We start from the raw sequence: 144,179 nt of genomic DNA, 5'->3' as shown, positions 1-144,179 counted from the left end.
TCTATTCGCAAAGTCATTTGGTGTTAATTTTTGATGGATTTGAATATGATAAGGATAGTATTTATGGCGCCGAAGAATCCTATGTACCGTGGTTGTCGAAATATCGTGGGATTTGCATATTGCTCTTACGCTTATATTAGGATTTTCTTCTATAGAGCCTAATACCAGAAATTCATTTGCCTCTGTTATGACGGTCGTTGTTCGGACACTTGGTTGGCGAAGAACACTTCCGGTCGCTCGAAATCTCACCAAAAGCTTTTCGAACGTAAGTCGACGGGGGTGCGTTCTGTTGGGAAAACGTTCGGCCTATACCCTTGCAGCTAATAATGAATTCTCAAGGCACTCGCCAAGAATAAACATCATATCTACTAATTCTTCTTGTGATAGAGACATTTTTCGAAATCAACAACTTATAATGATAATTAAACAACTTAAATAATTTGGTGCAAACAAAAGAACGGCATAGCTAGAGTTGACTGACTTCAGCTGTACATTTATTCACAAATGTATAGCTATATTATGTCAAGCCTATTATGCAAATTACGACAGTAGTATGTTGGAAATGAGGAAAATATTTTTGTTGCGAAGTAATTTAAGAATACTTACTGATAATAGTATATCAAATGAAAGATTTTTTTTCTGCGTCGGATAGATAAAAAATAATTATATCATTCCATTTGAAAAACTGAAGTTGTTGGTGGTTGAATATTTCCATTTGACAAGTATTAGAAAATTGATATTTTAGACAATAAATAAAAAAATCGTAGCTGCTGTAGTAGTCTATTTTCTGCTCTTTGAAATGAAAGAAACCCCAAAATTTTATCTCTTTTACTTTCCTTGATTTTGGACTTTTTCTTCAGTTATGCATACGTCAATTTTTTTATAAATTGTCTAATAACTTGTGAATGGTACGAATTAATGCTTCCATATGCCTAATAAACTGATATTTATTTTGAATAAGGAATCCAAAAATGTAATAATATACAGGGTGTTCCATTTAAAATAAGTAAGTTAGTGTCAATTTCCGGTATAAACGGAAGTCCGCCATATTTGAAAATAATTTTTGAATGTGCAGCAATTAAATTGAAACACATTTTATGAAATAATTTTTTTGTATCTCCATTGGTTTGGGAGCTATCGAACGTTCTAGCTGGGTTGGAACACCCTGTATAAACACACAGGTTCGGGGAGTGTGTCTGGAACTGTTCAGGACTGATTTAAGGTTGTACATAGTGATTAGATAAGCACTTTAGCATAAGTCGAATTAGTACTGCTGGTTGCATCGCAACCTAGTAGCTTTAATTTAGTGTATCATATTTTATCGCGCGCCCAGAGGCGACGCCTATGAACGTTAAGAAATTGGCACCATTTCAGAAGGCCCAGAGGTGGGGAATCCTTTGTCCTAATAATGATGGTTCCTCGAACGGGACAACCTTCTCTCAAGTAGCTTTGTTTTGCCATAGTACCCCGTTTCTAGCGGCGGCAATTAAGAGAACCCTCTTTGTCTACAAGGGTTCTCCTGGAGTACGCCTATGGGTGCCGATCCCTGAAGGTAGTATTTAAGGTTCCAAAGGGAGTTTTTTGGTCTCTCTCTCTACGATTTGACCACACGGCAACTATCCCTTAATCACCAATACTTATTGTTTAAAAGTGTACCCAATTATATCATCCTGAAGTGCAAGGAGAAACGTTTTTTTTCTACAGTCCTTCGATCCTACAGGCAAGGTTTCTCTAAAGCTAAACAGGAATGATGCTTAAGAAATTTATTCCTTTCTTACGTCTTGATATAATAAGACACTCTTTTAAATCTATCGAACCGCATAGTGAAAAATAGAAAATCATTAGTAATTAGTGTGTTTTCTTTTCACCCTCATAACCCAATAGTTAGTTTTTAAAGTAAGTGCTCAAAATGATGGCCTTCAACTTCAATGCACTTATTAATCCGCATTTCGAACAACCGAACACAACTAAGAACTGCATCTGCTGGAATTTCGATACGAGCATTTCTAATACTCACAAGTTCTTGTAATGAATTGTTTCTTTTTTTATACGTTTAAACCAAAAAAAAAAAGGTTATTTTTATTTATCCCCAACAACGCGTGTTGGAATGTGTAGGACCTATTGGTCGCGTTAAACTTTTTTCGGGGTGATCGTACTGGGTAATTAAAATAACTTGCTGGGAAACAAAAAGGAATATATGTATATTGATGACTAAATTTAAACGACTATGTTGTCGCTATGAAAGGTAAAGATGTATTTAACAAAGACGATTAGTATATATGTATGTGAGCATTCCTCGCTTATGTTAAGACTATCAAGTAATACCATGTGAGAATGACATGGGTGTTAGCCGTAAATTACTTCTAATATAAGCGTGAGAAAACGATAGAGGGTTGTTTATGAATTCCTTAACATAGGTGAGAGAAAAATTGATGATTGGTCAGGAAATCGTGGAAAAAGGCCTGGAATGTGGCTTATGAATGCTCTTAAAAAGGGAGGGATGCGCTCGGGGAAGGATAAGACATGTGTATCGGGGGGCATTCTGGCCTTGGTTCTTGACAAGTAAAGGAGTACCTCAAAACTTGCTTTGTTTTATTTTTTTCATAACCAAAATCTTACATGTATAACTAGCCGCGTTGTCGAATTAGATCCAAATGTAGAAGAAGGGCTAAAATTCAAGAGGGGAATGGATAACTTGTTGGAATCTTACAAATAAATTAAGAAAGAACTTGAACTGAAAAGAAAACAAACTTGCATAATTCAGTTTTTTCTCCATAACAATAATTATATTTTTTGTACGTATACTTATATATAATATTATGTACATATACGAATGTATGCTGTGTATGGTATATCTATGTCATTCTGTGGAAAAAATTTTATATTTGCATCAATATTTATGTGGGATTTACTAATCAGATAGCTTTAACCCTTTTGTATATATGCAAAAACTTCTTTAGTTTTACAAAAAAATCGAGGCACGACCAAGAAATCGCTAAGTTGTGCATAGTGATAGCGTTAATATTGTTAGTTAACTCTGTTAGATTTAAGGTGAAAAGAGCTGTGAGGGGGTTGCTGTACTCCTATGGGACGCCCATGTATGTCGCAACCTGGTTAGAAGTATTATCGTCAATTAAGAGGGTTTTGCAATCGTTATCTTCATGTGATATTGATACTTGGTGATTGATGTCTAACCACCTTTTGTCGGTATTCATGGAAAAGCACCGACCAAGTGTTATCAGTACCACCGTAATGTCGCAGGTGGTGTCATAAATCAATAATTGCTCTCTAGTCAGGGTACGACACTGTTTTATTACCCTTAGATTTAGTATTTAAAAGCACCCCGAATCTAAAAGGCCCTTTTTTCTTTCGAGTGGCTTATCTATACCTCTTATCTGTGGAGCAGAAATCAAAATAATGCATCCATCATTATATCAAACCCTAGACAACGATAGAAAAACCTATATTTATGTTTTTACTAATAAAATAATACATATGTATGTTTACAGAGTGTTCCGGAATGATGGTCAAATCTTTTAACATGGTATTCTACCAGCCATTTTAGGGGGGGATTTTCGTATGAAATTTTTCAATTTTGGTCCTTCCTGTCTAAATATTCGAGTTTAAAAATGGCGAAAATTAATCGTAAAAAAAACAAGAAAAATAAGAGGGGCGCAATTTGAACGATTTTATTGACAACATCAACACTCTCTACATAACAAGTACGTAACCCCCGCGGATAAAGAGGGACTATTGTATTGTATTTGGAACAATTGATTACTGATAAAGGAGTTCAACCCGATGGAAATAAAGTAAAGCCAATAAAAGAATTTCTGGTTCTTAAAATTCCATAGAAAATCAAATCATTCCTGGGATTAGCAGCATGCTATCGAAGGTTCATAAAATTTTTTAGCAATATCACAAAATCGCTGACTAGACTACTTAAGAAGGACATCAACTCAAATGTACCAGCATTTAGCAAGACACTTTCGAGAAATTAAAGAATGCCCTTTGTTCTGAACCCGTTCTACAACATTCAGACGTCGGGAAAAGATTCTATTTAACAACGAATGCAAGTCAATATGCAATAGGCTCAGTCCTGTTACAAGGACTTACCAAACAATTTCCTGACCTTATTCGCAAGTCGCACGCTTAATCTCTCAGAATCCAACTATTCCACGACTAAGAGGGAATTTCTAGCTATTGTATAGAGTGTTAAACACTTCCGTCCGTATTTGTATGATAAAAATATGATAAAGGTCATTATCTTCACTGATAACGAACCTCTTACTTGCCTATTCAACGTAAAGGATCCTAGTTCAAAACCAATGCGTTGGAAGTTACTCTTAGAAGAGTATGACTATGTATTTCCGGGATTATAGTGAAATTCATTATAAATCCGAAAAATCAAATTATGTAGCAGATGCACTTTGCGGAAACCCGTGGAAACCAAAGCTAAAAACGGAAACATTCACCATATAACTACTAATCCTACCCATTGCAATGTAACTTATTAAAATTTCCTAAAACAACTCAATACATCCTTAGTAATTTATAGCAATTTAAATGAAACAGAAAGACATTCTTGCCACCCCTAATGTCGTACCCTATAATCCCTATAATCTCCTATAATTATATTTTCATCGGCAGGTCTAGAACATGGTGATAATCCATTTTTCCAAGCTATCAGAAAATCATATGATCTTTTTCATTTACTAAAACCTTAAAAACCGACACTAGGTGAAATGAGATTTTTTACGGTCAATATCAAGCAAATCATATGTGTGTTTTATAAAGTAAATTATTGGAACAATTACAGCTATAAATCCATATATAAACCTGAACTAATCTTTTTTTTTATATAGAGGTTCAGGGGAATCTGCCAGCAGACATTGGGGGTTTGATACTCGGCGATCTTATTTGCCTCCTCCGTCGGGTTGGCGTCCCAATCCAGGGAACGCCGTCCGCCTAAATCCCCTTTCCTCTCTTCACCAGGAATCCCACCCGGGACCACCGTGAGGCATTGCTTCAGAGGGGTGGTGGTGAGTTTTGTCATTATTTGTTGTATCACTCTGGTTTCTATTCGAAATTTCCTTCGGCGATTATTTCCGTTCTGTTTCTGCGCAACTCCTCCTGCGTCTTCGACTTAATTATGATATCTAGCATTTCTGTGATTACATTCTAGCTGTTTTCGTTGTTCTGTAGTATTTCGAAGACATTATCAATTCCGATTCTCTGGTTGCATTTGGATTCGACTAATTTTCTAGCATCTTCGGAGTTCAGACAGATAAACATCGTGTGCTCCGGGGTGTCGACACTGCCACAGAACCAGCACTCGTCGTTTTCGGATTTTTTTTATTTTACACATGTATGTCGAGAAAACTCCGTGTCCGCATAACGCTTGCGTAGTGTGATAGTTTACCACACCGAATTTTCTCGTGGAACACCTTTATGAAATGTCTCGCGAAACCTTGATATCTCGTTCATCTTTCTTGCCATTTTTCGTACAGCACTTCTCTGGCTTCTGCCCTCGCGGATGGTCCTTTCCCGTAGATCTCCATTCTCTTCTCCATGACGAGATTGATGGGTGGTGTTCTCGCTATGCCTTGTGCAGCTTCCAGCGAGATGGTTCTGTAGGCTGAGATGATGCCTATGGCGAACCTCCTGTTTATTCGTTCGAGCTTCCTGATATGGAACTTTTCGTTTCTAGTTTCTTCTCAAACGGGTACCGCGTACATCGTGACCGATATTACTGCACTTATGAGTAATTTTCTCTTGCTTCACGAGTATCCTCCGATGTTTGGCATCAGTCTCAGTAGCAGGTTTATCATCGAATTTGCCCTCTCGGACAAATTCTTGACGTGCGCTCTGATTCCCATGTTTCTACTTAGGGTTACTCCTATGTACTTTGCATGTTCCTGACTCTCGACTTTGTCGGTGCCCAATTTGAAGCTTATATTCCTGATCTTCGTCCTGCCCATTAGCAGCACCAATTCCGTCTTTTGTCTCGCCACCTTTAGCCCCATTTCCTCTAGTTTCCTTACTATTTTGTTGACGGAATGTTCTGTCTTCTTTTTTATGTTTTTCCTATCCTTCGCCCTCGCTATGACAGTTAGATCGTCCGCGTGGGCGACGAAATCTATTCCAGATTTAGTCTTTATTTCCAAGATTTCATCGTAGAAAACGTTCCACAAAGTAGGATCGAGAACCGATCCCTGCGAAACGCCGCACGACATCTGAGGGGACTCTCCATTGTCAAACACGATAACTCTCTCTTCCAGATAGGACTTCACCATTTCCACGAGGTAAGTACTAATGTTTTTCCTTTCCAAAGCTTTCACTATGCCATCTCAGGGAGCGCTGTTGAAGGCATTCTCGATGTCCAGGAGGACCAAAGCGCAGTGATCCTTGTTCTTGAAAGTTTTCCTTCTTATTTCCTCAGTTATGCTTTTGACTTTGTTCAGGTCTCCTACTGTTGATTTCCCCTTTCTAAATCTGTACTGGAAGTCGGATATGTGATCCCCTTTCTCCAGTTCGGATTGTAGCCTCTCTAGAATTAATTTCTCCAGGAGTTTGCCTACAGTGTCAATTAGGCAAATTGACCTGTAGGAAGTTTCGTTAGAGGACGGTTTCTTCGGTTTTTCGATTAGTATTACCCTCGCTTTTATCCAGATTTTCGTAAAATAGGAAGTTTTCAAATATCCGTTGTAGGTCTCCAGAAATACGCCACCGTATTTTGCCGCACATTTGTTCAGAATGTCTGTAGTTATCCCGTCCGGATCCGAGGCTTTCTTGGATTTCATTCCGGCCAGCGCCGTGCTCAACTCCTCTCGGTCGAACATCCTGACTCCTGCTACCTCTGTCCTTCTTCTCGTCCATACAATCTCCGGTTTGACGGGGAAAAACTTTCCGATCTACGATTTTATCGCGTCGTTGCTGGGCTTTTCCTGTCCTCATAGCTTCATCCTTTTGATAAGTATTTGGTAGGCCTTACCCCAAACATTTTTCTCCAGTTCTTCCCGTAATTGAGACCACTTTGCTTGTTTGCTGTTGCTTATTTTAATTTTCAATTCCTTTTTCCACCTTTTGTGTTCCTCTCCTACGGCGCCCAGTACCATTTGCCCCGCGTTTTTAACCCTTAGCCGTGTTAGCTTTCTTCTTTGTGCGTTGTATGCCTTCCTGGCTCCTGCAATTTCCTTGTTCCACCAATAGACCGCTCTGCTTCCTTGCTTGCCGCATTTTAGATGTTTATTGTACAGCTCTTGTTGACCATTTTTTCGGCCGAACCTCCGCACCCGCTCCGGAAAAATCGAAAAAATCCCCTTCAAAAGTTGTCACGCTTCCAAATTCTGCCCGTTCGATGCTGCCATATCTTTTGCTCGCAAACTTGTTGTTTTAGGACGTATTTAATCGTTCTGTGGTCACTCATGTTTTTTGGTTTTCTTCGACCCTCCAGGATTCTAACGCTTTCACCATTCCGCAGTTGACCAACGTGACATCGATTATCGACGATCCGTTTACACTGCAAAATGTGGGAACGTTACCTTCGTTCATGACAACAATTCCCGTGTGAGAAATCCAGTCCTCCAAAACTAGCCTTCTCCTGTTGGCCACTGCTGAACCCAGTACCGGTGTTTTCGCGTTTAGGTCCCCTCCGATTAGGATTTTCTTAGTCGAAGTCCATCTGTTTATTTGAACGGACAGATTTTCCAGAAGTTCCTCGAAGTCGTCCTCGGCGCCATTTGGAGAAAAGTGACAAGATACTATTACCGTGGCTTTGAAGATATGTCCTATGTAGTCCTTACCCTTAAACTTAGTTTCTACTTCCAAATCTATGTACATTTTTACGAAATAGTCCTTATTTACATCACTTATTCCTATATTTACAGTGTTATTAGTGAGTTCGGATCCGATCATAATGTCTATGCACTCGTCTTTACAGTTTTTCAGCATCAGATCGTGTACGGCACGACTTCTGTTGCAATTTAGCTGCGCAAACTTTAACCTTGAGATCGTTGTATTATGTTGCTTTCCGTCCTTTCCCATTTTAGTGCATGTTCCTTTTGGTCTCATTTTCTTGTTCCTTCCTCCAATTTTGCACCGTCTGTCTATAGATGGGGCAGTTCATGTTCTATGCCGTGTGCTTCCTTTCCTTTTGGCAGACGTAGCAAACGGGATTGTTTGTACACTCTCTCGCCAAATGTCCTGGTTCGCAACAGTTTAAGTACTTTCCCGCCATAGTTGCTTGGTTTGCACATTTGTTAACTGAATGTCCGAATCTGCTGCACTTGAAGCAGCGGACGGGAGCGTCCGCTTCTTCTACTCTGCACTTTGTTCAGCCTATCTTGACATTGCCGCGGTTGAGAATTGTATTTGCTATTTCCATGGTGATCCGTACGAAAGTGTGTTTCAAGTCGACTCTATTTGTTTTTAGGCCCAGCCTTTCGTGTCAGAAGTCGACTTCTGTGTCAGAAGAACCGCTTATTTCTTTGAAGGCATTTTCGATGTCTTCTACCTTCATGCTTTCGTTCAAATCTTTGACGAACACCGTTTTGGTGTGCTTTACAAATTCGCTACTTGCTTTGTCCCCAAAATTTGCTTTTATTGCCTCCAGGAATCTGACTTGCTGTTCCTCCTGTCTACCCACGAAGTCGACTAGTACTTGTCCTTCCCTGGTTTTTCTTAATCCCTTTACTTGTATTCCTAGTTTTTCAGTGTTGATATTTTCTTTCAGGGACTTGACCATTTCCGCTTATCCTATCCTTGCTCCTTGTAAATTAATTTTAATTTTCTCTGTTTTATTTCTATTTACAGATGTTCATTTTCGATTTCCATTTAGTTCAGTGTCCGGCTGCTGTTCTGCATATTGCTCCTTTTCTTCTGAATTAGGTGGTTTTTGTTGTTGTTGCTGCTGCTTTCTTGTTGGAGTTCCGTACATTTTCAGAACGACTTCTTCGTTTGCATTATTATAGATGATCTCTAGAATTCTTCTAGGACTAATGTGTTCGGGGACGTTGAGGAGAATGCCAGAGAAGTCCGATTGTGAGTCGCAGACATCTCCTTGATTTTCTTCAAGTTTTCGAGGATAGCTTTTACTTTGTTCTTTCCCTCCGTGTTTGATTCCAATTTAACAAGGATAGTGTATTTACATAGGTTCCTCCTGCTGGTCCCCCCCCTCTTCCTCGTCGTCCGCCATACTGAGAACGTTGTTTTACACCGACGTGTAGATTTTATTAGTGACTAATTTGTCATCTTTCAGTATATTCCCTAGTTGAATGTTGCTTTCCCCTATGTCCTGCAGCAATTTTCTTTTTTGGTAAGTGGTGTCTACTATCACTATCACTGCGCCTTGTGGCGCATCCTCCTATTCTAGGATGATGCCTTTTTCTGTGCCTATCCTTTTGTAGTTTCGACTGGGTCATCTCTGATTAACGATTTCGAAGATGTCGTCTATAGAGAAATTTTGTTTCATGTCAATTTTCTCTCTGAATTCCTTATTCTTTTGGATATCTTCGTCGTTTTCCATTTGCGTGCCTGCATCCACCATTCGTTGCATGCTTATGCTACTCGTGGTTGTTTGAATCTCTTTGTCCTTTTCCTCTTTTCCTCGGTCATCTTTCCGCATTTTCCCATTTTCCTTTTTCAACCGAAGGAGCGTCTCCGACATTTTTTCGATGTTTAAGAGGCTGGACATCGCCTTAAGGTCGCCACTCCCTCCTTGAATTATTTTTTTGAATTCATATTCTTCTTTCTCCTCAGAAGATGGTGGTATTCTATGGTGTCTCCGCTGCTTTCTCTTTTTAATGGTTGTCTTCAATTCATCGTCGCAGCATAGACCAAAGTATGCACACTTACGGGAGAGAGGAAGGTCCGGAGCGTTTTTCTCCCTCTTTTCAACGTTGGACCATTGAGGTGAGACGTTTATTCCTAGTCTCCCTCGTACGGGTCTAGATGGGGTTTCTTCTTCTCTTTCTGCCATTTCATTAATAACCTGAACTAAACTTTTTTTTGGTTTTAGAGGAAAAAAACCTTCCACAGGTACCCGGCCTGGTGGTCTGGCGACCGGATTATGTGGGATTCGCCCCCCTGAAGGGAGGGCGCCTACCCACTAAAAAACTCCCCTCTCTCCTCGTCCTAGATCCCATCCGGTATCAGACATTCCTTCGGGTGGAGGACGAGTAGAAATATCCTCCGTTTGGTCCTCTTCCGTGGCTTGTTACGGGTCGTTGTCAGGGGGGAATTCCTGCATCCTTCTTTCATGGAGACATTTCTCCATCATGATGGAATCCATCACATCGATTAGGGAGCTCCAACTGTCCTCACTCTCCATCAGCAATCGAGTTACATTTTCCTCGCTGATAAACGTCCCGCGCGTGCTCTATACGTATCGAATTTCGCGCACTTAAAGATTGTGTGTACCGGTATGTCGATCTCACTATAAAACCAACACTCATCCGTAGCAGCTTTACCAATCTTCTTTAAGTACGTGCCAAAAGTACCATGTCCGTTCAGTGCTTGCGTACTGTAATAACTAAAATTTCCATGGCTTCTGTTAATCCACAATTCCACATTTTTTATGATAATCTTAGTATGTTCCCAGTAATTGTCCTATCAATTTTGCCATTTCCGCATTAACACTTTCCTAGCAAGAGATTTTCCCTCCCTATCACTTTTATTAAATGTCGCAGATTTTTTCTCGATTAGGAGGTCAATCGACGGCATACCAGCAAGCGCCTGCGCTGCCATTAACGATATCATTCTGTAGCCCTGTACTATACAAATTGATAGTCTCCTGTTTAACCTGTCCAAGTTGCATATATTGGCTTTTTTGTTCGTGTCGTAACCCCACACTGGAGAAGCATATAGAATAATCGAAATCTCTGCGGAGACAAGAATTTTCCTTCTGCCTATGGAATATCCGCCAATTCTTTGCATTAACCACTCAGCATATTAATCATCTGGTTCGTCTTTTCAGCGATTTTATGGACGTGAGTTCCGAAATTTAAGTCCCTAGCAAAGTAAACTCCCAAAAGTTTCACATACTCTTGGCTATGGACGAGCTGATCCCCTATTTTAAAACTGAACTCCCTTATCTTCCTTCTGCCAGCCAGCATTACTATTTCGGTTTTCCGCTTGGCGACAGAGAGGCTCATTTCTTCCAGTTTCCCAATCACATTGTTCACCACCCTTGTTGTTTTTTCCTCTAGAATTTTTCTATTCTTCCCCCTCACAGTGACCGAGAGATCGTTCGCATAGGCGATCAACTTGACAATCGGTGGCGTATCCAATTCAAGTACTTGATCATAGTAGATGTTCCACAGGGTCGGATCGAGCACGAATTCCTGCAAAACATCACAGCTTATTTGAAGCGTGGGAACGTCCGCATCCTCGACTACAATTCTCCTATCCTGTAAGTAGGACTAGATCGGATTGACCAGGTAAGTACTAACTTGTTTCTTTTTCAGAGCATGGACTATACCATCCCATGGAGCGCTATTGAGGGCGTTCGCCACATCTAGACAAACCATGGCGCAGAAGCCTTGGTTTTTGACGCTCTTTATTTTAATGTCCTCAGTAATTTCCCGGATTTTCATCATAGCGTCGATCATGGACCTCCCCCTGCAGAATCCGTATTGTGAGTCCGACGAGGTAAGTCTTCCTCTGATTTCAGCATTCAATCTATCGCAAATTATTTTTTCATAAGTTTTACCTGTCGTCTTTATAAGGCAAATAGGTCGAAATTTAACCGTTCTTCGTTCTTCTCTTTCTTTGATTTCTCAATCAGCACTAATTTCGCTTTTTTCCATATTTTAAGGAAAATTCCCCTTGTGAAATGCCAGTTTTACATATCTAAGATGCATCGTTTGTGTTGTGTTGCGATCTTAACGAAAATTTCCCTTGTTAAATTGTCGGGTCCAGGCGCTTTTTTAGGTTTCATATTCTTTAAAGTATTTTCGAGCTGACTTTCACCGATTTCAGCAAAACTACCAGTGGTTAAGTATTCCATGTCCCATATAATGCAGGATTTAACAGGAAAGAGGGCCGTAATCTTCTCCTTCACCGTCTCCATTAATTGCGTTCTATATGCACCCATTTTCAATCTTTTGGCAACTATTTTGTATGTTCCTCCCTACACGTTCTCCTCTAATTCTTCACAAAGTTCCTTCCACTTATTGTTTTTACTCTTTTTGATTTCCAACTTGAGTTCTTTTTTTCTACTTTTGTATGCATCTCTCAGCGCATCTATTGCCATATTATTATCGGGGAACTTCATCCTAGCTCTGGTCATTTCCCTCCTCTCAGTAATACACGCTTCTCTTTTGTTTTTAACTTCTTCGTTCTACCAATAGACGGCTGGTCTATTGAATTTTCCACATTTTAAATGTTGACTACAGAATCTACACATCTTGTCTATCACTTCCTTTTCCATTGGATTAGCGTGTTCATCGAACAACTTCGGTAAATATTTTTGAAAGTTCGCAACGTTGCTCGGCGTGATTTTCCAATGTCTTCCGTGTCCCATTTGCCTCTTAACACCAGTAACGATATCTATATTTCCACTACGTATGCAAAATCGGACGGTCCTATGATCGCTCATATTGTTGTCCGATTTCTCTACTTTCCAATTAATGATTTCATTCCGGAGTTTCTCATTACCAAACGTAACGTCGATTATGGATGTCCCAGTTTTCCTAACGAATATAGGTTCGTTACCGGTATTAAATGCTGTTAAGTTATTCGCAGCCAACCAATTTTCCATTATTACTCTACTACTGTTCATTAAGGCAGAACCGAAAACGGGAGTCTTCGCGTTCAGATCCCCCCCGATAACTATCCTCTTTCCTCTATGTTTTTCAAGGTGAACTGTTAACTCATCTAACAAGCTTACAAACTTAATATCCGATTCATTCGGCGAAAAATAACAAGAAAAGATTATAACGTTTGTTAATTCGTCATAAACGAAACCACCGCCAAAAAACTTACTAACTACGACCTTAAAATTAACTAACCTAATAAAGCAGTGAAAATTTTTATCCATTAAGTCTAAATTGTTCATATTACGAATGGGTTCACTGCCAATTACCACGACTATTACTTCTTCCACGGTCACTTTATCAACCAGATCATATACAAACTTGCTTCTGTTGAAATTTAACTACAATGTGGTAACTGTAACTGGAATAAATTCGGTATCTACATGGCATTTGATTTTTAACAAAATCTCTTAAATACGTCAATTTTTATTTCACCCGATACTCTTTTTGATAGTATTCTGATGCTGCAAATGTCAAACCTTTAGCTAGGGTGACAGTTACCCTTAAAAGTTTAAATGAAAATGGAGTTTAAGTGATACATAATTTTAAAAATCTTTTTGACCTGGCATTATCTAACATATTTCTTTTCATCATAGAGCAAAATACAGTAGACACTCGATACCGTGAACAAAATAAAACAACGCACGTTCACGTTAGCGATTTATTTATGTAATCGGGGGTTAATCTAAATAGAGTGGAAAACAGATTATTGGGTGACAAAAAAGTCTGAAATTTTAGTTTGCTTCTTAGGATTTGTAATTTTTTGCACAAGGGCTGTTTCTCTTAGTCTTTTTAAAGCTATGAGGTCTGTGAAGTCCACACCACTATATTCTGCCCACTGGATTGCAGTATTTAATGCAGTTATAGCGCTGTCCAGTGACACTTTACTTGACATTTCTTGAAAATTCTCGACTACATGAACTTCACATTCTTCGTCAGCATCATTCCATTCCAATACATCAGTTTCCTTGAATGTGGCCTACAAATATACCTAAATTACATATGTAATAACAGATTTAAATTGTAAAGATAAATCCCTTACTTGTGGTGCTAGTGTATTGAGAAGATCACAGGATTTGGAGATTAAGCCTGCCTTATCATCGTCCCATCGACGTTTTAAAACAGAAAGAGGTAATTCATCATCGTCATCCTCGGACATTTCAGTGTTCTCTAAAATATTTCTCCAACATTTTGCAATAATTTGTGAATCGAGTCGATTCCATGCAGCCGTTAAGTTGACAACAGCTTCCTTAACAGTCAAGTTTTTCAATGTATCAGTTATGTTTGAATTACTTGCTATAACATCGGCAAGAAGGCTATTCCTGTAATAACATTTTGATCCATAGGTTGGATAAGCGGCGTAATGTGAGGTGGAAGAAACATTGTTACTGTTTGTCCATCTTCGCTCTTTAATTCTTCTTCGTTTGAATGAGATGGCGCGTTATCTAGCAGAAGTAAGACTTTTATCGGGAGCTCTTTATTTGACAAAAAACGTGTAACCCGTAAAGGAATACGTAAATTTATGCTACGATTTCAAGAAAAATACACAACAAAATTTACCTGAGGTACAAAGGAATGATGGAACCATTTTTTAAAAATCCACACACAGCAGTCATCCACGCTGTCTTGGAATGTTCATAATCAAGAGGGCAAGTAAAGTTTTTAAATAACCTTGGATTGGCAGCCTTACCGATAATTAATGGTTTTACTTTATGTCTTCCAGTAGCATTTGTGCAATCTGTTGTTATTCGTTGTTTTTCAGTCTTTCGTCCAGGCGCATTTTGTCCGGTAGAAGTTTCCAGTATAAGCCCGTTTCGTCAGCATTATAAAGTTGATCTAATGTAATTCCAAGTTTCTGCATTTTATTTTTTAACTGCGTTTTGAAAGGGTCAATAAGTTCCGGTTGGGAAGAAAGTTTTTCCCCGGAAATTTTTAAAAACCGAATTCAAAATCTTTTTTTAAACCTCTGTAGCCATCCCTCACTAGCCGTAAATTCCTTATCAGGAATTACATCCTTTATTTCAGAATGTATGGATTTGGCTTTTTGCTTTATCATTTCTCCGCTTACGACAACATTTTTACCACATTTCGTTGATTTAGAAACCATTTGTATAGCTGTTTTTCCATTTGTGGTAATCCAGACCCAGTGACAAAGTGTTTTTCTTTTACTTGATCCAACATATGTATCTGTTATTACTCTTAAAATGGTTCCTTTTCTTTGCTTTACTTTGCAAATCGTAAATTTAGCTATATTGTATTTTCTGGATAAATTTGCACTTGCACACTTGCACCTTTACTTAGCTCCTGAATTACAAGAGATTTTTTATGGAGAGTTAAACACTTTGGTTTTTTCAGCGACATTACATATAACAACACGTATTCACTAATCCTTTCGACAACCGTTCAAAAGCAACAGGCAAATGTTGCAATGCAAAAAATTAAACAATAGGGGAAAGTAAAACTGGGGAAATACCGGGCACGACCCGGGGTCGGGCAACCCCGTATTGAGCACGACTGCCAGGGAATCCCCAGAAGTAGTTCCCCCGGTAACGGAAATCATTTGTTCACGTTATACGGTGGTTAATGTGACAGAAAGATGATTCACGTTATCCGGAGGTTTACGTTATTCGATGTTCACAGTATCAAGTGTTTACTGTAATACTAAAAATAAATTGTTTTCATACTTAAATGTTGTTTATTTACTTGTGATTTTTTGACGAAATATTTCTGAAATACCACAATAATCTGAGTATTCCTTCAATACAAATTAACTTAATTCATTTCGTGTAATACAGAGAAGATGTACTCCACGGAATTAATAAAATTGAGAATAATGCCTTACTTAACTGAATTTCATAAAATCGAAATTTTAATAATGATTGGATACGGAGACAGAATCCGAACACAAAATGAGGTCATTCAATTATTTCGAAAAAAGTATCCTGATTTACCACTCATTAATCAAGGAACCATAAGTAAAATAGGAAAAAAAATTAGAGATCATGGTCATGTGAGAAATACCTCAAGGAACAGACCGCAAAAGATTGATGACAATACAAAAAATAACGTACTTTTGGCATTAGAAGAAAACCCGATTACCCCAACCCAGCAGATAGCTCGTGAAAATTTAATCAGTAATATATTCGTTTTGAAAATATTAAAAAATGAAAATATTCGGTCTTATAAAATGCAAATACATCAAGAATTGCTTGAGGATGATAGAGATCAACGAACTGAATTTTGCGAAAGGATTATGAATGTTGTTCGGCAATTAGAAATATCTATGGAATGGATTTTGTTTACTGATGAGGCAACTTTTACGTTAAATGACCATGTCAGTAAACAAAATTGTCGATATTGGTCTGCTGTGAATCCTCATTGAATGAGAGAAGGTCTCACGCAATACCCTGCAAAAACAAATGTTTGGGCGGGTATCATAGGGAACCAAATATTAGGACCAATATTTTTCGATGAAAATTTAAATGGCCAACGTATATTTAGAATTTCTTGAAGACGAATTAGTTCCTACATTATCTGATTTCTTTCCTAGTGAAGTAAATCCGGATATGTCGGACGAACGGATTTGATTACAACAAAATGGAGCACCACCACATTTTGCTCGGAATGTTCGCTTATACCTAGATGAAACTTTTCCAAATCGATGGATAGGAAGAAGAGGCTCAATAGAATGGTCGCCGAGATCTCCTGATCTCATTCCTCTCGATTTCTTTTTATGAGGATACCTGAAATCGAAGATTTATAATTCGAAACCACGTGATATCGACAAGCTCAAATAACGTATAAGACAAGAAATTAAGCAAATCACTCCAAATACTTTAGAAAATGTGAGAAATGAGTTTTATCATCGTTTAGAGCTGTGTCAAGAAATCAACGGTGAACATTTCGAACAGTTGCTAAATTAAAGGAAATAATAATTTGATTGTTTAAAATTTTGTTTATTTTTAGTATTATTTTGCTCTATGATGAAAAGTAATATGTTGGATAAAGCCAGGTTGAAAAGATCTTTAAAATGATGTATTACTTGAACCCCCTTTTCATTTAAACTTTTAAGCGTAACTGTCACCCTAGCTAAAGGTTTGACATTTGCAGCATCAGAATACTATCAAAAAGAGTATCGGGTGAAATAAAAATTGACGTGTTTAAGCGATTTTGCTAAAAATCAAATGCCATGTAGATACTGAATTTATTCCAGTTAAAGTTACACACACACACACACACAGTTAAACACTGTATAACACGAATATAGTGCGGCTGCCGAAGGTCTGGAACTCGATGCTTCTGTTGTGTTGGGACATATTTATTTCCTAGACGCCTTCTTGTCTGTCCTCCTTCATTCCATTACGGTTACATTATAGGCAGGACAATCTATATTCTGTACACGATGTTCTCTCTTTTCCCGGCACGCGTAGCATTTGGCAGGATTCTTGCATTCGCGTATCAAGTGTCTTTCCTCACAACAATTAAAACATTCGTCTTCCATATTGTCACTTATTTGGCACGTGGATGCATTAAGCCCGTACCTGCTACATTTGTAGCATCTAATCGGGGCGTCTGCCAACTATACCCTACACTTGGTCCATCCTATTCTAACGTGTTCCTGTGTAATTAATTTATTCGCCGATTCTTGGAGCATCCTCACGAACGCGTGCTTCAGGCCCGCTCTATTAGCTTTTCTTGAAAGTCCTATTTTCAGATCCGTTATTGGGCCATATAATTCTTCAATGGCTAGAGCGATTTCTGCCTCTTCACCGTTTCGTCTAAATCTTCCACAAATACATATAGTATTGGCAGGCATTATAAGCTCCCCCTTCCTCACGTCTTTAATATTCTCCCTGATCTTCTCTAGACATTTGGACTTGTCTTCTAACCTGAACTAATCTGAACTAACCAATACTAAACAACACAATACTAACGTTTTGTGAGCAGTTCCTGAGTATGTTTGTGTTGAGTTGCATCAAACACTAGCACTAAACCTTAATTTAGGTTGACCTAAAACGGGGTAACTGGACGCACAAATCACATTGCAACAAACAAAGATAAAGCTATAGTTGTTGGCTGGCAACAATTTATTCTTATTTGTAACGTCAGTTTGCTTATATAATAAATGGACTTTATGTGATCCAATAAATTTAATCCTTTTATAAACGATAACCATAAATGCAATGTCAATATCCGCCAGTAACAAAATCATCTCCACCAAATTATCCAGAATTCATAATTTTAATTACATCTATCCCTCAATTTACACGATATTTATTTTATACGATTTCGCTTTTACATGGTTTATAAATTAACGAATTTCAGAAAACCAGTAAAAATGTATATTTGGCTGCATATACGCATATACACTCACTTTCACATGAAATGCACCACCCACTAATAATAATAATTAAGTCTTGTAATTTTGGCAAAATAATGCTTCATAATAGAGTATCAAATGAGTAAAAAAAAGTAATCAGTAAAAAAAAATCAGTAAAAAAGAAAGAATGCTAGTGGTTTTTTTGTCATCGACCTATTAGATTTTTTATTCAATTGTAAATAAATAAAATAATATTTACATGGAAATATCAGTTTATTTTGTTGTTGAACTGTGAACAAAACATCTCAAAATGCCCCCAGTGAGACAACGTCGAAATTTTTCCCACGTTTCGAATTTTTATAGAGGGCGAATTATCAGCATGAAGGAGGGTGGACTTTCTTTTCGTGAGATTGCCCGAAGAACGAATCGGAACCACACCACGATTGCGAGAATATGGTCTTCGTGGTCTGAAAAGAGGGTTCAGCGACATCGTTCAGCTGGACGTCCTCCCCGTAGCAGCAACGCACGTGAAGATCGACTTCTTAGACGGATGGCCATTGGTGATCGATTTCAAACAACAATGTCTGTTGCAGTAGATTGGATGGGAGCTCTAAGTCGTCAGGTGTCGATGGCAACAGTTTACAGAAGAATTTCGTCTTTTGACCTGCATTCATACCGCCCAAATCTATGACTGCCACTAATCGCCCAACACCAAGCTTCCAGATTGGCCTGGTATCAAGAACGAATTGATTGGAATCATGAGTGGAACAATATCGTCTTCAGTGACGAGTCGCGATTTTGTTTATGGATCAATGATGGTCGTAGAAGAGTCAGAGGATACCGAGGTGAAAGAAGAAATGTATGTAATAGTGTTATGGTCTGGGGTGCGATATGTGTTGGCCGAAGATCTTCTCTTGTGTTCGTTCCAGGCACCCTAAACGCACGTCGCTACATTGACAATGTTCTGAGGCCAGTATTAGTACCTTTCATGCAAACTTTACCAAATGGCATTTTCCAACAGGATAATGCAAGACCACATAGTGCGAACATTACTCGACGATACCTGGAAGAAGCACAATTGGAAATACTGCCTTGGCCTGCACGGTCACCGGACCTATCGCCCATCGAGCATCTTTGGGATATGATGGGTCGCCGTCTTCGAAATTTACCGAGGCCTCCAAACAATGTGGATGACCTACGACATCATCTTGAGGTAGCATGGAATGAAATACCCCAGGAAGATATTGATCATTTGTTGCAAAGCATACCGCGAAGAATACGTGCTTGCATTGCCGTACGAGGCGATGTCACTCATTATTAATTTTTTCATTATCAAATGTTGTATCTTTTAACTGAAAGTCTGATCATTTGATACTCTATTATGAAGCATTATTTTGCCAAAATTACAAGACTTAATTATTATTATTACTGGGTGATGCATTTCATGTGAAAGTGAGTGTATATAGTATAAACATACTTTTATTTCTCGATGGGCTTCTTGAGAGCTTTCTTTCCATTTATTATTAGATTGGGAAATATTGGGTATTCGATTATGAACGAGTTTTTTTATGCTTTCTACTTCCACAAATATTCTACCAATCAACTGGGATGGCGCCATAATTTTTGTTTCTCTCTTTGGGGTTTTTTGGCATTGGCATCTTCGATTAACCTAATATGCATTTAAAATTACCCGTTTTCCTCAATTGCCTTTTAATAGGTGCGAAAGTTTGATGGTTTGGAATTCTGCGATTTGGATATTTGTTACGATAGACTCTGACACTCATACGTCCATTTCCCTCATAGAATCCGTATAATACAATAGAAGCATGTCAATCTTTTAAGCGATAAAATAATGTTCCATTCTAAAAGGCCAAAAATTATTCAATTTACAATAAACTCAGTTCCGATCAACAACAATCATAGTAAACACTATCGGTATGCCAGATATACGGCACATTTATTTTATTGTTCCGTCAGAAACGCAAAATGCAATTTTTAAAATATTGTTTTACAACAATGGTTAATTGCAACGTATTGTAAATAATTTTTTTGTACATAAACTCTATGTTTGGCGAAAATTTTACAAGAGACAAAAAAGCTTCAAAATAAAATCCACTAATAGCAGATAGTTAAGGACTTTAGATTATGGTTTTTGATATAGTTTGCTTAGCTAATTTATTTTGTACTTTCATCCCTTAAGTTAGGCCCTTGTATATCGATAGTTATTTAGAGCATTTCATCTAGGTGCCAGACAACCGTACCCATCAGGTCATATCGAAGGGCTCTCTATGGCTGGGAAATAAGCTACTCATCAAAGGAAGCTTTCTAAATTGGATCATTGTCGCGATCTGCAAGTCGGCGGATCTGCAATACTTCAATAAAAGGGACTTGTATAGGTTTTCACTTGATGGCGGCGATTTATGACATCAGGGGCGACCATAACTCGTAACGGCTCCTGGTAGCGGTGCGCCCCTGGTTGGAGCTCCTCAGGATTAGTACTTAAGCGATGAGCGCAGTAATTTTGTTCTCTTTGACCAGTGCTCGTTCTTGATGCGATTGTAAACATAGTTCGCAAGCTTCCCAACTAGGAAAACTCCCACTTAATACTTAGACCAATATTTTATCATTACTTAAATAAGTGAAAATTAATACAGTCCACATTCGTAAACCAAATTGTGGTTTTCGTGGTTTCGTTTATCGAAGGAACCTTATCATTTTGGTTTTTCTAGCCAGATATTCAGGTTCGTGAAAAAATCATTCGTTGTTTATGTTGTGGTAGAAGTCGCTCATGTGCAAAACCATGAGGTTGTTCTGTAGGCATTGGTAGAAATCTCTCCACGTGTCAGAACAAGAAAATCATTCGTTGTCGTGGCATAAGTAAGAAGAAAAAGCTTGGTGTGTCTGGATCATCGTGGAAGCTAGGGAGCTTTGTTTGGGAAGAGGGTAAGTCCTTTTGTCTTTATTTCTTTTGACCCTTATTGTTTCGTTTGTGCTACTTGTAAGTGATCAAATAGTATCTTGCGTATCACAAGGTTTGGCATTATCGTAGCTGCATATTTTATAAAGTCTTGGATCGGCCACAAATTGCAAGCCGTAGTTATTAACCTTTTGTATTAGCGCTCATAGTGATTTATAGTCGAATATATTTTAATTTGTTGAGATCATGGCATCTGCTGAGGAACTTAAAAAATTAAACGTGGCTAGGAGGACACGCAAGGCCCAACTCACTTTGTTTGGGAAATTTATCGAAAACTTGGATTTGAATAATGGATTAAGCAGTACTGAAATCAATCAATTAGTAGAAATATTTAATAAATTAGACACTATTTTCGATAAGTTTGAGGCCGCCCAAAGTGAGTTGGACCTACACGCTACTGATCTTAATGTGGAGGTAAATGAGCGAGCTGAATTTGAAGGCCGATTCTATAGGCTAAAGGCTGAAGGCAAAGATTTATTAGATAAATTTAGTAAGGCCGATATATCGGCAGAAGACAATAATACAAATGAACCGGTGCCTCCCAGCCCCTTAGCCGGCGTCAAATTGCCAGTTATCTCGTTGTCCACCTTTTCTGGTGATTATAAGGAGTGATTAGGTTTTCGGAATACCTATATAAGCTTGATATACAATAACGGCACGCTGAATCGAATTCAAAAATTCCGTTACTTGCGGGCATCGTTGCTAGGCGTGGCGTCTCAGGTTCTGGGAACTCTGGAATTTACGGCTGATAATTATGATGTCGCATGGACAACCTTGAGCAAGCGATACGATAATACGGGGGTACTTATACATATTCACTTGAAGGCGTTATTCGAAATAGAATCGGTAAATAAGGAATCTGCTCATAAATTGAGGGACTTAATTAATAACGTAGGGAAAAATCTAAGGACGTTACCGGCTTTAGGTCAAAATACCGAACACTGGGGTGTTTTGATAGCCTATCTCGTAGGCACCAAACTAGATTGAGTAACGGAAAGTCAATGGGAAGAGGCGAAGGGCAATAAGAAAGAGGATCCCTCATGGGAATCCTTGAAAGAGTTTCTAGAAACTAGGGCAGACATGCTAGCAGCAATCGAGCGTCAGAAGAGCAACGCCAAGCCAGAAAGAAATACGGAGTTCAAACACAATAGGGCAAGTGCTAAAACTTTCGTGGGAAGCGATTTGAAGTTTGTAGTATGTAAGGGAAATCGCCTATTAGTTAATTGCCAAAATTTTCTAGCTATGTCTCCCAACGAAAGATTTAACAAAGCCAGCAACTCAAATTATGTTTGAATTGTTTAAAGTTAGGGAATTAAGTGAGGGTTAAATGAGAATCGCTTTTAAAAAACTTTATTTTTCGGATTTAAGAGAATAATATTATAAAATAGGGTTTATGACTTAAACTGGAGCGAACAATTAAGACGAACAGCAATTAGCTTTGACACGAACTTAATGTTACTGTTATGATGCTGCAAGTAGTTTTATAGAGCACAAATGCATAGTCGACATCTTATGGCCAGCGGTTCCTAGGATTAAGGGATATTTCTCCTCCACCCTCAGTGTTTTCAACGTCGTCGTGGACAATTCGCTGGAGAGTTCTTAAGGGGATGGATTTTAAGGCTTTATGTTCCTTTCATTGATATAATACTATAGCTAGTACACTTATCATAATAATGCCAGCAATGGATACAATATAAAACGTGTTGTCAGAAGGGACTAGTTCCTCAAAATCAATGGGTTCCATAAGATCCCCTGGAAATCTGGATTTTCCAAGTGTTTTATTTGGAAATTTAGTGAAAAATTTGTTAAGTGAGGATTTGTCACTTCGGAAAACTTGATGGTCATGTTATTAATTGTTAATGCATATTTGTGATTTTTAATAATTACGTCACACTGACTCTGAATAAGTGAACATCCTTTAACCTGTACACCCTTGAACTTAAAGCAATCTTCGTATACTATTTCCGACGTTTTCGTACAAACTAATAAGGCATTACTATATGTTAACGTATGCACCTGATAATTATTTGGTACAGTGGCGTATTGACAATCATTTATAGTACAACTAGTAATACGAGGGTTGAAACATAACCATTTAGCATTAACTTCGTTACATTCTTTATACCATAGCTCGTTACAGTAATATTTGCTAGGACTAATTATAATTTGGGACTTATTATTAGGAATAGGATATATGAATTGCAGATTACAGGTATCCAATTCAAATATGGGTATTTTAACCGCTAAGAGAACCATTTCATCGAGTATCAACATTCCTGTTTTGCAAATGAAGGTCAACTCGAAGAGATGTTTCAGGGGCCATAGCGTATTCTTAGGATAGTGTAACCGGAGATATTGCCATATATCTTTTATTTCTGAGGGAGATAATAATTCAAGATCTAAAGTTTCGACACGTGTAAAAGCAAATAATCGATCCAATTTTTCAAGCATCTGATTTAGTTGATTAAGTTGAAAATATTGATCTTGAAGTCTTAAGCTTAAAGCCATGCTATTTTGTATTTTAGAAAATTCTTTGGAGATGAGTTTTGAATTTTCATTAATTTTATCGACAGTGTCCTTGAACTTGAGCATAATATATCCCGCTAGTGAGCTTAAGTCATTGATTTTTCTCATAGAATTTAATTGATTATGCCTTATTACTTCCAGATTTTGAGTAATTATTTCGAGGTCCTGATTATCAAGATTTCCAGTGATAAACTTAATTCCACTTCCAAGGAAGTTTAATAAGCCGCGTTTCTTTCGTTCTTTTCCGTAATGTATTTTAAGTTTATCATAGGTACCATAGGTATCATAGGAGTCGAAAAGTATGAAAATACAAAGGTCGCAACATGGTATTTTCCTGTTCGTCTATAGTGGGCTTTTGAACGATAAGGTTAGTTAAAATACAGGATAAGGTAAACTTAATATTAGTAAAATTATAAGGAATATAAGTAGTGTGGTAGCGATTAATAATTAATGAGGAGGCTATGTCCTCGGAATAATATCCAGTGCTAGGGAGTTGATGCACTTGAAGGGCCTGCGTCCGGAGGATCGGGATCAGGAGGCTGCGGAAACGGAAAAGTTTTTCTGAGTCTTTTTATTTTTCTAATGTGGGTATTCAAGGGTTTGTTTTTTCTTGACGTACTTATTACTTTGTTCTTAATGACATTCGTAACCTTAGCGGGTATATACCGGGGTAGTATTTTATTGCGACGAGTGGTTTTTTGATAGACAGTGTCTCCGGCTTGAACCTAAGGGGGCTGTTCTGGGTTTTTATTTTGTTTTTGTGTCCTCTGGGATTGTCTTTGTTGAGATGTGTAGAGGACCTATTGGTCGCGTTAACCTTTTGGGATGGTCGCACTGGATAATTAAACTCACTTGGTTGGAAAACAGAAAATAATATGTATTAAATTCCAAAGACTATGTTGTAACTGGAGGGTAAAAAAAGGGTATATCTAAATGACTAAGTATATGTAAAGAGGTATCAATGCGAATAGTCTCTCGCTCTCCTTTTGAGGAACGCCGCGTATAAAATTGAGTGTCAACAGTTTTGAGTTCTCGCGTACGAGGACGCTTCGAAAACTACACTGTCTTTGATGGGTCGTTTTGTAAATATTTTCGTAAAAGGGCAAGAGTTCTTTCTTTCTTTGTTCATTATACTGTTCGTAAATTGTGAGGTCAGTATTAATGCGAGGTTCATGAAAATAAGGACCATAAAATATAGAAAAAGGGGAGTGTCCAGTTGTCGAGTGTATGCTTTGATTATAGATTAAAATTGCTGATATCATGAGGTTTTGGGGTGTTTCTTCTGGATTCTTTGTTTTGAACACTCGTAGTTTCTCGAGAAGAGTGGAATGGAGCCTTTCGATAGGGCTATTAGACGAGGAGTTTCCTGCGGTTGTATAGTGTAATTCGATATTGAACAGATGACAAAATTCCTTTAAAATGTTATTTTGGAACTCATTGCCTTGATCTGAAACTATCTTTTGTGGGGTGTTGTGATGAGCACAGTAGTGCCTTAGTTTATTTAAGACGGTTATGGCATTTTTGTCTTGTAGGTAGTAGGTTTGGGCGTATTTCGAAGAGGAATCTACGATCGTCAGAAATTGGCAATTTGCAAAATAAAAGATATCTATGTGAATGGTTTTAAAAGGTTTGTTGGCTAATAACGGTCCTTCGTAGGCGATTCGATAGGGATGTCTCTCGTATTTGTTTTGGAGACATATTTCACAAGTATTGATATAGTTGGTAATGGATCTCTTAGTCTTGGCCAGTAATACTTTTGTTTAAGATTATTATATGTTTCAGTGATACCGTTGTGATTGTTTTGATGGTAATTAGAAATGATTTCCTGTTGGCTTTCGGTGTCAGGGACGTCGGTCAGGCACGTATTGGAAAATGCAAGCTTGTCGGATTCATTCAGATTGGCCGTTATCACTCTTTGAAACTCGAACCTTAATTCGTCGTCAGGAATGTATATGGTGAACATAACATCTGGTCGTATTACATCTTTAAGGATCTTAAGTATGTGTTCTTGTCGATTTTCCCGATTGATTCGTACTACATGATGATTTTTTTTGAATGGTTTGGTAAAAGTATGTTTGTATGTTTCGCCATAGTCGATTACTAATCGGTTGTTAGCATAATTCAATGGTAGTTCGGATATTGGAAGTCTTTTACCTTCAGGGTCATTGTTTGAATGCACTGTAACACTTGATACACTATCATTTTGATTCTCTTGAGCATCGTTTTCCGCTACAGATGGATCATTGTGTTGTAAATATCTTTCATTTAGCACGTAATCTGCAAGGTCAAAGTCGTTAAGATTTGCTACCGTGTCGTCAACGTTGGGGACCTTGGATTGCGCGTCATGTTGTGTATCATCGGTCGTTTCGTGGGCGTTAATTTCTATACGCGATAGGGCGTCGGCGACCACATTTTCCTTACCTTTTTTATATTTGATTTCAAAATTAAATTCCTCTAACTTTAATTTCCAACGAATTAGTCTTGAATTGGGTTCTTTTAATTTCGAAAGCCAAACAAGGGGGTTATGATCAGTTTCGATCAAGAATCTGACGCCGTACAAGTAGCATTGAAAATGTTTTGTAGAATCTACTATAGCTAGAAGCTCCTTTTTTATTGTAGAATAGTTTTTCTCAGCAGAGTTAAGGGTTCGAGAATAGAAAGCTATAGGATGATCGTTTTGGGAAAGGACGCTACCAATAGCAATGTTGGAGGCATCCGTTGTTAGTTTAAATGGTTTAGTAAAGTCTGGGTATTGCAAAATAGGGGGATTACTAATTAATTCCTTACATTTTTGAAACTCTTCTTTAAAGTCCTGATTGCCGATAAGGGTTTCACTTCCCTTTTTAAGACATTTTGTCATTGGAAAAGTGGTTTTCGAAAATTTTTTTATAAATCGGCGATAATACCCTATCAGTCCTAGAAATGCTTTGATTTCTTTTTGTGTTCTAGGCATGGGATATCGTTGAATACTTTCGATTTTTGTGGGATTTGGCTTAATCCCTTCGAGAGTTATTATGTGTCCGAGGAAGGCTATCTCTTTGCATAGGAATTCAGACTTGTCGAGTTGCACCTTAAGATTTACGTCTTTTAATCTTTTGAATATTACTCGTATGTGATCAAGGTGTTCCGGTAAAGATTTAGAAAATATGACTACGTCGTCCATATATACAAAACAGAATTTATATAGAAATTTTCGAAGAGTTTCGTCCATCATTCGTTGAAAGGTGGCTGGCGCGTTTTTCAGTCCAAAAGGCATGCGAAGATACTCGTAGTGACCGTTTTCGACAGAAAAAGCTGTTTTTTCGATAGAATCGGGGTTCATCTCTATCTGATGAAAGCCTTGAGCTAAGTCGAGCATCGTAAAATATGTACATTTCCCTAGGTTATCGAGGATCTCTTCTATTCGTGGTAAGGGGTATTTTTCCTCTACGGTGACGTCATTTAATTTACGGTAGTCTACGACCATTCGGAACTTTTGTTTTAACGATGCGTCAGATTTTTGGGGACTATCCAGACGGGGGCAGAATATGGCGATATAGAGGGTCGAATAATTTTATCGTTCAAAAGTTTCTGAATTTGATTTTGAATTTCCTGATTCATGACAGGGGGGGGGTGCCTAAAAGATTTTACATAAATAGGTCTGTCGTTAGTCGTTCAAATAGAATGTTTTCTTTGGCTGGTAAAAGTTAAGTTGGAATTTTCATGGTACATTATATCCTCGAATTCATGACAAAGGGGTATTAATTTCGATTTCTCCAGAGGGGTCAGGTGATCTAATCGCAATTGAGACTCTAAATTAAAGTATGACGGCGGGACTGAAGGCGGGTCAATCAAATTGAATTGGTCTTCGGGTATGACTTTTAGTCTCTGATGGAAATTAACCTGAATTTTTGGCATTGGATTAGGAATTTTACACAAACCATCATTAACCTTAACTAAAGAGTCAGGAATAACTTGGTTATCTATATTAAATGCAGGCAACATAGCAATGCCTTTCTCGTAATTTACAGGTATTACAAGGAAGTTTGTGTTTAGATTTTCCACGGGTTGATTTAACGGTTTGTTGTAAGCGAGCGAAAAGGGAATGTCTATATTGTTTAACGTTAGGATTTTGGTTTTGTAGTTTAAAAGAGCTTTTAGTTTTTTCAAATCTCGAGAACCTATTAGGGCGTCGAAATCGCTGTGCCAGTTTAAAACACGTAATTTAAATGAGCGGTCGATACCTAATTCTTCCAGTAATGGTAGTTCTAAATTTTCATTTTCTTGATATGTTTGTTTGCATGCTGTTACTTCGAACGGTTCAATAAATATTCTTTCTGGGCATAATTCTGCAATTTTCGGATTGATAATGGAGTCAGAGGCTCCTGAATCGATGAGGACGGTAATTTGTTTTTGGGGAAGATAAAAATACGGTAATTCTATTGTCTGAGCAACGTTGTTTAGGTCAAGTCTGGGCTGGAGGCAGGGTGTGAAAAATTTTCGTCATTCTCTCCGGTAACGCCGGAACTGGTTTCGTCACTTTGGAGGTTCGTGTTTTCTAAAAAATCTCTATTCCGAAGGTGTGAATTCTTCATTCAGGTCGAATTCATTACTATCGTATGTCAGTGGGGATTGTGTTTCTATGTTGGTTAGCTCTTGAGATGAGAAATTACGGGGTCCTGGTGGTCGAAAGGTGGGGTATCTCACGGAGGGTTGTCTCTGTTGGTACAAGGCGGAAGGTCCTGCGGTAGAAATGGACATAGGTGTTGGGGCGTCCTTTTGTGGTATCGGTTTTGATTTTCCGAATCCTTGGTTGGGAAGTAAGTTGCCTGGCACATACCTGGGACGTACTTGAGAGGGTTGATAGGTCTGGACAGGTCTCAAGTTTTGAGGGGGACGTTGGTAATTATTGGTTGTGTTTCGAAATGGATTAGGTGGGTTTTTGTTTTGGATTTTATTCGGTCCTTCTGAAAGGTTATGCGGGGTGAAATGGTTGTTGGTGAAGGCGCGTGGGGTAAAATGTTGATGAGTAAAGTTAACTTGGGACTCTACCATGTCGTAGTTAACCACATGCTGAAGGGCGGCATCTAAAGTGTGAGGTCTTTGTATCATTAACATAGTTTTGAGTGTTTGAGGAGAGTTAGTCGTCAAAATTAAGACGGATGTATTTTCTACTTGAGAAATTAGAGTAGTTCGAGAGGTTTGTTCAGCGACTTCGCATTGGATTTTCGCGAGAATTCTTTGCATGAACGTTTTTAGTCTGTCTACAAATTGTAATATAGATTCACTCTTATTGATTTTCAGATATTGCATCTGTTGCATTAACACTAAGTAGGTTATGGGGTCACCAAACTTTTGCCGTAAAGCATTTCTAAGAGATCCCCAATCATTTAAATCAGGCCTAGAAAGATAAAAGTTTCTGGCATCATCAATTAACTTAGACTTAATGGCGGCTGTCACTAACCGTCTCTGTTCATCTGACGTATGATAGTACGCCTGATGAAACTCATCAATTGATAGTATAAAGCTCTCTAAATGATCCTGGTTGCCTGAAAAAGTGGACAGCAAGGAAGTATGGAATCTAATGCTTTTCATTTTATTTTCTTGTAAGGATTCGATGCTTAAATTATCGAATAGTAATGAAAGTTCTCCTGAGTCAGGAGTTATGTTTCTTGAATTTATTTCTTCACTCTCAGAGTTTTCTGACTCACTGTCAGTATTTTCAATATTTCTGTTTATCACTAAACCTAACTTGGCCCTATTTTTAATCAGTATTCGTTTTAACCTTTTTGATGCGTAAGACATGAAATGGTCATTTAGTAGTTACCTACAATATCGTCAAGGGGAGGTCCATAAAGCTCGGTATTGAAGTAGTACACGATCAAAGAAGTCCTTCTAGAGGTCTGGTTGAAGTTCCGTCGCTCGAAGAGGGTTTGCCAATAATGTAGTCGAGTTGATCTCCAACTGGGATGTTTGTCGGGGACACCAAGGCGTCGAATACTGCTTTCTCTGGTCCGTAAGAGGGGTGATTCTCGAAGTCCGCTCGGAGGGTTGGTTCGGCTAGTACGCTGGGATTTGACAATCGCTTTCACACAACGGAGACCGATAAAGGGTGAAATCGCACTAATTCGACCCGGCTGCGCCAATTAAGTGAGGGTTAAATGAGAATCACTTTTAAAAAACTTTATTTTTCGGATTTAAGAGAATAATATTATAAAATAGGGTTTATGACTTAAAGTAGAGCGAACAATTAAGACGAACAGCAATTAGCTTTGACACGAATTTAATGTTACTGTTATAATGCTGCAAGTAGTTTTATAGAGCACAAATGCATAGTCGACATCTTATGGTCAGCGGTTCCTAGGATTAAGGGATATTTCTAGGGCATTTCGGAAAGGATTGTCGTGCAATGCATTGTACCAAGTGTACGACTAAACGCCACACATTGTTGCACTTTAGTAGATATACAAAGAGAGTTCTGGCTCAATAACCTTAGCGTTAGCGGATAAGTGATGTATGTTAACGTTATTTTGTGCAATGCTAGAACTTTTTGTGCGCTTTGGTATAATTGGAAAAAAGAGTGTCGATGGCGCATCGGAACCCGGTGCCGTTTTTGAGGTTACGATCGCATTAGGACTGTCAAGGGGTGACCCTGGGGGAGGGGGGTAATAATCAGCTATTTTATGTAAAAAAATGTATTATTCATTTGTTGGCTCACTTGGTATAGGTAATTGTTTTACTAACCAATCGTGTATAACATGACAATTTGATATGGTACAAGCGAAATGTTTCTCGCTAATGTGCTCTGTACACATTGGATCTTGCGTGAATGCCGGCGGTGGAGACCATTTACAATGGCATTCATCTACGTCTATCAGTTGTGGTTGACTTTGTACAACGAAAGAACTTTTGCAAAATGTTCTTCACGAAGTTCCTCCAGTACTTGTCCCTCATGTACACATAATCACATCCACAAAGCTTATTGAAGATAATTTCTTCCAATTTATTGCAGGGAATTATACCAGCGTTGTAAGGGAGTCCATGTATGTAGTGTACTGCGTGGTTCATCAATCGTTTGTTTTGCTGCGAAAGAGAATGGAACAGCGCAGGTGGCTTGAATAAATAGTGACCTATTTTCACCCCATCTTTAATGGCCACTTCTTTCGCGTGAAATACTTGGCTGAAGTCTAAATGTAAATAAAAGCCTTGTATATCAATGACAAGAACTTTCATTTTTGTTGGTAATATTTTGATGCGAGTGGTTAGGAATCAAAAGAGAGATGATTAACGTACGATTGGAAAAATGAGCTTTATTTAAATTACTGTATGAGGTGCGGTTAACCAGTGATAGTACTAATTTAGTTTTTTATGAAATAAACTTCAGATATATACTCACTTTCACATGAAATGCACCACCCAGTAATAATTATAATTAAGTCTTGTAATTTTGGCAAAATAATGCTTCATAATAGAGTATCAAATGATCAAACTTTCAGTTAAAAGATACAACATTTCATAATGAAAAAATTAATAATAAGTGACATCGCCTCGTACGGCAATGCAAGCACGTACTCTTCGCGGTATGCTTTGCAACAAATGATCAATATCTTCCTGGGGTATTTCATTCCATGCTACCTCAAGATGATGTCGTAGGTCATCCACATTGTTTGGAGGCCTCGGTAAATTTCGAAGACGGCGACTCATCATATCCCAAAGATGTTCGATGGGCGATAGGTCCGGTGACCGTGCAGGCCAAGGCAGTATTTCCAATTGTGCTTCTTCCAGGTATCTTCGAGTAATGTTCGCACTATGTGGTCTTGCATTACCCTGTTGGAAAATGCCATTTGGCAAAGTTTGCATGAAAGGTACTAATACTGGCCTCAGAACATTGTCAATGTAGCGACGTGCGTTTAGGGTGCCTGGAACGAACACAAGAGAAGATCTTCGGCCAACACATATCGCACCCCAGACCATAACACTAGGTGTTAAAGCTGTGTGGCACCTTTCAGAAAATTGCAAATTTCTTCTTTCACCTCGGTATCGTCTTTCTCTTCTACGACCATTATTGATCCATAAACAAAATCGCGACTCGTCACTGAAGACGATATTGTTCCACTCATGATTTTAATCAATTCGTTCTTGACACCAAGCCAATATGGAAGCTTGGTGTTGAGCGGTTAGTGGCAGTAGTAGATTTGGGCGGTATGAATGCAGGCCAAAAAACGAAATTCTTCTGTAAACCGTTGCCATCGACACCCGATGATTTAGAGCTCCCATCCAATCTACTGCAACAGACATTGTTGTTTGAAATCGATCACCAATGGCCATCCGTCTAAGAAGTCGATCTTCACGTGCGTTGCTGCTACGGGGAGGACGTCCAGCTGGACGATGTCGCTGAATCCTTTCTTCAGACCACGAAGACCATATTCTCGCAATCGTGGTGTGGTTCCGATTCATTCTTCGGGCAATCTCACAAAAAGAAAGTCCACCCTCCTTCATGCCGATAATTCGCCTTCTCAAAATCCGAAACGTGGGAAAAATTTCGACGCTGTCTCACTGGGGGCATTTTGAGATGTCTTGTTCACAGTTCAACAACAAAATAAACTGATATTTCCATGTAAATATTATTTTATTTATTTACAATTGAATAAAAAATCTAATAGGTCGATGACAAAAAAACCACTAGCATTCTTTCTTTTTACTGAAAGTCTGATCATTTGATACTCTATTATGAAGCATTATTTTGCCAAAATTACAAGACTTAATTATTATTATTACTGGGTGGTGCATTTCATGTGAAAGTGAGTGTATATCATATTTTCTGCCGATTACAACCCTTATTTTTACGAGTAGACGTACAGTGACGCCTTCAATAAAATATTTTATGGAAATAAGAGATTTACTAATTAATATACAAAAAGGAAATATCAGACCATATTTTATTAAACTGTTAAAAACTGATTTAAAAGTTCCGGAAGACTCGCTCTTAGAATTGCGTGATCCTTGTTAGGGACACTGGGTGGATACAAGTGGAGACCAAGATGTTATCGACGAACCAGAAAAATCTCATAAAATATTTTGTGACACTTGTATAAAACCACTAATTATGAATAAATCAATTGTGTAATTTATTTTTTATTTTACTCATATATACAATTCTACTAGTTAAACTAATTTTCTTTTCGTACAATTTCACTAAGAGGTAAATGTTCGAAAATGCAATCATGAATAATTATACAATAGGCTTTTGTATTAGAGAGAATACTCTTTCTTGATTCAATTTCGATTTTCATGTCAACTGTAGACGACTTTAAACTTTCATCGCATCTTGAATAGTCTACAACAAATAGAGCATGTTTTTTGAAAAATTCGTAATCAAGTAAGGGACGTTTTCTCTCAGTCGAATTAGAACAGCTTGGAGAGAATTCTGAGTAATTGTAATGTGCATAAGCATAATCTTTAGTAGCAAAATTTAGGTTTAATCTTTTGCATGGATAATATTCACCATTTAAAAATAATCTAATATCTGATATATCTAAATAGTTAAATTTGGTAACTTCGACAGAAACTTTATTCTTTGCATCTGTTTGCAATGCAATAACGACATAGCGAGGACAGTTCACATTAGTAGTAGTTTTCACACTCCATATTTCCTTTGTAGATCCCTCATTAAGGGTGGGCAATTCATTAATTTCCCACTTTCTAAATGGCATTAAAATGGGTTTATCATTCTTCATTTGTTTTAATAATTCAATTTTGATGATGTCGTTAGGTACTATGTGTTTTACTTCTAATTCGATACTATTTATAGAGATTTTAAATTTCCGAAGAGGATGCTACTTTAAATAAACTCTTTAAACCAATTACGACACTGCTTAACTTGATTGTTGGTAAAAAAAAAACAACAACTGTATAAACGAAAGAAAATTAAAGCAGAACAAAAAAGTTTCGAGAAAGATAAACAAGAAAAGTCAGGAACAGCCTTACAGAGTTTACAATTTTTACCACTGAGGCAAATAGCAGTAACCTCAGAAGACCCCAATGATGATTCATTACACGAAGAATATGATTTCAATGATGCTATGTCTGATAATAACAATATGTATAGAGAAATCCTTGACCAATATCTCGAACAGTATCCAGAAATAGCAAAAAAATATATTTATCAATATTTGGAATCTTCACCTGATTTAGATGTGACGTATGGTCCAAGATATAATAAAGATGTATCTAAATGGGTTTAGGAAATTCTGATCTCAATTTTTATAAGGCTACTGGAGATATAATATTAGATAATGAACAATTTCCAGCTTCAGAGGGGTTGTATAAGCTAATTTTTTACAAAGAACCTGACAATGTCTCAAAAAATGATGAATTGCATTACAAAAACATTTTAGAAAAAAGTAATGTTCATCGAATAAGATGGAGATTTGATGAAAGAGTGAAAGAAAATGCAGGATATAAATATATGCATATAACCCGCAGATTATTAAAAAATTTAGACACCCATCGAAAGTCGCAAGTTGAAAGAAGGGGTGGCAATTTAGATCTTAGATATAATACTAACCCAGTAGAATATGTTTATTGGGATAATGTAAATGAATCAATAAACAGATTACGATTATTATTTACTTCAAAAGAGGCGGGAAATACATCTCATGGTAATGAAATTATTTCTATTATTGAAGAACTTAAAGAAGCAAATGTTATATATTAATCACTATTAAAATGAGTTTAGACAAGTTCGGTCGAAATAATCTTAAAGAAAGATATTCTCATCTCATATTAAAGCGGAAACCATCATCAGTCTATACGTCTAATGGTGATGTAGATATAGAAAATAAAAGAATTTGTAACTTAAAAGTACCTCAAGATAATAACGACGCTGTAAATAAAACATATATTGATGCTCAAATGAATTTTCTACAGGAAGTAATGAACAACCAAAAAGATGATATTACAAAAAAGTTGACTGAGATACAAAATAGAGTGAACACGCAAGAAAATGAGTTAATTCAACTTCGGGGCTTAATATCAAGTTTACAGAGAACAGTCTAAAAGTTATCGATATGGCAAAAGAAAAATCTCAACTTATTAATGAGTTTCATAAACCTACTAGAAAATATTTCCAAGATGACGTACTATTATTAAGGAAATAGATGATTTGTGGCAGGCTGATCTTGCGCAAATAGATATGCATGTAAAATACAACAAAAAGTTTAAATATATTTTTATTATTGTTGACTATTTTTCGAAATATATTTGGGCTGAACCACTCAAATCAAAAACTAATGATGAAGTTGCCCAAGCTTTTTCTAAAATTCTGAAACACTCACATAGGTCACCAAAAAACCTTCATACAGACTAAGGAAAAGAATTTTATGGGAACCATTTTCAAATTCTGATAAAAAAATATGACATCAATCATTGTTAAGAACTTTAGGTTATTGCTTCTTGGCGTAGTTTGCTTAGTTAATTTGTTTTGTATTTTTATCCCTTAAGTTACGCCCATGGGCATCGATACGTATTTGAAGGATTCCATCTGGGCGCCAGACCATCGTACCCATCAGGCCATATGGAAGGGCTCTTTATGGCTGGGAAATACGTTACTGGTCAAAGGAAGCTTTCTAAATTGGACCTTTGCCGCGATCCGCAATTCGGCGGATCGCAATACTTCAATGAAAGCGACTTGTATAGGTATTTGCCAGATGGCGGCGATTTTATGACCTTAGGCGCGACCATTGCCCGCAATGGCGTCTGGTATTGGTGCGCCCCTGGGTGGAGTTCCTCAGGCTTAGTACTTAAGGGATGATCGCAGTAATTTTGCTCTCTTTGACCAGTGCTCGCTCTAGACATGTGATCGTAAACGTAACTCGTAATCTTCCCAACTAAGCAAACTCCCACTTCATACTTAGACCAATACTTTACCATTATTTATATAAGTGAAATTTAATACAGTCCACTTTCGTAAACCAAATTGTTGTTTTCGTGGTTTTCGTTTATCGAAGGAACCTCAACAATCATTATAGCAATTTCAGTCATACGAAAGCTGCCATTGCCGAACAATGTATTCGTAGAATAAAAGAAAAACTTTACAAATATTTTAGCCTAAGTGGTAGTTACAAATGGATTGATGTATTATCACAAATAATGAAAAATTATAATGAGAAAAAAAATTCAACCACAAAAATGCGACCTATTGATATCAATAAAAGTAACAAAAACAAAATATTATTCTCATCAAATAACCACATTAAACTTGATATTAACCCCAAGAAATATAATATTGGGGATGTGGTTCGCATAAGCAAAATAAAACATGTTTTTGACAAAGGTTATTTACCAAATTGGACTACAGAATTATTTAAAATTATTAAGGTACAATTGACCAATCCTCCAACATATTTTCTCGAAGATCAGGATGGCAGACCCATTAAAGGAGCATTTTATGAATATGAAGTTCAGAAAACCAAACATCCAAATGTTTATCTAGTATAAAAAGTATTACGTAAAAAAGGAAGACGCGTATATGTAAAATGGCTCGGATTTGATAAAAGTCATAACAGTTGGATTGACATTAATAATAAATTATGATTATTCCAGAATATTCTTTCCCCCCGCCATCTAAATTTTATTTCCAATATATAAAGTTGTTTTATGTGGTTGCTAGTACTATTTTTAAATTCATTAGAGTAATATGTGTAGTACAGTGGAAGGAAAGTGTGTGGTTTCGACGAATGAAGTACTTACAATGTACGAAAAAGGGGTGCCGAAAGACAATGTCACGCTCCAGGTACCCAAGAAGAAAGAAAAAGACTATTCCATATTTAATTCAATATTCACTTCTCCAACTACTGGAATTGATGTCCACGTCAGCCTAAATATGTCAAAAGAATTTCAACCTATCATACGGATTCCTGCAAATGGGAAGATGTTATGCTTTGATGAAAGTGAATGGATAAATCTTATTCCAAATTTCTTCTGACTATTAAATGTCTATTTCGGTGTTAACATGAAAGTTTTTTATTCACAACTTATGTTAGACAATTACGTAGTAAGTAGCTGTCTAGGACAAGATAATATGAAATTAATTTCCGTCTCTAAACAGGAAACTGTTTAGTATTTGTCGGAGAATAACGTGCATGATCTATGTGTGATCAACGATCATTTTATTGTACATAAGTTACATGTATTACATAATGTAAATTTTAATTTTTTTATCAAGAAGTTTTGAAAAATCATCGTGAATTGTTAAAAGAGAATCTTCCTTATGTAGTCTTCCTTATGTAGAAGCTCAGTTAATAGCATTTTATAATAATGTAATAAGCATACTAGGTTATGCCTTAAAAGAATGTTTAAATTATAATAAAAATAAAGTGTTAAAAGATTTACGCAATTAAATAAAAAGTAATATTTGACGATGCTTATAACCTTTTATTTTTAAAAAAATCCTCAATTTTGTAATCTTTCAAGGAATATAACTAATTTTTTACTACTCTTTACTATTAGTTAACTGCTGACAGCGCCATGTGCAGGTATTCAGCATTTACGTTTTTGTTACTATGGCTTATCAGCTACACTAAATCAGAAGTAAATGTTGCAAATTATTTAACAAAATATGGTTACCTCAAAAATATATCGATGGAAGAAAATTCATTTACCGATATACAGTAGTGGTCAAAATTATAGCAACTTTTTAGAATTTCAAATAATTTAGACTTAACAGCCTAAATTCAAAATAGGTTTTGAAAATATGATTCTACAATGACTGTTGGTGATAGAAGTATATAACAATAAAACAATAATAATTTGTATACAAAAATAAAAAAATATATTCATTGCGACCTGGACAAAAATATAGCAACTTTTCCAAAATAATTATAAAGAGTAATAAAACTTCAACACATTACAAAAGAATTGTTCAATAATTAATATTTTGTATAATACCCTCGCTGCTGAATAACTTCTGCACATCTTCGTGGCATTGAATTTATTACATTGTTGATGTAATTGTTATCAATACTCTTCCAGGCTTCTTGAAGTGCCTGAAATAAATCCTGTAAATTGGAATATGTATTATTCCGAATTTTATTATCCACATATTCCCACAAATTTTCTATGGGATTGAGATCGGGAGATTGCGATGGCCAAGCAAGAACTTCTATCCTTTCCTCTTTAAACTATTCTGAAACAAGTTTCGATTTATGTTTGGGGTCATTACCTTGTTGGAAAATGCTTCTTAGTGGCATGGTTTCTTCAAGATATGGTTGTAAATGATTCCTGAGGATATCTCGGTACATGAACCGATCCATGCGACCTTCTATTTTGTGAAGCGGACCCATACCAAAACCAGAGAAACAACCCCAAACCATAATCGAACCTCCGCCATGTTTTCCGGTTGGTAAAACAAACTTTTTTTGCAACCTTGCGCCTTTGGGTCGTCTAACGTATGATGGGCCATCACTTTTAAATAAGTTAAATTTGGACTCATCGCTGAAAACTACCAATTTCCACTGTTCAGATGTCCAGGGTTGGTAATTCTGCGCAAACTGAAGTCGGGCTTTCGCGTTCTTCTTAGATAGCAATGGTTTTTTCGCTGGTCGCCTACCAAATAATCCATTTTCCACTAATCTTCTTCTTATGGTCTTGGAACTGATATGAGCTAGGCCCGTTTCCTCTAAATGTGATTTTATATGAGTGGATGATAGAAATGGATTTTTTTGACACATTCAAATTATCCATTGATCAGTTTTTTTGTAGTTTTCCTTGTGCGTCCTGAATTTTTTACAGCTGCTTCACTTCCTGTTTGCCCGAATTTGTAAATAATTCGAGATACAATTGACTTATGCACACCCAAACTCTTTACAATTTCGCTTTGCCATTCGCCACTTTTATACCGCTCAATGATAATTTTCCTGATCTCTAATGAGATTGTTTTACCTCGACCCATAATGAAAATCGTCGATTTAATTTAGAATATAAAACGTCTTTAAGCACACAAGTCTGTAATTGAAGTGAAATTTTCAAATTCCAAAAGTTGCTATATTTTTGTCCGGTATTGAAAAAATATGTTTTGATAGTTTCTTATAGGAATTGTTGATATTTTATTTGGATGCATTTTAAACATCAACGGTTGTGGAAGACAAATAATATAAAAACGTATATTGGGTTTAGCCGAATAGATACATTTTATTTAAAATTTTTAAAAGTTGCTATAATTATGACCACTACTGTATCTGAGTCAGATGCTATAGCAACATCTCAAGATTATTATCACTTAAATGTTTGATAGAGAATTTAATAAAGAAACTATGGAAATTATGGAGCAATTACGTTGTGGTATATCTGATTTAGAAAAACCCTTAGACTTTTCCATTGGTCAAAATAAATGGTATAAGAAAAAAATAACTTGGCATGTTGCACATCATAGTTACTCATCAATCACCGTAAAAGATATTATTGAGAAGGCTTTCGACATTTGGACTCAAGTTACCGATTTGGGGTTTGAAAACAACATAAAACATCCTGGCATATTTATATCATTTTACTCCTACAACCACTCTATGAATTATAGAAGTATAAAAGGACATTGTAAATCTATATTTGATGGATTTGAAGGAGCATTAGCATATGCATTCCCTCCTACAAAAGATAATGCTTGCACTGAGATTCACATAGATAAACCGAAGAAATTTTACTTTAGATTGGATAATAATGTACCTCAGGATCAAATGAGCTTATTGTGGATTTTGGTTCACGAAATAGATCACATATAAATAAAATATATATAAATATTATTTACATATATTAGGTGTACAACTTTGCTTCCGCCGTTTTTTTTCCGAATTTCGCGATTTTATTGTAAAAAACTAATTATACCTTTAGGATCCAAAGTATTGTCCATCGCTGGCCACTACTTTCTCCCATCTTTCGGGCAGCATACGAATCCCGTGTTGAAAAAATTGGACATCTTTTGAAGCGATCCACGATTCTATCCAATTTCTTACTTCTTCATAAGACCGGAAGTGTTGGTCAGCTAGCCCATGTGCCATGGATCGAAACAAGTGATAATCAGACGGAGCTAGGTCAGGAGAATATGGCGGGTGGGGTAGGACTTCCCATTTCAATGTTTCCAAGTATTTCTTGACCACTTGCGCAACATGGGGTCGAGCATTATCGTGCTGCAAAATCACTTTATCATGTCTCTCGTTGTATTGCAGCCGTTTCTTTTTCAATGCTCGGCTCAAACGCATTAATTGGGTTCGATAAAGAGCACCTGTGATTGTTTCAGTTGGTTGTAACAGCTCATAATATATTACGCCGAGTTGATCCCACCAAATACAGAGCATGATTTTGGAACCATGAATAGACGGTTTGGCCGTCGACGTGGAAGCATGGCCGGGATATCCCCAAGTCTTTTTGCGTTTGGGATTATCGTAATGAACCCATTTCTCGTCCCCAGTCACAATACGATGCAGAAATCCCTTCCGTCTTTGCCTTGCAAGCAACTGTTCACAAGCGAACAGACGCCTGTCAATATCTCTTGGTTTCAACTCGTACGGCACCCAATATCCTTGCTTCTGAATCATTCCCATGTCTTTGAGGCGTTTTGAGATTGTTTGTTGAGTCACTCCCAATGATTGTGCCAATTCTTGTTGACTTTGACACGAGTCTTCGTCAAGTAATGCTTCCAAGTTCGCATCTTGGAAAACCTTCTTTCTTCCACCGCTATGTTGGTCTTCGACGTGAAAATCACCGTTCTTGAAGCGCTGAAACCACTCACGACATGTCCTTTCACTAATAGTGGCTTCCCCATAAGTATCTGAGAGCATTCGATGAGCCTCAGCAGCAGATTTCTTCATATTGAAGCAGAAAAGTAAAACCTCCCGCAAATGACGAGAATTTGGCTCGTACACTGACATTTTCAATTGCGAATAACTTTATGATGAAGACACAAATAGACTAATATTTTTATGAGGTTATGTTAACAGGTGCCCAAGGCTCCTGCATGCCCACATGGGGTTATTTATTTCGATCATTACTTACCGCTACATACATCTATTCAAAAACGGCGGAAGCAAAGTTGTACACCTAATATAAATATGTCACATCATACAGGGTGTCCCGGTTTGTTTCGGACAAATTGATATGGAAGATAAATGTCATTATTTTAAATGAAAAAGATCATATAAACATGGGTCCAATCTAGACCGGTAGTGGAGTTCAGGGAGTTAAAATTTAAGAAAAAAATAGGTTTTTATTTTATTGTGCTGAACCTATCATAGATAGACCCTTCAAATTTTATATAAATACATATTAGGTAATAGGTGCTGCTTCAAACGAGAGTAAATTTCCTCCAATTACTATACAGGGTATTGTATTTTGCAAAGCCTTGGTACATAAAATCCTTTAAAAAAATTTGCTCGTACGCCACTGATGAATTTTTATATATTTTTTAACTTCTCCCATCTATTACATAAATTTTGACTCTCTTCTCTTCTGTTCCATTTCCTCATAAAATAATTAATTTATAAATTCAGTCAAATCTACAGACGTCAAGAAACTCATACTATTTTGACATTTCATATTAGTTTAACTATCAAAATAATGTTTCTTCACCACAAATGTTTAAATATAATATTTAAAATAATTGAATACAAATTTATTATTTTTTCTATGTAGATTTGACTGAATTTATAAATTAATTATTTTATGAAAAAATGGAACAGAATTTGACCAAAAACTAAGAGAGTCAAAATTTAGGTAATAGATGGGAGAAGTTAAAAAATATATAAAAATTCATCAGTGGCGTACAAGCAAATTTTTTTAAAGGATTTTATGCACCAAAACCTCGGAAAATACAATACCCTGTATAGTAATTGGAGGAAATTTACTCTTGTTTGAAGTAGCACCTATTATCTAATATGCATATAAAATTTAAAGGGTCTATCTATGATAGGTCCAGCACAATAAAATAAAAACCTATTTTTTTCTTTAATTTTAACACCTTGTAACTTCGCTACCGATCGAGATTGAACCCATGTTCATATGAACTTTTTTGCTTAAAATAATAATTTCTCTCTCTCATATCAATTTGTCCGAATCAAACCGGGACACCCTGTATAAAGGCAAGATGAAATTAGATGCAGATGACATTACTGCAGTTCAATATATGTATGGACAAAAAAAGAACATTTATAGAACTACAACCACAACTTTAAGACCTCCAACTAAACCTGAGGCGAATTGGACAAAGTCTTATGTAAAAAATTTTAAAAAAATCACTCGATATACAGGGTGGTCACTTTTACGACGCATTCTATGGGGATTTTCGAAACGATTAAAAATACAAGGTTGGTTAAATGGAGAAAAGTTTCGTATTTTTATGTTCTGCAAAAAGCTGAAAGCAAAATTGGAATATCTTATGTAATTACTAAGATATCAACGAAATACCAAAAATGTCGATTTTCTTTTTTTGTCTATAACTTATTTATTTTTCATACAATCATTTTGAAACTTGAGTGTTCTATTTTTTCCGACAGTGTCTTCAATATGGAAAGGTCAAAAATATCCTAGACCTACTAGTTTACGTGAAAATAATACTAACTTTCGATTTTCTTATGGACGCCGTATTGGATTTTCGCATTTTTGAAAAACACGAAAGATTTCTGTTTCGGCGAGGTGCAACACAAGGGTCTTCTGAACTATTTTACAATAAAAATTAAAATATTTAAATATTTGATGAAAAAATCAAGTAGCACTGGATTTGTCAAGGTCATAATTGGTTACCAAGTTACTGACTGTCTTTGACACATAAGTCAAGTAGCCAATATTATTGGTTGCTATGTCAACATAATTTTATTTAAAAAGGAATTTAGTAAAAAAGTGAGTTTTGTTCTTCTGTGAATTAAGTAAATTTTAATTTTCATGAAAATGGGAAGATATTTCTCCAAAGATGAGAAAATAAACATGTATAATGTGTACATAAGACATTCAAAAAACACCGTTGCTGCATTAAGGGATTATAATATTCTTTATCCCAAAAAAAGGCAGCCCAATGCTTCAACATTTGGACGTATATAGGCGCGAATACGGCAAAATGGTAATTTTGAAAATCGAAGACATAAGATCAATCAACAGCGAGAAAACATAAATGAAATAAACGTACTAGCTCAAATTAACATAAATCCAGAAATGTCTCAGCGACAATTTGCCAGGGAGTGTAACATCAGCAAGTCTACTGTTCAAAAGATCTTGAAGAAACATAAGATCCATGATTATAAGTTCCTCTTAGTGCAAACGCTCCACATAGAAGATGAACAACGTCGCTTGAAGTTTTGTAGGTGGTTTCGGGATCAACTCGCGACAGATCCTGAGTTTTGTAGAAAAGTGTTGTGGTGCTTATTTACCAATAGTAGACTATTTAATCGGAAAAATAAACATTATTATTCTGTAAATAATCCTCACCTTGTACGCCCAGATAGACCACAAATTCGCTACTCTATAAACATTTGATGTGGTCTCTTAGACTTTTTTTATGGAAGGCAATTTAAATGGACAAAGTTATCTTAACTTTTTGACAAACGGATTAGAAGAATTAATTGATAACTTACTTATTAATACAATAAAGAAACTAAAATACTTTCAACAAGACAGTGCAAGTCCACATAATGCCAGAGTGGTGAGGGACTACTTGGATAACCGCTTTCCAAATTCGTGGATTGGAAATAACGGTCCCGTATGATGGCCACCACGATCTCCCTGTATGAATCCACTGGATTATTTCTTATGGGGTTTTGCCAAAAATAACATTTACAATACACCTATTCTCAGTAAAGATGATCTTAGAAATCGAATTACAAATTTCTTTCGGACCATTGACCCAGTTGTTATCAGAAGAGTTACTTCAAATATGTATGAGCGAACGGCATTATGTATTACTCATAGTGGCTGTCATTTTGAACATTTTATGTAATTTTCTCTCCTCGTATTAATTTCTTTGTTAATTAATGTTAGTTAATGTTAAAGTTTGTGTTATTAATTTTCAAAAATACATTTGATAATTTTTTTTATTACTTATGTAAAAGTTGTTTTATTGGCTTATGTGTCAAAGACAGTCAGTAACTTGGTAACCAATTATGACCTTGACAAATCCAGTGCTACTTGATTTTTTCATTAAATATTTAAATATTTTAATTTTTATTGTAAAATAGTTCAGAAGACCCTTGTGTTGCACCTCGCCGAAACGGAAATCTTTCGTGTTTTTCAAAAATGCGAAAATCCAATAAGTCCATAAGAAAATCGAAAGTTAGTATTATTTTCACGTAAACTAGTAGGTCTAGGATATTTTTGACCTTTCCATATTGAAGACACTGACGGAAAATATAGAACACCCAAGTTTCAAAATGATTGTATGAAAAATAAATAAGTTATAGACAAAAAAAAATCGACATTTTTGGTATTTCGTTGATATCTTAGTAATTACATCAGATATTTCAATTTTGCTTTCAGCTTTTTGCAGAGCATAAAAATACGAAACTTTTTCTCCATTTAACCAACCTTGTATCTTTAACCGTTTCGAAAATCCCCATAGAATGCGTCGTAAAAGTGACCACCCTGTATGTGATGCAAAACCCTGCGGAATTACTGTTTTTAGTAATACATAACATCCTATATATTATCCATTTCAATAATATATGGATAATGAATTTAGAAACGAAAAAATGGTTGCCAATAGTATATCAATTTATTCTGTATTTTCATTTTTACCTACATTTCAACGAATCACAGCTACATATCAACGACCCACTGAAGAACTTGTGCTAATTATTAATGACACTATGTATGTTATTAATGACAAAAATTATCAACTGTTGAAGAAAGTCAATATTTCCAAAATTGCATTATCCTTTACTGGGAAGAAAATATTAGGAGCTGTTAATACTTACACTGGGAAAACCATTTATTTTTTTGAAGAAAATTATTGCATAATTAATGAATGCAATTTTAATGTTGAGCGCTATGATTATACATCTAAAGACTTCAATGGTATTCCTTCGCTAATAGATAGTGTGTTTCGTTATGCTAACGGTTTAATATATTTTTTCCAAAAAAATAGTTATTTTCAATATAATGAGTTGTCAAATACTTTAGTCAACTTTCGAAAACGAAATTTGAATATATTTGGAATAAGCTGTCCAAATCTCACGTTGTATGAACAATTGAAATTAATACTTGCTCAATTAACAAACGCAGCTAAAAATAGTTTTTTAAGAAAATATTGATGATGGTGCTACAATATTTGTTACTATAATAATAAAGTTTTTATTCATATGCTGTATATTTTTTATACACATTACATATAGAACTATTAATGTATTCCCGTTTCATATAAATAACATTGTTACAATACCCACAGAAGTAAATCTCATTTAAATCTTTGTAACAAATCAATGATTTAAAAAATTTGTTTCCTTTCACTCGTTGCTGCGGTTGCCGTTCTTGTCGTCGTTGATCTTTACTCCAATCACATTTTTTATTAATTGCTGGAATTGTTCTATTGTCGCTATTTCTTGTTGAGTGAGATTTGGTTCTCTTCGTTAATTTGTCGATTTTACTAATTCTTCATATATTGGAAACCACCTTCCACTCATCGTCATCATCTTCACACTTTTGTAAGCAATCCTCAAATGGTAGCGGAGGCAGCGTCCACAATAATTCTGGAATGCCATCATCCAGAGTACACATTGTTTAAGGTCTTTCTTATAGAATAAAATAAATTTATGCCAAATACAGTGACCGCAATATAAAGCACCTCGAGCAGCAATTCGCACTAACTCTGGCTCTGATAGCATTTTTTAAAAATTTTTACAATTGTCACGAGGAAAAAGTATTACACACTATTTTTCTTCTTCAAGTTTTAATATCAATAGGTAACACATTTTGATTGTGGTGACACCTATTGTAGTTGATAAGGTGACCGTACACCGTGAACATGTAATCAGTTTAACATTTGCTCACGAAAAAAATAAGTTATAAAACGTAATTGTAATTTTTCATCCTAACCAGTTCGTTTTAGTGTCTCATACTGTGCTGTGTAATCCATCAAAAATTTGTCAAAGTATGTAAGTTTCTATTATTATATTATAATAAATAGTTTCATCCTTTTTTATTTTTAGATGAATCTTGACTACATGACTACATGAATTAATAACAGAAAAAAAGTATATAATTAACAGGCTGTATATTACAAACACTAAATTTGAAGATGTAGTGAAAGCAGAACTTGAAGAGAGTATAGTACTCCTACTACGACGGATGACTGATCTGCTTAAAGGAGACATTAAAAACTTTGAATCTAATCAATATGTGCTGATTTTCAAGAAAATGCAGTCTATTGGCTCTTTAAATCCAACGACAATTTTTGACATTGAACATATACAGTGTTGCTCATTAATGCGTCAAAGTGCGATATCTCAGTAAATATAAGTTTTGGAAGGAAATTTGTCTTAGTAAAGTTTTTGGTGAATAAAAGGCACGTATTTTAAAATTATTTTCAAATATACAGGGTCTGTCATAAAAGTGTGGTAGTACCAAATTATGTTTTTTTAAATGGAACCCCACAATTTTTTTGCCATTTTCGGATTTATCATCAAATTTTAAGGCTAGTTTATGAAATAGGTCTTATATAAAAATTGGATCAACTTGGATATCACGGAAACCACTTAGAGCGTTACTTTTTTTTTCCCGTAATCTACTCGCTTAGTAGTTCACCAATATGTTTTTTTTTTGTGCGGAAATGCTTTGTTCAAAAATTTGCTTTTCCACATTTATTTCAATACTTGACTCTCTTACGGGACCGTGGAGCGAACAGGGGTGCTGGGTGGGATAAATAAAAATAAATTGAGGTAAGTTGAGGTAAGCTGAAGTAAGTTGAGGTAAGTTTAGGTAAATTTAGGTAAGTATATAGCAAAATAAATGGTAACAGAAGCTTTCTCCAAAATGCAGGAACAAATGCCTAAAACTGGAGGTCAAGGTGTTGTAGTTCAAGTTAGTTCGGGTTAGTTCCAGAATCTCTTTATGATTCAATTTTACATAAATACATTGGTGAATAAATAGTATTACATTTTAGATTGATGAGTCTATGTTTGGTCATAGAAAATATAACAGGGGAAGGATTCTTAATGGGCATTGGGTTTTAGGCATAATAGCGGAAGAATCGGAGGATTTGCGTTGTGTACTATGTTCTGACAACAAGCGTAGTGCGGAGGTTCTGCTGCCCATCATTCAGAAACATGTAGTTGAAGGATCCGATGTGTGGACTGATTGTTGGAAGGCGTATGATGGCCTTAAGAATTTGGGCTACAGTCATCATACGGTAAATCACAGCAAAGAGTTTGTTGCTGAGGATGGGACACATACACAAAGGATAGAATCTCAGTGGAACGTATTGAAGCGAAAATTGAAAGGACGATCTATACCGGAAAGTCAATTCGCTGATGTTCTGTGTGAAGAACTCTGGGGTCGCTATTGTCGGAAAATCAATATCGACCCAATGGAAGCTTTATTAAATATAATTCGTTTGTAATATGGTGATTTCCGTTAATAAATAGATGAATCCAAAAAAACTAAGTTTATTTTGCTATATACTTACCTAAATTTACCTAAACTTACCTCAACTTACCTCAATTTATTTTTATTTATCCCACCCAGCAGTCCTGTTCGCTCCACGGTCCCGTAAGAGAGTCAAGTATTGAAATAAATGTGGAAAAGCAAACTTTTGAACAAAGCATTTCCGCACCAAAAAAAACATATTGGTGAACTACTAAGCGAGTAGATTACGGGAAAAAAAAGTAATGCTCTAAGTGGTTTCCGTGACATCCAAGTTTTACCAAAAAATTTACCATTTTCGAGTTATTTGTGAAAATTCGAAAATTTTGATAGCTACAAGGTCTCACGAAAATCAATGCTGTTCCCTAACCGTTGCGAATTTTGGAATCGATCTTATGAGTTTCCAAGGCGACATAATAAGCTACGTTTTGACCTGCTTTAGTTTAAAAAAAGTTTTCCATAATCCTCGAAATAGGCCTCCGAAATTGCATGACTTCAATCCTTAATAACTTGCTTATTTCAAATGGAATGCCCTACTTTTCTCGACGGCATCGTGTTCAGAATCCAAAAACCTACAACTTTTGTTAACATTACCCTATCCCTAAACCCAACCGTTCCTGAGCTGCCGAAAATTGCCCCTTTTTTACATCTAAATTTGTATTTGAAAAGTCGCATCGGTTACGTCACCATACGCAAATTTTACGCTATGTCCGGTGACGTCTACTGTCATTTTTTAAATTTTGATCAAGTTAACCAGCTACATGTTGTCATGGAAACAAAAACAAATGCTTTGTTTATTTCTATTGATGTCTGTGTTTTCTTTCTAAAATATCATAAAAGTCGTAGATATTTGTAAGTTACATTAGTTTTACATTGTACATTCGTTATTTGTTTCGTTTTTTTAATCCACATATTTTTTAAATTTGTTTTACACAATTTTTTAAGTTGTTTATTTTTATCCACTTGGTGAGTAGTTACGCAAATGTTTTGCACATTTCCTTCTTATTCTTATATTAAGGTTTGTAGTTCACTAAATACGTATAAATTTCGAATTGACGGAACTGGTTGACATGATCTTTGTTATGGGATCTACTGATCAAAATTGTTTGCTAACTCAGAGGATGTATGTTCAAAAATATCCTGATAGAAGGCAATCCTCGGTTAGAAGTTTAGAAAAACTGAAGGAAAGATTTATTAGAACAGGCAATGTGACTTATGAAAAATGTGAAAGGACTAAGAGGACAAGCGATGAAGATTAGTTGAATGTTTTGCTATCTGTAATTTCGGAGCCTTCTACCATTTCAACAACAATTTCCAAGGAAACGAATGTTCCTCGATCTACCGTTAGTAAAATTTTAAAGAGAAACAAGTTTCATGACTACAGTATATCCGTTCATCAAGAATTATTGGGGCCTGATTTGGAGATTAGAAGAACATTTTGTCAGTGGGGGTTAGAAATGGAAAGGACAACACCTAACTTTTTCCTAAAAGTATTATTCTCCGACGAATCAACATTCACTCAGAATGGTAGTCCAACCCGTCATAATCTCCATTATGATTCAATGGAAAATCTAAGAATAGTAAGATCAGTGAATACGCAGCGGCAGTGGACTGTAAATGTTTAGGGTGGTATTATAAGCGATTTTATAATTGGGCCACATTTTTTTAACGGACATTTAAACGGTGTTAAATATTTGCGTTTTTTGCAAAATGATTTGCCCCAACTTTTGCAAAATTCTAGTTTTGACGGAAAATATGTGGCTACAACATGACGGTGCTCCAGCGCACTTTGCGGCAGTTGTCAGAGTACCTAAATCAAGAATTTGAAGGTAGATGGATAGGCCACAGCGGACCCGTTTTTTGGCCACCAAGATCGCCAGACTTAACAAAAATAGATTTTTTCCTATGGGAACACATAAAAAATGTTGTGTACCAAACTGCTCCGACTACTGCAGAAGATATGAAACAACGCATAATTCATGCGTTTAGAAATACCGTAAGCATTGAGATGTTACGAGAAGTAAATAGGTCTTTTCTGGCAAGACTTCAACTGGTTTCTGATCGAAATGGAGGACAATTTGAGAATTTATTATAGATACAAATAATGTTGTGAAAATAAATAATAATAATTTGTTATAAATAATATAAAAATAATAATACAGTCATCGAAACTCATGGAAAACGTCAAAATGACACTGGACGTCACCGGACATCGCGTAAAATTTGCGTATGGTGACGTAACTGATGCGACTTTTCAAATACAAATTTAGATGTAAAAAAGGGGCAATTTTCAGCAGCTCAGAAACGGTTGGGTTTAGGGATAGGGTAATGTTAACAAAAGTTGTAGGTTTTTGGATTCTGAACACGATGCCGTCGAGAAAAGTAGGGCATTCCATTTGAAATAAGCAAGTTATTGAGGATTGAAGTCATGCAACTTCGGAGGCCTATTTCGAGGGTTATGGAAAACTTTTTTTAAACTAAAAGAGGTCAAAACGTAGCTTATTATGTCGCCTTGGAAACTCATAAGATCGATTCCAAAATTCGCAACGGTTAGGGAACAGCATTGATTTCCGTGAGACCTTGCAGCTATCAAAATTTTCGAATTTTCACAAATAACTCGAAAATGGTAAATTTTTTATATAAGACCTATTTCATAAACTAGCCTTAAAATTTGACGATAAATCCGAAAATGGCAAAAAAATTGTGGGATTCCATTTAAAAAAACATAATTTGGTACTACTACACTTTTATGACAGACCCTGTACATTTGAAAATATTTTTAAAATACGTACCTTTCATTCCCCAAAAACTTTACTAAGACAAATTTCCTTCCAAAACTTATATTTACTGAGATATCGCACTTTGACGTACTAATGAGCAACCCTGTATAATATATGTATATGTAGGTATGTTAATTATTTTGATGTGGAAACAGCTTTTTCATTTAGTTATTATAATTCTTCATAATGAGTGAGGCTGATATTATAGCAACATCATCATCGGACATATCTATGAATAATGACGACACTCTTTGGTTAATCCAGAAAAAATATTCTATTTTAAAGAAAAATGCGAGCGAACTGGAAAAACTCAGATGGCTTCAAAAACTTAACAAATCAATCCGCTTATAAATCAAAGTTCTGAAAGGAGAATCCAACGTGGGAACTTTAAAAAAGATGTATACAAAAAAAAAGGTAATTTAAAACGTATTTAGGTATTAGTCATTAAGCAATTATCGAATCCGATTCATACAGGTGGTGGTGATAGTAGTAAGTGCTTACAACATAAGCGTAGTAATAGTCAAATGGGAGAATGTTAAATTATCTTTTAAAGGCAGAATTAGCACAGGTATAATTATTAATTTAGTACATAAAGATGTAAACAATTTTTTTATGGATGCAGCTCATATATTTAAATCTCGAATTTCTAATATTTTGAAAAAACATCACTTATTAAAAGTGAGTACTTGTTTTTGTGGAGAGTTCATAATAAGAAAAAATGAAGAGGAACAAACTGAATATAAATATTTTAATACGAAAAATTTTATGATCGACTTCACTACAGATCTATTGCAGTGGTTTCAGGATAATGTAGTTGCTAAAATGTTAACAAAAATTGAGGATTTTCAAGAAAAAGATAGTGGGTAGACTCTCTACCAAATAATTAACTTAGAAGTTAACATTAATAAGTATGAAGTAGGCATAGTGGTTCATCATTTACAGCTCTTTCGGAAAAAATTGCTCAAAAACATGCATGTGTCAATATACGAAATAACGATAAAGCATGTTTCTTTTGGAGTATTACATCGGCTCTGTTTCCAGTCTCAAAAAATGCAAGTAGAGTTTCTTCCTATCCTCATTATAAGTCAATACTCAATGTAGAAGGATTTAATCTTCCTATGGCATTTAATCAAGTTCCTAAATTTGAAAGACTTAATAGTATATCTGTAAATATTTATATGTTCGAATTTGGTGAGACTGGATTAGTAGCAGTTCATGCAAAATTGACAAATAAAAAACTAAATAGACATGTTAATTTATTATTGATTCAAAATTTTTACTGGCCAACAATTCACGAATATGAATCGATTCCTGAAGATGATGATGATGATTATGATAATATAGAACCCAAATATCACTTTTGTTGGATAAAAAATCTTTTGCATCTCATATCTACCCAAATAAGTAAATATAATGGTAAAATTTATGTATGTGACATGTGTTTAAATTATTTTTTAAATTAACAACGCCTAAATCAACATTTTAGTTCATGTGAAACGAAAAATAAGTGTCAAATTTCATTTCCTACTAAATATCAGTATCTTAAATTTCAAAATTATGTCTTCAAATAAACAGCCCATTTTATAGTTTATGCAGATTTTAAGTCAATTTTAGAAAAAAATCCTCCTGTGGAAAATGATAAAACTAAAGTATATCAACAACATAGAGCATTCAATGTAGGTCTTTATCTTAAATGTTCATATGATGACTCCCTATCATACTATCGTAGTTATCGAGGAATGAATTGCTTAGATTAGTTTTCAGAACAATTACAAAATCTTGAAGAATTAGTTTATTTGCAAATGAAAAATATTAAACCTATATCTGAAACAATTGATCGTAGTACTGCTAGGATATGTTACATTTGTGAAACATTTTTTCAACCTGATGACATTATCGTAATTGATCATGATCATTTGACCGGCAGAATAAGAGGCTTTAGTCATCGCGGATGTTGTGCAAGCATGAGCATAAAAGACTAATGCACGCCGGTCCTCAACTATTGCTCTCGTCCATAAAGGAAAAATTTGGGATTGTCGCTTCTCGTAATTTGATCAGAACTACCGTTAGAAATTGCATTACTTGTTCGCGATTCAATCTTCAATGTTTAGCACCTATTATGGGTGATCTTCCACAAGATTGCTTAATTGGTGGAAGCGTATTTTCTGTGGTAGGAGTCGATTACATGGGTCCTCTCAATATCAGGGACAAAAGGGGTCGCGGCTCAAGGTTGTCCAAGTGTTACGTGAGCGTCTTTATATGCTTCGCAACGAAAGCTTTGCACTTATAATTGATGTCCGATCTCAGTAGTGAGTCGTTTCTGCTCGCTTTTCGTCGGTTTGTGACTCGGCGTGGACGACCTAGTCACATTCATTCAGATAATGACACAAATTTCGTGGGCGCCAATCGAGAACTGTCAGAACTCGGCAATTTCTTGATTAAAAAATCTTGCAATTTGGTCGATTCATGTGTTCGAAAAGGTATGCAATGGCATTTCATATCTGCCCAATTATCTCATTTCGGAGGTCTTTGGGAGGCTGATGTCAAGTCGATAAAACACCATCTAAAGAGAGTAGCGGGCAATGCCAAATTAACATTTGAATAATTGATCACCTTGTTAGCACAAATCAAAGCAATTCTCAATTCCCGTTCTCTTTCTCCCATGTCTCAAGATCCCAATGACCTAACTCCCTTATCACCCGCTCACTTCCTGATTGGAAAAACATCACGGAGCTACCCGACCCAGATCTGAACCATGTTCCTGCAAATCGGCTGTCTGTGTTCCAAAGAATCCAGTTAATCAAGCAGCACTTTTGGAAACGATGGAGCAAGGAATACATCAGCGAACTTCAGCAGAGGGTTAAATGGAAAATGCAGCAGCAAGACGTCCAGGAAGGAGTGCTTTTACTCATCAAGGAAGACAACCTTCCTCCTTCTAAATGGCGCATGGGACGAATAGTGACAGTGCATCCTGGCCGAGATGGAGTGAACCGTGTGGATACCATAAAAACTTCAAGTGGTTTGGTGAAGCAATCGTTTAGTAAGATATGTCCCTTGCCGGTAAAGACTGTCGTTGAAGACACTGCAAGCGCTTCAAGGCGGGGGGCATATTAAAGACTTTAAGTTAATGTTTTTGGTGTATTTTGTTTAGTTAATTTATTTTGTACTTTCATACCTTAAATTATGCCCATGTATATCGATACTTATGTTGAGGAGTCCAGCTGGGCGCCAAGCAACCGTACCTATCAGGCCATATCGAAGGGCTCTTTATAGCTGAGAAATAGGCTACTCGTCATAGGAAGTTTTTTAAATTGAACCATTGCCACGATCTACAATTCGGCGGATCTGCAATACTTCAATGAAAGCGACTTGTATAGGTATTTACTCGATTGCGGTGATTTATGACATCAGGGGCGACCATAGCCCGTAACGGCTCCTGGTAGCGGTGCGCCCCTGGTTGGAACTGTTGAATAAAACAACTCTAATGACAATTAGATTTAAGGTATTATACTTAAAATAAGTTTTTTGATTAAGTGTTAAAACAACTCAGTTCGGTTATTTATTTCGGCATATCTAAAGCGGTTGTTGTTTGATTATTTTTCGGTGAGATGATTATTAAGCAAAACGACATCATAAGCCAATCCGGCTCCAGCAATCATCCGAATAAGCACAATAAAACGGGATCAATCTTTCTGTAATAGTAGTACGTTTGTCAATAAAATAATTATCACTATGTTCATCATTATCCTTTTTTGTCAACAGGAACTCCTCAGATTTAGTACTTAAAGGATGAGAGCAGTAATTTTGTTCTCTTTGACCTGTGCTCGCTCTAGACATGTGATTGTAAACATAATTCGTAATCTTCCCAACTAAGCAAACTCCTACTTCATACTTAGACCAATACTTTGTCATTATTTAAATAAGTGAAAATTAATACAGTCCACTTTCGTAAACCAAATTGTTGTTTTCGTGGTTTCGTTTATCGAAGGAACCTCAACACAGATAAAAAATTAAAGTAATTTGTAGAGGAGATAATAAAAATACAAATGTTTATTTACGAACCAGGCGCCATTTTCAATATTTCTACACATCAAAAAAGAATCCCGCTCCCGTCAAAACACACCAATTTATATAGTAACCTTCAGTTCCATAATTACTAGAAATCGATTAAAGCGTTTAGCAATCATTTCGAAAAAACGATATTAATTTGAGAATATTGGCGCCGTATAGTGATAAAACGAAGCAACAATGGATATAGGTAAATATGCCTAGGCCGTCTTATTTTTGGTTTAGCAATTTTTAGTCAAGCGTTGTACGATCATTTTAGAGCCACCTTGTAGGACACACACGAGTCCATTGGACCGATAAGTAGCACATCATAATTTTAGAAAATTTTTAGAAAAATGACAAAGGTGGGAAGGTATCAATTTTTTGCCACCTTTCAAATTTTGAACCGCAATAAATGGGACCGACGTGGGGCAATTGCCTTATAAAATAGTTTAAATTAATCTTCTCGGCGAGCTCTATTAAACGCTCCAAACCACTTCCAATATCTTTTAAAATATCTAAAATACAGCATCATTTTAGTCCTCAATTTTTTCAATTTTTAGTTCCGAAATTGACACTTAAATAGGAGTGTCTTACTAAAGCTCCACGACCTGAAGTAAAGTATTCATTATTAATATAGAGCCCATATGAGTCCATTGGACTTACAAACAGCACATGGAAAATTTTTAATATTCTTCGAAAAACGTCAAAGTGGCAGAGGGACCCACTGTTTGCTAGTTTGATCCGTAATAGCTCAGGCAGACGTAGGGCAATTGTCTTAAAAATAGCTGAAATTCTAGTCATTTTAGTCAAATATTACTAGTCTACAAGCTCTTTTGAACGCTGCAAACTGTTTATTAATATATCTTTTAACGTTTTCATGATACCGCATCATTTTAGTTCCTAGTTTTTGCGATTTTGTAGTACCGAAAATGATTCCAACAAGCAAGCTATGTAGCTAAGTATAAGTTATCGAGCCGGGAAGATGCATAAAGAGACGTTTCCTTATGGTGAAAAAAATTTCTTCGAAAAGTTATTTCTTTAATAATATAAAGCACAAACCGAAAAGGTGAACGAGGCTCAGAAACCGCCAAACCGGATATTTCTTCATCTTGTCAAGGACTACCCAACTTCTTATCAATTATTTTCAAAAATCAAATAAGTCACAACACCACCCTGTACATGATAACTGAAGTCGTATTAAAGCATTCAATAATCACTTCACATATACAGAGTGTAATGCATATACAGGATGCGCCAACTAAAACGAAACAGAGCTGTTTTCTCGGTTGATAAAGAAATTATGCAAAAACTCTGGGATACGTCAACTTTAATATAAAAGAGAAAAGTTTTTTTTTCAGAAATTGACGATGCTTTCTTTCACACCCTAGGCAAGGGAAAAACCACCTCCAAAATTTTAAATGACAAGGGATATCGAAAGATACATAAAATTAAAGATTTTTTTGAATAGCTTTATGGTGATGCCAAAATTTCTTAGTTTCAAAAAACCGTTGACGAGTAAATCGTTTATTTCTGTACAAACACTACTATGATACATAAAATGTAAAAACATGTAAATTAACTATTCAAAATGCTATCAGTTTACTTTCTGGCAGAGAAATATGTTTGCTTGGAAACAGTGTCGCATTTTCTGGAGTCTTTCGAGGTTTATTCAGGACATTCATTGACAACGCGTACTCGCAATGCTTTCAAGATACCTGAAAGAGTGGCGCATAAACTTTTGAATTAACACAACAGTTTAATATTTGTTTGCTATAATACTGGTATTAAATCACTATCGCCACACTTTTACGTCTAAGTATTTTAAAGAGAAATTTTATTTATTAGTTTGGAGTGCCAATTTATCATTAAAAATGGTTTATTCGATTACAGAGAGGATTGAGATGGTTGAATTGTTTTTCGAAAATGGAAAACGTGGAAACCAATTTAATGTCTTCAATCAACGTTATGGAGACAAGCATGTGAGCCAAAAGTATGTTGTATGTGTTGGAATTAGTAGCGAACTTTAGAGGAGCTGGTTCGTTTGTTAATAAAAAAAAAACATGTATGTCTGGTTAGAAATGAAGCAATGAAGATGGGGATTTTGAAGCAAATGGTGTTAGAACCATCAACTAGTACCAGAAAATGATCGATTTCCACTGGATTAAGTGCTATCAGTGTTCGGAAAATCTTAAAAGCACATAAATTTCAATCCTACAAAATTAAACTTATACAAAAATTAAACGAGAACAATTTTGATTGCTGTTTACAGTTTTGAGAACTCATGAGCCTAAGAGCAACTAAAAATGAAAATTTCATTTTCAATATCTGTTTTTCGGATAAAGCAAATTTTGCTTTAAATGATATTGTTAATTGCTACAACTGCAGATATTCAAATATCAAAAAGTAAGTGTTTGGGTCGGTATTTTTAGGGACCTCATTATCGAACCATATTTTATTCCCGGAAATCTGACTGGTGAAACGTACTTACAGTTGCTGGAAAACTTCGCCTATCCTCAGTAGATTTTGTGAAAAATAATCCGAATTATTCAGACAATTTTTTAACATTCCAACAAGATGGTGCGCCACTGTACTAGTCATTAGTGGTTCGGCAATTTTGAATGAAAACTTCCCTTGTCATTGGATCGATAGAAAGAGTGCAACTGAATGGTCTGCAAAGTCCACAGATTTGAACCTATTAAATTTCTTTTTGTAGGGTCATCTCAAGTGCAAAGTTCATGCCACTTCTCCAATTACTTTAAAAGTATTGCGAGAATGCATTGTTAATGAATGCAGTCAAAATACTCCAGAAGATGCGGCAGTGTTTGGAAACAAACTTGTTTCACTGCCAGAAAATTAACGGACAGCATTTTGAACATTTAATTTAAATATTTTTACTCTTTTTGTATCATAGTAGTGTTTATACAGAAGTAAACAATCTATTCATCAACGGTTATTTCAAAGTAAGAAATTTTGATATCACTATAAAGCCCTTCAAAAAAACACTTTTAATTTGATATATCGTTCGATACTCCTTGCCATTTAAAATTTTGGAAGTGGTTCTTCCCTGCCTAGGGGGTGAAGGAAATCACCATTAATTTCTAATAAAAAACCTTACCCCTCCATATTAAAGTTAACGTGTCCGAGGATTTTTGCATAATATCTTTATCAACAGAGAATAGAGCTCTGTTTTGTTTTAGTTGGCTCATCCTGTATAATCATGGAGTTATTTCACTGCGCGATAGTACTCTCGAAAATAATTTAAAAAATGTTAAAAGACCATAATCCAAAAGGCACGATTTTCGATATAGAAGGTGGAACATTTTTTACCATTTTTTTTCATATGTTTTCTCATATTTTGTGTTTTTCTCAAATATACCTTGCATAAAATGTTTGAAATTTCGTAGATCTATTTTCTTTAAGACCATCTAGAATAAAATTAAATGCTTTGTAGCTTTTTTTAAAACACCCTCTATGAATTTTGATACCAAATTTAAATTCCCTTTTTAATTCTTTAGCTTTATGGTCTCTTAAAATATATTTGTATCTTTCACTCTTTTCCTAGAAATTCCAAAAATATCTATGGATGCAAATTAAGAATATAAAAGAAGTAAGGAAAAAAATAATCATCCAGCGCAGTTATGATCTATCTGACACAATTTGTAACATTTAATCAAATAAAAATACATCTAAACGAAAGCAAAAGTATAAAAACTGTTGAAAATGTCTTCTAATATGGACAGATATATAAGTGAAATTTTCTCACCCTGTATATCAAAAATAGTGCGTTTTTGATCATGGGTTTATTAGCATTTTTTAAAGTATTTTGTAAAGTACTATCGCCCCCTGAAATATCTTCTTAAAGATATGTTACACTCTACATATACATATCTTTCTAAGCAATACTCAAAAAAAATTGTGTAGAAGATAAGATCTAGAGCTTAGGAGAATAAAGATTTAATTAACTTATAAAACTACTGACAATGGTATTATAAAAATAGATAATTTAACACAAATTAGTAAAGTATCTCATGTTTGTATCGTTTGTTTGGCCGAGCAGTTTATATACATTTCTGGTTCTCGAATTAAATTTAGTTCTGGTGCAAACACAAAACTACTTGATATTATAAAGACTTTATTTACTTGTTACCATATGCCTGTTTAAAAGAACACTCTTCATACAATAATAATTCTATTTTATAATAAAATACATACAAGTCTATGGCTATCATGATCTACGCGCTATCGTTGCGATATATTTGTACAAACTAAATTGATCGTATACGTTATAAAGAGCACATTCACGTTAAACGAATGTATACTTTTTCATATCTCTAACCAATATGGTAGGTATAAATAAATACGTATACAACAGTGTTATAGAGTAAATCTACTTTGAAATCCTCGAAACGAATGCACAGTAAGTCTTTTAGTAAAAGTATTTATTAGGGCATTGAAGTTTTAAAACATCAAGTTGCGAAATTTATATTTTGTGTAAAATACACTAATTAATATTTATAAATGGGTCATAGCAGATAGAAGTAGATGAATAACAAATGCTGCTCAGTATGGCCCAACTAACTTACTACACAGACTTCAATGAAACTTGGAGTTATTATTATTATATTTTTTATACATTTAAGAACAAGACATTCTATTCAGTTTTATTGACAATCACCATTTAAATATTTACACGTATATACACACCATTTATAAGCTATAAATAATATTTATATTAGATGTTGATTAATAACAAGAAATTAACCTTTCGTGATTTTTTTTGATTAAGTTTGAAAATGGCATAGGAAATAGTTGGCAAAAAAATACGTTCCCGAAATTGTAGAATCAATGCAGCAAACTAAGAATTAGATTAAGTTACCAGATTTTCCTACTCATAATTTTTTATCATATTTATTTTCTTAATAAAATATTTAGCTGCTTTTAAAATAGCCGGAACAGTCACATCCGTTAAACCTATTTAAAGAAAAAAAGTAATTTTGCATCCAGAAGTTTCTTGATTTGTGCTTTCATAGCTTAGTTTGTAGAGCGGCAGCACAGAAAATGGTCGTTTTAAACCCAACCCAAGGCAGTGAACTTTTTCTACAACTTCAATCATTGTCCGTGATAATGTTAAGTCGTTCAAATGTTTTGATAACTTTGCCATTGTATGATTCTTTAAAATTCAATCTAGATTGGATACCAGAAATAAGGGTATCGATTTACAATGCCTGATGAAATCATTATACAGGATGTTTCTGAATAAATGGTAAAAATTTTAATGCGTGAATTCTGAGCCAAATTTAAGACAAAAAGTTCATATAAAGATATATCCAAAAATGCAACGTCTTTGATATACAGGGTGTTAAAAACACGTTTGTTTTTTTTTAATTACATATTTATTTTTTATCAAAATTTGCTAAAAATTTGTACATATCATACGCTGAATGTTTCCTATAAACAGAAATTTTCGGACTTTGATTTCATATATGGAGTGATGCGGATTGATGGGTCTTAAACTCTCATTTATCACATATTTTTTTCTGTTAACATTTTGATTCTTTTAAACAAATTTCTGAAATGCGCATTGAGTTTTCTCCCTTTTCAATCTCTTGCAAAATTTCGCTTAAATCGATGGTTTAGGTAATATTCACAATAATAAGCAAATGCTTCCTGCAAATGCAACTATTAACATCTATGTTAATCAAACAAGCTTAAAGGAGAACCCTATTATATTTAATATAATAGGGTTTTAATTTTATAGCAGCTGCTAAAAATAACCCCCAGTTACTAATGTAAAATATATATATATACACATATGTGATCAATGAGAGCTCAAGATCCATCAATTCGCATCACCCCGTATATGAAATCAAAGTCCGAAAATTTCCGTTTGTAGGAAACACTTGGCATATAATATGTATAAATTTCCAGCACCTTTCGATAAAAAATAGACAAGTAATTAAAAAAAAAAGAAAAAAAGTATTTTTTAACACCCTAAAGATTGAAGACGAAGCATTTTTGGACATCTCTTTATATAAACTTTTCGTTTTAAATTTGGCTCAGAATTCGCCCATTAAAATTTTTATCGCCTATTTACAAAACACCCTGTCTGTATATGACTGACGGTCCTAAAATGTTAGTGGAAATGAGATCCAACAATCTTCGATCCTATACGATCTCTGTACCTCTTAACAGCTCGCCACGTCCACTAACACTTTTTAAAAAAATTATAAAAGGAGAGAACTCAGATGAAGGTAGTGGGCTTTTTCTGTCTTATAACTTTAATTTTATTTTGGGGAATAACTTCAATATGAATTCTAATTTCCGTTAGAAAATAAAGTTGGCTTGTGTAAATAACGGTAGAAATTCGATTTTTATGTTGCTCATGTTAAGAACGCCTCCAGGTTTTCTGTTAATCGGTTTAACAGATACTTGACCGTTTCAGTTTTTTTGACAGAGCCTGTATATCCAGAATCGATGAATTTTCTCCGAGTCTATATCACTTTTCATTTTACACATAACAGTACTTTCTTTAATTGGCTTATGTGGATTTAAATTCATAATTAATTACGTTCATATATAAATATTTTTAAGTCCATGTGATGAATTTTTGGATCATTTCACCAACTCTGTTCAACGTTTAAAGTCCACATTTTTCCAGTTCGACATTCATACAGTAAACAAAAATTGTTTCAAAGTATTTTTGACCAGAAATATTTTGATACACCTGTTATTTATCTACAGAGTGGTCCACGTAACATGATTCACTACCTTATCTTAAAAATCGTAAGGTTTAGAAAAAAAATTAATATAAAAGTTATTCAGTTTTTCATGATTTTTTATTTTTTTCACACCCTATATAAAATTTCTTAAAAATTAAAAACCTACTTTACTAGAATCACCCTTTATTTTTTAACTAGATAAGTTTTCAAATAATTCAATTAATACTTTGTGAGTTTATTGAGAATTTTGAGAAACTTATTTTTTCCTCGATCTTTACATTAAATTGAATTAACTCCAAAACTGCTAAATATTTTTCATATTTTGTAGTAACAAAAAATACTTATAATTACAAGTAGAATTATTATCTGTAACAAAATATAGAATATTTCATTTAAAAAAATGTATATTTGTCACGCCACGGTTTTCTGGTCTATTTTGTTACTTCTAAAATATAAAAAAATAAAAATTGATGAAGAACTGAATAATTTTATGTTAACGTTGCGATTTTTGACATATTGTAGTAGATCATCTTAAGTGGACCACCCTGTGCAGTAAATCGTGCACGAGTCTGTATTGAGGATTGAACTTAACTTGAGGTAGATCGCTTGTAAGGTTGGATCCTCCAGTGCCACGTGTATAAAAATAAGCGGATAGAGATATATTTAGTTTTAGTGTAGTCTTTTTAGTTCCTTTGAAATACCTAAAATAAATAAGGAATAAAGGAATAGCGACAGTACTGACTATCTCCCACTTTTCAATTAATTATATTTCCTTAAATATAGGGAAATAAAAATAAATTTACAAAATTAAGATATTTTTAAATTTAAGTTTTGTGGAATGTTACACTGCAGTATCATTGGGTGTAGATTAAACACTTTTTACAGCTCGTGCGTAAAACCTTTCTATATTTCATCTCACTTACCACCATCAGATTCATCAAAACAATAAAGTGGATATTTTTTGTTTTGTGTCGAGAAAATATTTATTGTTGAATTATCCATTCTTATATTGCAGCAATCGCCAACAAATGAGGAATCGTTCTGCTGGCAAACTCAATGATAGTTGCAGCAGTATGCTCAGAAATCTATCATCTAAGCATAACCGCAGACCCCAATGAACTATGGGCGTCACCTACAAGTCAAAGCAGACTTTTTTTCACTCCCTGTATAAAATTACTTCAAAATTAAAAATATACTCTAGTACAACCTTTGTTTTTAACTGGACAAGGTGTCAAACAATTCAATTAATACTATGTGAATTTATTGAGAATTTTAAAAAGCTTATTTTTGCTTTGATTTTTACTTTAATTTGAACTCATTCAAAAACTGCCAAAAATGCTTCATATTTTGTAACAAAAAAAATTTATAATTACTAGCAGAATTAGTATCTTTAACAATGTATAGGATATTCCATTTTAAAAAATGAATTTTTGTCATATAACGGTTTTTCAGACCATCCTGGAACTTCGAAAATATAAAAAAGTAAAAAATAATGAAAAACTGAATGCCTTTCATATTTTACTTTTTTCTACACTTTACGGTTTTTAAGATAAGGTAGTGAACCATTTTACATGGACCACTCTGTACGTGTTTCGTTGAGAACATGGATTCGCCATAGAAAACTAGGTATATACAGGGTATAACTTAAATAATGTCATTAATTTTAAGGGCTAATTCCTTATCATATTTTATGAAAAAATATTCATATAAACATGTGTCCTAACTTGCATCATTTTCGAGATACAGGGTGTCAAAGTTTTATTAAAAAATCGATTTTTTATTAATTATTCAAAAAACTTTGCGCCGATTTTGATGAAATTTGACATGTTTGTTAGCATTAATAACGGATTACGTTTGATGTTATTACATTTTAAATAATAATTCCAATGACATCGCAATTGGTTACCTGATTGATATTTATGGTGTGATTATTGTATGCCACCGTTTTTTCTGAATTTGATATTTCTATCAGATTAAACAATTAAAAATACAACTTTCTGGTTCTTTGACTTTTTTTGTGACTCGCTTAATTTTTAGGAAAAAAATAAAAACTTACTTGAGTTTGAAATATCATCAAAATTTAATTAAAGCAAATGCTCAAAATGAGAGCTGCGACTGTCAATACAAGCATCCCATCTTCTTCTCATCGCTTATCGCACACATTCGAAAAAATTAAGGGAGTCACAAAAAAAGTCAAACGATAGATAAGTTGCATTTTTAATTGTTTAATCTGATACAATCAATATCAAATTTAGAAAAAACGGTGGCGTACAATAATCACACCATAAATATCAATCAGGTAACTATTTGCGACGTCACTGGAATTATTATTTAAAATATAATAACATCAAATATACCCTCTAATTAATCCTAACAAATATGCCAAGTTTCATCAAAATCAGCGCAAAGTTTTTTGAATAATTAATAAAAAATCGATTTTTTAATAAAACTTTGACACCCTGTATCTCGAAAATGATGTAAGTTAGGACACATGTTTATATGAACATTTTTCCATAAAATATGACAAGGAATTACCCTTTGAAATTAATGACACCACTTTAGTTACACCCTGTATATTTCCAGAATTCAGAAAAATTTCACCGCAAGAAGTATATCAGGTCTCCCTGAGAAATGGTTCAAGTTAGTTCAGGTTAGTTAAAAATTCCTTAAAATATCTATTTATGTAAACAATAATGAGCTACATTATTTTTTGTAATGAATGAGGTACCAGGAAAAGCGAATCGAGGTCTCGACATATGCGACCAGATACATCCAATTGCATTTCCCCAAGAAGTTTAATTTTACTATACAATGAGCAGGGCAGAAGAAAAAAGCAGAACTTATTATTTATTTAATTCGTGCCCCGTATCACTCCAGTACCAACTATCGTTACTGTTTGTCGTACTGTTAACTTATCATACGCAATTTGCTATAAATATATTTTTTAGTTTATAGTTACTGAGATCCCTTTTCACCAATTTCCCATGTCGAGCTAAATTTAAAAAAAAAGTTAATTTTATCGTCATTTGGTGGCCGAGTGTTCTGACTTTGTGGCAAATGGCGACTGAAATGTGTAGCGCCACCCCCTCATAAGCAGTAACATTAAAGGTGGCATTGATTAAATTCACTAGAACCGAGTAAGTGGAACTTACTGATATCGACCGTATTTAGTCTACGATTGCCGCTGTGATGTTTAGATGGCGACACACATTTTCCCTCTTTTACTTTTAAACATGAATTAGCGGATAAAGTTGACCACATCCTAATTATTTGAAAAGTTATAAGGCTGCTAAAAAGGTGCCTAAAGAGGCACTCAGTAATATGCAGTGTTGATTTTTTTCATTCTGATTGATTTTCAAAAAGCAAATTGGAAAATACCGATTTTTTTGGACCACTTTATATTTTTTTGGATGTATTTTATGAAGTTATTAAAAAATTTTGACACTATCATAATTTCCCCTATCGTCCTTTACGATATAGTGCTAACAGATTTAAAACCGAAGTCTAGTTATTCTGTAATCACCATCGACTTATTTTTAAAACACACTTTTCCTGAAGTTAGAACAAGAAAAATCTGCTCTAATCAATAAAACTCCACTCATTTTTGGCAGGTTCGCGAATTTTAAAGAACAAATTGCCTTCGTATGTCTCTTATGTTCCATAGAGTACTATTTTGCCTTACAATACAAAAAAATACTAGAAAAAGAAAATACAAATACCCTAGAAAAATTGAGAGTACAAAATAATCATAATATGACATTTTAAATTGCAGAGAGTTTGATTATTTGCAGTCAAGAAACGTTTGAAATATTGACAATAAAATGAAGTTAATTTTGCTTTACTATGTCTAACGTTTCGGATTCTACCCATACAAGTTCATTGAAAAAATACTATTTTAACATTTTTCCCCAAAGCGTGTTCAGTGGGTGGTTATTGAAATATTGAGGTATGCCTGTATTGTATGTGTAAGTAGTAGTACCTATTTTTAATTTACATTAATATGTAGGTAGCTTGTGTGAAGTACGACCTGCTCAAGTTTGAAAACAGTTGTGGTAAGAAGCAAATTTTATTGTCAACAATTTGTTTATCCCTCGTGCTAAGCTAAGCTTCAATCTATAACAATATAAAAACTAATTGGTACTAAAAAACTGGCATAGATACTGTCGATTGCTGCATTGATTCTTAGGTTCCTTACACTGAAACTAATTACTGACGAACGCGCTTTTCACATATGACACCTACAATATTCACAACATACCATGGTTATCTTCGAAACAATATACAAACATTAACAACAAATAGAAAACTACGTCACAAATTACTTCTCACATAATATCTTGTCTTGCTAGACAAGAGCGACGGTACCTCCTAAAGCTCAACGCCAGTAGAACCTGATGCAGGAGTTTCAAGCTTGAATATCCTGTACTTCCGTATTATTAGATATTATCAGTTTTCCATTAAAAAAATCCTCTAGTTCTAAAATTTAATAAACGGATGCATTATTGTGTGTGTCATAGTTGATTTGTAGGTAAGAAGGGATAGTGGCATTAAGTTCCGAAGCTCGACGTCGAAGCGCAGCGATGCTGTGGCCACGCCATACATCCTCATCTTGCTCCCCTCCGCTGGGGGAGGTGCCTGATGACACCGGTGGAGTGACGGCGTTCGAACACGGCGGCATCTGCGGGGGTGGAGAACCGCCGCCCCCTCCTCCGCCTCCTGCAGTTCCCCCGCTGCTGCCGCCTCCGTTATTACAGTACGTCATCATGCTATCACCTGCAATGCATAAATCAATTCTGTAAACAAAATTTTCGATGTTCTTTCGGTAAAAATAAGTAGATGAGTACGAACACTGCTGGATGTAGGTGCAGTGCGTTTTTCAACACAGAATTTTACTTATTAAATTTTTAACCACACGTTAGGCGCTATTTTGTAAGAATTGTGGTTATGGGACTTGGCAAAAGTAAAATTGAAAATACTAAGTCCAGAAAAATTATTATTTTCCTCTTTTAGATGTTCATACAGAGCATTTCAGAATCAGTGGTGCCAATAAGCAAGTTCTAAAGAATAAAAAATAGAACGATTCAGTAGAACTTGATTCACACAAAAGTTGCTTGTTTTTATTCTACAGAGTCCCAAAGCATCTTTTTTTTTACTTTCTAAAGAGGGAATATATCTCACAGTGTTTTATTTACAGACTTGAAATTACTCCTACGACGGAGGTTTCTGGATCTGATAAATTAATTTAAAATCTCTAGCTCAAGTATTCTGTTCTAAACTAGTCGGTAACCACCTATGTCCTATCGAGGTACAAATATCGAATTGACTTTTACGTTAATGCCAATAACTTCAAGATGTTTACGAATTCTGATACTTTGAGCTTCACTATATCAGAAAAGTGGTCAAAGAAATTCAAATCTCCAACCATTTTCGGCACCGTTTTCGATGCCTTGCTAAAGATTTATGAACACCTTCAATTTCTTGACTACTTGCATTACGAGTTAGGCCATGAGATGCAACAACCGACGAACAGCTTGTTTTATTAGTGTGATAAGTAAATTGTGTTATACTTTCACGACTGCCTCGACACAACGAATCCACTAATATTGATATGAGAAATATGGTTTGTTTATGGGTAAACAAATCTTAGAAATCGTCGTGCTGCTAAAAGATACCTGGAGCTTCGTCTAATAACAGAGAACCAGATCATCAAACTTTCATACGATTTATCGACAAACTAGGTGAGACTGGTTCATTTCGTTCAAAACCGTATAATGGAAAACCAAAAATTCTCCCTGTATAAAATGAAATTTTCCAATATTGGAAGATCCAGAAATTAGCACCAAACGTACTTCTGAAGCGACATAGGTCAGCAAATAATTAATTTCTAGTCTTCTACAAAAAGAAAAGTTGTTTCCAAATCATTTTACGCTTGTTCAAAATTTGTTGCCAAGAGATTTCCAGCCATGGAAAATCATCATTTAATGAGAGAATATTACTTTTAAGATGAATTTTCAATTAATCTCTGCTGTGGGATTTTATACGACATGATTTTGGGACCATTTGAACTTCCGACAAACTATAATGGGGAACAGTACTTGAGTTTCTTAAGAAATTACTTACCTCGAATTTTGGAGGATATTCCTCTAGTCTTAAGAGGATATTTAGATTTATGCAAAATGACACTCCTGCTCATTACCCTATACATGTAAGGGAGTTCTTGCGTACGAATTCCCCATATCAATGAATTGTTCGGGGTAATAAACATCTGTGATCACCAAGAAGTCCTAAGTTAAACCCAATAGATTCCTTTTTTTGATATTTTTTAAATCATGAGTATACAAATCCGTATTTACCAACGGAAAGGAGCTATGAAATAATATAATATTAAAGAAGATGTAAATAGAATTAAAGGAAATAACCAAACCCTGTTCAAAATTATTGAAAATCTATGAATTCCACGACTTTCTCATTTTTCCACAAACCATAATTCTCCTCCTGTAAGTGACCTATTGCTGATATTACTACTGAATTCTTTGTTTTTTGTGTTAGTTTCTATACCCATCATCAGTATCGACCATATCATTTATGCCCGTTATATAAGAGGAATAGTTATTTAAGGAACAACTTTATTAATGACACAGATTAATAATCGAAGCTGTTTTGATAATAGATAATGGAGGCTTTATTACCGCTTTATTAAAATAAATTTTGAAAATAGATGCATTTCTATTTTAAATTTAAAAAACGCTCTTGCTTTGTGACTGAATATGTACTTCAGTCCCAAATTGAAAATTCCTATGTGAAATATTGGAACCTTTATAAGTGACAGAAAGCTTTGACGTGTCAAGCAGAAGTGTTCTAATTGGTCAGATGTAAGCAGCCATGGCCAAAATCAAACCAATCACCGTGCACTTAAAGTTACCCATTAATTAAACATCACACATTAACGGTGGTCATTAATGAATGATTTTGTATACTAAAAATAAGTTGGTAATATTCAGTCAACGGAAATCTATTAACTGCCAACATGTTTGCTGTAGGTACTTTAATTTCTTTAGTATCCTGTATAATGATGATTGTTGATTTTGTAGATGTTTTTATAGATGTGTCAGACACCACAAATACCTTCAGCAACTTGTAGCATTTCGCATATCATATTGTACATCGTTAGGCCAAAGAACAGACAAAGATTCGAGTCTATAAATTCTCATTAAGAGAAACCGGTTGTAACGATTTGAATTTTAACACTTCAGGTCAGAAGTAACAAGCTTATGTATTATTTCACAGATATGGGAGGCTGGGTAGGATACATAAAACGAGTAATTAGCAGTGATTAGACACAACTGCGTGGTTCGCTACTGAAATACACCTACCTCATGGGCTCTAATTGGTACTACAAACCGATCTTACCATTAACCTGTTTGCTATGATCTTATTTTTATGTATACATAGACTCGCTTGACCAACACAGTTTGCCTACAATCACGCATTCAAAAACTTGTTGAAGACTACGACTTTCTACAGAGAGTATACTTAGGAACCACGTCTCCTTTATTGCTATAAAAAACAGTGTATTCCACGATATAGTTTACTTAAAATGAAAAACAGACACTTACCTAAAGAATTAAGTCCATAATGAGCTTGGTATACAGTGCTGGCCGTTGAACTTATGGGCAAAGTTGAACCTAAGCTAGTGGTTTGATTAAGCTGCCCTAAGGTTTGGCCGAAGCTGCCCATGGCGACTGTCCCTTGGCCAAGCTGAGATAGACCTAAGATGATTTGGAATCTGGTCAATAAATATATCGGTCGTTGTTACAGGCTTCCGAATTTGCCATATGGTATAATCAACGATTATTGTGTTTTTTAATCAGTCATGTTATCAGGGGTACTGTAATCAGTGCAACGAAAATTATCAATAATTTTTGGGAAGCTTGCACAAGTGCAAATTAAGTTGAGTACCTTTTTCAGTTTAAGTTGCTCTAGTGCAAAGTTGTCAAAAATTATAGATCCATTTTCGTACCACAAATTATATTTATGAAGTGAATTTTGTGACATACATCATCGAAGAACACACCCGCAGATTGAAATATTCCCATTTGTTAACCTTACCAAGAAAGCAAGAAATCTATGGATGCTATTATTGGATTGAAAAATGGTTTTCCTACGAGTGTACCGTAAAATAGCTTTAACGCACGGCTTTGCAAGCTGAAAGAAACACGTTATCGCACATGTGCGACCAAATATTTTCCGCATTTAGATCAATATACCATGTGTCAGCACTAAAAATGTTTGTGTCTTTATCGCACTTCATTTCTGATGCGAACAACAATCAGCGTGCGATATATTATAGCATCACTTTCTGCACTTGCTAGGTGAATAATTAATGCACGTGCGTGCGAGAATTCAAGTTTGTTAACTGAGGAGCAAAGCGACGAGTTGACAATGGATGCGCCAATGACGCTATGAAACGTTTATCTTATATTATTCTATTGAATTTGGAAAACTCTGAAAATTAATTTTAACTAGATAAAAAGATGGTTCAAAGTTAGGTTGAGATCATTGCGAAAAATTAGTTGAGGTTTTTAAACCGCATTCTTATAAATTTGTAGATTCATAATTAATGAAATAGTCATAACCGCATAGAATTTAAAAAATCATAATATGTATAAACAATCACCACTTAAACAATTATTTTAAGAAAATACTAATAGATTTACTACATTCCGAATTCTCATCAGGTATGAGCATTTTATAGTTAATAAAAGCTACTAAATCATTTAGTTAGGTATGCATATTTACGGATTAATTAGTACTGTTAAAATAAAGATTCTAATTGGGAATTATTGTCCTATTATCATGGCGTTCTTTACTAATGAATTGAAAATTTATCTATTTAGCGTGGTACTCGACGTACGTTGTATGTACTATTCAATTTTCATTGAAAATTGAAATCGAAAGTGGTGAATTTACATTTGAATAAAATTTAGAATGGTTTTATTGCTTTAATGACCTATGGTTACATGAATTATTGTTTATACCTACACGATATTGTAATTTTTATATAAAAATAAATATTTATTGTTTTCTTTGTAAACTACTGCAGATAACACATATCAACGGATAATAAAATAAGATAGAAATCCATACCTGTTGCCATTCCTGCAACACCCCACGTAGAGTCTGACGTCCTGAACATGGAGGTACCACAAAGATTCTCGCCCATTGCACCGAACGGTGGCAGACCATGGGATGGAAGGAGTGCTCCTGGCGTTCTGAAAACGTTGGTGGTCTTCTTCCTCTTTTTCCATTTGGCCCGCCTGTTTTGGAACCAGACCTGTTGAGAAAAAGCGACCAACTTTACTAGTTCTATCGGCAAAAAATAGGCATAATAGTGGATTATGTTATCAGGAGTAAAAGTGGACATTATTGTACTGAGGCCAAACATTCAAGGCCGCAGCAAAGCTGAGCTGGAGAGTGAAGCACCACAAAGTTCTTTCATCCCTTTTTTAAAATAGATTATTGACGAATCTGAATGATGCATATGCATTCTCAATATAATTATTACTAACAGTTTTTTAATGGTATTACTCTCCTAGAGATAGGCATGTATTCTAAGCACACTGTCAGAAGCAGCTATTATATTTGCCATTTTTAGTACATATTGTAGCAAAGAAAAATATTTCTTAATTGTTTATTTTCTATCTCTTTGTATTTCTACATTTTAACATTTTTCGGTTTGTAAATATACATATTTCTCCGCTACTTAGCTCTATAAAAATACCACAATAAGCTAATCTGAATACTAATTTTAAAAAATTGTCACGGAATTAAATGGAACGATGCTTGCATCGTTTGCTAGAAACTATCATCAGAAAGCTATAAAATCATAGAAAATGCATATATTTTACTAAACAGAAACCGATGTATGGTTTCAGCATAGACAACGCTTTGTTACCTATGCTTGATCGCGAGGTTGACCTTGGACGCATAAAACAAACTAAATACTAACAAGTACCACTTAGAGTGATGACCAACACAGATATAAGAATAATAAAATAATAAAAATTACAGGTTAAATTTGGTAGAATACTTAAAGACGAATCACCTCAAATCAACTTTTTGGAGTGATGAAATGAGTCACGATAAAAACTGTCATTCCTCAGCAATTGAGATGAGGAATATTACATATTCACAATCATTCACTTTAATTTAGTTATTTTTTGTTTATCTAATAACTTTTTTCTAAGTTTTCAAGACGCGGACAGATTTGTCGTCAGAACATTAACGAGGCTTTTCTTACGATCCCTTAGTAAAGGGCGAATGTTTTGCTCAGTTAATTTTAACTGAGAACAGTAAGGAATTTCACCTCTCCTAGAACCCCTACTTGTGTGTGAGATGATACTACCAACCCCCCCCCCCCCCCTCTCGCCAAAAATTAAAGGACGAAATTCGAGTAATAGTATTATAGAAATATTTAAACAGGGAAAATAGAGCTGGTAATTTTTTAAAAACAGCAGGTCACAATACTAAAAATACTGGGCAGCCAAGAACATGAAAATAAATGGCGGATTACATAAACAAACCACGGTCCGAACGCAAATTAGTTCGCTTAACCTCCGGACTGCGAAGGGACACCTCTAATCCTCTGGTGGCGTATGACACCAGTTATCCATTCCTTTCTGAAATATAGGGCTCCTAAATAATCCAACAACATTAGCGCCCTATATCGCAACCCTCAGGCATCTGCCGGCTACTTTATTCCAGTGGGTCCACAGAGATTTACTTCCCTAATTCACGAATGATGACGCGTCATCCATGAAAAACACTTTCGGTGTCGCTCCTTCTACCATCAATGTATCAATCGCTGTCTTTTAACTTCGGACAGGCTGATGATGGTGATCTTTATTTATTCGGTTCATTGTTTCAGGGGAAAGTTCGTAGATGTTTCAGTTTGGTTAACATCTCTACTCTGGATTAGCTGAGATTTAACTAAGAACTAAGATATAATAGGAAACTTTAAATCCTTTAATTCACTGGATTTTCATTGAATATTCCAGAAAATCGCTCATAAATGCACAGGAATTTGAGTTTTAATTTTAATGCGGAAAACGAATCGAGATGCGCGAAAATGTGAAGAGTCAGAGAAACTATTTTTGTGGAAAATTTCGAGAGAGCCGCCTCTCGGGCATCCCCCCGAAACGGCGAATATTTTAATTGAATCATTCTAAGCATTTTTTGCAGATAATAAAAAACAGACTTTTTTCCTTCAAATAGAATACCCAGTATTTTCGAAACAAAGCCGTTTCGGGCACATGTTCATTGGAACATTTTCCTTATAATGTCCCAAGGAATATCCCTTTAAATTTGCGTCGTATGCTTAGGAAGCATCCTGTACAATATTCTAGAGATGTGTTTCAATCAAAAAAGAAATATTCGATCCAAATAAATTATGCATAAAAATAAAATTCCTGATATAACAGCAGTGGAGTAACGCTGAAATGGTTTTCCTCAAGCTTCAATCAATCCCATAACTAGAAAAGAGCTTCAATTCCAGGAATCGCCAGATAAAACTCTGCTCATCTGAAGTTTGCATTTTCAAACAAAAAGGAAATCCTAAAGTGAATAAAATGGGAAACGGTAAATTTAAAAGCCGTGCCTACAACCGGGAGGGCCAAATGGATGGAGGGCTCTGTCGGTTGCCAGGGGGAACTCGATGGAGAGGGGAAATTCCAGCGTCAAGCGTCGCGACGCTCCGGTCAATAAATTTAACAGGAATTTTGGATGAAAAAAATTGAACGTTTGGAATTTACAATAATGGTCGACATCAAACCGTTATTTTTGAGTGGACAATCGTTGTAATCAATAAGGCATACAAACAAGAAAGACATAACTTCAGTTCAGATTCAGAAATTCTAAATTTCGTATTCAACATATACGTTGGACAAATAATAGAAAACACAGTTTGCATTAAATAATAATCGTGAAATCTATTAATACGAAATAAAATAATGGCGAACATGTAATAACATACACAAACTGAGAAATTAGCCCTAAACACGTGTGGAATATGAATGACCTTATACCAAAGTGTTAAAAGCAACTATTAGCAAATAAACATTTATTTACTATGTGTCTAAGCTGTTAGAAGTGTCGAATATTATTTACTAAATTTAATGCACAAATAGGTATTTTGATGTGTTTAAATGGTTAAAATAATAATTGTTGTTGGAAGTGCAGAACTGATGAATATGCTTATTGTTTATTTTAAAGCGTTTCTATTTTCGGAGTTTATGAAATGAATATTTAATATTTTTAAGTATTGGTGCTATTAAAATAAATTATATTCCATAATTATGATTTTCCACAGCTATAATTGGTTAGCCTGTAATCTTCTAAAATATAAGTTATACTGTTTAGTACTCTGTGGGATTCTTAGATATTTTTCGCAATTTCTTTTTATCATCTATTTACATTTCTACTAATCAGTTCTTGTTATGATTTCTCTATTCTTTAAATTAAAAGTAGAACTGGAATTTTCAGTTTTCGAGTTAACTATTTCTGCATTAACCGCGCAAGGAGATATGTTGTCGTTTCATGAAAAAAGGTAGAGGTTATTTCTCGAAAGCGGCACTACAATGATTTATATTAAAAAAATAAATATGAGGTCAGATCTCTTTATACCTGAAAATTTGTACCCATGGTGCAACAAATTGTCAGCCCCTGTTTTGATGCAACTACAATCAGCTCGCGGTAAAAAATCGTTTTCTGCACTTGTTAGGTACATAACTATTTATGTGCCTCACAGTTTTTTTATTGTTTGGATATTTATGCGCAATGATTTTATGAACGAAATATTTCTTGAATAAGATAATCCGATCAAACTTACGAAGGAATTTTTTGATAATAGTCCAACTACAGCAACTATTCCGGTTTATATAACATTCAAGAAGTATTGACTATTGACTCTGTTCAACATTAGTGATCAAATATTTTGAAATAATCTGCATAAATAGACTTCTGAATATCCAATAGATGTTACGTAGTTCCTAATGAAAATTTCAAATAAAAAAATATTGTTGGCAGACGGTTTCATGAAATATTGCTCATGTATATTGCGCAGGACTGTGCTTGTGAAAATTCACATTCTCATTACATTAATTGATGACGATTGACTAGTATCTAGTGCGTCGGTACTTTATACTGAGTGGCACAAATTAAAAATTACTATTCATATAACTTGCTTAATGTGTAATGCAACAAATAAATATGATTTTGTCTTTTTGCTTTGAAGTATGTGAGCATAAAATTGCATTATACAAAATTTGAACATTTAATCATATAAAATCTCAAAAACAAAAGTTTAAATTTCTACTGATCTATCAATGTCGATTTTTAAGAATCACAATTTTTTCATTAATATTCGTTTAGAGAGTACAAAAGCCTTTTTTTAACCCTCTAAACTAAATTTGATGCATGACCTGGGTTCCCATTTAAAATTTTTAAGTAGATAGTTTAACCCGTATTCTTGAATTTTAAAGTTAGAGTACCTTGTCGTTTTCATGTAATTTTAAAATTTCATACGATGTAGAAAAGGTTGTCTTAATCTGAGCAACCCTGAGGTATCTAAACTGTTTTGTCATAGTAATAGAATTTTTGGTTCAAACAAATCCACCGCATTAATAAGATATTTCCAGAGTAATGTAATTACCCAATGTCAATTAGCACATGTTGAAATATTCTCAAAAATTGCCCTGTTCTCATTGTGCATCTCAATTGAGAGAGACTACCCGAAAGCATGTATAATCCCGAAATTTTATAAATGTGAACAGCTCTTTCCTCCTATTTTAGTTCGGGGTTTTGTAAGCCTCTACCATGAATTTCTATAGAGGATTAGGCTTTACGATTTTCGATTACCTTTATAGCCCTTTTATATCCCCCTTCGAGCGTTAGGTCGTAAAATATTACTATTGCGGTTCTAAAACACCTAATAAAGTCAGAGAATTCCCCTCTTCGTTATTTTTTTCCTTTCTGTAATTAGGCGAAATTTTTTCTTCATTATAATGGAAAAGATACCATTTCTCGACTATCAGCCTCGACATTTTTGCCATTTAATAATCAATAATTGAATAATCTTTAATAGACTGATCTTTCACTCTATTCTGTTAAAGTGAAAACTGAAAAAATAGCCGTACAAAGAGTTTTTTCATGATTATGTTACCCATTTCGGATTCATTGTACTTTTTAGTTAAAAGTTAAATTATTAGCAAATTAACCTAAAATTAATGTGTAAGTAATGTTTAGTCGACTCATCCTTTTATGGACTCGCTCATCAGTTCGTTCGGCTAGAAACTGATTCGCGTCATAAAATCTTACTTACATTATCTACTTATTACATGAATAACTATATATGTTATTATAGTTATTTACCTAAGAAGGGTGGAAAAAGATATTTTATCTTACACTGATTGCAGTTTGCTACACTTTGCGTTGTTCGTTTAGCAATTTAGTGAGGAATAAACGCTTTCGCACGTGTTGGATACAGTAATTTTCTTACAAGTGTATTTGCATTAACTTTATTAAATTTCACAAGTTCCATGAAATATTAGCGTGCTGCAAAACATTTACCCGCACGCGTACGGCAAAAAGTTTTACAGCACACACGTTAAAGTCAAATATCCTAAAAAAATGTTTGACACTGGCACATGCCACGTTGATTTGCATGCGGTAAAGCTTTCGGCCACACATATACGATAAAATTCAGCTTTCAGCTTCATCTTAAAGGTTTATGATACGTTTATGTCATTAATTTGCTCAGCTGTTTATTCCAATAGTAGTAACATGTAAGTCCTAATATGTCAGGTTTATAATTTTGAGTAAAACGAATCTTAAGTTGAAATTCTAAAATTGGCCAATCAAAATTGGGATTTCCTTAGTTTAACTCAAAAAGGTACAACAGCCATAAAGCTACGCTACTCAGGATCAGTTTTATGGATTCTAAGGCTTTAGGACCTACACAACTGATCCTGACGAGATTTAAACATTGAAGTTTAATCGTATTAACGGAAATACGGTCAATGTTAAAGATTTCACTTCCCTATTCGCATGAGATTCACATAATTTTTGACCATATTCCTGCAAAACTGTCCCAGTCAAATGTTAGTAAGTCAGGGCGTGGCTCTGAATTTCTGAAATTCGAGTGGGGAAATTCTATATTAGAATGACGTAAAAAATGACAAGAACTTCATATTACTAAATATTAAGGATTCTTCAAAGTAAGTCATTTTGACGTCGTTCGAAAACGGAATTGTTCAATTTTGAGAATAGACCTCCTAACAATGCTTTTACTTCGCTTCGTTGAATTTTTATATTTTGATAACTACCCAACAATTTCCTCTACATGGGAAAATCCGCACATTGCCTTATTAAACTTTACCTCGATGTCGTCGAAGTGGCAGTAACGATTCCTGGAATAGCCAACTGCTTGTGGCATCAGAAATTATTTTGTATCACCACAGGGACCAAGAACAGTCGCATTTCTAATAAAACGACCACATACAAACAATGTTTTAGAAATCCACGAAATATTTTTAAATGTTAGCAATGCACGATAAGGTATTTCGCCTCTCGCCACACAAGCCAGACAAAAATTTTACCTTCTGGTTTATGTGTTTGACTACCATAAAAGCGGCCCAAAGCGACCTGGATGTTTACCAAGGGTTTTTAATCTTGACCGTCAAAGTAAGGGTTAAGTCACTTGCTACTTTTAACGGACATATGTGAAAACGCAGGAATTTGTATACGTGCGTAATAAAATAAATCCAACTTCTACCGTATTTTTTGGTAGTTTTTTAAACTTATACTTGTGATTCTTCATCAGAATGATTTAAATTTAAAAGCTTTAAAAATACATATAGAGTTTTTTATATATTGTTCGAAGTTCTTCCCTCACCTTCAAAACCTTTCAAAACTTATTAAATTTTGCTCTTTATTCAGGTTATGGAACATTGATTTTCTGATAACTTCTGAATGGTCCTTCAAAATACAAACATCTGAAAAAGCACCAAATTGTTACTACAATTTGTTACTTATTGATTTTCTTGTATTGCGCGGGAGTAAAATATGTAATAAAATTATAACGTTGAAATTGACAAGCAAATCTGCTTTGCTGTAATTCCACTGGTTGCAATTAAATATGATAGATAAATCAGGAATGAAATTAAACATAAAAAATAAAGCAGATAATGGAAAAAATATGCAAAAACTGAGATTTGGTTTCGAAATGTGAATCAATGCTAATATATGGAATAAATGAACAAAAACTTACCTATTTTCGAATAATGAGATTTTTGGCACCAGAAATTGAAATAAATTTTTATATACAAGGTATCTGACCATAGTGCCATAAATTGAATTACGTGTTCTAAGTCCAAAAATATGACGAAAACTTCATATAAATATAGTATATTGAAAGACGCTTCATTTTCGATATACAAGGTGTAAAAAATTAGTTCTTGAGGATGGTTTTTTTTATTAATATCTGCGAAACGTTTCCAAATAAATTAATGAAATTTTATACTTTAGAATATCTTTTTGTGTTCTTTCTAAATCTCTATAAAGAAATTGCCACATTTTTCCAGGGGCAGGTAATACAGGAGGGTCATGCGAATGTATCTACACTTTTTTGTACCTAACCCTAACTTAACGGGATTTTATTAAAGAAACATCAGATTTAAAACCCTTTTTTATTTATTTTCTTTAACAATAATTGTAATTAAACTCTGTTCTGGTAACAAAGAAAAACCACTAGACTTTATTAATAAATACTATCATGTACGGAAACGTCAAAAATATGTTTTGTTCCATCTCAAGACCAACTGGATTTTAAATCTTATGTTTATTTAGTAGAACATTGTCTCCACCGATTTGTCAAATCTAAATTTTCTCGAAATCTGTTGGAGATTTTGACTTTTTACAAAATAACCTTTTTTTTGAAAACATTTTTAAAGTTAATATTTTTCCTATAAAGTCGTCAATAATGTTAAGTATAAAAAAGTTTAAGTACTTTTTAAGCACTACCCCCCTGTATTACCCACCCCTGGAAAAATGTGGCAATTTCTTTATAGAAATTCAAAAAGAGCACAAAAAGTTATAATAAAATAAAAAAATGTCATAAATTAATTTCGACACATTTCGAAAATATTAATAAAAAACCACCCTCAGGAAAAAATCTTTTACACCCTGTATATCGAAACAGAAGCGCCTTTCGATATACCTTTATGTGAACTTTTTATCATATTTTGGGACCTAGAATACATAGTGAATTTATAGCACGATGTTTAGAGACATCTTGTATAAAAGCCGTAGAAATAAAAAATGCTGCAGATATCGAAGAAGAGATACCTGCAAAAACGTACAACATAAATGAACTGCAAGTGTGTTTTAATGTTTTGTCTTATAAATTAAATATCGGACCATTAGTCCAGCAGAAAACCCTAAAAATATATTTTTTGTGAAAATCCAGCAAAATCGTGTATGGGATAAATTTAGTTTCAACGCTCTCAAATATAAAGGGTGTCCAGAAATTAGCGGCCCAACAAAATTGTGGATTGCATGGCTGAAAATAAGAAAAAACTGCCTATTAACTTATGCCCAAAAATACCTTCCAGAGAAGCTACAGCTCTTTAAAGGAAGAGCTATGACAAAGGTTTTTTTTCAATAACGGCAAAACGGTGGTAGTTAAAATCACCAAATTTGGAGTACTAAGGTAACTTAACACGTTGAAGAAGTTGATATATCCCGTTGTGCAAAATATCAACCAGTGGCGTACATTTTGGAGGGGGAGCCTGAGGAAGATTTTTTTCTTATTTTCGACCATACCATCCACCATTTCTTTTTGGTCGACTAATTTCCAGACACCCTGTATAGTGCAAGGCTGAATTTTAGAAAATTTACTTTTACGAATTTAATAATTTTTATATTATCCATATTGGCAAGGCATCTCTCCGACTACTGTAAGGTCATAACATAACAATCGAAATTCAAATATTCCTCTCAAGCTGGGGGATAAATGAAGGGTAAAATCGAAGAAGTTAAGGAACGAGGTATGTCTGGAAAAAAAGCTCCATATTACCAGATTAGGACTGCAATTGGGAAAATGTAACGTTAACATGTCATTTGATGATAAGAAGTAATACACGGACTTATCTATTTCTGGGATATTTTGCTCTTGTTGCATTTTTAAATTTAGATTTATTTGCAAATTATGTATATTAAATTCATTTATTGTATAAGTATATAAATTAAAATTAATGACTATGACTTCGGAAACTTTACAAATATTTGATAGTTTACTTAACCAAGAGAACAATTTCCTAAAATCTTATCACTCGGAATTCCTGGAAAACTTTTGAAACTTGCTCCAATATAATTTAAAACGTAATTAAAAGTTTTATACTGATTTAGAAACTGATGGAATCTTGTTTAAAGGACAGTTACATTTGAATCTTTCTATTGTTATATTGGGAAATTGCGGCAGTTTTACCTAATAAATTTCTCCATTGCTGATGCAAAACAAGACTTGTGAAACGTAGGACATTTAATCGTATGTGTTTGACATTAGATGTATTACGGCCACGTTATGAGTAAAATATATAAATAAATAAAAATTCTTAATTGGGCATTTTTTTTCTTTTACCTTCCGCAAATTTGAAAAATTCAAATTCTCTTATAAAATTTGCCGCTAAAAATCCAAACAAATCATTTTATTACAAGCTAAACAATTAAACACCATGAGTCATTAAATCACAGTTTTTCACACCCACTAATCAGTCGACACGTTAACCGATAACTTTTTTCATTCTCAACCGCAGACCGCCTTAAACGATTTCGGAGGCATAAGAACATCATATTTTTTATGAACGCTTCGGTAATTAAACGCAATAAAATGGACACTATTTGCTCCATTATGTGATGCAACACTCTTCCACTGCCTGTATTGTTTGTTATGTAAATCACTCTTTGTTTACCGGCTGCATAAGGAAATGAGTTTGTTGCATTGGTGTACGTATGTAAGTGGTCTGGCGACGTGAGGTCGCAGAATAGAGAAGGTGTGAAAAGAACGAAACGCTAGAAGAAAGAAATTGAATATAGTTGAAAGTTAAATGAACTGATCTTATGTGAAGGAAAGGTAAGAACGTAAGCAGAAAAATGCTCTCCGATGACATGGTTGTTGCGGTAATGGCAAAATGTTCTCTATTCATCACGAATAACAATCCAATCACAAACACTATACAAGAAGAAATTTTTGAATTTTTTTCTTTTAATTTTGAAATAAAAAATTTCATTAAAACTTCCAGATATATGAAGATAACGATGCTAGGTAGTTATGATGTTCTTCAACAAAAATTGATCTCTCGATACTCAGTTAATATGAGATTTTGTCTAACGTCCCTTTAAAGGTGGACTGAAAGGAAATTAAAAAGGGAGGAGCGTGTTATTCAAGTGTTGTGTTCTCTTTCTATGCCGCGGAAAGCTTATTTAATTGTGGAAGCTTTTTTAGGCTTTTCTGCGCTTGTACGGGATTGATTTTTACAATGCCGCTACCGTTTCGCGGCCCATTTTATATCTGCAAAATGTATCTAATCGATAACAGAATTTAGGCCTGTGTATTCTAGGAATAAGGAACTGGAAATAACTCTTTTTTACATCCAAAATGAATTAAGATTTTCTCGTAAAAACGTTAGCTTATCATCAATAACATGAGATAGGTCCCAGTGACAGTCACGACTAATAGTAACACAGTGTCGATAGTCAAGTAAAAGTCGAGGCACATGATCCGGAAAAGGAGTTGTAGCTCAGACGTTTTGATTTAAAAAAGCGAAAGATTCCATTAAAACATACGTTTACTAGTAGAATAACAGTACATTAAGATACAAGTTTTACAATCAAATTGATTATCACACCAGTCGATACTTTGCAACGTTTACACCTGACGAACTCCATATCAGACGCCCCTTGATCTCAACGTCTATTGTGATATCGGTTACTTCGTTGTAACGGTTCCTCCAGGTTTGTACAAAATTCAGATCTCTATGCTTCTGTGGAGTTTAGGGAAGAGTTTTTTGATATTTAATTGGGCAGTGCGTATGCAAATAATTAACCTCATTTCAACATTTAAAAAGCAGAACTTCAAAAATGCATTTTTAGCCCACTGAGGCTTAATAAAATGATCAGAGCATGTTCATTTGTGGGAGGCCAACAATAGAGATATTTAACCCTATTTAACTCTTACGTGTTAAAGTCCTTAAGTCAGTGTTTCTAGATCATTTTCGACTTCACCTCCATTGCATTTCACATCTTCATCATGTTGAATGTTATTTGTTGAATAAATGATGGATAATTCTTGAAAATCAAGTAATAATATTGAGAGAAAAGAAGGGAAATATCCTCTTCTGGATCTTTATCTCTGTCGTTATTACTATAATATAGAACATTTACGAAGCACTTCCTAATCTTGTCAGCTTTAAGAATATTTAATGTCAGGGAAAGTTTTGTACAGCGTCCTTTATAGCCAGCTCCTTCAGAAGTTTGAATAATTGTTGAAATTTTGAAGATATAATCGAAGGCAAGAAATTAGACCTGTAGTAAGTTTTGTGACGCGGGTTATATTTTCGTCCATTGACTGTAGAAAAGGTATTAGATTTAGTGACATTTTTGAAGTAAAAACATTTCACTTTTCTGGGCGTAAATTTTTCACCCTATTCAAATCTTTCTAATAAATCATTACTGATAAAAAATCTTTTTTTCACTCATTTTATTATGTCGTGAGTCGGCCTTAGCCTCTAGGGATTCGCTCGTCACTCGGAAGTTTTTTAGCCTTAATTTGCCAACTTGTCTTACAGTTTTGTCTCCATTTTAGGCAGTTCACATTGCTTTAAATTTTTTTTTAAGTTCCCCTACACATTTTCATGTAACCTTTAATATGCTAATTTTATCCTTTTTTATAGCACAGATTATTGGTTTAGCGAAACCATACTTATTGGATAAAGTTATAACACCCACGCCGTTTTCCAGGCTTTTTATATGTCACTTTTTTCTGATAATGTTTCGCTTCGCACCTTTCGCTTCATATTGAACGCTAGAATCAGATATGATTTAATTTAAGGCTTCCCTGTTGCGAATAGCTCATATAATAATGTGTTCATATTTCCGAGCGCCTAAGAGAACGTATAAGAAGTTATATAACATATAATTTGCATCCCTTTAAGTTTAATTTTGTTGCCACTGTTTTTTTTCTTTTCTTTTCATGTTTTTTCCTAATCCTTGAATGCTGCTAAATCAAAAAAAGACCAGACCAAATGAATCAACAAAGCCGCCCTCGAAGAGTTAAAAATTATTGCAAAAGGTCCGAGCTTTAAAAGTTATTACCTCTGATTTTCCTACGTCGAAATCCTTAAGCAATAAAGTTTCCGTATGGGGAGGGTTCGGGGCCTCTGCGTGGTATTTGCGGGGCTAACTCAAATCATACATCAACTGCGCCCCATTGGGGATTAATGATGCCAGCACGGCCGAAATTAACTTCCTGGCGGCTTACCACGGCAATCATTTTAACATATTAGCCATTTGTTAGAATAACAATATAGGTTTAGAGCTTCCAGCTTCGACTTTATTACGTTAGTCGACGATCGGAGGATTTGTGTCGGTAATTGAGTTGCAACAGTGCCGAAGACATAGATGTACATTAAAATATTTCTTTATATAATTTTTTAATTTAGTTTTTTGCTTTGATATAAAAGACATTCCGAGTATTAGTTCGCTATTATAATCTTTTGTGACATTGAATTCAGCCTGCTCTCCAGCTTACGTTAGGGCTTTATGAAATTCTGATCCACTGATCAGCTTCGCCACTTATTGACTTTTGCGATTAGATCAGATTATTAATTTTATATCACTGAAGATTCCAGAAAATGTAATTAATGCTTGATGAATAATAAGAATACCAGAACATGAAAGGAAGGATTTTCCAGCGTTGATTAAGATTGGTTCCGCATTGCCAACGTATGTAGTTTAATGCAGCTTAGAAAAGAAAAAGAAAGAAAGAATTTTAATATAATTTGCAAAGTAAAGGAGAGTTATCTACTGCGATTCAAAGCACTCAATAGACATGAAATTACAAATCCAAGAAATAACTTAAATATATGAAGTTGTAAGGAATCCAGATGATGAATCGCGATATAGAAGAGGTCTGATGCATTTAATATGCGCTGCTTCTCGATCAAAACCACAATTGAAAATCGAGGTTATACGAAATCACGCAATAACTGACATATCTTAACTATACTCGATATCTTAGAATTATGGGATCAAACTTCTAGGGATTGTTCAGTGCAACAATAGAAAACATCTGAGTATAAAAATGCTTGTCCGCAAATATCTCCCTAAGACGCTACGGCCTTATAATGCTTTAAGACAGTTGTGTGCAAAAAATATGTTTTATTGAGTTTTAGTACGCTTTATTTTAATGTGTTTGTAAAAAATAATGCTACAGTAGTCATTCAAAATTTCGTTCTTGAACTTCAGCAACAACATTACATCATCAACAAAGGTGGTCCAATTCCGTGGCCTCCTAGGTCACCCGATCTAATGTCGTTAGATTTGTTTCTGTGGAAACATGTAAAGTTTCTGGTTTATAAAACACCAGTGAAAACATAGCAAGATCTGATTGCATGAATTACTGTTGCATTTGAAATCGTTCAAAGCGATTATCAAATTTTTAGCCAAGTTAACAGGAATCATGTACATAGTTTAAACAGGAGCAATGAAGTTCAAGGAAGACATTTTGAACAATTACTGTAGTGTTATTTTATACAAGTAAATTAAAATGAAACATACTAAACCTCAGTAAAAACATTTTTGCACATAACTGTCTTCAAGTATTATAAGGCCGTAGAGCCTTAGGGAGACATTAGCGGACACGGGTTCTTATACTTAGATATCTTCTATTGTTACACTAAACAATCCCTAGAAGTTTTATCCCATAGTTCTGAAACACCCCGTATTTGTTGACATTTATTGTCCTGGTGTCCAAAAGCCTATAACACAAACACTACAATTGTTACAAGTCTACAGGTTATAAATAATCCGCCTATACCTATAAATCTGATGAACTCTGTAACACCACCCAATACTACTACAATTGTAGAGGAGCATTGATTTTATTCCAATTGTGGCTGCATACCTACATGTCCAATAATTTTAAGCCAGCCTCGGTAAAAATGGATCGTAAACCAATTCCGAACGTTTTTTATGTATTTTTGTTTACAGTTATACGTACATACAATCATTATAAGCACATGAAATTATTTACCTAAACAAGATGCATTATTGAGTGTGGTTACTAAATGTCGACAAAACAAATTGTTGTTCAGCGCAAAATATAATTATTACGTATATAAATTAAACGAAAACAAAAATATTCTTTTCTGTGCCTTCTGAGACAACCTGAGAAAAGAAATGACTGTATTGGCTCAAAACATTTGTTTAGTGCACATGGACAAACAATGGACGTACATATGCGAGAGATAAAGTGTGGCAAATTAAAAAAAAACTACAACGGGAAGTATTGCCTTAGCATCGCATCGGGCAATCTATGTTGGGTATATTTACTTCTGGTACAGTTTTCTAGTTTAAAAAAGATAATGCTAAGAAAACCGGTACCGGCGAGACGAGCACATTAACCTAAATCGACAATGTGGTACTAGATATTATTGGAAAAATATCACCCGTTATTTGTGGGCTTGGAATATGTAAATCGCTCGACAAACCACAGGTTCAGAAATCACTTCTTGAACCAATCTCAAGGGAACACGAAGGTACTGCCAGTACGATCAAACCTATCTGTGTTGACGAAATACCTATCTACTTTAAAAAAAATATTAGAGTCGATGTATAAAAATGTGTGTCATGTCTGTAAAAGGTCTATAAAAAATTTTAGCATAGATTTCTGAGGCGAAAATATGATAATTTAACCCAATTCATCTATGTCCAAAAATGGACGATTTTCAAAATACAAGACGTCAAAGGGAAGATTAAAAAAAGGAAATAAAATTACTTAATTTGTAATACTACTATCTGAAAAAAATTGGCATCGGGGGATTTTTAGTAGTGAGAAATTAGAATCTGATTACATTTTCGATGCACATTGTAAAGGACCCTGTCAGCTCTAGGTGAACTTTATTTAAAGGGGCATAATTTTTATATTACTCGGTATAAAATTTATTTATGACTAAATTTGTGCTTTCCTACATGTTTTATGAAAAAAAGGTATTTTGGTACAAGCCCCTACGGGCATTCCTTCTTGGGATATTTGATATTTAAAGTTCGCTGGATGTTTTGAAAAATAACTTTAAAGTACATATTTATTTGTACAGTTGAAACGAAAAAAATCAAAACATTTAATTAACTTTCAATTGTTATCATTTTTTAAATCTTCATGTTTTTGTTTAAATATACCAATTTAATATTATTTATTTTGCTATATTGTACGAATAAATATATACTTTAAAGTTATTTTTATGACATTCAGCGAACTTTATACAATACTTTAAATATTTCAAGAAGGAATGCCCATAGAGACTTGTACCGAAATACTTTTTTTCATAAAATATACAGGAAAACACAAATTTAGTCACAAATAAATTTTATACCGGGTAATATAAAAATTATGACCCTTTAATAAGAGTTCACCTAACACTGATAGAGTCCTCTACAATGTAAACGGATTCTGATTTCAAGCCTCTAAAATCTCCCCGATGGGACATTTTGTTCAGATAGTAGCATTACAAATCAATAATAATTTACAAAAAGAAAAGAAACAAGTCAATAGTAATTATTTTGTTTCTTTTCTTTAATCTTCACTTTGAAATCCTTTAATGTGAAAACCGTCCACTTTTGGACTAAAATAAATTGGAGTAAATCGTCATATTTTCGCCTCAGAAATCTGTGATAAATTTTGTACAGACCTTTTAAAGACACCCTCTATATCATATAATATATATTACAGAGCAATGCAGCTATTATTTAATTGGCTTATAAGAAAAAGAAAACAGATCAGTACGAACCATTTCTATACAGAAAATGCTATAAAGCAAGATAATAGAATATCTAAAATTGAAAAATTATAAAACTAAACTAGAAATTCAAAAATTAGAGAAAGGATTTCAACTGGCCCAGTCGGAGTTTATTGTACCATTACCAGCACAAGATTTGTATGAGGTGAGGAGGGATTTGTGTTGATGGTGTCTAATTGCTCAATTTGTAGTGATTAAATGTCGTATACTATGTAAGATGATCCGTTTTTGTTAGAGATAAAGTATTACTACATATTTATTTATCGTTCTTGTTTTCGTGTTCATTATTTTTTGAGTGTTATGATTTGTTGTTCACTTATAAATACTACCCAATCTAAATAAAATACTTATAACAGTATCATTTTTAAACATTTTTATGTATCAGGTACTAATAGTATGCCCATTTGGAAGTACCTATGCGTCATAAACACTACCGGGCTAATTAGCATTAACTAATAGAATTTTAGATTGGGACCGTAAACGGCCATGCAGTTTATAGAATGTTTACCAGGCGATCTACATAAGCTGCCTCGTTGATTCTAGGAGCATTTACATTACGAGTAATAACTGTTCCATCCACTGTATCACATATTTCTGGAAAGTAGGCCAATACATGGAATATTTGTGTTACATCTATCATGTAGAGAGGCCATGACCAGTTCAAAGCAATTAATGTCTTTTGTGATGGTGTCAATTTATATCATCGCACTGTTCTAGTTGCCAGTATTGGCCCTATATCCCGAAGGGTTTCAAATTGGTGTCGGTGTAAACAAAACCTTTCGGCAAATTCAGTATCACTGAAAAATTTAAGTTTTTTCTTAACTGGAATGAATATTCTCAAGAAATATCTTCGCAATAATTTTCAAAATCACTTAACCGCATATTGAGTTCACAGGTCTGACAAACCTTTGGAAATTGAAGAACATTAAACCGCTTGATTCTAACTCTCGTAAGCTCTTTTTCAAAGACAGTCGGGGTATTAGAGAATACATAATTAAAATATTTCTTTTTAAATTGGACTTATTTATTTTTTAATCGGGCACAGTGTACTGCTGTTACTACTTCAGTCAAACTATAACTGATATACTTGGTTAAGACGAAGACGATTAGAAGACCACCGCTCCTGAGTTCGACATCTCTCTATCATTCCATCGGCCCTGGTGCAAGAGTAATTCAATGACCAACCAAGTTGGAATAAGAAAGGCAAAAATGCTATAATTTATTAAAGGGAGCTTCGTTCACAAATCCTGGTTTTGAGATACGGGTTAATAGACTGCGAAATGGAGAGTAGAACCACATTTAAAGGCCAGCAAGGATTCCAACAAAGCAAGCCCATGCTGGATAGCTCTATACAATGTAACTGCTAAATGTAAAATCAATAATGAATCAAGGAAAAAGTATGATTTCCCACTATAAACCAAATAGACCAATGTACTTTATAGAAATTAAAATTATAGTCTTATTAGTCTGCTACGTGATGCAAAAAAAATGGCTCATCTCAAGTCAACCATAAGAGTAAACCAAGGAGCTCATAAGAAATAAAAAATAAATGTAGACGATAGATATGACTGATAGTAATACCCAAACCCTCTAGTGAATGGGTCAACGAAAACTAGATGTCATCATCTTCAACTGGACAAGAATTCTATGAATCTACATCTGACTCCAGAATTCAGATCTGAGGAATGAAAAGAGAAAATCTAATTGTACGATAAACATAATAATTGATCTCTTAAAGATTTTGAAACGAGAGGGCAAGTGAGGTAGAAAATATTCAAAAGGTAGAGCCAATCTATCTAGAATAGATATTTAGATAAGAATTAAAATGATGAAAGAGTGAGGAGACGTTTCTCTAGAGGTAAGTTTGTCGTTTCGGGGATTTTACAAGTAAACTTTTACATTTACAATGTTTCTAACTTTAATACAAGGGGGTTCTTCTCTAAGGGGCGATAACTCATTAAAAGAGTCAGTTTCGGCAAATAAGGACTTCTTCATAATATGACTTGTTCCACAGACAACTAAAAGGGAATCTTTTCTAAACACGATCTTTTTTCGAAACCTTGTAAAAACTCTATGATAAGTCCATACAATGATCGCTTGTAATCTGCATCTATAATTCAAGTAACATGAAGGGAATATTTGACTATGAAGCAATTCAAAGCATTTATATTTGCTCAAGCAGGCAACCTGGAAATCCATTGAGGAGAAAGCATCAGTTAATCGTATAATTCAAAAATGCTATTAATATTCTGTCTGCAAGGAAGAAGATAACATAGGAATACAGTATTTAGTACCGAAAAGACAAAAACCGTTTTTGAATATGTTTGTTATGTTCGTCCTAAAGATACATATATTTTTTTAAATGAAGGTGTAGTTTTGAAAATACGATGGATGTTGAAAAAATTCGATTAATTCATATTACCTTTTGTTACATCAATGAATATGAAGAAAACTTCTTTTTCGTGATTTCTTCGACCGAATTTCTTCTTGGCATCCGTGCATGATACTCCAGCAGTAATCAACCATTATGTGTTCATCCCATCGACCTTGATACCTCTCTTTCATATTTTTGTTCATCATATTAAATTCTAATGAAATCGCTCTCTTTGTTCCTCACTGTAACATCCAAAGTTGTTCAGAAATTTGTCTAAATGATTGTGAAAGTAGTGAACTTTGATATTCATGTTACGTCCCAACTTTCTGAAATTTTTCAGCATTTTTTGCACCAATTCGCGATAATTTTCAGACTTAAAATTCCCTAGGAAATTTTTTATAACATTGACGAAAAAATCCAGGCTAATGATTCTATGTTATTAATTGAATGCACGAAAACATTATCTTTCATCAAAAGTCTAATTTGTGGTCCATTGAAAATGTCAGCCTTAAGTTTTTTCATGCTCGGACCAGGAAACTTTCTCGAAATGTAATTAAAGCAACAACCGTTTTTAGCCAATGCTTTAACATATTGTTTCGTTATTCCCAACTTTATATACAATGAAGGTAAAATTATTTTCTCTCTAGTAACTAAGGGTGTGTTTATGATATTTTGTTTCCTAACTGTCAAGTCTTTTCTTTCAGGCTAGTTTGTGTTATTCCAAAGTTCGCTTTTAGCTCTGTTATCCCACATACAAGAACATATGGTGTAGCCGCGTTGTTGATCCAACAAAAAGTTTACCATTTTTAAATCAACACGTATATCCCAGTTATGGTCACGGCACTTAATTTTTTTCGATATAAGAAATATGGTTTCATAATTCTTCTTTAATTTTATGGGATGAGTAATAGGAAACGCACCATGCTTATTGCCATTATGTAACAAAACACATTTCAAATTTCGCTTGGAACTATCTATAAAGTCTCCATTCATTTGGTTGGTAGGTCAAAAGATCCATATTTGGTAAAAGACCACCAATATTATTGAAAAAACAACATAATTTTCTGAACAAAAAAATGAAAGCAATTCTTTTTCTAGAGTGTAATAATATGTAATTTTAGTTCCTGGAGAAAGTAAATTGCTTTTTTTGAACCTGATTTTTTTATCTTTCTTTTGAAAGATCGAGGTCTCTGATAAGGTCACTTAAAGTGTATCAAGTAATAAGTAGAAGTTTTGACGATGTAGGTTCACAACCATCACTCTTCGCTAATACAAGCTTGGCTAGCTTTAGATGTATTACAGTGGTTTCCGTTTATAAAGTACTCTCTAGGGAGCAAAAATAGGGTACTCTATAACCGGAGATACGTTATAAAAAATACAATAAAAAAAAATCATATTTTTTACATGTTACGTACAGTACTCCACAAAAGTTTGGAAACATGTAAGAGCAAAATACAAAAACATGAGCTATGAATGTAATTTATTTTTTTATTAGCATTGCAAATTTTTGATAAACGCTAAATCGGATCTGTCGTTTTTCAAGAATAATTGCTTTGAAATCAAATACATTGTAGAGAAGTAATACATGTATTAGCTAAACAAATCATAAATTACAACCACATAAGTTTGGAAACAAGTCATTTGCCTTAATATTTTATAGAAAATCCTTTGTTTCTTAATACAAGTTTACATCGATTTGTCATGGAATCGACATATTTTGCACATGTTTCCGGTGATAATTTTTCCCACTCTAATTTAATAGCTTCAAATAGGTTGTCTTTATTTGTGATGTTATGGGACCTGATCTTCCTATCGATTTCATCCCACAAATTCTCAATGGGGTTGAGATCAGGTGACTGCGCCGGCCATTTCATTACGTTAGCATTATGATCCTCAAACCACCTTTTAACAGTTCGAGCCGTATGTTTAGGATCGTTATCTTGTTGGTATGTCCACAGCAACGGCATATTTTCCTCGGCAAATGCTAACATATGGTTGGATAGTATGTCCATATACACGTATTGATCCATTACACCTGTAATTCTAACAATGGGACCTGGACCTGATCTTGAGAAGCATCCCCACACCATTATCCCACCGCCATCATGTTTAACTGTAGGTAGTTGGTATTTAGGGTCAAACCTCTTTCCTACAGGACGTCTTACGAACTTAATTCCGTCAGTGCTAAAGCGTAGGAACTTGCTCTCGTCACTGAATAATATGGTGTTCCATTTCTGACTTACCCGCGATAAGTGGTGGCGGGCAAATGCGATTCACTTCTTCCGATTGTTAGGGGAAATGAGTGGTTTCTTTACAGGACGCCGTCCAAACAACCCAGCCTCCACTAATCTACGTCTAACCGTTTCAGTAGAAATGTCTTTCACTAACTCCGTATTTGCAAGTTCGTCGTGGATTTGTTTCGCCATTTTTCTTGGATCTTTTTGGGAAATTCGTTTTATTAAACGGTTAGTATTCACCGAAGTTTTACGTGGCCTACCAGATTTTAACGCAGGTTGTACGGTACCTCTTTCTTTACATCGTTTTATTATTTTTGACACTGTTCCGCGACCCATGTTGAAGCAATTAGCAATATTTATCATTTTTTCACCTCGTTTATAGGCATCAACTATTTTACTTTTCAAATCACAAGATAATAATTTTGTTTTAGGCATGATAGCAAGGTATTGAAAAGATCTTAGCAACAGACACTTTGCTACTAAATTCTTTATCAACCAAGAGTATACCAACTCTGTTTTGTGCATGTTTCCAAACTTATGTGTTTTTCTTCCTTAGAAAAAAAATTATTTATATTTATTTTTCACAATATAAACAAACTAACGGAAAACAAGAATATAGGAAAATATAGTACAAGATCTGATGATACCTAATACATTCGTAATTGCATTCAAGTAAACCCCCTAATATATATTTCTCATAATTTAACCACTTGCTATTAATGTTTCCAAACTTTTGTAGAGTACTGTATGTTACGCACATATGCTTTTATTTATCGAAAAATCCAAACAAATCTAATAACACATAGTGATTTAGGTACATATTATAAACTTTTGAATGTAATACATATGTATGTACTATCGGCCACAAAAGTGGTCGACCAGTTTCAAATCAAAATCGCTTGCGGTACTGTGGGTCGGATACCTTTTTTTGTCACACTTGACCTAGATTACTTTTTGTTGGATCCTCCTTTTTGTGTATATACATCAATATTTTGCATACAAACATGTATTGCTGGCCCAATTCATTGAGACAATTTTATTTTTTGGTATTTTCTCAGTTTATCATTAAGGCGCAATGGCTCCGAATCTGAGCAAAGACATTAAAAGTAATATAGTACTTTTATATGAACAAGGCCATAATATTTCCGAAATTAGTCATGAGTTGAATATTACGGTACGTAATCACATTGTCTTTTTTCAATTAAGGTAACTTTATCACTGGCTTAAATTTGGGGACGTTTTTTTTTATATTGTTACTTCTGGCAAGAATTTCATCTTGAGTTAAGCGAAAAGTCTGTGAGATGTCGGCTGTGTTATACAGAGTATTTTAAATTCGATGTGCTATTATTGCTATCACTTAAACGGGAAGAGTTACAGAGTCGGTTAAATTGGAAGAAATGTGCCAAATTGAATACTCTTCTAAGAACCGAAAACAATGTTGCCGAATGATTTTTAGTTTCTGAATTGTGAGTGTGAAAAAACTAAAATTAGGTCGAATTTAATTTTCTAAATGAATCGATAACTAAAGGTTTTTCATCAAAACATTTGATACAAGAACTTCGTAGTTTTCTTATGTCTACAAACCAGTAAATTTCAAAATTTTAAATGTTCCTTAGCTTTTGAGATAATGAGACAACAACTTGAGTTTTCCAAATACGGACCTGTCCATGTTTTGGCGATTTTTAAAAGTTCTTAATAACCCCTTTACAACGATGTATCACAAGATAGAATTTTTTGTCTTAGTTTAAAAGAAGTAATTCTGCTTTTTTCTCTCAATAAGCTAGGCCGGTCTTGGAGTGCCAAGCAAAAAATGCAATTATTATGCCTCAAAAATTTATAATCGTATAGCTTGATTGATAATTAATTTGCCTGCATTACATTTTTGAGTCCCGGCGAACTGGCAAGTTTTGAAACAAGGGCGAATTCTATTGAGTACGTTCGGATGCTCGACGAAGTTATGCTTTCTTCTGTTCGTACTTTGTATCCTGCGGCAGAAATGCCTGTCATCAATTATGTTGATGACAACTCTAGGATACATCGCGCAAACATCGTGAAGGGCTGGTATCACAAGCATCCAGACATAAATAATCTTCCCTGGCCTGCATATTCACCAGACCTAAACCCCATAGAAAATTTATGGGGCCTAATGGTTCAAAGGTGGCACAATAACAATGAACGTACTACCGAAGATTTGGTGACACATTGCAACCAAATCTGGAATGCGGTTAGAGATTCACCCTTGTGTCAAAACCCTGTGGGTTTAATGGGCCGGAGGCTACAAGATGTCATCGACGCCAATGGGGGAGTAATCCGCTATTAGAATTGTTTATTTTTTATTTTGTCATTTATTTATATAAATTTTAAGTTTATTTTCTCTGGATCGTAGTGTATTTCCGAAAAAAATGTGTCTTGAAATTTTTCCTTTTAACGTCCGCATTACAAAAAACGCCGTTTATGTCATCTTTTGTCTAAAGAACTTTTGCGACATAAAAATCACTTGATTGTTAAGTGAGAGGTAGGAAACAGTCAGACTAGTTAATTTCTAATTCCCAGCAAAATATTATTGTTAATAAAAGTCTTGAAGTTTAGTAAGTTGTACTACAGTGTTTTGTAAATTGTTGGTCTTGTTTATAATTGAATTTAACATGTATTTTTTTAGTTTTCATCTTAAACAATTATATAGCCATATCAACTTTTGCAATTTACAAAATTCAATGTTAATATAGTGATGTTTTCATACAATTACTAACCGAATTGATTTATTTGAAATTAGCAGCCTGAAAATATCCTTGCAAACTTGATATTAGATGTAAAATTCTAAATTTATTCGCTCGACACAACGTTTTTATTGTGGATCATTTTTTGTGAACTGATAAGGCGCCTTCGCTCGGAATACGCGTCAAGAGATTTTGAACCTTAGCGTGGTCGACCACTTTTGTGGCCGATAGTACATACATAAATGAATACAAAAAAATGCTGAGGATATGTATGTACATAATACGTATCATGTACATATGTATACCGGGTGTTTTAAAAAAAGTATTCAAAAATGAAGGGAGTGATTCCTTGGCCCTTTCTAAGAAAAAAAATTCCTATTAACGTGGGGCCGCAAACGCATCGTTTTCGAGATACAGGGTGTCAAAAAAAAGATTTCTCAAAAAAACACGATCAAAAACAGTTTTAATTTTTTTCCCTTACTTAAAAAAGATGTTCTACATGTTCACCTGCCATTTGTACACATAATTCACATCGAGCATTGTAAATCTTCGGCGCTTTAGGGGAGCCACCGGACCACCATCCGGCTATAATGTACAAATGTACTTTACACTCGGAATTGGCAACGAAATAAAGAGAAAATAAAAGACGCTATGAAGGGAGTTAATATTATATATTATACGTTATAACCAGCAAATTTCAAGAATATTTTGGCGGGACCAATAAAATACGTACTTAATAACCGGAAGTACGTTATAGACGGAATCCACTGTATTTACATTCTGCATCTGAAAAATCAAAAATGCCTTGTAAAGTTGGAACAAAGACATCTTCTGAATGAAGAACAAGTCTTTTAGCAAATTCAATATCGAGATAGGTTTTTTTTTTCAATTAACGCCGCACATTTTAACTAAGCAAAAATAACAATCATTGTAATGATTTTTTGGTTCCTACCAAATCATAGGCACACCAAATTTCAGTGGATTTGTTTTACCATTCGTGCATTGCCTTAAATGTTGCATTTTGCAAACATTGTTTGGAATCCACAGTTTATCAACATCTTTGACGTTCAAGTTAAAGTAAGCAAAATACGCATTTTTCATAAATTCACATATATTTCTTCGGAACTCTTTCACCGTATATTCGCCACAAATGTATCAAAAAATATTCGGATCTTTTATGCACGATCGATTTGACGAAGACATCCTCGAGGTTTTATTTATTAACTATTTTAATTCACCAAACAACAAAAATAAAAAAGTTAAATGGTTGCTGATAAGAAAATATTTATCAATTAATTTTATAATTTTTTTATTTATTTTATAATGAGGTTTGTTTAAACTGGCACATATTTTTGATACTTTTTTTAGATTTTAACTACACTGACACTTTAACACTACACAACAATATACGTTAACATCACTGAACGTTTTGCTACACCCGACACTTTAAAATTACATTTAAGTCTAGTCGGTATCAATTTTTTTGCAGGCCAGTATAATTGTATCAAGTTTCTCGAAAAGCAATTTCGTTTTTTTTATGAAAATGAAAGACGATCCAGATGATTTTTGACCTTCTCATTTGAAGGTTTTACCGTCTAAAAAATTTTGTAGAGATCGAAACAAATAATAATCACAAGGTGTTAAATCTGGAGAATATGGCGGGTATGGCAGTATATCCCATTCAAGTTGTAAAAGCTTTGGTGAGTTAACAAACTTGTATGAGGTCTCGCATTATCTTGATGGAATAGTACACCTTTTCTATTCATCAATTCTGACCTTTTCTGTTTACATGAATCATTCAATTTGTCCAGCTGATGACAATACACTTCAGAATTGATCGTTGTGTTGTCCGGTAGAAGCTCAAAAAACAATTCCTTTGAAATCCTACCAAAAAGATAGCTTCACCTTTTTTTTATGTATATTGGCTTTCGAAGTGCTTTGAGCCGATTCATCTTTTTTACTCTATGATCTTTTGCATTTAATATTGTTGTAGACAACCCATTTGTCGTCCCCAGTGATGATGCACTTCAAAAATGAATCATTTTCTTGACGTTTGAGAAGCAAATCATAGACGTCAACGCAATTGTACAAATGTCTTTCTGTACGAACATGAAGAACCCATATATCGAGCTTTGAGATTAAACCTAAAGGTTTCAAATAATTATGAACGATCGAATTCGATAAATCTAATCTCTCAGCGATCTCAAGTGTCGTTATTCACCGATTTGCATCAATTAATGACTTTATTGTGTCTTCATCAGCTTTAACTAGCCTTCCACAACGTAATGCAACTTCAACATCAAAATTGTCGGAACAAAATTTTGCAAACCAGTTTTGACCCTGGCGTTCTGTTAATACATCTTCTCCATATAGATCTGATTATTTTTTTCTTGCTTAAACAGCATTTTTACCTTCTCAATAGTAAAAAATTAAAATATGCCAAAAATGTTGCTTTTCACTTTCCATATTTGAAAGGAGACCAGCCAAAAACTACTGCGCAAAATCAATAAAAATTTTTGAAAAGTAAGCCTTGCTATATCAGCTGTCAAAAGGCGTGTAAGGATAAGGGGTCAATTCGGCCCCCACGGGCGATCGATCTGAAATTTTTACCAATAGTCCCTACCACTCAAAGGACTTACCACATAAAATTTCAACTTCCTAAGTCTCACCATTCAAGGGTAGGACGGGGTTGAGGGTGAAAACTTTAAAATGCCATATCTCGGGAACTATTCATCGTACAGCGTGGGGCAAAATGGTGCATCCTTCAGTAACCACCTTCTTATTTTCATATATTTGGAGATTTATCGGTTGATGCCAAAGGGCCGAAATCTCAAAAAAAAAAACTTAGGTGATTTTAGAGGAGTTCGCACATTGGTACACTAACCATTTTTGCACACTGTGTAGAACGCCTCTCGAAGTATCTACCCACGTTGAATCAGATTTGTATCAAATTCAGTATTTGGGATCTAACGATTCAAAGTATAGGTATACAGGGTTATTCACCCAACCCGTTCATTAGAAGTTTACTAGGATCTAAAAGTGATACGAATTTGAAAATTTAGAGTTAAGTTAAGTTCGACATATACTATTTTTTTTAAATATTTTCAACTTGCTGTCAGTTCTTAGCTGTAATTTGTTTTTAATTCAAGGTCAAATATCTCAAAAAAGGGTAAGAACTAAGTATAGAACATTATACAGAAAATGTACCTAAAATATTATGTAGAATCTAAAAATAAAATAATATACTGGGGGTGCCATTTGAAATAAGCAAGTTACAGCTATTTCCGGTTAAACCGGAACTGACAGCAAGTTGAAAATATTTAAAAAAAATAGTATATGTCGAACTTAACTTAACTCTAAATTTTCAAATTCGTATAACTTTTAGATCCTAGTAAACTTCTAATGAACGGGTTGGGTAAATAACCATGTATACCTATACTTTGAATCGTGAAATCCCAAATACTGAATTTGATACAAATCTGATTCAACGTGGGTAGATACTTCGAGAGGCCCTCTACACAGTGTGCAAAAATGGTTAGTGTACCAAAGTGCGAACTCCTCTAAAATCACCTAAGTTTTTTTTTGAGATTTCGGCCCTTTGGCATCAACCGATAAATCTCCAAATATATGAAAATAAGAAGGTGGTTACTGAAGGACGCACCATTTTGCCCCACGCTGTACGATGAATAGTTCCCGAGATATGGCGTTTTAAAGTTTTCACCCTCAACCCCGTCCTACCCTTGAATGGTGAGACTTAGGAAGTTGAAATTTTATGTGGTAAATCCTTTGAGTGATAGGGACAATTGGTAAAAATTTCAGATCGATCGCCCGTGGGGGCCGAATTGACCCCTTATCCTTACACGGCCTTTATAATGATTATGTGGCTTAAGTGTGGAGTTAGCCGTGAAAAAATACAATTAAATCCTCTGTTAGGAAAAAACGAAATTACTTTCCGAACAACCTAATAGAAGAGCTTCATGACAACATGTGTGCGGCAAGAAAACCCTGAGTTTTTTACAACAGAGCATTATCGGTCTTTTGCAGATATTCACTATATCGTTGCAAAGTTAAGATCCACTCAAGTCCATAAATCATGTACGCTACAATATAACCACCTGATTATTGCAGCCAAACCTTTTTAATTGCCGATCGTGGAGGACCAAATAGTTGTACTACCTGTTACCGGTATCAATGCGAGAGATAAGCCTCAGTTCGGTACTACCAGCCCCCACTGATTTGATATTCGACCTATGAAAAAGGGTAGGACCTTGTTGATGCTTAAAGTAGCTAAGCTATTTTTAATACTGTTATTTATCTGCAGTGCGTTGTTTGTCAAGAGAATGTTCCTCATTGTCTTCCAACAGCATCAGTCATTAATTCCAGAATTATCTGGATCCAACGCACACCAGGAAAACTCATGTACCTAAAGACATTACTTAAAACGAGAAAAAAAATACTCTTTGACATTCAACTTAAGCTAACCAGAAACCCAATTTCCTGATTTAACTTGAAAAAACCACTGAAGCTGAAATCGATTACCCATAAATCTAAACGCCTCTGATGAATCTTATAAATCGGATCATCACTCTTCATTAAATATTTAAATGGGCATTTGACTGCATTATGAGCTATATTTTTGCGGGGTGTTATAATGTCGGGTTTACCCTTAGGGGAGTGATGAAAGCCACCCTTTGTTATAAATCAGTCGGAACATAAACACAGAGCCGAGATACAAAGGACAGATTCGGTTAATATTAAATCAGCAGGCACTCTATGCATAAAAATTGCTTCATATTTAACGTCCCGATCTGTTTTGAGGCTCCTTACAAATTCAGATAAGTTCTAGTGGGGTTAGAAAATGCCAAAAACAGAAATGCGAAATCGACTCAGTCGAAGTTTATATCGAGGCACTTTTTTTAAATCTCCAACGGTTCGGTAAAACTCACAGAGACTTTGAACATCTTCAGGGCAGAAGATATTAAATTCTAGGAGACCTCGTTTAGTCATTAAATCCATTTCAATTTCCGACGAGCAAACTTTAATCCGGCACGCACTTTACGAGCGCCCAAACGACTTTGGCAGATGATATGCTAAGCAAGGCAGGTGAATTTAATAAATACATCTGCCACTTGACTAATAATATTAAAGTTGGATTTACTTGCTAAATCATGCCTGGCGAAAGGGCGAGGGTCGTATTTATTAGACTTGAATCACTGTGGGGCCATAAATCCCCGACGAAGGTTCATTCCCTTTAATGATCATTAATTTTTCGATAAGTTCCTTTTATATTGTTCTGTTGGGCCCTGTGTGGAAGGTGTTAATTTGAGAAAAGTTAAAGGTCATGAACGTCAAAAGGAATATGAAGACAACACGATATTTTCTTTATATACATATGTATGTATATTATTATAATATTGCATTATATGCATACAGTATTTCAGATAAGAATGCACTTTACAGAGATCTTGTAAGCCATAAGAAATAGAAAGATGGTTAAATTAGTGAAAAGTTGCGCCTTTCTGTGTTTTGAAAAATTCAGAATAGATCTGAAGTTATTTGATAAAAACCGATTTTTCGCGATTCCTTTTTTACTGTTTTCTGATTTTGTTTCAAAAGATATTTTAAAATAAATTTGACATTTTCATTGCCACTTTTTCTCCTCTATAAAATGGTGTTCTTAGATTTTCGATCTGACGTTTTGTTTTTTCGAAACCATCAACTTTATTTTTTTAAATGGTCAACAAATTTTATTTTACACTCAGTAAATTCTATCACACTAATCACACTTATGATTTATTAAATGATTTAATTCAAAAATCTCATTCTCCTTTTTCCAACATAATGTAACTTATTCGACATCAAGAGTAAAATAATTTTGAATTTGAAAATAATTTGTTTAGAACTGTTGCTTAGTTACAGTCAATACTTGTCAATTATATTTAAGTATTATTATTTAATAGTCGTTGATTTGTGTTGTTTCTTCGTGTAGTAAAATTTAATGTAATGGAACATTATTCCAACGAAGAAAAATTTGACATGCTTTGCTGTTATATTGAAAATCATAAAAATTATGCTCAATACCTAGATGTAATATTTTCAAAAATATCCGGAACGACGTCAATCCACTAGATTGATTTTTAAGCGATTATTTACAAATTTAAAAGAATGTAGTTCGTTCACTAAGTCAGTGTTGTATCGCCATAAAAAATTTAAATCTGAACAGGAAATTGCTGTTTTGCTTGCAGTAGAAGAAAATAATAACGTAAGTCTTTGAAGTATTGAAAATGATCATGCTGTTCTTAAAACAGTACCACAGAGAATCTTTCATAAGCAAAGATACCACCCTTATAAGTATCACATCTCTCAAAGTTTACTTCCTGGGGACTTCGAGCGTAGAAGAATTTTTTGCTAATGGTTTACTAGACAATGCTATGAAGATGATCATTTTCCTTATCAGATTTTGTGGACGAACGAGCGTTATTTTTCAAATGACATCTTTAATTGAAAAAATCATCATTATTGAGAAACAAAAAATGAAAATCGCACTCAAACTTCCAGATATTAACAGTGCTTTGGATTTAACGTGTGGTGTGGTATTTTAGAAACAACAATTATTGGACCCATAATTTATGAAAGAGCTCTAAATTCTGAAAAATATGGACAATTTTTAAGAAACCAAATTGAAGTTATTCTGAACGACTTTCCTTTAGTAGTAATCGGTAATATATGGCTCCAACAAAATGGGGCTCCTCCTCATAATTCTAAACATAATATTGAATATTTAAGAGGCCGTTTTCAAAATAATTTAATTTCTACTAAGGGTCCCATAAACTCGCAATTTCCTGATATTTCTCAAATGGACTTTTTCTTCTGGAGATTCCTTAAAAATGAAATTTACTTAAAGATTTTTCAAAATGATGAATTGAAGGTTGAAGTTCGACTTGCAATAAGAAAGATAACCCCAGAAATTTTAAATAGTGTTATGGAAGAAATTTTTAACCGGTGTTATTTATGTTTGAAAAATGAAGGTGAAATATTTGAACATAAAAAATAATTTTAAACGATTTTTCATGTTTATTTTCTTATTTATTAAGTGATAAATCTAAACAAATTATTTTGAAAGCCACTCATGATGTCGAATAAAAGTTTTATTATGTTGGAAAAAAGAGAATAAAATTTTTGAACTAAACCATTTAATAAAAATCATGTAATATATGGTTGGATTTAAAAAAAAGTTAAATTTACTGAGCGTAAAATAAAATTTGTTGACTATTTAAAAAACAAAATTGATGATGGTTTTGGAGAAATAAAACGTCGGATCGAAAATCTAAGAACACCATCTTGTAGAGAAGAAAAAGTGATAATGAAAATGTTAAATTTATTTTAAAATAACTTTTGAAACAAAATTAGAAAACAGTAAAAAAGGAATCACGAAAAATCGGTTTTTCTCAATTAACTTCGGATCCACTGTAAATTTTTCAAATTTGAAGACATGATTTTTCAGAACATAGAAAGCAACTTTTCGCTAATTTAACCATCTCCCTATTTCTTATGGTTTACAAAATCCCTGTAGAGTGCATTCTTATCCGGGACACCTTGTATATTAGCATGTTAAGTACTTATACCATGCAGCTCTAAATTGTTCTCCTATTAAAGTTTTAACAAATTATTATTTTTTAAATATTGTGTCCGTCACTGATAACGCTAAATGACCGATTCTTTAAAATTTAAACATGGGTTAAGGGACATATCACATTAAAAGTAGTTCAAAACTACTCAATAGTATATTGTGAATCAAACTTCATTGATCAGTTTTTGAGATAAAAACTATAAATTTGGTAAAAAATGCAATACAAATTCAGTTTAATAGAATGTAAATAATGAAAAAACTTGTTTGTTTATAGGAAATTGGTTTTTTTTTCGATCTTGTGTTCACAAACAGTCTTTGGTTATTTTTATTTATTTATTTATTCTATTTTTTTAATCAAAGACTGTTTGCACAAAATCGAAAAAATCAATTTACTATCAACAAACAAATGTTGTCTTTGTTTTCGTACTATTTAACAGAGTTTGAATTGCTTTTTTTACCAAATTTATATATTATAATGTTTTTCTCACAAACTAACCGATAAATTTTGAATCGCAATATGCTATTGACATTACCATGTAATTTTGAAACCTCTAATTTGAGATGTCACTTGATCCATGTTTCGATTTAAAAAAATAGGTTTTTTGTCCTACCGGAGATGTAAGCAATATTTAGAAAAATAAATAAACGTCAAAATATACTATTTTGTGTCCTATTTAATGCTGCTTTTGGATTTTAAAAAAATTTCTAAAAAGGTTAACAGAAAGGGAAATCTAGATATACCCAAACCAACCAATATTCAGAAAAAAATGCCATTTTTACCGAATTCATGCTTCGTTTTCGACTTAGCTATCAATATGGCCGTGACAGTAAAACTAGTACTTTTTAATCTTGTGAAACAAGTAATTATTTTCCTATACTTTTTATTCCACACTTGACGTTTATTTTTGCATACATCACGAAAAGTATTCTATACCTCACGAGCACAAAATCGTTATAAGAAGCTGATATGTACTTGCTCGTTACCGTCCTACCTTCATAATCCGAACGCATTCACGGAACATATGATAGTATTTTATACACCAAAATTGTGAAGTACATTACTATAACCCGAAAGTCAAACTTAAATCCCGTAGCGCGCATCTAAGACGGGAGAATCATATAAATATTTCACAACCTCGGTATATACATATACGAATTTTTCCACTACTAGATTTTATAAATTCACAGTAAACTTAAATAAATTAAACATAAATTAAATACGAAACGCAAAAAAACACCATAGTTTAAATCATAACATCAGGGGAAACGTTTCATATGACATTCATTTCCAATATTAGGCTTAACTTTGTATTTGCAGATATTCTAAAAATCAAGTTCGCACAAGGTGTAGTAGAAAGAATAGTAAACTTTTTTATTCCTATCGTGATGTATTCATGTTAATATGCACTATAGACATATAGCATTCAGTATATTGTGGTTTTTCTCAAATTAACATAAAATAATTTTATTTTACAGATATCCCCTCGAAACCACCCCCGTGCCCGTATATCATTGAATGATTCGACTTGAGATGAATTGTTCAGAGATTGTGTGGATTACTATAGCATTTCACGGTTCTTCCTAACCTAATCCTATCTTGGATATTTAGTGTACATATGTGTGGGTGTGTGGATCCATCTACCTTCCACTTACGTCTTTAATACCACACACACCCTAAAATTAAGTTGGTTTTTACCACGTCCTCTCTGTTACATTACTTTTATTTGCCTTGGAGCACTATAGCGATCCACGCGACCAATCTCATTATTATGTAAAGTCGTTTAACAGGGGATTAAATTATTTGCTTGCTTTTTTCTTTTATTTAGCAAAGTCTGGTTTTCAAAGTGTCAAACTTGTTAACTGTTCTGATTAATATCCCCTTTAATTTGTTTTATTTGAATAATAAGATTAATAAGAAAAGGTTATTATTGAAGGGCCAGCACGTTCTCCTGATTTGACTCCCTCAGACTGCTTTTATAGTAGAGACACATAAAATTTCATTTTTAAAATATTTCATCTCCAGAGAGTACCAGTGAAGTGAAGTTATTAGTTTACACTTGATTTATAATAACCATATTTTTATATAGCCTCAAGCAAAATATCGTACACATACAGGTCAAATTAACAAATAAAAACATTTCTAAACTTGAGAAAATAAAGTGATAGTTTTTATAATGGGAATTGATGATTAAAAGGGTTTCATTTTCCAAGTCGTTATGTAACGAAAACAGATGCCTTAATTTAGCAACTCAGTTAACCAGTGGAACCAATAACAGCATTGGTTGGTGTACATATATACACCATATATGTAGTTCTATTGATGCAGCGCAGTGTGAATTTGCTCAAATCTCTGATATTTTATTGTAATTTCATAGGCGTAGGCATAACAAAATTAGAAAACGATTATGTATTAGACTCGGTTTGTTTGCCCGGCAGAATCTCCTATTGCACTCATTACGTAAATAACCATTACTAAAGACAACGATTATGAAAATTTACATCACTGTAGTTGGTTTTAGTAAAGATAATTAGAAATGATATTAACAATTCATTAAATAATATGCAGAGAGCCTCATAAATAATTTCGAATTAAATTTAGGTCAATACAAATTTGACAACAATGCGGTTGGTATAATAGTAAGTTCTCTTTGATCAATAGCATAAACTTTTCAAGATGGTTAAACTCGCAATGCTATTTTGAGGTGATTAGAATCCGTAGAGTTTGCATTATAGGGTCTGCATAACAGAATTTGCATTATAGAGTCTGGATAGAGGTATTTAAATAAATTCTTCCTTGAATGTAGACACCCAAGCGTTGCAATTTTGAGAATTTTTCCAGAAAAATCGTGATTTTGCCAAAATTTTCATCAATAATTCAATTACTATAAGATTTGTCATCAGTGAAAAATGAACGTCCGCTTTATACAGCTGTTAACTTACGTATAACTATTTCCACTTACTTGGACACGAGACTCGGTAAGCCCTATCCTCATAGCGATTTCCTCTCTCATGAAGATGTCGGGATAGTGCGTCTTGGAGAAACACCTCTCCAACTCATTCAATTGTGCAGGTGTAAACCGGGTTCTATGCCTCTTCTGCTTCGAGGGCTTCTCACCATCGTTGGAACTGTTGTTGCTCAGTGGGCCACTAATACCAACCCCCAAACTGTTCTCGCATAGTCCAGAAATTCGCGGCTGATCTAACACTTTCAAATCACCCTGATGTCTCTTTAGTTCTTCACCGCACATGTCCTTAATACCTAGAATGGAAGATGACTCGGAGTGAGGGGGTGCGTTAATTAAATTAAATAATATGTATGTAATTAATTAGTTGCTATTTGTGTAATTAGTATAGATAGTTTAGAAATAGTTAGGGAAAAAATCATGTTTGCGAATCGCGAGCCCCGTCCCTACTGAACATGGCAGAACAGCTTCAAAGCCTCGTTGGTATATGTCCTAATTGTTTGGCCTACCAGCGAAGCCCAATAATATTGCCTTAATGAGGGCGAGGCTGCTCCAATTTAGCCCATTTAACTAGCCTATCGTTAGTATGCTGAACCGCTAAAGACTTTCACGTCAATTAATGCCCCCCCTAACTTACCGACACCGACAGAGCCCAAAGTATTTAACATATTTTTGGGCTGACGATAAAATTTGACGCACTGCACTGTTTATTTAATGAGTACTGATTTGATACTGAATTCTGAATATGTTGTTGATGCCGAAAAGGGACATAAGTGGGAAGCGGACCGATGGGGGCCAGACCCCTAAATGGGCGGAGCGCTATCTATGGGCGGAGCGCGCGCTTCCATTATTTCTTTGTAAAGGTATCAGGGATAATAAAGATGAAACGAATAAGTCCCAAAGTCTTTTCAATATGAAATTGTAAATTTATTTCTCTTTTTTTCTTTCGATGAAATTCTTTTCTGAAACATTAAACGTTTTAGGTACCAATTTTCAGATCATATCACTTTTGGCTTATCACAGAATGTGTTTCTGTTAGATTCTATTGCGAGTTCGCTTTTTGTGCGTTCGTTGGACCTTAGCTTCAAGACTCTCGCCCAATCGCATGGCGCATTTGTTTGAAATGGTGCCATCAAATAATTTTACCGTCACTGATATAATCGCATTACTTCAGTCGTAGGTGCCTAATTTTTACACCAGCAAGTTACATGACTCAAGAAGTAAAAAATATGATGTCAACAGTAAGACAAAAAAATTTAGTTTGCTATTTTTTGTATAACTTCATAATATATGGAGCAGTGTAAAAATAAAGCCAATGTAGTCGTCGCGCGCTTGATTCAGAATTTCAAACATTTTTTAAAAGTTTTATTAATTTCGCATAAAACATCAATAATCATATTGCAAGACGAATAGTAAATTTACTGCCACATTAGGGTGTTGCACAGGTTTTTTTCTATTATCGGTAATAAATTTGCATTTTCGCCATGTAAATACTGGTGGTACCATTTACCCCAAACGAAAATTTATACTTCACCATTAATACTTCTTCACTGGTTATGAGCCTAAATAGGTCAACTAAAATGTTGCTCTCTAACTTTGGAAATCCAATTTACTTTCATTTAACATGAAAAGTGATAAAGATTTTCAGTTAACACGATCGAGGGACGCGAGGCCACCAAAAATAGAGATGAATGAATTACTCCCAGGAAAATCAATGAAAATGTGTGACGACCCTTGTGAGCAGTTTCTGAAGCAGCTATGATAGTATGAAAGTACAATTGTCGAAATTATGGCATGTATTTCTTTTTCACTTTTTAAAATATTTTTTTCTTTTTTTTTTAATAAGCATCTTTTATAACAACCCTATAGTAAGCACTTTTTTTTCAATATAATTGATTTAATCACAATCGCAAAAACGTGGTTTTCTCTAAAACAGACAGTATCTCGAAAAATTTACGAGAATAATAATATTGTAAAATTGAATTTGTTAAAACTGACAGATCCTTAAAGCAAATTAAATTAGAGTGAAAAAATATCATAAAACGTTATGAGCGACTGAGTTACCTTTTCCTAAGCTGCTACTCATTTCAAGTTTCTCTATCAACTGATCTTTAATTAAAAGAGAATTAATTAAAAACATTATTTTTGAAAATAAAAAAATATATGTTAAGACATTATTGTAATACAGAGTTAAAATTTTTTAAATGAAAAACCAACTTGTTTTGAAATCGTCTGCGTGCACCTTATCTCGCAGGAATCGTGAAATTGAAGAAATACTGATTTATTTAAAATTACAAACTCCCAAGAAGTGCACGGGCCACTGCTGCCGTCGGACGGTATGTCTGGTACTGAATTCATGGAATTTGAAGTTAACACCATAACACTAAATCGACATAGAAGATGGAAAGCCACAACTATGGCAGAGAACTACATAAAGGATCCTGTCACAAACGATGGTAAAAAATCCTCAATTAAAAAAAATATGCTTATTAATAGTAAAGAACAGGCTGTAAAGGGTAAATTTTAACGCCTAGGTCTAAAGAAACTCTTACTGACTAGCATTAATTTTTTTAATCATCGCAAGCCTAATAGATAAATGGTAAATTTTTTGTTTATCTGCTTAAGCAGTAATTTTCTTTTACAGCTTAGGAAGAAAAAAATGCATTTCGATCGGCGTAAACGCAAATTTGCTACCTTTCCTTAGTTCATAATCGAGTCACCTTGTTTTTGCTAATTTGGTACTACTCCTTGCGACATAAATGATTAATTACTATCCACACTTTAAAAAATTATAGTTTAGTGTCTGAAGAAGAGACAGTAAAGTGATGTCACTTTTTCAATCGGTGAAATAATTAATTTGAAGTTTTTTGAAACTATAGATATTCACCTAAAAAATTTGCAAATGCAGAAGGTAATAAATAACTATGATGAATATGCAACCATCCGTCTCAATAAACTATGACTTTAAACTCTCATACCTGTTCGTTTTTTAACTAGGACCTTTCTTAATGCAGTAATCCCCTAACTTAAATTCGTCCGCAAGGGCGAAAGTATCCTGTCAGAGGAGCTGGAAATCGGGAGTAAAACAGAACATGATATTTCACTTATGCCCTCCTCTCACGGGACCCGAAATAATGTGGGGTGTGTATTTTATTACCCCGTAGGATCCTCGGTGCAATGCCAAAACTGCTTAATATATTATCAACTTTTAAATCTAGAATGAAATAAATGTTTTTCTTCCCAAAGACCATTAAATTGCTTCTACCAGCATCGTCATCAAAGCTATTTTGATATATCAGTTAAGTCTTGTAGATGCTCGACATGTGAAGTAGATATTAAGCATTATGCATTATGCTTATCTGAAGCATTATAAATGCTAATTGTCATGCAAACCACCCAAAGGGTATATGTCATCTACAGGGGGAAGTTTTTTGAATTGCAGTGAAGGGACCTCAGAAATTAGAAGAAGTTGTAAACAGATTAAATACTTAGTTCCTTTTTTAATACCTAGTCAGATTCGGAGTGTAATTACTAAAATATACAGGGTGATTCACGACTGATAGGATGTTTGACGATTACGGAAAAGAGACACATGGTCTATCTGAAAATTTGTGAATATATCGGAAATCAGTTTTCCTCTATCAACCTAAAATATTATCAGCAACGGTACAATGACTTTGCTGGTTATATAACAAAGCGGTAGCAACTCCGATATATTAAATGCCACGCGCTGTATACTATTTCACTTTTAGGCTCGCTATTTCTTTTTAATCATTCATGCTCAGATATTTCCTATTAGCATCTCTAGTGGCTTTCGAAATACTAATCAATGTTATCGTTTTTCTGTTCATATTGAGACACTAATAAAGCATCTGTTATAACTCAATTTGAATTTACAAAAAGCAAAAAATATTTTTAGGCTTTGTCACAAAGGTGCACGAATTTGTCCCATGTACAAAAAGTACATCGGGCATGGACTTATTGTACTACCTCATATAGCAATTAGGAGGTTTGCGTTTATATTACTTCGTTTTATTGATGAAACATGGATATTCCAAAATGAATCAATACCGCATTCCTGACAAAATAGGGACACAACAAGTCTATCAAAGAAGATGGTAAAGGTGAAATATAATACAAAGATGGGAATACGGTTCGTAATTAAATTCCTTGTTCCATGGATACATTACAACGAACGGTTTTGTCAAAGTAACAGAAGCAATATTCTTGTAAAAGGCACAATTTTCAAATTACCATGGGGAAATGAACCAGAAAAATTTTGTAAAATGGTTTGAAAATCTATCAATTCGAAATTTGGCACATCCTTCTTGGAATATTATGGATAACGCTCCATATCACAGCATGCAATGGGACAAAATTACAAACAACTCAAAGACCAAAGGCTCCATTCAAGAGTAACTAATTAAAGAAAATGTTCCATTCTCTATTTTAATGTTTAAAAGAAAACTTTTAGGAATAGTTGAACAGTATACGCGAAAAATATTCCTTTTATAATTAAATTTGTTACTTAAATAAACTTTCTCTTGAGACATAAACCACCAAGGGTGGGTGGTAAGGTATGGTAGATGAATTAGCAGAAAAGTACGAATATAAGATATTATACGTCTTCTACCATTTTAAATACTTGGAGCATTACTGAAAAACATTATAACATGCATGTTGATCGATCCAAAACATTTGTTTAGCTATGTGGAAAGACACGTTGTTTACCATTACACCAGAAATATGGAAAAAATACACAGAATATATTAAAAAGTGAGTATCTGAATGGATGGAAAAGAAAGAATTTCCGGCAGCAGGAAATCCAATCTTTGATTATCCACATCGATAGAGATTCGACTGACCTGAGTTCGGAATAAGATGCAGCTCTACAGCATATGATATGATATATGGACATACAGGGTGTTATCTAAGTACGTGGCCATACTTCAAGGGGTGATTTTTTGAGTGATTCTAAAACGAAAAGATGATATAAATATAAGTCCGGCAATACTTCGTTTTGAAAATATAAAGGGTGTCAAACTTTTGTTACAAAATCGTTTTTTCGTAAAAATCTTAATAATTCTTTAACCGATTTTGTTGAAATTTTGCTGTTATAGTAATTATTGTTATTTATGCACCACTGATTTTTTTAAACCTTTATATTTTATTCGCACTAAGCACAGCCATGACCACCCAGATCGACAGATTTAAATCCATTAATTTTTTTTTGGGAAACATGTAAAGTCTTTTGTTTATAGAATTCCAGTCAACACTGGAGAAGAATTAGTCCAATAGATACTGGATTCACGTAATCAGATAAGATATACGCCGAGAATCTTTCACCGTGTTCGGCAATCGATGTTAAGACAAGCTAATGCTTGCAATTAAGTTGAAGGATATTTTCAGCAACTATTATTAAGTTTCGTGATACGTATTGTCAAATATTTTTTTACTAAAAAAATTGCGTATCATTTGTTTAAATTTAGTTTTAATAAAGCGTTTTTTTTTTGTTTGATGTTTCTTAAATTTTCGGCGTTAATGTGCATGCCACTAGTAAAAGGAGACAAACAATTTCTAGCTTAAAAGATTGTTTGTACTACATTAAAAACTGTGACCAGATTTCAACGTCATATTAGGTTGTGTCTTGTTATTTAGAAGTTTTTTTTTAACATGTAACGATTTAAAAAAAAAGTTAAAATTCTGTTTCTTGAAAACAAAATATTACAGGACCCATGTTTATATAAATTTTTCGTTATATAAACATTGGTCGTTATATAAACACTCGAAAAATCACTCCTTGAAGCTTGGTCACATGCTTAAATAACATCCTGTATAAAATAAGCATAAAGACAAGTAATGTCCCAATTATAATAGCGATATTTTATCATCTCCATTTTTACTCTGATTTCCATTATTATTGTCTGCCATAAATGGCATACCGGTCGTTTTTGAAATAGCCAAGTTTTTTTGTTGAATAAAAAGGACTTAATTCATTTATTCTCTACTGTCATTTTTATATTTTTCTAAAAAAATTAATCCTCTTCTTCAATTCTTCCTCTGTAGTTCAACAAATTTACTTTTATATTTTTTTCCATTTAAAATAGACTTTTTTCTACAAGTTCAGAGAGATTAACAACTTGCCTTTGAGATGAAAACGTGAGAGACATAAGTTTTTCACAACCGTAAGGTATATATAATTTTTTTCCACCACTAGACTTAACTACTAAATCCGAAACACAACAAAAATGCGTTTTGAATCATAATTCAACGGTGACATTTTGTTTGTAATTAATTTCAGTAGCATCCACAAATAAAACAACAATGGTGCGATGACGGCATTGTGGCCCCTTATCTCACTAGGTAAATAATAAATCACATGCGTGTGATCATTAACCTGTTATTCAAATGTTTAAAGAAAAGGCTGGAAATAGGCTTTGCAGGCATTCAGTACGCTCAATAATAGCACCCTTTAAAGGTGATAGGCAAAAGGTCCGTTTAACTGAGGAACGACTTTTGAGAATTTAGATCGAGAGACGATCAATTTGAATACGTTTCGCACGTTGTATGGAAATATTTATGGTAGTATCAACGTAATACGTGTTTTATTTAGATCCTTAATTTGTTGTTTTCTAGTGGCTACTTCATCACAGATTCCTAATAATACAGGTAGGAAGTAATAAGAGCATATTAAGCCAGTCTCCGAGCATCATCGTCATCAAACCATCCGTCAAGTCTCTTTAGGGAATGCAATATATTTCGAGTGAATCACGGCATTTAATATAACCAGCAGGTACACACATAATTTATACAACGATACGCCCTAGTAATTTAATAAATTGATCGAGAAGGGTGCTAAAAGAATCACGTGCCGGGCACGTGCACGAGATTCGCCCGCTTTCCTTTATGGAAATAATTGCGTAGCGCATCACGCAGGTAATTTTTCCGACAGACAAGCATCCATGAAAAACGACATACACGACTTTATCCATTGTGCTCCTGCGAAATGATCAAACAAAATATTTTTGACCTGCGTTTGATATTAATGGGGTGCATGACAGGTATGCAATTTTCCTTGTTGCCAGACAAGCAAAAGCTTTTAACGGGATGCATAAATATTAGTTTTCCGACGGCGGAAAATCAATTGCTGTTCACGAAGAATGCCGTATACAAAAAGAAATAAAAACTGTTATCCTACAGGCAAAGGGCCAAAAGAAAGCAACCAGGAGAAAAGGGCAGTTGTGTAAAAGGGACACCTTATTTTAAGATATACATAGCATTAGATTTGCTGTTGTTTATTTGATTGAGGAACAAATTCGCCTTTTCTTTCGCTTTTTCTTCGCAGCTCTTCTAATTTTTGACTTGTTTAATTCAAATGTCTCTCAAGAGCCCATGTCACTGGTCCCTACAATCTATTTCAGAATCAAAAGTCAGAAGCATGGTAATATTTAAAACACATTTTTTAGGGTTCATGCCCACTTCATTATATCGTCACAAATATTCACAGTTTTCTATTCCTTATTGAATTTAGAACCTTTTTCGCCTTTAAAATTTTTCATGTGTGTCACGTGTTTTCCAGTAATTTGTAGAAGTACAAGGAAAACGGCCATTTTTTTAATACAATTCTCTAATAGCTTGCTAATCGAACGCACCAATACACGAAATACCAAAACCTTCTGAATATGGGTTACTAGCTAGATTGCTACTAGATATTAAATTTTTAAATATTTCATGTCACGCAGGTTGGAAAAAATTATCAATTAGTAGAGGTACGGATGCTAATTGAGAAAAAAGTAATAAAATACTTTACAATCTGCCCCAGCTAAGAATGAACAGCATGGGGATCTCGGAAACGATAATACATAGAAAATCGCTTAAATTAGGAAAAAGTTGCGCAATTTAAAGCAAATTGACAATCTGTTTTTATACCGGCTAAATCCCGAATGATTACGAAAGTATTAAAAAAAAAAACGAATTTGGCAGTTTTTGGTTTTTTGCAAATAATTCTTATACGATTACAGTTAGAGGAATGAAAGTTTTACATTGTTAAGATACTTTTTTGAGAACTTCTTAGCAGTTTTGCCAGATTTTTTTTTTAAGTCCTTGCTTTTGGAAATAAATTGTTACTTTTGATATTCATATATTCGCAATATCAAATATTTATATTTTTAAAATCGTCATAAAATTCTCTTTTCAGCCATGTATTATATATATTATATAATATTATTGTATTATAGCCATTAAAACACTTTTTGATAAATCAGCTATAATTTTGACTTATAGCAATAGTACACAATAAATAAATAAATGCTTAAACAAACCATATTCCATCAAATTAAACATCAGTCTTCTAAATATGGATTTTCCGGTTTGTTTTCCATCTGGAAACAAATTTAAATACATATGTTTAGCGTCTACACAATTTCTGTGACATAATATGTACCATGACAACATATCAAATTTCTTTTCTTTAGAGAACCAATTTTGCGCCATAATTGCATACACGCCAAACTTAAGATCTTATAATTTTAAAATATGTTTGAAGTTTCCATAGCATTTATTTACTCAATGTGTACCATCGCTATAAGTCAAAATCATAGCCGACTTATTAAAAAATGTTTTAATGGCTACAGCTCATAGACTTGCTGAGAAAAATGCCAAATATAATACATGGCTGAAAAGGGAATTTGATGACGATTTTAAAAATATAAATACAGTAAACACTTGATACTGTAAACGTCGGATAACGTAAACCTCCGGATAACGTGAATCATCTTTCTATCACATTAACCACCGTATAACGTGAACAAATGATTTCCGTTACCGGGGGAACTACTTCTGGGGACTCCCTGGCAGTCGTGCTCAATACGGGGTTGCCCGACCCCGGGTCGTGCCCGGTATTTCCCCAGTTTTACTTTCCCCTATTGTTTAATTTTTTGCATTGCAACATTTGCCTGTTGCTTTTGAACGGTTGTCGAAAGGTTTAATGAATACGTGTTGTTATATGTAATTTCGCTGAAAAAACCAAAGTGTTTAACTCTCCATGAAAAATCTCTTGTAATTCAGGAGCTAAGTAAAGGTGCAAGTGTGCAAGTGCAAATTTATCCAGAAAATACAATGTAGCTAAATCTATGATTTGCAAAGTAAAGCAAAGAAACGAAACCATTTTAAGAGTAATAACAGATACATATGTTGGATCAAGTAAAAGAAAAACACTTTGTCACTGGGTCTGGATTACCACAAATGGAAAAACAGCTATACAAATGGTTTCTAAATCAATGAAATGTGGTAAAAATGTTGTCGTAAGCGGAGAAATGATAAAGCAAAAAGCCAAATCCATACATTCTGAAATAAAGGATGTAATTCCTGATAAGGAATTTACGGCTAGTGAGGGATGGCTACAGAGGTTTAAAAAAAGATTTTGAATTCGGTTTTTAAAAATTTCCGGGGAAAAACTTTCTTCCCAACCGGAACTTATTGACCCTTTCAAAAAGCAGTCAAAAAATAAAATGCAAAAACTTGGAATTACATTAGATCAACTTTATAATACTGACGAAACGGGCTTATACTGGAAACTTCTACCGGACAAAATGCGCCTGGACGAAAGACTGAAAAACAACGAATAACAACGAATAACAACAGTTTGCACAAATGCTACTGGAAGACATAAAGTAAAACCATTAATTATCGGTAAGGCTGCCAATCCAAGGTCATTTAGAAACTTTACTTGCCCTCTTGACTATGAACATTCCAAGACAGCGTGGATGACTGCTGTGTGTGGATTTAAAAAAAATGGTTCCATCATTCCTTTGTACCTCAGGTAAATTTTGTTGTGTATTTTTCTTGAAATCGTAGCATAAATTTACGTATTCCTTTACGGGTTACACGTTTTTTGTCAAATAAAGAGCTCCCGATAAAAGTCTTACTTCTGCTAGATAACGCGCCATCTCATTCAAACGAAGAAGAATTAAAGAGCGAAGATGGACAAACAGTAACAATGTTTCTTCCACCTCACATTACGCCGCTTATCCAACCTATGGATCAAAATGTTATTACAGGAATAGCCTTCTTGCCGATGTTATAGCAAGTAATTCAAACATAACTGATACATTGAAAAACTTGACTGTTAAGGAAGCTGTTGTCAACTTAACGGCTGCATGGAATCGACTCGATTCACAAATTATTGCAAAATGTTGGAGAAATATTTTAGAGAACACTGAAATGTCCGAGGATGACGATGATGAATTACCTCTTTCTGTTTTAAAACGTCGATGGGACGATGATAAGGCAGGCTTAATCTCCAAATCCTGTGATCTTCTCAATACACTAGCACCACAAGTAAGGGATTTATCTTTACAATTTAAATCTGTTATTACATATGTAATTTAGGTATATTTGTAGGCCACATTCAAGGAAACTGATGTATTGGAATGGAATGATGCTGACGAAGAATGTGAAGTTCATGTAGTCGAGAATTTTCAAGAAATGTCAAGTAAAGTGTCACTGGACAGCGCTATAACTGCATTAAATACTGCAATCCAGTGGGCAGAATATAGTGGTGTGGACTTCACAGACCTCATAGCTTTAAAAAGACTAAGAGAAACAGCCCTTGTGCAAAAAATTACAAATCCTAAGATGCAAACTAAAATTTCAGACTTTTTTGTCACCCAATAATCTGTTTTCCACTCTATTTAGATTAACCCCTGATTACATAAATATACTGCGTGACATAGAAAAGAGAACACCCCGTAAAAATGGTTTAATTTAAATAATTTTTGGTATGCATGTTTGTTTATATGTATAGCAGAAACGATCAAAATTTCACTCATATTTATCTACGTATTTACGAGTTATTCGGAATTTTAGGTTTTTTTTAAATATAAAAATTGCAATAAAATATCAACAATACAACTGGAAAATAACATTTATTGGAGTGTAGTGTGCTTAGAAACTGCGTAGAGATATGCCTAGAACCAGAATAGAGCGAAATTTTCATCAATTGAGCGAGTTTGAGAGGGGTCGAATAGTGGGTCTACGAGAGGCTGGTCTGTCATTTAGGGAAATCGCCACTAGATTGAACCGTAGTGTAAACACTATAGTGAGATGCTGTCAGGGATGGTTCGAAGAAGGGCAAACAGGCAGAAGAACAGGTACTGGACGACCTCGAAGAACTACAGAACGCCAAGATCGCCGACTCCGAATTATGGCCCTAAGAGATAGGTTCGTCTCGTCGAGGACGCTGGCGGATCAGTGGTTCGCTGAGTATGGAAGGCCCATTGGGATACGAACCATTTATCGCCGCATAAGAAGTTTTGGATTGATTTCCTACCGTCCCTATCTCGTGTTACCCCTCACCTTAAATCATCGTCAAAATCGACTACAGTGGTGCCAAGAACGGATACATTGGACTCTGGAATGGGATAATATCGTGTTTAGTGACGAATCCAGATTCTGTTTCGGTATGCATGATGGTCGGGCAAGAATACGAAGGAGACGGGGTGAAAGATGGGATCCTCAGTTTGCAATACAGAGGCATGTTCATCAGACTGTTGGGGTAATGGTTTGGGGTGTCATTGCATATGGTAGCAGGTCACCTTTAGTTTTCATCAGAGGCAGTATGACAGCCCAGCGATACATCCAGGAAGTCCTGGAACCTCATCTTGGGCCTTATCTGGAAACTCTTGTTGATCCAGTTTTCCAACAAGACAATGCACGACCACATGTGGCTAGAGTGACTATGGACTTCTTCCAACAAAATGCAGTCAATTTGCTACCTTGGCCACCTCGATCTCCAGACCTCTCACCGATCGAACATGTATGGGATATTATAGGTAGAAGGTTGCATAATTTACCCCATCCCCCGCAAACCCTAGCGATGCTGTGTCATGCTGTCCAGTTAGCCTGGAATGAGATCCCCCAAGAGGACATCAATCACCTCATTAGATCCATGCCTAGACGTGTACAGGAATGTATAAGACACCGCGGAGGACCGACAAATTATTAAATTTTTTTTAGTTTTTAACAATTAAATTTGTTCAACTTTTTAATGAAGTATTTGTTTTGGCGTAAACAACATGCATACCAAAAATTATTTAAATCAAATCATTTTTACGGGGTGTTCTCTTTTCTATGTCACGCAGTGTAAATCGCTGACGTGAACGTGCGTTGTTTTATTTTGTTCACGGTATCGAGTGTCTACTGTATTCAATATTGCGTTTAAAAATCAAAAGTTTAACAATTTATTTTCAAAAATAAGGACTTAACAAGAAAACTGATAAAACTGTTAGGAGGCTCTCAAAAAAGTATCTTAAAAATGTAAAACTTGCATTCCTCTAACTGTAACCGTATAAGAGTTATTTGCTAAAAAAATGAAAACCACCAAATTCATTTTTTTCCAAATATATTACTTTCGTAATCATTCGGAATTTAGCGAGAATTAAAAAAAATTGTTAATTTGTTTTAAATTGCGCAACTTTTTTCTAATTTTAGCGATTTTGTATCTATTTCCGTTTCCGGGATCCCCATTCTGTTTATTTTTATCTGGTATTATATCTGGTAATACCTAAACCTGCTCAAGAATTATGATGAAATGGGGCGCTTTTACAGATTCTTTTATAAATCATTGGAAAACAGGTGACAAATACAAAATATAATTTTTCTGTGTATTGTATTATTTTTCTATTGAATTTGCTCGTAATCTGACCTCGAGATTTTTTCCCATTTTCTTCTATCTGACGTGAATTGAGATCATCGCCAATATTCATTTCGTAGAGTGATTTTGAATCTACTTAAATGAGATTAGTGGCACTACCTATAAAGGGTATTATTTAAGTACATGGTCCAATTTCAAGGGGCGATTATTTGAGGGATTCAGACGAAAAGTTCATATAAACACAGGTCCGGTAATGCTTCGTTTTCAAAATTCAAGGTATCAAACTTTTTTTTTATAAATCGTTACATATTAAAAAAAACTCCTCAATAACAAGAATATGCAACCTAATATGACGTTGAAACCTGATAATAGTTCTTTATGTAGTACAAAGGAATATTTTAAGCTAGAAATTGTTTGTCTCCTTTTGCTAGTGGCGTGCATAAGGGTAACGCCGGAAATTTAAGAAACATCACACAAAAAATGTTTTATTAAAACTACTTTTAAACAAATGGTACGTAGATTTTTTAATAAAAAAACATTTCATAATAATTAACACGAAATTTACAATAGTTGCTGAAAATGTCCTCTAACTTCATTACAAGCATCAACTCGTCTTAACATCGATTGCCGAATACGTTGAAATATGCTCAGTGTATTTGATTACATGAATTTCGTATCTGTTGGATGAATTCATCTTCAGTGTTGACCGAAGTTTTATAAACGAAGGACTTTACATGCTCCCAAAAGAAAAAATTTTAACAGATTTAAATCCAATGACCTGGGTGGGCATGACTGTAGAGCTGCGCGACCGATCCAGTTTTCTCCATAAGTTGCATCCAGAAATTGACATGCTACTATGCTAAAGTGATGTTTTATTTTTACTAGAAAAACGATTTTTGTTTTAAAGTTTGTCACCCTATATCTTGAAATGAAGCATTACCGGACTTATGTTTATATAAACTTTTCGTCTTGCAATCACTCAGTGAATCACTTTTTGAAGTTCTGGCCTTGTACTTAAATAACACCTTGTATATTAGCAGTAAAATAGTAATCCCAGAATTTTATTTCCTGGTGAATTTTTAGTCTTTTGTGACGGTAATAAGTGATAAAGTGATTAATTTTACGTGGTATGAAATGTCTAGGATTAAGGAACTGCTTAGAAACTCATCATAAAATTATTCCAAAAAATTTGAGCAAAAAGGCTTGTCCAGATTCCTGTAGCATGTTTGGTCCATGATCCAAACCTCCCCCTTTTTGTTGCTTGCATCTATTTGTTCAGAGCTACTTAATAATAAACTAACCGTTAGCTTGTTAGCAGACCGCATAGTGTTTAGGGTCATTTAAAGCCATCTAAACAACGAGTAGTGACCATAACAGATGGTCTAATGTATACGGTATATAGGGTAGTTACCGGTATAGAGCTAACTTATTAATGAGTAAGTATTAATGATAAAGCATTGCGGTTTTCGCGAAAGTTTTCTACCTTTTTGTGAAACGATTAAAGATATTGTAGTATGTAATAAGGAATAATAGTATGATCTCACGTTGTATTGTCATTCTCCATGATAAAGGGAATCTCCATGCTGAATGATTGCAGGTCTTGTAATGCCAAATGCCACTTGCTTAAGCCTCCATGTCAGCTTTCTTACCTTTCATTCCAGAAGAATGGGGAGAGGAAGAAGGTTGAGGAGGTATTTTATGGCAACCGTGCGCGTTATGCTCATCTCTCTCATTATATAGAAGCAACATACCTCTGCAGATTTTCCACATGTGATTATTAGTCTAATGACCATCACATAAGTACAGGATTTGCCAGAGGACTACGTTTCATAAGACCGTCGATGCACTCATATATTGGCACCTAGTCGCCTTGTTTTTTGTTTTGCAACGTTTAAATCGTGCATCAAATGCCGTGAATGAAACTTGTATCTTAATAAAGAATTTTTCAAATTTTACAAATAACTGACACGTTTGAAAGCCATTAACGATTTGAAAAGCATTCCATTTCCTAACTGATAAAAAATGTGCCGTCATTTCTTAACAGTTGAAAATTATTTATTTACCTAAAATTGTCTAAAAGCTTTATTCCAATATTCCTTGTTTTTGCGAAAAATTTCGAAAATTGGAAAAATTCTGGTATTTGACACAATGAGAGAGATGAACTTCTTTAACTCGCGTCCTTTGCAGGAGCTCGCTGCGCTACTCCCGCAAAAATCCATCACTGGTTACAAAACGTCATCTTTTCCAACTTCCTAATTAAATTAAGAGCGATTACCGTTTACCGCACTGGACATGCCTCGACCTTTTTATTTAAGCTCCATCTTTTAGTCAATGTTTCAACTTGATCAAGAATATTCGGCTATGAGCCCTTAAACGAAGAGCTCGCTCCACGTAGAAAGGAGCCCTAACGGAAAAGTCATGAAATACAGAATAAGCCCTTGAATATTGATTGAAATTTTGTATGTTCCTTAATCCCTTTATATTTTATAGAAACGTCAGTTCGCATGAATTTAAACAGATGGATTTCGTCATTACCTAGATCCTTCCTTAATTCCTCAATTACAAATCCGAAAAGGAATAGGAGTATGCCTTAAAAAAAACTTATGGTACCTCTAGAATTATTTAATGAGTGATTATTGAACTTTTGCGTAGTCATTAATTATCGAGTCGTATAGCGGCCCTTCGGGTAAACAAATTGAAATGAACGAACTTGCCATGTCACATGAGATGAACCAATTTTCATATTCAATAGACGTTAATTTTTTTTTCGTTTTGTCGTAGATCAACAACCCTCACAATAACAATACGCCATCCAAATTTAATTCTGCGTAGATTCCTTTAGGCAAACCTACAATTCTTTCTTCAATCTTAAGCAAACATAGATGTCACGTTTACAAAAAGATACTACAAAACAAATATTTAGTATAATTTTGAAATAATTTTATCTGTTGATTATTAATACAATATATGGGGATAGTGATGGTTACTGTGTACATTTGGTCAATAAGTATGAATTAAACGTATATACAGGGTGGTCATCGTAAAACGGTCCACTACCTTACCCAAAAACCGTAAAGTTTAGAAAAAAAAGTTTAATATAAAAGTTTTTCATCAATTCTTATTTTTTAATATTTTTGAAGTTGCAGAATGGTTCAGAAAACCGTTGAGTGACAAAAATAATTTTGTTTAAATGGAACACCCTATATTTTTTTATGCTAATTCTTCTCATAACTATAAGTATTTTTAGTTATTACAAAATATGAACATTTTTTAACAGTTTTTGAGTTCATTCAATTTAAAATAAAATCTAAGGGAAAATAATCTTTTTAAAATTCTCAATAAATTCACATAGTATTAATTGAATGGGTTGAAAACTTGTTCAATTGAAAACAAAGGGTCGTTCTACTAGAGTATACACCTATCCCTCGATTTACACGGAAGATAGGTTCCGCACAAAATCGTGTAAATTGAAATATTAGATTTTGCTAGGTAAAATCGTGTAAAACGAAAAAAAACCAAAATGTGTATCTCGGTCGTTTCTTTATGTAAAACAAGAGTAAGACATCTTGGAAAACTTAAAATTATATTTTGTTTATAAAACCAGAAATATATTTAGGTAATATGTACGTACGTATAGCAAGAAATAAAAAATCAAAAAGATCCTTAGAAAATGAATTATAAGTTTAATTGTTGTTATCACTTTCGAGAACTGTCAGTCTTTTCTTCTTGATTGGTGTGATATGACTTTCATCACTTGAGATTTCTTGATGCGATTCTGGTTTAATGGTTGATGAATTAAGGAAGATCTCAGATCGACAAGACTTTGTAGTGAAATCCGTAATTAACAATTGCGTAGGTTTTTTTGCTAAATTTTTATAGACCTCCTCATATTGATTTAAGCACTTACTCGCCGATCTCGCTGAAATCGGAGAGCTCGTTCCACATTGGTGTCATATTGTAAAAAATGATTGCCCAATTTTTTTCCCATTTCAATTCCTACACTGATAACTCTTGCTGTGAATGCAACTGATTTAGATTGCTCTTCATCAGAATCATATTTTTCATCACGTTTATTTGTTTCATGAATCATGTTAACTGATTCATCTTCATTTAGTTCTTTGTCAGCCGTTATTTCTTCAATATCTGCCTCAGCTAAATCCTCAAAACCTTCTCCTCCTATAGTACGCGCCAACTGAATGATCTGAGTACATTCATATTCTAATGGTGATTTATCATTTTCACTTTCAACAGCATCCGGCCATATTGCTTTCTAACAAGCATTGATCGTCGATTTTGTGACCTGAGTGTATAATAGTCCAACATGCTTAACACAATCTAAGATTGTAAATTTCTTCCAAGTATCCATAAAAGTAAGAGATTCGTCATTTTCCATTCGTTCTAAAATATACCTAAAAGTTTGCTCGATATACATAAATTGCTTTAAAAGTTGAAATTACCCCCTGATCTAAGGGTCGTAATAAGGAAGTCGTATTCTTTGGTAAAAAAACAACTTTTACATTTTCGTGTTGTAAATCCGGAGGATGACCTGGTGCATTATCGATTAATAGAAGAGCTTTAAAAGGCAATCCCTTTTTACTTAAATAACTTTTGACATCTGGGATAAAGAAGTTATGAAACCATTCATCGAACGCTATGGCAGTGACCCATGCTTTCTTATTAGTCATCCAATAAACGGGAAGGTTTTTGATATTTTTTCCTTCAAATGAGCGTGGTGTTTTTTATTTGTTAATAATCGATGGTTTCATCACATAATCCCCTGAAGTATCGCAACAGAAAAGAACCGTTATACGATTTTTCACTACTTTATGACCACTAGCTGATTTGTGAGCTTTAGCTAAATAGGTTCTTTCAGGGGTTTTCTTCCAGAATAACCCGAACTCGTCAGCATTTAAGACCTGGTACGGAGTATAAAAGTTGGCGGCAATAATTTCAGCAAATCTTGCGGGATATTGTTGTGCTGCATCCGAATCAGCAGATGCACTTTCACCTTTCATTTTTAGATTATGTATAGAATGTCTTTGTTTAAATCTTTCGAACCAATCATGGTTTGCTGAAAAATATACCTTTTTTTCAACTGACGAAGTGGAGGGTGACTGATCTGCTCTGAAGTGCTTGATAAATTTTTAAAGCCTTATTTGTGATAGCATCGGTATCAATTGGGATCCGTTTTTGAGTTTGGTCTTCGATCCATATCACTAGTGCTTTTTCCACATTTTCCATTGTGACATTTCTTACATAAGAAATTGTACTCATACTGCTGCATGTTCCAGCAACTACACTTTTTCTAATAGAGTCTTCATTTTTTCTTATGGTCCTTATTTTAGCTTCATTCGTGGAGTAAAATTTAGCAACATCCGTTACTCTTTCTCTATTACGTAGACGATCTAATATTTTAATTTTTGTTTCTAAAGAAATAACTTTTCTTTTCATTTGATTTTTTCCCAAATCTTTTGGCATTCTAAAACCTTAAAAAATTTACGCCAATTATAAAAATGTTAGAAAAACTATAAATGTTGAAAACTTACCGTTCAAATACGTAAACGCACAATGTAATACATATGCATAAGCTTTGCTGCTAAAATGATTCTGAAGTCGATATGTAATTCATATGAACCAGATAACCTTACTGTAGTGAAATACAGATGTATATATAGTACACGGGGATTCCCTTAAATGTATATTATATACAATTTTACAACACAGGGTATCCCCTGTTGTTGCCATTAGTGTTACCAAAGGAACGAGATTTAAAAATGTCTTTAATTATATGTATGTCGGCGCCACCATAAATTTAGCGAATACCCCTAACTAAGACAGGCAGACAGACTCTTTGTATTGGTAGCACCCTATGTAATCGATCGAGGTTATGGTTTTCTCGCTATTTTGTCGACCTAAAACATTCATTATCATTCTTTATGGTATGACTTCCAGGAACCCCGGGAATAAGGCACACACTTGTTTTTAACATGCAAGGGGTGCAAAACGGGGCCAGGGGACAAAAATGAAAATTCAGGAAGAGAAATCAGTAATTATCGAGAGTTGAGATTGAGAGGTCTGGCCCCGGATTGTCATGTCTCTCATCCTTTGATTAACATACGGTCTGCCTTTTGTGAAAGAGATCATTGGCATAAGACATTTATCACCATATACGGTAGTCAGTAAATATTCGTGTAAATATAAATTAGTGTAATCTTAGTGACATTCGTTCTTAGTAATAAATTAGTGGTATTAAGTTACTTTTACTAGCGTTTAATTTTCGACTCATGGCTTCTGGAAACACCTCGCCTTCGGGTCCTCCGACATGTATGTGCGTATATGCAGCCAAATATACATTTTTACCGGTTTTCTGAAATTCGTTAATTTATAAACCGTGTAAAAGCGAAATCGTGTAAAATAAGTACCGTGTAAATCGAGGGATAAGTGTATTTTCAATTTTCGATAAAGTTTATACAGGGTGTGAAAAAAGTATCCAAACTTTTCGCATTTCCAGTGACTTGCAGTCATTTTTTTTAATGAATTCTTTTAATTCACTTTCAAATAGTATATACAGGATGTCTGGAAATGAGGTGACCAACACTTAACGAGGTGATTTTACATCAAAAATAAGTATGACAAGTTCCTATAATACTTTTTCGTAAACTCAAAAATAATGGATCTACAGGGCGTTAAATTTAGGTTTTAAAAATTATTTTTTTAAATAAATTTTTTGTTGGTTATCCGATTGCTCTAAAATTTGGTACAATTATTACTTATGGTCTTTTCTATTATTGGTCAAAAGTTGACATTTGTCCCTTAATGCTAAAGAGTTGAACTTACCCTTGTCATCTAATTAATAACCTATAACTTTTTAACTTTTTGCTTTTTGTTTTGTGCTGTTTCAAAAAATAAAAAAGCGCTCAAAATTACATAAAAAAGGTTTACTTGTTTCATCTCTCTAAAATAAGTCATTTTTGAGAAAATCTACCTTTAAAATTGTTTTGCACGGTGTGAATGCGTTATTATAATATTACATTAAAGTATTTTCAATGTTTTAATAGAGCATGCCATCGAAACAAGTGTACTTCGAATCAATTACTGTTTATTCAATAGCCGATGAGGTACTAGGTATTATTAGATTTTATAATACAATTTTAAACTCTTCATAGCAAATTTTCAAAGTGTTGTCCATCCTCCACAATGCACAAATTGCGACGAAATTTTAAAAATATTCCATCCCTTTGGTTAATTTCTTCACACTTGTCAATAATTCTCTGCCGCAATTCGTGAGGGTTGTGTATTGGCGTGCTATATACCAGCGATTTTAGATACCCCCAAAAGAAAAAATCCATAAAATTTAAGTCAGGAGATCTGAGGGCCCAATTTAAAAACCCACCCCGCCCTATCCAACTTTCAGAAAATGTTTAATTCAAGAATCTCCTAATAACAACGCTATCTTGTGGAGGAGTTCCATCTTATAATAACCACATTGAGTTATATTAGTTATATTTATTCTTGTTCGTCCGGTGCATACGAAATTCCAATATTTTTTATTCTTTTCTCGTCCTTACTTTTATCGCTATAATATATAGGATGTTTATTTGGTGATGATACTAAACAAAAAGTGAAAGCACAGCAAAAAATAGTAAAAAAAGTTCCTATAAACATTGTTCCGACGGAGCACCGTTACTGAGATATAGCCTTCCATAGAAATCCTATCATTTAGATATTTTTCAAAATAACTTTCTTATTAAGATAATGGAATGAAAATTGTAGGTAATAATCATACCATACGGGTTTTTAACCATCATAAATTTCATCAAAATCGATTATAAATGAAAGTAGTTTTTAAACTACCATTAACAGAAATTTTAAATTTTTTTTATTACTTTGAATTATTAAGAAAATAATATTATTTTTTAATGAATTAGACTTTTTTGAAGAAAAAATTTCTCTATAGGAAAATAAAATATACAAGACCCACCTTTAAAAGCGGACACCATCCGTATATGGAAAATTAAAAGTTTAATGTATTTTTAAAGTTTGTACTTTTGTTTTATGGAGAAAACCCAACATTTTAAAAATATTTTTAACCTGATACGACTAACCTGTACACGAACTCGCACCCTTACAATACGTTAATAGTGTAATATAAGCAATATTTTTAATTCAACCCCAAAGATAAAAATGACAGGTGCGATGATGTATCTATTATCTACGCAGAACAAAGTAGTTTATAGTTATTTTCGATTTACTCAAAAAGTATTAATTTTTGATATATATAATGTATATCGTATTTGTTCGTTTTTACCAATTTAATGGTGCAAAAAAATTATTAGGTGCTCTTTGAGAAAAATGACTTTTTTTAATTTAGAAATTTTAAATTTCAATGTTCTTTTTCAAAGATTTTTTGAAGTATTTTTCTTAATCTTTTAATTGTTAATAAAAATGTGTTAATTTTCTAGCAAATTAAAATGTATTTTATCAATTTTTGTCAAATAGTTTTGTAGATAATTAGGTTTTAGAAAAGCTCTACAAGTGTTGGAAAAGCCATAAAAATCAAAAACAGTCGAGAATCGGTACTTTGTTGTATTATATTATATTTGTATATATAATATTATGAAATTTATATTTATTTTCGACAACAAACCCGTTTTCATTGGAAAAATTGCCATGTTCCACTTAAAAAAACGAAGTGAGGGTCAGTTTCCGGTATAAGCGGAACTCGTATCAAGACGAAAATATTTTTTAAAATGTCGGGTTTTCTTCATAAAACAAAAGTACAAACTTCAAAAATACATTAAATTTGTAATTTTCCATATACGGATGGTGTCAGCTCCCAAAGGCGGACCCTATATGTATACCACATGCATAGCAAATGAAGATAGGTATGTGGAAAATTTGTTAAAATAAGCTTTAACTCTAGTTTAAAATAATATCCATATGTTAAAATTCTATAATTGTAAATTAATTTATTGATAAATTTGTAATTAGTAAGTTAAAATGAAAAAATGGTGATTTATAATATGAATTTGTTAAGTATGTAAGATCTCTTCAGCTTAAATATGTAACAAACATAGGTAGTCCCATTTAAAGCTGTGATTGAATATTACTCAAAAACGATGCATTGTATGAAAAAAAGTTTCATATAAAAGTTGTCCGGTAAAGAGGGGGACATGTCATGAAGATAGTGACTTTTAGCCGAAACGTCATTTTAAGATCATATCAAAGACAACTTTTTTTTCAAATGGCAACCCCGTATTTTTTTACAGATCCTTATGGGCCTTCAAAAAATTAATATTTTTTATTTGAACAATTTTTATATACATATGTATATATATATATATATGTATATACAGTAGCGGACAAAAGTGGAGCAACAAACATATTTTTGAAAATATTCAAGGTTTGCTACGACTTATTCATAAATTAGTAATATCAAAATTATGTTAGGATATCTAGAAATAACGCTGCAGAAAATTATAAGTTTATTCCTGAATTCAAGGTATTTAACAACAAAAACGAATAAATGTGGCGGACAAAAGTAGAGCAACATATGAAATTTTGAATGATTATGAAAATTTTAACTAATACTTAGTAGCATTGCCATTGTTTTTAATAACTTCAATGCATCTATTCCTCATAGACTTTAATAATTTATTAATGGTTTCTTCTGAAATGGAATTCCATGCAGTTGAAATGGCGGTGAATAATTCTGCGGAGTTTCTAAATTTTTGTGGATTCTCTGTCCTTATTTTACGGTCTACTATCTCCCATAAGTTCTCTATTGGATTAAGGTCGAGACTTTGGGCAGGCCACTGCATTACATTTACCCGTTGCTCTTCCAAACATTTTTTTATTATTTTCGCAGTATGCTTCGGGTCATTGTCATGTTGAAAAATCCATGATAATGACAAGTTTTCCTCTGCAAACGGAAGCATATGATCCATTAATATCTCCAGATATTTAAACCGGTCCATAATGCCCTCTATTTTTATCAATGGTCCCATTCCAAACCCGGAAAATGATCCCCACACTAATACGTTACCTCCACCAAATTTAATTGTGCCTTTAGTGTACTTTGGCTTGTACCTTTCATTTGGAGGACGCCTGACATATCGAATTCCATCCGAGGAATACAAATTAAATTTACTCTCGTCGGAGAATAGCACAGTTTTCCATTTTTCGAAACTCCAGTTAAGATGGTCATTTGCAAAACGGAGCCGGGCCATCCTGTTCTTCTTAGAAATGAAGGGTTTTCTAGCGAGTCTGCAGGCATTCAAACTTTTTTCTTGTAAGCGTCTTCGAATCAATCTTACAGAAACACCAAAGTCACTACATTCCTGTGCAATATCAACTGCTGTTTTATATGGATCCCCTTTTGAAATGTTCACAATTTTTTTGTCTTGAACTCTTGTTGTCTTTCGAGGACGACCTGTTTTTGGAGGACTCACTACACTTTTGCGAATCTTCTAGGCATGCAATACTCTACAGATTATAGAACGATTAAGATTTAATTCTCTAGCAATATCACTTTGGGACATTCTAGATTCAAACTTCGAAATAATTAATTGTTTCAATTGTACTGAGAGAGATTTACCACGAGGCATATTTGCTAGTTTTCACCAATAATACTAAACACAATAACTCAAATGTGTTTGAGAAAAAAAGACGTCAGAAAGAATTTTTATATATTGTTGCTCTACTTTTGTCCGCCACATTTATTCGTTTTTGTTGTTAAATACCTTGAATTCAGGAATAAACTTATAATTTTCTGCAGCGTTATTTCTAGATATCCTAACATAATTTTGATATTACTAATTTATGAATAAGTCGTAGCAAACCTTGAATATTTTCAAAAATATGTTTGTTGCTCCACTTTTGTCCGCTACTGTATGTCTTTCTGGATAGCGTTGAAGAAATGTTTCCGAAGTAATTTGTACATTTCTATGTGAGGCGTAATCAATTTGTAGCATATCTCGTTTTTCTTTACTTGAAAAAAGCATTTTATTATGGTATTATAACAAATTTATAAACGTATGCGACGTTAAGCGAAATTCAGCCGGAATGATATCATAAATTTGTTTATCGAAACAAAAGCATCTATGTTATTTCCAAGGCACTCTTTGCAGAAATAGGATTTTTGATATTTCCACCAAACTGCAAGTCCGAATTTTAACATGTAATACATCTTCGTAACCAGAAAAAAAAACTGAATTTAAAAATGTAAAAATCCAAGATGGCGCCCATAAGAAAAAACAAAGTTGATGTTGGTTCCGGAAAATCGAAACGTCGAATTTCAAATTTGGAACCGCCATGTTATAGAGGAGAAAAAGGGGCTACGACAATGTGCCAGCCATTTTCAATTATCTCTTCAAATAAGTCCAGAAAAAAATAAAAACATTTTTTCGAAATTTCGTATTTTCCCTTGTTTTTTTGAAAGTAATCGGAATTTTGTAATTCTTCAAACGGCATCTTACAAAGCTCAAAAATGCCCAACTTTGCCCTAATTTAACCGACCTCATATCTCTTCAAATAACCGAGATCCCCATGGTTAAGCTCGTAAAACGGACACCCTGTATATACATATATATATAATTTGGAAGTGACCTCTTACTTTTAACTCAACAACGACAAGTTTTTAAACGATTCAATTAATACTATATAAATTTGTCGAGAATTTTAAAAAACTAATTTTTTCTCCAATCTTTATTTTAAATTGAATTAACTCAAAAACTGCTAAAAAATGTTCATATTTTGTAATAACAAAAAATACTTATAGCAGCAAGTAGAATTAGTATCCATAACAAAATATAGAGTATTCCATAAAAAAACATGTATTTTTTGTTAGGCCAGGTTTTCTGGATCACCTTAGAAATATTAAAAAATAAAAATTCATGAAAAACTGAATAACTTTTATTTTATTTTTTTCTAAATCTTACAGTTATTGAGATAAGGTAGTAAACCATCTTACATGGACCACCCTATACTATATCAGGGAGTTTTGGAGTCAATCATACTGTACGAAGGCGAATGAAATAAAAGCATATTTTATCATTTTCAAAATAGTCTAATTTTACAAAAATATGTCAATGTATAAAATTATAGGGAACACAAGTTATGATAATACATTTCAGTCTGTATCAGAATCATCTAGATTCGTGATTTAGTCCTCCTCGATCTCTATTGTATCTTCTTATACAGCGTGTCTGTTTCTAGAGATCAACAATGAGGGTCTCGGTAACCCTAAAAGACATATTTTATGGTTATTGACATCCTCATGGTAGAGGTCCAAAAACAGCCACCCTGTATATTAACAAAAATTCATTGGAAAAAAGACGTGCCATAAATTTTTCATTACAAAAATGCTACGTACTATGCTAATCCATAGGACTCGCAGCCGAGAACGGCTGTTTTTAAACAAAGTACCACAGTAGGTTTCACCTTTTCCATTCCATGGTATGCACCTACATGCGGCGCGTATATACAAAATTCTATTCAAATCCCTCCCAACCCAATATCAACTATCTAAGTATATTATTCTCCAAACCATCCAGCTTCCTCCGCAACAACAGGTGCTCTTCCCTTATTAGTTCCCCCAACAACTGCATCCCCTTGTCGATTTGCTTCAAAGTCGCTTTGCTGAACGAAGCTCGAATGTACTGACATGCCTGTGTGGGATCAGCCATGAAAGCATGTCCTGGCACGAATGTTATGTTCTTCTTCAGTCCTCTGGTCATCAGCATGTCGTAGACATCAGCCACACCATGGACTTTAATCCAGACGAACATTCCCCCAGTTGGAACATCCCATTGACATATACCCTTCAAATGCTTCTCCATTGAAGCGATGGTGAAATCTCTGCGTGCTTGATAGTATCTTCGCACATAAGAAAAGTGGGCGAGTAAACCGCTGAAGCCCCAAGCTGACACCAAATTGTCCATAATAACCTGGAAAGAAAATATTTAATGTTAACATAATTACTTGCAATTCTCTCAAGCCTAAAAATAAGTCATGTTTTTGTCGACAGTATTTGCAACTAATCAATGAGGCTCCGTGAATTCCATTATTCCCCCTTCTTACGTTGATGTCATAAATGCTCTTATCACCAAAGCAACTAAGAATAAAATTTAACAGTGATCATGTAAATATGCGGTTCATCGTTATCCAGTTTAAACTGGTTTTGGTCGATAGGGCGCTACAAGATTAGATATTTTTTAACTAGTAGGTCAACGTACAATAACAACAAAGTTGCTCTTGTTCATGGGTACATGCGAAATTCTTAAGGCAACGGGTCGTTGAAAAGTCTCGAGGAGAGATAAAAAGTTAAGAGGTCGCAAACAACTTAGAAAACATCACAATTAAGTTACGAAACGTTAATAAAAAATGTGATGCAACATTTATACCAACCTGCGATAAAGTGCTGGGATGGAGAATGGCGCTCTGGATTTGAAGCTCTATGTTGTGCACCAACTGCTTGGGGGCTGTAAGCCAAGCCAGCCTCAAACCAGAGGAGAGAACTTTCGACATTGAGTCGAACCTGATGACCCTGCCCTCAACGTCTAGGGACAAGAAAGAGACAGGCTGCTCCTCCAGGAAATGCAGGAAGTAGTAGGCATCATCTTCCAATATCAAGATGTTGTAGTCGCAGCAGATTTTGTAGACTTCGTTGCGTCTTTCCAAGGACATAGTGCAGCCTGTAGGGTTTGACCCGGTAGGGTTCAGATAGATGACTTTTGGCATCCGCCCTCCACCCTCCTCGGTGTAAGCTTTACAATTTTCGAGCGCATCAATTAATTTCGCAGGAATTATCCCAAATTCATCTTGTTCGATGCCAATTAAATTGGGTTTGTACGGTTTCAGCTGCGATAAGATCATATTTTAGCATCGTACTATAATCAATAAAGTCTAAAAAACTTACAATAATTTCTGTGCCCGCATACAAAGGGTTTTGCACAAGAACTGGGTCTCCCTCCTCGACCAGCATATCCAGAGCGCAGCTAATGCCATCCTGAGAGCCGTTAGTCATGATCAGGTCCCTGTCTTGCCAGTTTGGGGGGTTGTGGAGTTGAAGAGTGAACTCTTTCAGTTTTTTCAATAGGGGGGGATAGCCTTGGCTTGGGATATACTGTAGGGCTGTATTGAGCTGTTGTCCTTGGATGGACAGGGTGGTGCCGTCCTTCATTACAATGTTAATGGCTTGGAAGGGAAATGTTACTTCGTTGGGCATACCCTCGGCTAACGAGATTGACTCTTTGGGAGCTCCATATTGCCTCTTAGCTATACCGAAATAATTTGTTAACTTTCTAGTCACAATCAATTCTAATTTAAAAAAACTTACTTAGTTCCCTAGTTAGAGCAGGTCTTCTTCTTCCTGCACGCACACTAATAAACTGATTATAATCAATTCCACCACCGATTTTCGACATGTTCATTGAATAAACGAAACGTCTGATGTGAAAGCACCTTAACTGAAGCGAGTTACTTCAAAGAATGAATGAAGAGTCTTCTATCGGTCCGCTTATATTCGAAACGAGTAGTATAGGATGATGTAACTCGGCTTTAAAAATGCTCTCGTACTGCCGATAAGATGATGAAATGGTTTAATGCCGAAAATCATATCACAATGTGTTTTTCTTTTGAACTTCTGGTTGCAAAACTTCTGCTTTGTTTATTTGGCACTGACGATGATGGGGCGTAAGTCACCACACGCGAAATTATCACCAAATGTGATTAAAATTTTCAGCTTCAAAACAATGCGGTTATTTGCAAAAATACTGGAAAATACTATTATTCTAGTAACGTCTATTCGAATTTTAAAAATATTTATTTAATTTATAGATAAAATTAGGAAAATATTTTGATTCAGACACGTTTTTACAGATTTACATTTGCACCATGCTGTCCATGAATTTCTCATTTCTCAGTAATTTACATACATATGTGGTACGTCGACTTCTGAGAGCCAGTACTTCGCATGTTTTTCTTTTTTATTCATGATCGAATATTCTCTTCCCAAAACTTGTATAGGTACTTATGTAAAGTAGCGAAAGATTTAGTTGTTAATCAGGCTCATCGTGTCATGGCGTCATTGCCCATTGTTCTGACGACCTGTAATGATGAAAAAGGACAATATTTATGGAAATGTTTACATATGGGTGAGTTTTTTCGGTAATTAGTGAACGGATCTCGGACACTACCAGTGTTACGATGTCGATTAAACTAGGAAAAGATCGCAGCCTTGAGGGATCAATTGAAAGCCACTTTTGATTTCTTGAAAAAGTCCATGGCTTACTAGATATTCAGTAAAAACAAAATTTTGTCGATTTCTTGTAATTTACCTTGCCGTGTAACTATGGTTCTAAAGAAGTTATAATAAAAATGAATATTGTAATTAATTTTGCCCTGAAAAAGATAGACTAACCAGATTTTTTCTGACAGCTGTCATTTTTGAGATATGGCATAAACCTACTGAATTTTAAATTGAAAGGCATAGGTTATGACTTAACTAAAAAGGTATTTTTTCCAGCTTTAAAATTATACCAATAAGTAGACAGTTGTTTTTCAAAATGGCGGATTAACAGCTTTTTTTAATCCGATATTGCAATTTTAAGGTAGTCGGCCATGAAATCGTTCACATTGATTTATTATTTGGTTGACACTGACAGCTCGCATCATTTAAGTCAGATATAAATTTAAGTTTTTGAATTGCTTTGATAAAAAATGTTTAAATTGTGAAAGAATTTAATACCGAGTTATTGACAATTATTTGCTAATTACCTAATTAATTATTAATAATATAAATGTTCAAAAAGCCCTCCATTGTTAGTTGTATATGTTATGGGTCGCTTCAAAACTGAAATTGTAGCATTTCTAATTGAACGCCCATCGATAATATCAAAAGCTTCCTCAATCGATTTTCTAAAAGCTTCTACTGATTCATAATTTTTTCTGCAAACTTTGTTTTTTATTGTTCCCCATAGAAAAAAATAACAATTGACAATATCCTGCTTTTCCAGGTTTGAAAAATGCATTTCGAAAACTTATGCATATTTAATAATTCCTCGATTTGAAAAATACTTATCTGAACAGTTCAAAAACTTAAATTTATATCTATCACTACCAAACAAATAATAAATCAATACGAACGATTTGATGGTCAACTATTTTAAAATTGCAATATCGGATTAAAAAAAAGCTGTAAATCTGCCATTTTAAGAAATGACTGTCTACTTGTTGGTATCATTCTAATGCTTGAAAAAATACTTTTTTAAATAAGTCATAACTTACTCTGCTTTTCAATAAAAAAAAGTAAGTTTATGTGATATCTTAAAAATGAGAGTTGTCAGAAAAATCTCGATGGTTATCTTTTTCAGGTCAAAATTAACTATAATACTCGTATTTATATAATTTCTATAGAACCATAATTATGTAGCAAGATCGATTGAAAAAATCGACAAAATTTGGTATTTGCTAAATATCTAGTAAACCATGGACTTCTTTAAGAAACCAAAAGTGGTTTTAAGTTAGTCCCCTAAAGCTGTAATTCTTTCCCCATTTAAACGACCTCAAACTCTATTTGGCATCCGTAGTAGTTTGCAGTTTCCGAGATCCTTTCACTAATCATAGAAAAAACTTACCCTGTGCCTTGTTATAAATGGTTAAAAAAAAACTGAAGGTATATGGCAAACCATTTGCAGCAGTCCACTAGATGTGAAGCATTTTTTTACCCACCATGTATTAGTGTCCCTATGAAGTCATTTTGTGGATAAACATGCGTTATATCAAACAAAATATGTCATAATGATGTCATTCTCTGCTGATTTCTTCACCACGAATTACTATCTCATTATCTAGAAAGGGTCTTGAAAACTATAAAAATACAATGCTACATCCAATACTTTTTCAGAAATAGCCAGAATTATTTCTGGCACTTGTGATATCATAAGTGAAAATTACTTTATTTCAATTTTAATTTGTAGTTTGAATAATATCCGTTTCTTTATCATGCAATTACATCGACTAATGCACCTACAGAACATATCCCACTTTGGCTTTACCTATAGTTTCGTCTTAAGATGCAAATATTGCCTATCGTGAACGTGGCCAAAAAATTCAATTAATTTCCTTCCGGTTTTTCACTTAATCAAAATCAAGATTCTTTAACTGGGTTCAAGGTTTCTTCGGGGAAATTAGCATGATCATTTGTTTGGCTACAAAATCAAAGATTATTAAATCATGATTGTTGTTCCATGCCACTTGCCAAGATAACTATATAATCAATCAAAACATATTTTCATTTAATTTTTCGGAGTATTGCGTCAGCTCCGTAAGAAAATTTGCCGGCGGTATTGCGTGAACCGTGATCCTTTTATCATAAAATCTTGTCTACCTGACTTTTTCAACCACACCTGTGAAGAACCAGACATGAATTATATCTACGTTTCTTCTTTTTGGTCAGTTTGTGAAGAACCAATTGCTTGATAAATTAGATTTTTTCGGTAATGTGTGTGTCGAACCTAATGTGCTTACCACCTACCTCTTTTAACAACATTTCAACATTGTTTATACACTAAACTGTATTAATGCAAAACTGCTGCTATATGCAAATTCAAACCATATTTGTTGTTTCCTTGAGGCATAAATTGTCACATTTTTATCTTTCTCTCTGAGCTTTGCAACCTTACATCACTTCCAATATTTCGCAAAAATTGGGTTTTGAAGCATCCATAGAATAGCAATAGCATTCAAAAATTGATAACTCTTATCTGCCGAGCTTTTAACAATATAATACGGGAATAAATAAGAAGGCAGGCTGCCGATCAGTAGAAACAGGGCGCAGCTTGAATGTATTCAAATGTATGTCTGTTTCCCATAATTTCATCATCATACAGCAAAATTAGAAAAATTCATGTATGAAACTCGTTAGGAAATACTAGTTTTTGTAATGAGTGCGATTTTGCGGGACGAGCGAAGCGAGTTCGCGCGATGTAACACGAGTCTCGGCGTCGGTATAGTCTCAGCATAATAATAAATCTCTCAACAGGGATGAAATGCTTTCCATCTCTGTATGTAATGTAAGATTGTCTCTTGTCAGTCTAAAAATTATTGATACGGAATCATTTCTTCCCGCACTTTGATAAGAGTTCATCAAGTTAATTGATTTACCAAATTCTTTTAATCAGGCAGGCCATTAATCTGTAAATTAGGTAAATAAAAGTAGAGTTAACAATTAGAACGTTTATCGTATGCGCGGTATAAGTAAAAGAGATTAGTTGGGGACGAGGACAGGGATGCAAGAAGTCGGAGCTTCATCTTTAAAACTCTCGCCGGAACCACGTAGACCCTGCGTGATTTAAAGTGGTTTGGAAATTAAGAAATAGTTCATATTTTTTTATGACGTTTAATCATGAACGTGTTTAAATAAACTAAGCTGTGTATGACAAAGATTGCACACTCCTCTCAAATCTCAAGAGTTTGCTGTACTTCCTATCACATGCTTTGGCACATCACGTAAACATCGCGCTCACCAATCATATTAGGTAAACAAGATCGTGCTATAATTTGTTTAAATGTACCTATTTCGACATAAACATTTATTTATTCTCTATGCGCACATGTCGAGTTTAGTTTAGGCCAGTTTGAGAATTGCCAAGAAATTTATCAGAATTCAGTTGGCAACGAATCCGATGTTCCAATTAATTAATTGGGATGTTTCATGGTCCGCTCACGTGATTTCACTTGTGTTATAGAAGATCAAGAACTTTCTATAAAATAATTTACATTGAGCGAAAAATAATAATTCTGCTTAAGTAAACTAAGCAGCAATTAAAACGTTACAAGAAAAATGTAAGGCCAATCTGTAAATTTTATTTTTTTAAAATAATTTTGTTAGTTCTTTTAGATTTCACTAAGCACTCTTGATTGTCCTTAAGCGAAACCAAAGAAAATTGATTAGGCGCATCCTTGGTCTATAATAGAAAGCTAACCGAAATCCCAAGTATTTCGTAAAAACACTAAAGAAAAAATTTGTATGGAGTTTTATCGAAAACACCAATATTTTTCTAGGAAATTATAATCATAAATTGATCAAGCATACATTCCTATTCTGTCACAGAATTTGTAATTATTTCACGAACTTTTTTTCCTTCCTCACAGGCAGAAGTTCGTTTAAATTTTTATTTTTTTCCGCAGTTCCGGAAACTTCAGCTTTTCTGGATTTGCAAAAGGCGTTTGATTGTGTTCCATATTGCGAAACTTTGCCACAGATTCTTCTTCTCTTATAGTTTCTGAGATACTGATGGTCGCTCAAAAGTTCAGGACACCCTCTCCACAACGAATTGTATCGATGTTTTGCTTCGTTTTCTTGCAGCCGAGCGATAAAATCGACCGTTCTTATTGTACCACCCTTTAGAATTTAGGATAAATTGTGTAATTTAGTTACACTACTGTTTGCAAAAATATTCCTTTCAATAATTCTTATCAAAAGTCAAAGTCTTACAACGAGTTATTTTTATCAATGAGAATATTATAGTTAAAGACACGCGCTCATATTTGCGATTAGAATAGAAGACGGATATAGGGATGTGCCTATTGATGTGCCTTTAATATATTAATATGTTGAGAATATGCACGTAAATATTAGGTGTACAACTTTGCTTCCGCCGTTTTTGAATAGATGTATGTAGCGGTAAGTAATGATCGAAATAAATAACCCCATGTGGGCATGCAGGAGCCTTGGGCACCTGTTAACATAACCTCATAAAAATATTAGTCTATTTGTGTCTTCATCATAAAGTTATTCGCGATTGAAAATGTCGGTGTACGAGCCAAATTCTCGTCATTTGCGGGAGGTTTTACTTTTCTGCTTCAATATGAAGAAATCTGCTGCTGAGGCTCATCGAATGCTCTCAGATACTTATGGGGAAGCCACTATTAGTGAAAGGACATGTCGTGAGTGGTTTCAGCGCTTCAAGAACGGTGATTTTCACGTCGAAGACCAACATAGCGGTGGAAGAAAGAAGGTTTTCCAAGATGCGAACTTGGAAGCATTACTTGACGAAGACTCGTGTCAAAGTCAACAAGAATTGGCACAATCATTGGGAGTGACTCAACAAACAATCTCAAAACGCCTCAAAGACATGGGAATGATTCAGAAGCAAGGATATTGGGTGCCGTACGAGTTGAAACCAAGAGATATTGACAGGCGTCTGTTCGCTTGTGAACAGTTGCTTGCAAGGCAAAGACGGAAGGGATTTCTGCATCGTATTGTGACTGGGGACGAGAAATGGGTTCATTACGATAATCCCAAACGCAAAAAGACTTGGGGATATCCCGGCCATGCTTCCACGTCGACGGCCAAACCGTCTATTCATGGTTCCAAAATCATGCTCTGTATTTGGTGGGATCAACTCGGCGTAATATATTATGAGCTGTTACAACCAACTGAAACAATCACAGGTGCTCTTTATCGAACCCAATTAATGCGTTTGAGCCGAGCATTGAAAAAGAAACGGCTGCAATACAACGAGAGACATGATAAAGTGATTTTGCAGCACGATAATGCTCGACCCCATGTTGCGCAAGTGGTCAAGAAATACTTGGAAACATTGAAATGGGAAGTCCTACCCCACCCGCCATATTCTCCTGACCTAGCTCCTTCTGATTATCACTTGTTTCGATCCATGGCACATGGGCTAGCTGACCAACACTTCCGGTCTTATGAAGAAGTAAGAAATTGGATAGAATCGTGGATCGCTTCAAAAGATGTCCAATTTTTTCAACACGGGATTCGTATGCTGCCCGAAAGATGGGAGAAAGTAGTGGCCAGCGATGGACAATACTTTGGATCCTAAAGGTATAATTAGTTTTTTACAATAAAATCGCGAAATTCGGAAAAAAAACGGCGGAAGCAAAGTTGTACACCTAATAATGTGGTAAATGTTGTAAGGCCAGAACGTAAGTATCTCGCTAACAACTTGAGAGATTAATATACTCGACAATAGCTGAAAACTCTTACTGGTTATTACCATGATATTAACTGACTTTTTTTTTAACTTGACATTTTTTGTAGTTCGATTTTTTGATTTTCTTATAGCTTTCATTATAGTGATTATTTATTTCTGCATTTCTATTACCTTGAGGTTTTTGGGCCTAATTGGCAGGCTGTTGAAATTTCAAGTATCCCGTTCCTTTAATGAGAATGCAGTTTAAGGTATAGTTATTTTTTTTACATTTTGAATCCTCCACCCTTAACAGGTTACAATAAATTTTGGATTTTCAACTTTTACAACATCTATGTTTTCACGTTCAAGAATTGAACCTTAATCGATAAACACAAAGCTAATTATAATTCAATCATAATAAGCGAAGGAAACATCTCTCTATTGGGGTTTCTTAATTATTAGATTGGCGCAGTAGAGAGCCGTAGGGTTACAGTTGCAGCAGTGGGTCAATTTAAATACCATTTCACAGGTCAGTAACGGAAAATGTATAGATAATATTGATCCTGCAATAATATGTGAATAATATTGGTCTTATCCGCACTAGAGTGGTGTGCAACTAATACTGACAGTTGATTTAACGTGACATATTGACAAGTGGAAAAGTGGTTGTCGCACGTATTTTATTAACCGCTTTTGAAACTTCCAACGGTTTGGAAGTTTACAATAGACAGCATACGTAAATAAAACACCCTATGTATTTTTGGCCTTTGTATGTACATACAATTTAGCTTTGAAGGACCTCCAAAAGCGAATTTAAAAACAAAATTAAAAATGATCCATGTTCGCTCTAAACATAGAGGCTCTCGTAGGCAAACCTTTATAAAAAAATTGTGCTGTGGGTATGATTTTTTCAATTTTTTTTACTGCATTGCAAATATTTTAGAGGTATGCAAACATATCTACATAATTTATAATAAAAATGACATTATTAACAAAAACATAAAAATTCTCCGACTTCGCTTCAAATTACAGTTTTCCTCGTCTTCCAATCTACTAACAGAAAATTATGTATTTTTTATTTTTTGAAAGCATCAAGCAAACAAAATGCTTACGAACAAGACTAAATATAGAAATATTTAGAAAAATACGCATAGATACTTTAATCACAATAAGAATGATGTATGGGCATTGCATCAACTATTGCATGGTGCTTGTTGTTGAACCGTGGTAGGATTTCTTCACTCAAAATTATTCAAAATATTTTGAACCCGTATCGATTATTTATGTGAGATTTCTTGATACCAACATGAGTGAGCAATATTGTCCTTTAACAGAAGAATCGACCATTAATCAAATGTTTTCCAAACTCTTTATGCGTCAATGCTGCACAACTGATTTGTTGTTTTTAAGGGTATAGGTCTAGTATTTTTGCAACTTGAAGGACATATTATTTAAGTATTTATAGACTCTTTTAATCACGCATGATTAGAAAATGGTAAATAGTTATTAATGTATCTTCAAAAATGTGTAGGTATTCCCAATACTGCCAAAAGTGGTTTTCATGGTCCTTAACTGGTTAGGAACCGCTTTCGGGTAATTTAATTATTTTTAATATTATTTTAATAAAATCTATGTTAACTTGGGTTACACAATATCTCAATACAGTTTAATTTGTCTCTTCTGATAAACATGTTTTTGTTCAAAACATCTCGAAAATAAGACATTTATCTTCTTTAGCAAGTTTTTCCAATTTCTTTTAATTTTTTTTTCAGCCCATTTCCCAACCTCATTTGCTCAGAAAGTGTACACAATCCGCTCTCAAGATCAATGCCGAACAACTCGTTAGTACCGAAAATAGCTATTTATTTGACCAGTTACGAAACGCATGGCTTTGTGTAACGAGTAAGATTATGACACAAGAGAATGGCACTCGACAAATATGACACAAATTACACAAAATAACCCTTTCTGATCAATTTTCTACACGATATTTTTATTATGTTACTATGTAATTAAGGATTCAGAGAAAAGGGCAGAAATTTTAAAGTATTTAAGTTCCGTCCCGTAGATGTGGAACTACCATTATTGTTACTGGCCCCATTTGTTAATCAATTTGTTAATGACTGAAAGTACCCACTTTCATCAGGTAACTTACTGAATCAAACCATTAGCCACCTGTTTTGAATAAGAAAACTGCGACTTTATTCATCAAAATCAGGAAAAACGATTTATATAGGGAAAAAAGTTTAATTAAGATTTAGCCGAATTTTTTTCTAATAATTATATCAAGCACCATTTTAGCAAACATGCTACGCCACTGGTTCATTGATGCTAACACAATAAGTAGACATTGATAAAGGAATCACCAGACGAAGTCAAACATTGATTTATTCAACGCCTATATCTGATCGAATGATGCAAAATTGTTGTCACGTTTTCCGAAGTGTTTAGATCTGCGAAAGTGTTCAGATAAAAATTTGAAGGTCATTAGTGTTGAAAATGCTTCATAAGGATTGAAGAAATTTAATTAGGTCTATAGAAATGCCTGTAGACTTTTGCATGTAACCAAATAAATATGGAACATTTGTCGCTTCGCTCCTCGTTTGTAAGGTTGAACTGAGGCGACAATGAGCTCCTTATAAATTTTGTATTTAGATAAACTACTTCCATGTACTAGTTAATACAAACGACTTAAAATTACTAGAACTGCGTTTACTAGAACATAATTTGGTGTAAAATTATTTTGAACGCGTTCCTCAGAGGACACTTTTGTTCCAGAAGTCGATTGTCTATTTTAAACGGAACATCATGTATATTATGGATTTTTGAGTTCATCTTGGAATTTTAAGAACCTTTCATTTAATATTTACTAACACATTACCAAGCAAAACATTAAAAAATCCCATGAAATTCTGTGTAATAATTCACGACACAATGCGAGCGTTCCGTGTTTTTGTTACACATTGTATATTCTATGGGCGTTTTTATGGTACATCTTAGCTGAATACTTTGAACCGACTTAGATAAGCTTTGTATCTAACTTTGCTCTTTTTTGGTCCTTTCAAATATTCATGTAGATTTATGTTGATTCATAACACCAACAGCGTTAATGGAAGCTAGTCTGCCTATGTGGTGGTCACTTTTGCTATCACCACCATTGCACGCTCGTACTTCTGAAAGCGCCATAGCTGCGCCAAATCGACTTAGAAAAAAGTTGAGAATTTTAATGCTAATGATGCATGGTGCTGGTTTCTGAAATATTTCAAATAATTATTATAACACGAAGACTATCAAATTGATAAAATTCGGATTACTGATAGCAAACTCTCTATTGACACTTTTATGAAGTTTTTCCTTTTCATTTTCACGGACATTTAGTTGAAGCCGAAGTCTCACGCTTCCGATACCCAATGTCCGATGAATTACATATTAGTTAAGTTTACTTAAGTTTTCGTAAGTTTACTAGGAATAAGATAGAGAAAAAAAAGCTTCAAAGCTTTATCTGCACAAAGTGTCAAAGAATACTAGCCCTAACAACTATACAGGATGCCTCTAAAAGGCCTGTTCAAAATTCTATCATAGATTGCTGAGACGAAAACATGACGATTTAATTCAAATTATTTTAGTGCAAAACAGAACGGTTTCCAAAATACAGCATGTCAAAACGAAGATTTAAAAAACCAAAAAATTAATTACTTCGTTTGTAACGCTACTACCTGGACAAAATGTTTGGGGGTTTTTAGGGGCGAGAAATCAAAATTTGTTTATATTTTTTTGGACTTATAGAGGGCATTGTTAGTGCTAAATAAACTCTTTTTAGAGGGGCATACGTTTGTTATCATCCGGTAAAAAAGTTATTTATTACTTTTGTGTTTTCCTACATGTTTTTTGAAAAAAGATATGTTGGTACAAATCCTTACGGGCATTTCTTCTTGAGATACTTGAAGTTTAAATTTTGCTGCATGTCTTGAAAAATAACTTTAAAAGACATATTTGTGCGTGCACTACGGCAAAATAAATAATAAAAAATCACTATAGTGAAATAAAAATTTTAAAAAGTGATAAGAATTAAATGTTTTTGATATTTTTCGATTCAACAGTACGATTAACTATGTAGATTTATTTTTCAAGACACATTTTTCAGTGAACTTTAAACTTCAAATATTTCAAGAAGTAATGCCCATAGGGACTTGTACCGAGATAGCTATTGTTCATAAGAAAAACACAAATTTAGTCATAAATAAATTTTATACAGGGTGATAAAAAAATTATGCCCCTTTAAAAAGAGTTCACCTGGCGTTGACAGCGCCCTCTATAATGTGCATCAAAAATGTATATGAATTCCGATTTATTGCCCCTAAAAATCCCCGATGCGACATTTTGTTCAGATAGCAGCACAAACGAAGTAATTTTTTTAATTTTTTTTAATCTTCACTTTAATGTCCCGCATTTTGAAAATCGTTTACTTTTTGACTAAAGTAAATTGCATAAAATTGTCACGTTTTCACCTCAGAAATCTATGGTATAATTTTGTACCCACCTTTTAGAGACACCCGGTATATTTGGACGCATCATAACCTTCAGATTTACCAAACATTTAAAGTAAACAATTGTTAATATGCTTGAACCAATTATATTTTCAAAATGCTTACACAAAGCATAAACGAGTAAAAACTAATTTAACTAAATTATTGTTAAACACCAAAAATTACAAACTTTGAGAAATATTGCATATTACGCTTGACCACTATACAGGGTACGCCCACTAAAACGAAACAGCTGTTTTCTCAGTTGATGAAAAAATTATGCAAAAATGCTTGAACATTTCAACTTTAGCATGGAGGGGAAGGCTTTTTTATTAGAAAACAGTGATTTCCTTCGCCCCCTAAGCAAGGAAAGAACCACCATCAAAATTTTAAATAGCAAGGGGGTCGAGTGATATATCAAATTAAAAGTTTTTTAAAAGGCTTTATGGTGATGACAAAATTCCTTATTTTAAAACAACTGTCGACGAGTAAATCGGTTATTTCTGTAAGAGCACTACTATGATACATAATGCACAAAAAAATCTAGATCAATCGTTCAAAATGCTGTTCGTTAATTTCCTAGCAGTGAAACAAGTTTGCTTCGAAACACCGTCGCACTTTCTGGAGTGTTTCAAACAGAAATTTTGTTTGTTAGTTTGACATGCCAATTTATCATTAAAAATGGTTTATTCTCTTACAAAGAGGATTGAGATGATTGAATTATTTTTCGTAAATGGAAAATGTGGAAACCAAGCAGCTAATATCTTCACCTAATTCCATGGGTCTTTAAACGAATTTTAGAGAAACTTGTTCGGTTTTTAATTAAAAAAAAAACACGTGCATGCCCGGTTAGAAATGAAATGATGAAATTCGAAGTTTTCGGACAAACGGTTTTAGAATTAACAACTAGTGCCAGAAAATTGTCGATTTCTACTGAAGTAGGTACAACCAACATTTGGACAATTTTAAAAACACCAATCCCACTCCTACAAAATTAAACTTGTAGAACAATTAAACGAGAACGATACCTGACTGGCGAAACGTATCTATAGTCCTTGAAAAACTTCGCTGATCCTCAGTTAATAGCTCTTGTGGAAAATAATCGAAATTATTTAGACAATCTTTTAACATTCCAACAAAATGGTGCACCACAGCACTATTCATTAACGGTTCTACAATTTTTGAATGAAAATTTCGCTGGTCATTGAATCGGTGGAAAGGATGCAATTGAATAGCCCGCAAGGTCCCCAGATTTGACCCCATCAGATATCTTTTTATGGGGTCATCTCAAGTCCAAACTTTATGGTATTCGTCCAGGTACCTTGGAAGTATTGCGAAAACGCATTGACAATGAATGCTTTCAAATAAACCCCGAAATACTCCAGGAAGTTAACGGGCAGCATTTTGAACAATTGATTTAGATGTTTTTACGCTTTATGTATCATAATAGTTTTCACACAGAACTAAACGATTTACTCGTCAACGATTGTTTCAAAGTAAAAAAATTTTGGTATCACCATAAAGCAATGCAAAAAAACTTTTAATTTGATGTATCACTCGATCCTCCTTGCCATTTAAAGTTTTGGGGGTGGTTTTTCCTTTGCCTAGGGAGTAAAGGAAATCACCATTAATTTCTAATAAAAAAGCCTTCCCCTCCATACTAAAGTTAAAGTGACTTAGCATTTTTGCATAACTTCTTCATCAACCGAGAAAACAGATCTGTTTCGTTTTAGTTGGCGCACCCTGTATATTGCAACTTCATAACAAATAAGCCACATAGGCTGAGGCGACTTAATTTTGATATGTTCCATTGTTTTATGCGTATACTTTTGTCACTTATAAAAGCATAGTTTTTAAAAAAATCTCAAAATATGATCTGATGTGTTCCTATGTCCCAGAAATTAAGAGAAGTTATCATTTTTCGTCATATTAAAGGAAAATCCATAAAAAAAATAACTGAGAATTTAAAATTGTCAAAGTTATCAGTCAAGAATAGTGTAAAATTCAGCAGAGGTACAATTGAAATTAAAAGAGTTCTGGTCATTATCAAATTGTTAAGGAAAGAGATCGATGAATTAGTAAACATATGCAAAGAGTATAGACGGAGCACTTTGAGCGAAATCACTGCTAGGTGAAAGGATGAATGTTATTTAAGTTTAAATAATTTTTTTTAATCTAAAGAGTGCTGTTGAAAATGGGTACATAAGGCCGGACTTAGATTTTTTAAGATACTTT

General features: G+C 34.3%; 3 protein-coding genes across 3 annotated transcripts; all 3 read right to left on the bottom strand.

Moving 5' to 3' along the window:
• Positions 1-7,425: 7,425 nt before the first annotated feature.
• LOC136417151 (uncharacterized) lies at positions 7,426-8,046 on the bottom strand. The gene has a single exon (XM_066402693.1). It carries the CDS (start codon positions 8,044-8,046, stop codon positions 7,426-7,428), a length of 621 nt encoding a protein of 206 aa, XP_066258790.1.
• Positions 8,047-64,876: 56,830 nt separating this feature from the next.
• Positions 64,877-104,544, bottom strand: LOC136417005 (homeobox protein orthopedia-like). Its single transcript, XM_066402482.1, has 5 exons — positions 104,462-104,544; positions 103,822-104,120; positions 69,924-70,110; positions 68,393-68,545; positions 64,877-65,549 (listed from the first exon to the last, which is right to left on the bottom strand). The coding sequence occupies exons 1-5, from the start codon at positions 104,490-104,492 to the stop codon at positions 65,260-65,262; spliced, it is 960 nt and encodes a 319-aa protein (XP_066258579.1). The 5' UTR covers positions 104,493-104,544; the 3' UTR covers positions 64,877-65,259.
• A 23,963-nt stretch (positions 104,545-128,507) lies between these two features.
• On the bottom strand, positions 128,508-130,987 carry LOC136416991 (kynurenine/alpha-aminoadipate aminotransferase, mitochondrial). Its single transcript, XM_066402455.1, has 4 exons — positions 130,815-130,987; positions 130,395-130,753; positions 129,884-130,336; positions 128,508-129,423 (listed from the first exon to the last, which is right to left on the bottom strand). The coding sequence occupies exons 1-4, from the start codon at positions 130,906-130,908 to the stop codon at positions 128,998-129,000; spliced, it is 1,332 nt and encodes a 443-aa protein (XP_066258552.1). The 5' UTR covers positions 130,909-130,987; the 3' UTR covers positions 128,508-128,997.
• Between the last annotated feature and the right edge of the window lie 13,192 nt (positions 130,988-144,179).

The sequence above is a fragment of the Euwallacea similis genome, chromosome 26 (assembly GCF_039881205.1).
Source record: "Euwallacea similis isolate ESF13 chromosome 26, ESF131.1, whole genome shotgun sequence".
NCBI classification, from domain to species: Eukaryota; Metazoa; Arthropoda; class Insecta; order Coleoptera; family Curculionidae; genus Euwallacea; species Euwallacea similis.
This window is presented reverse-complemented; position numbering and strand designations above follow the sequence as displayed.

Bases quoted from the DNA above. Each gene is read 5' to 3' on its own strand.
- LOC136417151 (XM_066402693.1), bottom strand. From the start codon at position 8,046: ATGGGAAAGGACGGAAAGCAACATAATACAACGATCTCAAGGTTAAAG.
- LOC136417005 (XM_066402482.1), bottom strand. From the start codon at position 104,492: ATGTTAAATACTTTGGGCTCTGTCGGTGTCG. The intron at 70,111-103,821 runs GTAAGTGGAAAT...TTTTCTCAACAG, and splicing joins TTACCGAGTCTCGTGTCCAA to GTCTGGTTCCAAAACAGGCG. The intron at 68,546-69,923 runs GTATGGATTTCT...AAATCATCTTAG, and splicing joins TGTTGCAGGAATGGCAACAG to GTCTATCTCAGCTTGGCCAA.
- LOC136416991 (XM_066402455.1), bottom strand. From the start codon at position 130,908: ATGAACATGTCGAAAATCGGTGGTGGAATTGATTATAATCAGTTTATT. The intron at 130,754-130,814 runs GTAAGTTTTTTT...ATTTCGGTATAG, and splicing joins TGCTCTAACTAGGGAACTAA to CTAAGAGGCAATATGGAGCT. The intron at 130,337-130,394 runs GTAAGTTTTTTA...ATCTTATCGCAG, and splicing joins ATGCGGGCACAGAAATTATT to CTGAAACCGTACAAACCCAA.